Source organism: Sorex araneus, chromosome 1, assembly GCF_027595985.1.
Source record: "Sorex araneus isolate mSorAra2 chromosome 1, mSorAra2.pri, whole genome shotgun sequence".
NCBI classification, from domain to species: Eukaryota; Metazoa; Chordata; class Mammalia; order Eulipotyphla; family Soricidae; genus Sorex; species Sorex araneus.
This window is the reverse complement of record NC_073302.1, coordinates 295,257,482-295,401,660: the sequence shown is the minus strand read 5'-3', so window position 1 is coordinate 295,401,660 and position 144,179 is coordinate 295,257,482.

The window sequence follows — 144,179 nt, the reverse complement described above, 5'->3', positions numbered from 1 at the left end:
GCTTTGTGTTCCTTCTTTAAAAAACATCCATTACTGTTTAGTGGAAAAGACTAAAATTCATAAATGTCAAAGGAAATCTGAAAGTGTAGGAAATTTTGCATATTTCTCATATCTGACTGTTAAGAGCTGTAGAATGGTCTCTGAGTATGACATCAATCAAGTCACTGAAATGTGTTTCTAGACAATACTGATAATCTTGGGCTAGTCCAGAGAAAGAAACAAAGGCACGTAAGTTGGCGTGGCAGAGAGTACCTGGCAAGGATGACAACAGTTGTCACTCTCATTTCACATGCCGTGTTTACCGTGTGATAATAGCCTCGCAACAAGAGCCTGAGTATGTGTTTCTTCAGCAGAAGGCAGAGGTTCGAATAGAGGAAACGGCATTCTATGATTCCAAGACCGAGCTTATTTTAAAAGGCAAAAGGGCTTCATTTCTCTTTGAAAGTGCTGCTGCTATTGTTGTTACTCAATAATCAGTGGCCCCTTGTGCTTCTAGGAGGTACACACAGTCAAGAGAAGCTGAGCCAACGGACTGGAGAGTCAATGGCCAGTGGCAATGGTCAGGCTCCCGAGTAAACGTCAACAAAATTTAGATGATTGAAGTTCTGAGATTTTAGGTATTCCAGATACGATACCGACTAGTCCAGATTAGAAGTGTTTTCTTTGACTTGTAGCTTTGAAATTGTGATTTCAGAATTCAGAGACTGAATAAAATAGTTGTTGTTTTATACCATTACATTTGGAGTGATTTGTCATGGAGAATAGATGGCTGTGGTCTCTGACACCCCAAATGGTCTCCCAAATTTGCCATGAGTTATCCCAGAGCGCAGAGCCAGGACAATGCCTGGAGTGTTGTTAGGTGTGGCACCAAAATGAAGAAAAAAAAAAAAAGGAAGTGTCCTGGAAGTCCAATTTGAGCTCAGTGTACTTAAAGCACCTTGCCCACTAATGGAATACTTTTTAACCGAATTCTTTTGATTACACAGTGAAGCTCATAAACAGAGAATGTTTTAAATATATTAATATGTGTAAAATACATGGGGTTATAAAATTAATTCAATTGTTGAGGGATAGCAAGTTTATTACTACTCTTATGTGGAGCCAGAGCGATAGTACAGTGGATAGGGTATTTGCCTTGCATGCTGCTGACCCAAGATTTATCCTTAACACCCCATATGGTCCCAGTGCTTGCCAGAATTGATCCCTGAGTGCAGAGGTAATAGTAAGCACAGTAAGTGCCAGATGTGGCCCCAAAAGAAATATATATATATATATATATATATATATATATATATATATATATACCATACTTTCTAAGTGATAATGAATATCCTTGAGATTTCCTTATATCATTAATAACTTGAGTGTAATATGAAAGTATATGGTTTGAATTGGTGACTAAAACCTCTAGCGTTCATCCCATTATTGTTATTTATGCCTATATTTAACTTAAAGAGAGAGTCCAAATTTTAGTTAAAGGATGATAAAAGATACAGACATATGCTTTTCTCATTTAACCCCATTCATGCCCAGAAGTACCTCCTTCAGGATTCAGTGTCTCTCCTTTTAAAAACTCCCTGAATTAAGAGTAGGATAAGCTTTATTATTCCGCAGAATGAATTGGTCCAAGCTTCTCCTTGACACTCAAGGAGATGTTAAAATTAAAATTCTAGCTAAGGTTAAAAATAAAATATGCCCCAAATGGGCAAAATTTGCCCCTGTGTCTATCAATAAACAAATAGCTTTAGGCAGGCTTAGAGTCCAGCTATGGGAGGCTATATGCAGTAGTCTTGTCATCAGTTTCCACATTTGATGACAGATAAAAACAATTTACAAAACTTTGTAGACATGTTAGCCAAACCTGCTACCACTTTGCACATTTAAATGGTCTCTCTCTTCTAGTTAGATCTTCAAATAAAATTTCCTCTTGTTTAATCTCCCCTGTAAGTTTAGTTATGCCTATTACATAGGAAAAGGCAAGTTACTTAAATATTCAGCTCAGTTTTCTCTTGCATAAAATAAATGAGTTGAACTAAATGATCCTTTAGGTGGACTGCAGTAGGAAGAGAATTAACTTTGAAGTTAAATATTAGTTAAAATGCCCACTGCAATACTGCTAAATAAAATATAAGTTTAAAACATTGAGACAGTTTGTTATAAAACGATGAGGATCAAATAGGAAAGAAACATGTTTTCTATATGGCTTAAAATTAGCTACTAAATTATGTAATAGCAAGCCCAGACTTGAATGGGCTAGCAATATCTCGCTAGGTACATGATATCTCAATTATTACTTCCAAATCACTGTCACTGTCATCCCGTAGCTCATCGATTTGTTCGAGCGGGCACCAGTAACGTCTCTCATTGAGAGACTTATTGTTAATGTTTTTGGCATATCCAATACGCACGGGTAGATTGCCAGGCTCTGCTGCGTGGGCTTGATACTCTCAGTAGCTCCCCGAGCTCTCTGAGAGGGGCAGAGGAATCGAACTCGGGTCCACCGCGTGAAAGGCGAATGCCCAACTGCTGTGCTATCGCTCCAGCCTTCCAAATAAATGTTTAATATTGGATGCACCATCAACATTTTGCTGAAAACTCTGGCATATATTGAGACATAACCAACATTTCTCTAACTTGCTTGTATCACACATGCAGAGTGGGAGAATTAAAAATTGGTAGAAATGACATGGTAGAAGATCTGAAAGAGGAGCTGGCCATAAGAAACTTTCCATGTCAGACAAAATACAATACAATACAAGACAAACAGCGAACACCATGCAGTTCTGTGAGGATGTGATAAGAATCAGTCTGCGTGAGCATTTTCAGCTATATTTAAAGTGTGCAGTGCATAGACAAGAAATAGTGTGCACACTCATGCACACGACAAGCTCTTTGTTGGGAGGGTTCAATCAAGGGCAATGCAGGGTCCTCCATCTCCCTAACCTTGTGGTCAGTACCATTTCTCGAGGACCCCTATGCACCCCTCATTCCATGGGGACTTGACTCTGCATACCCCAGCTCTCTGAGACCCTTCTAGCTTCACAATGATGGAGCTTTGACCCCATTTAACATTAGTCATGGAATGGCCATCTGGGAAATGAATAGGATATAACTTGTGAAATCAGTGTTACATTTCAATTTCAGAATTAAAAAAATACACAAAAGAGGGGGCTGGCATGATTGAACAGTGGGTAGGGTGTTTGCCTTGCATGCAGCCAACCCGGGTTCTATTCCCAGCATACCATATGGTGCCCTAAGCACTGCCAGGGGTAATTCCTGAATGCAGAGCCAGGAATGACCCCTATGCATTGCCAGGTGTTACCCAAAAAGCAAAAAAAAGAAAAATACACAAACTCGACTACACCTATTTAAAAGTTTCTAAAATGGTGTAAGTCATATGAGCAAAAACTAAATGAATGGAAAAAAATATTTGCCCTCAGCATACCAGATAAAAGTTTGCTTTACAAGATACATAAAATACTCACAAAACTTAACAAGGACTAACCAATTAAAATCCTCTATTTTAAAAAAAAGGAATAGTAAATGAGCAGACACTTCTCTAAAAAAGACATTCAGCCTTTCAACAATAATTTCACACCAGTGAAAACTATGATTTGAAAACATTCACACTGGGATCATATATGAAAGAATGTCTCCAGATTCCCACCTCCCTTTGTGCTAAGGAGCTGTGGGATAGGCCGCTAGACACAAAGGAAGCATTCTAGGCTGTTTGCTAAAACATGGTGAGTTTAGAGATGAAAGCACGCGTTTGCAGGATTTAAGGTCTAGACTAATTTGCACTTGCTATTATCTTCCTCTGTGAGATAGGCAGAAAAATGACCCCTCCAACATATCCAAGTGCTAATCCCTGGAACCTGCCAATATGTTACCACACAAAGCAAAGGGGACTTTGCTGATGTGATTAAATTAGAGATGGATCACGAAATGATATGGGAGGATTATCCTGGATTATCCATGTGGGTCCAATATAAGGATAAGGGTTCTGATAAGAGGAAGATGGAAAGCCAGAGACATATACAGTCATGTGACTCTGGCAGTGGATGAGAGAGAGAGAGAGAGAGAGAGAGTAAAAGGAAAATGCTCTAATAATACCTTTGATTATGGAGCAGGATCAAAATATATGGATTGCAAAGGCTTTTAGAAACAGGAATTGTCAAGAAAATAAATTATCCCTTGCAGCTTCTAGAAGCAATACAATGCTGTCAACAACTTGATTTTACATTTTTATTTATTTTCAGATCAGAAGATAATAATTAAGTACAACATTTATTCATTATATCTACCATAATATGATACAGTAGCAATAACACTTTGTGTCTATGTTTTTAGGATTTTTGTATTTTTTTCTTTATCTCACACACATAAGCCATAATTTTGAACCAAACAGGTCTACTTATTGAATTACCACATGTGGAAGTACACTTTTCATGAGAAGACCTTTTTCATGTGACATGATTGACTACTTATATTTCTTTTGATACTATATCAATCATTTACATTGAGGTGGAATAAAATAGGTATAACTAATAGCATCAGTAACTCGTGTTTAAGATAATTCCCACACAAAATTGACACTTTGTTTTAGACCAAGTATACAGATTATCATCTTAACATTGGGGTATGAGTAGTTTCTGTTTTGAAATATTAATTGTTGTAACATTGGTTTGTGTCATGATGTAGGCTTTGTGTGTTTGGCATTGTAGTTTAACAACTATATATACCTTATAATAATTGCAAGCAACACTCCTCTGTCCATCCTTATCATTCGACTGAACTCTTGTTCTATACACCCATCCCAAATCCCTTTTATTACTATGACAACTTGCACTGTTGTAGCACTGCACTGTCATCCTATTGTTCATCGATTTGCTTGAGTGGACTCCAGGAACATCTCCATTGTGAGACTTGTTACTGTTTTGGGCATGTCAAATACGCCACGGGTAGCTTGCCAGGCTCTGCCATGCGGGTGAGATACCCTCAATTGAACCCAGGTCAGCCTCGTGTAAGGCAAACGTCCTGCCCACTGTGCTATCGAAAGTCTCAGAATGGAGATGTTACTGGTGCCCGATCGAGCTAATTGATGAGAAGCAGGGTGACAGTGACAATCATAACAACCATTTTATTTTTTACAATCTAAGTAATTATTCTATGTTGTTTTATTTCTTTTCCCATTATTTTTTATATACAAGTGAAACAATAAGGCATTTGTTCGTCAAATTTATTTCACTTTACACAGTTTTCTAGAAGCTCATCCATGTCTTATCAATTAATAGATCTTCACCCCTTTTTACAGCTAAATAGTTTATTTGGTAACTAATTATTCAGGTTAACACTAAACAAGATTTTAATTATTTCATTTTCCACAATTCTTATTTAGGCATAATAAATCATAAAACTATTAATACAATTTTAGCAATAGACTTCTAAGGCCAAGGAGATGGCTACAAAGTCAATACAAAAAATTGGTTGAATTCCTACATGCAAATAATGAATGCCAGAAGAAAGATATTAAAGTATTTATCCCATTTAAAATAGTGTCTGAGAACACCAAGTACTAGGAATTAACCTAGTGAAAGAGGTGAGAACTGCTTCCAAGAAAACTTCAGAACATTTCAGAAAGAAATTGAAGAAGACCTTAGGAGATGGAAAAAAAAGAAACCTACTCCATGTTTATGGATTAGCAAAACCAAAATGTCAAAATGATCATCCTACATAAACTGCTATATCAATTCAAAGCAATTTCTATTTAGTTTGAGACAACATTCTTCAAGGACAGAAGAGTTCATCATAAAGTTTGTGTGGAATCATAAAGGACGTGGATATCCAAAAACATGAAACAAAAAAAATCAAAATTTAGAAACTGGGAAACATCTTGTTACCTAACTTGAAGCTTGTGACACTAAGGACACAGTGGACAAAACAATATGGTACTAGAAAAGACACATTTCTGGTGAATGAGTCATAGAATATTACCCAAGAATAACTCAATATATATGGTGAGCTAAACTTTGTCAATGGAGCTGAGAACACGAAATGGAATAAAGGCAGCCTCTTCAGCAAGTGGTATTGGAAAATTGGATAGTCAAGTGCCAGAAGTTAAGATTGGATCCATATCTCACTCCTTACATAAAGTCAACTCAAAAAAGACCAAAGACCCAAATCTATACAGTTCACTGGGGAAACTTTAGGCAGAATGCTCCAAGACTTAGATCTCAAAAGAGTCTTCAACAATTTGATTCCAAGAGCAAAGACTACAGAATCAAAACTAAATAAATGGGACTAATTCAACTAAAAGATTCCATTATGGCAAAAGAAACATGGGCAAAAACTAAAGACCAACTCATGGAATGAGAGAAAATATTTGCAATCAACACATGAAATTAAAGGTGTATTTACAGGCTATGTAAAATACACTCAAAAATCAACAACCACAATCTAAAAAATCATTCAAAACATGGGGAGAAGAAAGGAGCAGGCAGTTCCCTGAAGAAGACAAACACATAGTCAACAGACACATGGGAAAATGCTCCTCGTCATTTAGTATTTGGGGAACCCTATTCTAGAAGATAATGAGGTATCATCTTGCACCAGTGAGATATCTTGCACATAACAAAGAAATAGCAGAATAATCTGAGTTGGTGGTGATAACTCCTGCTTGAGCAAATCGCCCACTCGAGCAAATCGAAGAAAAATGGGATGACAAGTGATGACAAGGTGGTGATAAGGTGAAAAAGGAACTCTCATACACTGCTTGTGGAATGCTATCTGGTTCAACCACAATGGAAGACAATATGGGGAGTACTCAGTAAGCTCAGAAATGAGCATCCATATGACCAAACCATTCCACTTTGGCAGGTCTATCCCCAAGACAGAAAAACCTTCATTCAAAATCATTCATGGCAGCACCCAGTACAATAGCTAAGAATTTTAATCAACCTGATTGTTCAAAGACAGGTAAGTGGATCATGAAAACATGGTATATGGTATATATACACAATGGAATACTATAGAGCTGTAAGGGATGAGGAATTTACTGTGCTGTGGAGGAAATTGGAAGACATCATGTTAAATGAAGTAAGCCAGAAGAAGGATAAAGGAAAATATAACTTATATGCAGTATTTAGATAATCTAGAAGAGAGAATGTAATGGCTTAAAGAGGAGATGTTCAGATTAACCTTGACACCAGACTATAGGGAATTAAAGGAAGGAAATAGAATGGAGGGTAAGGAGAGGTAAATGACAAGCAAGGCGTTTGTGTGGGGGGCAGGTCCAGGGAATTCAGGTACATAGGTGGTCTTTGAAAGATAGAGCGAAATATTCTGGCACAGGGGCCACGGCACTGAAATGGTGAGACTCAAACTTTAGCAACCAACCTACAAAGAGGGCGGGCTTCAGAGGGAACCTGGGGACACTGTTTGTGACTGTTTGAGGGACTTTGACAGTTTAGTAGGATGGGTGCGGAATATTGTATGCTTAAACTCAACTGTAAATAACTTTGTACAATCATGGTGTTTTAATGAAATTTAAAGAGAAAAGTATAGAGTTTCCGGAATGCAACGTTCCAACACCAGCTACAACCCCAGGTTCCTGTAGTCCCTCTCCCAACATTCCTTTGTTCGAGTAGATCAGGCATTGAAAAAGCGATGGTAATGTGGACAATTCCGTGTGTGCATCTTCTGTTTATGTTCCATTTTTTTTTCTCTTTGGGTCACTTCTGGCGATGCTCAGGGGTTATCTCTGGCAATGCATTCAGGAATTACTCATGTCAATGCTTGGGAGACCGTATGTGATGCCGGGAAACTGAAAAAGCTTGGCCGTATGAAAGGCAAATGCCTCAGCTGTAGTTCTCCTGCTCCTGTCCATATACGTGCAATTCTATATGTGTGTAAAAGACATAACACTATCGTGTCAAGTTCATGGGTTTTATTACTTTATAAATCTAGGGATTTGAAAACTAATTTTGTCTCCAGTACCTGAGTTTTTCCCTAAATTGATTATCTAATTGTTGCCTCATATTATTACTTATTAGACACACTATGGGCTGGAGCGATAGCACAGTGGGTAGGGCGTTCACCTTGCACGCGGCCGACCCGGGTTGGATTTCTCCGCCCCTCTCGGAGAGCCCGGCAAGCTACCGAGAGTATCCCGCCCCCATGGCAGAGCCTGGCAAGCTCCCCGTGGCATATTTGATATGCCAAAAACAGTAACAAGAAGTCTCACGATCGAGATATTACTGGTGCCCACTGGAGCAAATTGATGAGCAATGGGATGACAGTGACAGTGACAGACACACTATTAAAAACTGGTATGTAAAATGATAAGAACAAGATTTAAAGTGTAGTGCTGTGTTCATGATTAGAGTTATAATTATCACATTAATAGTCTCACTGGATTTAAAAAATATAGCGAAGTGGAAAAGTATGTCATTTGACCACAACTGTTGAAATAACACAGTGCTCGTTAGTGTTTGAGCACCGGCCAGTACCTACTGATGGTCTGCAGTATTCTCTAACTGGTCACTGATAATCCTGCTAATACTACAGCTGCACGGTTCCACCCTGCAAATCACTCTTCTCTGTCAGCGTTTCAGCTTCAACAATGTGGGATCATGAAAAATATTTAAAGAGAGATGAGCTATTTTAAATTTTGGCTGTTTATTCTTATTGTGGAGAAATGGATTATAGTTAGTCTCTTAATTGCATGATCAGACTCTTAAATCAACAAATGGATGAGGACCTTTAATTCATTCATCTAAACAGTGTTAATCATGACAAAAATGTTGAATGTTTACCCCTAGAAATAATTGGATTGGGTGGTGGAGCAGGGAACCAAACCCAAGAACTCAATCTTTGGGCTCTCAAAAATCTCAATATTACTTGTTTTGTGAAACTGTTCTAAATTGTGTTATGGCTAACCAGCCAGTAATCAGAGTAACAAGTACTGAGAGCTGGAACAGGAATCCATATATCTGGAGTGATAATTAAGTTAGCTTCACTTCCAATTCTCTCAGAAATAACAACTGACTTTATCTGAAATTATCAATTGAAATTATAGTTTTGATATAAGAAATATATTCAATTAATGCAACAAGTCCTTAGAACAAGTTAATAGCAATATGCCTGCAGTAAATATCTCTCTGTCTTTGAAATCTTTCAGAGTACAAGCAGGTCACTATATTCTCTTATCTCTGGCTCGAAACCATGGATTACAGATATGCCCTCATTTGAAACATTATTTTGTGATCTTATGATGCATTCAAATTCATTTTTTCTTGCATTAAATGTTTACCTATTGGCCACCAACTAGCACATAGACTTTAAAGGGTTCATTCATTTAATAAACATTCTGTAAATATAAAGCGTCAGCTCTTCAGAACTTTTTTTTAAATAAGAATTTCTTCAGCCTAAATTTAGAGTACAAGTTCTTAATTTTAATATGTTCTAGTTAATTTCCTATATTGTGCGTGCCAGAATACAATTTATTCATTGCATCAGAAGCAGAAGCAGAGGCAAGATATGTCATGGTAAAACAAATATTTGTTTCTCAATAATTACTGCCTGAAGCTTTGGTTTTATTGACAATCTGATATTAGTATCATGTTCACATAAGTGCAAAATATTGGGCTGGATTAATTCCTTCCCCAATTCAATAAACATTTAGAGTGTCTCAAAAGTCTGACACTATTTCATTTATTGGCAGTATAAATTGCTATTCTTTTTGTCATATTGTGTAAGGAGAATTGAAATGTGATTTTGACAAGTACACATGTGCCTTCAGTGTCTTACTATTGTATTTGCATAGTCCTGGCCCTAAGGAGATCAGTAAGAATTGATTCAGTTTGTTTGCTATCTCTGACATGCTTGTGTGGCTTTTTTACTCTGAAGTCTTTGAATTCTCATTGAGGAGGAAACAAAGTAAAACTAGTTTAGCACATAGTATTGACATTTGGAATATTCTATGCACATCTGGGGAGAATATCAGATGTAGAGGAAGTTGTCGTGAAAGCCAAATTATTATTATTATTATTATTATTATTATTATTATTATTATTATTGGGCTAGAGAGATAGCACAGCAGTTAGGGCTTTTGCCTTGCAGGTGGCCAACCCAGGTCCTACTCCTCTGCCCCTCTTGGAGAGCCCAGCAAGCTACCAAGAATATCCCTCCCACATGGCAGAGCCTGGCAAGTTACCCACGGCGTATTCAATATGCCAAAAACAGTAACAAGTCGTCTCACAATGGAAATGTTATCGGTGCCTGCTTGAGCAAATCAATGAGCAATAGGATGACACTGACAGATGATGATGATGATGATGATGATGATGTTGATGATGATGATGATGATGAAACAAGGCTTTTATCGAAACTTATTTAGAAAGATGTGTGGGGAGAGAAATGTAAAAATACATATACAAGAGGGAAGACAGGATTCTCCAGAGTGGAAATTGGCAGGCAAAGAAACAGACGGGCTCAAAGGGCAAGCAAGAGGCAAATTGTTGACTATGAAGGCACAGAAATCTGCACATAGCAACCGCAGAGGCAATTTTCTTTGTGTTTCCTGCTACTGTTTGGGGTTTAAGGAAGCTGAGCCTTTTGCAGCACTAACAGCCTACCATGACTAGCATCTATTTGGACACATTGCCTTCTCTGCTCTTCCTATGAAATGCCACCCTGTTCTCTAAACAGGAAGTATTCCATCAGCCTAGTAGTTTACTAGTTTTCTAGACATTTTCATCCCTATTTTAAAATTGACATGGCCTGGAATACTAAAAGAATTTATTTTGCTTGTGTGTTTTGAATCCACTCAAAGCTGCAGTTAACGCTGGCAGGTCAGGGACCCTATGCGAATTGTCTAGATAGAAGCTGAGTTTCCCAGCTATGAATGTCCTAAGTCTTTTGAGTTCTCTCTTCTGCCGTAAATCTTTGAATTTAGAGTCTGATGGAGTAGAATTGGTACTAGATAATCAAGATCCCCTTGGTACCTTTGACTATGTTACACTTTCTTGATTTCATCAGCAACTATCAATCCTCTCACTGAATGTAAGTAATAACCTGGGTATGAAATTTTATTCTTAAACTCTTACCATTTTATCTTATGATAGCATAGTAAGTATGTGTTCTTTGTGATTCATTAAGTACATTATTTTAAGAGGATAAAGCATAAACTCTTTAGTTCTATGCAGATGTATACATATAAATGCTATTTTATTTAAAAAAATATCTTTGTTACAAAAAATACAGAAAATAAGATAACTAGAATGATAGAAACATAAAGATAGGTTTTAAAGTATTCCTCTTAAACTTGGTTGATTATTTTAGTTTGTAAATGGAAAAAAATTAAATAAGCATTAGGAATACATGAATAAGACTGAGTCTGTTAGCGAAGGAATCTAATTCCTTCTCATTTCTCTTTGAAAAGAAATTGAACAACAGACTCACTGAAGCCTAATTGACATAAATTCTATTACAACATTGACTCAATTTCTGTTAAGCATCACGGTATAGAGTTATACTGATCATAAAATGTTTTAACCTTGTGTTATAACTAGGATATGTATCACAGTCAGAACTGCTCTATCATAAAATATACAACATTTGTACAAAATACAATACATATTATTTTGGAGTATATAATATATAATCTACTAGAATTAGCAAATCTGACACTTTGATATTCTAATCTTAATTGCTGGAAGTATAGATTTCAGAACCATGACATTTTAAAATATAAAATCCTGCAAAATTTTTATAATTAACTAATTTTGAAAATTAGATATTAGTCTCTTTTTTGCCTTTTAAACTTCATTCAAAACATATTGCAAAATGCTCTCTGTGAGAATTTTAGTTTTATGCTATATTTCTTTTATTAAAGTTCTCTCATTGTAGATAAACTCTACTTTTTGAACAAGGTTTTTAAAAAATTCAGTTTACTTCCTTCTTCCTTTCCTCCCACCCTTTCTTGCATCCTTCCTTTCCTCCCTCCCACCCTTTATCCATTTCATATTTCCTTCCTTCATTCCTTCTTTTATTCCTTTCTTCATTCTCTTCTTCCTTCTTTCTCTAACTCCCTCCTTCCCTTCATCACTTTCTTTCTCCCTTCTTTCTATAACTCACTTTTTTCCATACTTTCTTCCTCCTTTTATTCTTCCCTCCTTCTTTTATCCCTCCCTTCCTTCCTTCCTTCCTTCCTTCCTTCCTTCCTTCCTTCCTTCCTTCCTTCCTTCCTTCCTTCCTTCTTTCCCCTCCTAACAATCCTCTTTAACTGGTCCAGTTAAATACAAGTGGATGAGGATGCAATGGCAATGCTGCTTCACATTTAATGTTGTTGTTTTTTTTTTTTTCACTGTCACTGTATCACTGTCATCCCATTGCTTATGGATTTGCTCGAGTGGGCACCAGTAACATCTTCATTGTGAGACTTGTTTTTGGCATATCAGATATGTCATGGGTAGCTTGCCAGACTCTGCCATGTGGGTGAGATACTCTCAGTAGCTCGCTGGGATCTCTGAGAGGGGTGGAGAAATTGAACCCGGGTTAGCAGCATACAAGACATATGCCCTATCCTCTGTGCTATCACTCCAGCCTTATTTTTTACTTTTAAAAATATCTAGTCATGTAAATCACACATTTCTTCATGCGGGGTTTCAGACTGACAGTGTTTCAGCACTATTCCCTCCACCAGTGTCCACAATTCCCCCTCCCATCGCAGTCTGTGTCTGTGACAGGTATTTTGATCATCAAATTTTAAGCATTATGATTTATTAGACTGATTCTGATAAGGTTGGGCTCAATAGTTCACTGCCTTTCATCACCCCTCCTCCTCAAGATTTCTTCGTCCCCGCCCCAATCCTTCTGTCATTCTCTTCCCCGTTCCCTCTCATTCTTCTGCTCCTGCAATGTGGCAAGTTTCCTACTGGTCAGGTCTTATGTTCTTCATTTTTATTTTCTTGGACTTTTTTTTTTTATTCCTTATCTATGTTCCTTCATATGCTGCACATGAGAGAGATCATTCCAGGTTGTACTGCTCGGACCCTTTAATACCATGGATTACCCAGAATATTCGGCTATGTTCCAGAATTGCAGGACTGCACCCAGCGATGTTTAGGGGATAATATGATGTTGGGGATCAAATTTTGTGGGTTATAGAGTTAGTACAGAGATTAAGTTGATTGTCTTAAACGCAATTAACACAGGTATGATCCCACACACCACCTGTAGTCTACCAGTATCACCAGGAATGATCCCTGAGTGAAGATCCAGGAATAAATCTGAGGACCAAATCCAAAATCAACTATAAATAAATAAATGAAGTCAGTCATATACAAGGTATATTCCTTAATTCCTCTAGTATTTATACAGCCCTATATATTTTTATGTCTTAAATGCATCTCTTTATTTTTATTATCAGTAACAAAATCACTTTCTCTTCTAATATGTCATGCCAAAGTTTGGACTCTGTAGGACAATAGTAATTAGGTGACAATGTTTAAGGCAGAAATATTCTTCAATTAATAGACAAGATAACCATTTGAGGAACTCATAAAGATTTAGATCACCATCATATGTTATATAATGACTTCATTTTCATCATCGTCATCTGAAATTCCCTTCAAATTAAAAAGATATAAACTCTATTTCATACAGATCTATTTTATTTGACATATCCTCCCAATGAAACAATTACTTTGGTGAATTTAATGGCCCTCCTTCTGACTGATAGAGCTGTGCAATGTTCACCATCCTGCTCTTAAAATATTCTAATTAAATCAGTCACCCCAGTCCCATCTGTTATATACTGATCTCACATGGAGACGCTGTTGGAATCTCTCCAGGGCAGTGAATGTACTTAGTTCTTTTCATGGCTCATTGCATGTCACACGCAGGAAGACCTTGTTCTTGGTTTGAAATTATAACCAGGACACTCGGTAGCCAATAAACTACAGTGAACATTATTGACTTAAAGCAGCTCTTTGTTCATAGTCTCAGAACACTTACAGAGTCAAAACCATCGTCACTACTTATCAAGACACTGTAACCTGGTTAGGAGAATGGAGTGAGACGGGTGTATGGACATATCTGTGACCTGATGTTTCCACATTCAAGGCCTAATCGGATCAGAAATCAGAAGTCAAAATCACAGGTTTAGTCTCCCTTGAAAGAAATTCTTTTTTCAAAGATCGTGACTCCTTCTAGTGAAGTTTTAAAAACAAATTTGCTGAAATTTTGAAGCCAAGTCATGTATTACTTAGAAATTGGCCACAGTTGACAGTGAGGTGATCCACAATGATCCCCTTCTAAAAGTAAAACTTCTTCTAGTAGATGATAGAAACAGTGGCCTTCCATGTTTATTTGGGGGTTTGGTTAACAGAATAAAAAATTCTCTAAGAGATAGATGATAAAGCTGCATTTTTCTTCACATCTGTAAAGGCAAGACTTAGCTTTCTTTTTTTCATTGGAAACCAGATGTTGTTGGCCAAGAAAGTAACTTACTCATTTGTATCTATTATGAAACCTTAACAGTGAGTCAGCTCAATGTTTTCCCATGTGCGGGAACTGTGGTGTGGGGTATCTGGAACTACCCAGGGATCAGCTGTAGCCTGGGAGAAATAGGTGAGGGAAGCTTTCTAATTGTTTACTTAAAATAAAAGTAGATTCTCAGAGGCTGGGAAGACTGTGCAGTGGGTCCGTCTCTTGCCTTGCATCCAGCCAACCCCAACTAAATCTCTGACACTCCATAGGGTCAATACCACATTTTGCCCTAAAATGTATAATTGCCGGGCTCAATCCTGGCACCATGTATGGTCTATAACTCTGTGCTCTGGACTGTTATCTGGTAAACTATGGTGAAAGAGCTTTGGTTAGGAGTTGGAGGTTCAACTCATGCGTCAGACCTTCCTGAGCATGAAGAAGACCAGGAAGTGTAAACCAATAAGTGCACACATTAGTTACTTAAGCACAGCACATGCACATAGTTATACACGCATACACGTATTTCTAACACTTCGAGCAGGCACACAGGTTGTTCCCGGTGAGGCTATAGGCGGGTACTTCAGAGCATTCTCGGTCCAGAAAGAAGCCCCTGCTGTCTCGGGCTCACTACCTGATGCTATTTCTGCTCTCTCTGTTTTTCTTTTTCAATCCTTGGCACCTCAACTGTCGCTTGAACAAAAATAGGCTCTATCTGGATCCTTTCTCCAATTTTCTATATTTGCGCCTTTGTTCTACTTTCCAGAATTTTTCAACACTCTCTTCCAAAGTTTCTGAGTCTGATTTCTAAAGGTCTCACTTTTCAATTTCCTAAAGATTTCTGCATTGCTTTCCCCAGAAAGTTGTTTAACTCAATGCTTGAACAAATGCTTACAATCTCTCTGAAGAGATGTTAAGGAATCTTTGGCTATTATTTCTCTTCAGGTTTGAGGGCAGAGGGGTGCTGCCTGGCTCTGTTCATGACTTACTCCTCACCCTGTGCTCAGGGATCACTTCTTGTGGGGTCTGGAGATAAAATGAGGTGCCAAGGATCAGAACCCAGGTCAGCGTTTTGGCTCCATGTTTTTGTGATTTCTGCTTGTTTTCTTCTCTGTGGATGGTTCCTATTTCACCCAATACAGATGCCCTTTCATTTACTTTGTCTTGAACTCAAATCTTTGTTTTAGAGGCTATGGGTTGCCCTGCAATGATGTTCTCACAATAATGTGGAAAAGAAAATTTCCAGTCTTTCCTGGGTGCCTTCCAAAGTTGATGCAGAGAGGTTGTATAGTGGGAAATCAGTAGTTCCAGTCAGCTCCCATTATTTTGCTCTGTTCTTGGAGAAATCTGCTCTATGTTAAGATACTTATCTGACCCCTCCCCCCACCCCCGGCCCAGGGCTGATCAGTGCTCAGAATTTCCATGGTGGGGAGACTTAGAACATCAAACTGCTCCCTTCCTCAGCATATTGCCATGATCCCAAAGGCATTCAACTGCATCCTGCATAACTGTCATTGTTGGTCTTCAGTGTCTAGTGACCAGCCAGTTCAGAAAAGCACCTGCTGAGTGTTGTTGATCCTTCGTTTATCCCGCAGCATGACAGGCCACCCCATCCTGGAGGATCTGGTCCTTTGACGTAAAGTAACCTTTCAGCGTGTGTCTTTTCAGAGTGCTTCCAAAAGAGCTGCATTTCCCTGAAAACATTGAGTGATTTCCTACTACTGTGCATGCTCTTCACTGTTGTTTTGTTTGGTTGGGGGAGGCACATCTGGTTGTACCCCAAACTTGTTGCTGGCTGCTGGCAGAAGGATCACTCCTAGTGAGGCCGGGGGAACCTCATGGGGTGCAGGTTCAGTGTTCTGTGTGCCACATGAAAAGCATCTTGTCCCCCCTACTATCTCTCACACACCAAAGCTTATTTCACAAGCGCATCATAATGGCACCAAAAGACTGCCAAGAGGGGCAAGCTCTGTTCTTGTGTGAGTAGTACCAGAGCAAGGACACTGGGATGTAGATAGCAAGCTCTGTGGCAGGGGAGGCCAGGATGCTTCAGGGGGGATGGTGTGAGCACAGTGTGATGGATGAGAAGCCCAGAGCCTATTGTGTCTGCAGCAGCTGCAGTTAACCCAGAGGGGCAGGTGTACTCTGAGGTGCTGGAGGAGAAGGTGTGGGGGGGGGGCTGGGGAGGGGCTGGCCAGTGCTGCCTTGCTGAGCTCCTGACCTCCCGCAGAATCCATAGATTCTCTCTCCTCTCTAGACTCATCCTCCCCACTCTCTTGTCTTTGCCCTTTCTCTAATTCTCTCCCTCCAGCTCTAGCTCTCATCTTCTCTTCACCCCTCTCTCCATTTCTTTCTCCATCTTTGCCTAACTCACCAAACCCTTTTCTCTTTCCCCTTTTTCTCTTCCCCCCTTTGCCACCCACCTCTCTCTTTCTCTCTCTCTCTCTCTCTCTCTCTCTCTCTCTCTCTCTCTCCTTCTCTCTCTCCTTCTCTCTCCTCTGTGTCTGTGTTTCTGTCTGTTTCTGTCATCCTTCTTTAACACAGAGACGAGCACACATACCATCCTAAGTTCTGTGGTTCTCAGACACAGAAACTCCTGGTGTTGTTGGGACATTAACTTAGCCCTTTCTTGACAGAATCAACCCACCCTTACTTGTTCTCATTGAACATTGTCTTGGCGTCTGATCTTTGATCTTTGACTTTAGCATAGCAGCAGCTCATCTCTGAGAATCTCTGAACTGCCTAGGCTCTGGGGTTATATTGCCTCCCTTGGTTTCCCAGAACTTTTTTTTTTTTTGCTGAGTGATCAATAACTTAAAAACTTGACAATAAAGAATCTTAAAAAGTAGTTTAAACATTTTTTAACTGAATCAGTAAATATAAGTGCTTGTAGCCAAAAGAATTGTGAATAAGTGAATTTTAGAGTAGCAGAAGTATCTTAATTCTTACAAATTCCAACATAGAGATTTGATAACTAAGATAAAAATAATTTCACACACATAAATGTATGCATCTCCTGCACTTATTAATTTTTCTCTCACGCATCTCCAGAACAACTTACATTTGATCTTGCTCATCTAGACGCCAGTTCCACACCCTTGTCTATCAGCTCAACTTCAGTAAATCTTTATTATTTATAGCTGTGAAGCAAATGACTCGTGTATGGCATTGGATGACGTGTCTTTATCATTGGGCTGAGCTGCTCAGGACCCAGCAGATGGAGCCGGTTGCTCCCAGGGCCTCTCCAATGCTGAGGTCGGTACTGCAAAGGCGCTGAGCAGCCCTGGGGCTCTGATAGTACCTGCGGCCTGAAGGTAGACGACGGACCAAACATGATGGCCGCTTGGTAACTGTACGGAAAACCATAACCTCCAAAAGGACAGAGAGAATAAGAGAGAACGTGCCTGCCACAGAGGTGGATGGGGGTTGGGGAGCCAGTAGAGTGTGTTGGGGAGATGGATACTGGGAAAATTGGAGGTGGAGAATGGGCACTGGTGGAGGGACGGGCACTCGAATATTGTTTGACTGAAATGCAATCACAAAAGTTTATAAGTCTGTAACCATACCTCATGGTGTTCATCGATCACAATCACGATCACGAAATCCCATAAATCATTGAGTTCTTGAGCGGGCTCAGTAAATTCTCATTTCATCCTTTCCCTGAGATATTAGAAGTCTCTTCAACTCATCCCTCCCAACAATGTCACACTGGGGTCTCTTTCAGGGTCAGGGGAATGAGATCCAGCTTGTTACTGGCTTTGGCATATGGATACACCATGGGAAGCTTGCAAGGCTGTCCCATGTGGGCAGGAAACTCTCAGAAGCTTGCCAGTTTCTCCCAGAGGGAGAAGTAGGTTACAAGGTGTTCATAAAATTAAAAAAAAAAACAACCTAGGGTTCTGTTTGGACAATCAGTAGGGAAAGGGCTTCCTTCTCACTGCTCAGCCACACAGAATGTGGCCCTGCTCCTCCCACAACTGCATTCTCCCTCCAAGAGTTCTTGCTGGAACGAGTTCCTGACTAGATCCTCTGTTTGGCCAGAGAAATAAGGAAGGTGTCCCGCCAGTGTGCTGTGGAGCCCCCCTTGCTTCTGAGCATGCCACACCCTCCGAGCATTAGCCATCAGAAACTCATATCAACTTTCAACTATCACAAAATGCATTTTATCTGTTCTCCAAAGAGAAACATGTGTTCTTTGCTCTCTACTCTCTTCTAAAGTTTATCTGTTATTTTTGCTTTGGGGGAAGATGCACACCAAGAAGTTCTCAGGAGTTACTCCTGGCTCTGTGCTCAGCAATCACTCCTGGTGGGCACTGTATGATGTGTGGTGCTACAGATCAAGTCCAGTTGGCCACAGGCAAGGGAAACACTCTAGCCACTGTATTATTTCTTAAATCTATTGAATTTTATGTTTCGGTCACTCAGATATTATGTGATTTACTAAAATCACACACATGATCAATTATTTACATATTGAACTTTCCTTGGCATAGACCTTAGAAATTTGGTGCAAATAGCTGTTAATAATAGACATGATACTATGATTTTAAGAAAGCACATCTTATAGCTTAGTGTTAGAAAATGCTTTATTCTGGAAGGCTTTTGAAGACACTTATGGAAATTTTGAAATTTAATTTTCAATTGTGACATCATTGAAACAGGTGCCACTTTTATCATCTTCCTTACTGAAGAAAATGCTTTCAAGAGTAATCACTACAAGTACAAATTAATGGCACTAGATTCCAAACAACCCTTAGAACAGGTTTTTAAAAAATTTAAATATAGGTTTATTTTATTTACTTATTACTACAAGATATGACGGTGTATATTTTCTTAAGCTCTTTTTTTCTTTGTTTTATGCCACACCTGGTTTTTCTCATGGTTTATTCCTGGCTCTGTGCTCAGCTATCACCTCTCCCAGACTCAGGGGACCATATGCAGTACCTGAGATCAAACCAGGGTTGGTCACATGTAAGATAAGCAACTGTCCCTCTGTACTATATTTCTGGCCCCAAGGACACTGTTGAGTTTTCAAAAAATGACATTTTGGTTTCTTAATGATAATAATAAACGTTGTTAATTGTAAGTAACAAATTTATCTGGTTCTTCCACTATTTACCGCCATCACTATATTTAATTTATTTATTTGAAAAATAATTGCATTATGACATTAGTTTTTAGGATTGTTTTTAGGAAGGGACATTAGTTTTTAGGAAGCTGATAGCTTCCCTCCCCACCCCGAGCAGAGCTCCTGGCAGCCGAAGACCACTGGAACCTAGCTACAGCCATGCTGGAGCCCCTCTCCACATGTTCGGACAGGCTTCTTCCATGAAGGTACCGGCAGAGGAACCCAGGTGTGTGTAATCCCATCAAGGGCTAACATCCAGAGAGAGACTTAAATCAAGCCCTCAGAAGCGTGCGGCCAAGAATATTAGGTAGCCTGCTTCTCCCTCTGGGAGAAACTGGCAAGTTTCTGAGTTTCCTGCCCACATGGGACAGCCTTGCAAGCTTCCCATGGTGTATTCATATGCTAAATCCAGTAACAAGCTGGATCTCATTCCCCTGACCCTGAAAGAGTCCCCAGTGTGACATCCTTGGGAGGGCTAGCCTTCCCAAGTCTAGTCGAGATAGCCTACTAAGATCTCAGGGAAAGGACGAAATGAGAAGTTACTGAGCCCGCCTGAGAAATCGGTGATTAATGGAATTTTTGTGATTCGTGATTCGTGATCACTACAAATTAACAACATATGTGTTTGTAAACATAAAATATGTGTGCATGTGTATGTATATATAGGTATATATGTACCTATATACGTATGCATATATGTATACATGTGTTCCTGAAGTTCTGTCAGCTTAAAAACATAGTTGCATATTTTCATGCCCATGGTGAAAAAGATGAACATGAACCATTGCAGACATAAAGCTTCCATTGAGAGTCTGATATGTGAACTATCTCTAAAATGGAACATTGCCTCCCAAAATCTGAATTGGGGTTCCTGAGTTTCTATTCTCCAGAAAAGAAATGCTTGAGGACTTTCTTCAACTTTTTATACAACTCTCTTCATATTCTTCTACTGAAGTCATCTAATTGACATTTGCTTCTTCAAATTGATTTGATTTGATTGTTGCTTTATCTTTCCAGGTATGTTAATTTCTAGCTGTATAAGTAACTTTCGGTGAAAATGTTAGATAAAACCGAGGAAATATTCCTCCCAATAGAAACAAACTCTTTCACTGCATATCTTACCTGACTACAAATGCAAGTATGTCACAAAACTTGGTCATAGTGGTTTGGTGACTGCTTCAGTGTCTGTAAAGAACGCAATTCTATTTAGCATCTAAGAATTTATTAAGTCACTTGCTTACCACAGGGACTTGGTAAAGATCCTCTAATTAGGATTTAGTTTCCTTATGAACAGAAAACTTAAAATAGTGTGAGTCTCAGAGATGTATCCTTTGTGCCATAGGAGATTTTTGGCTTGTTTTATGACCTGAGAAGACACATTCTAGAAAGAACAAGGAATATATAAATGATGTCCCATTGCATAATTACAAAAAACTTTTATTTTATGTCACACCTTCCATAATGAGTTTCAGAAAATGATGAGATGGTTATATATCCAATGGACCATCTGTGTCCTCCCTTAATGTCCCTGGCCAAGGTTTCAGTCTTACGTGTCAGCGTGACAAGACAGAGAAATGTGTTCTACACTGAAATATTTCAGGAACTGGATTGGCTTTATTAATTTCAAAACGATTCTTTTGAAACTCCATAATATACAAGATATAAGATGATATAGATTTTTGAAGTTCACGTACAAGAGCTGTTTACCCAGGAGTAAATCAGCCCTGTGCCATGGATCGTTAGTTTGCCATATTCACAGGTAACTCTGTATCCAGGGGCTACAAACAGGCCATCTCATAATGACACACAATCTATCATGTCATTGGATATAAGATGCGAGGGAGTCCCAGGAATCATGGATGGACACATTTCCTAGCAAGAAAGAAGAGCTAATGAGAAGAGAATAAAGAGACAAAGTTGATAAAGCTGATGGCAACAAATGGATATTTGCCAAGTGTCTGTCCATGCAGAAAGATAATACCTGAGAAACTGCCACCATGACCACAAACCAATGATCTAATTCTTTTAAACCAGAGATCCAGATACAAATGGGGAGAATTCACCCTGAAAATTCAGTTATAGGGGCTGGAGCGATAGCACAACGGGTAGGGCATTTGCCTTGCATGTGGCCGACCCCGGTTCTAATCCCAGCATCCCATATGGTCCCCTGAGCACCACTAGGGGTAATTCCTGAGTGAAGAGCCAGGAGTACCCCTGTGCATCGCCGGGTGTGACCCAAAAACAAAACAACAAAAAAATTCAGTTATAAATCAACTTTTCAAACTATGGGCCAGAGCAATGCGGGTTTTCCCGAGAGCCGTGACTTTAGAGAATCGGGAGGTGTCCAGCCCAAGAGATGATCCTGCTATAAGGGAGCGTTAATGGCAGTGTCCTGGAGGCATCATTTTGTGTTGTTTTATGTATGTCAAATATCCTCAAGGACAGTCTTTAACTTACAGGTTTATAACATTTTTATAATTTTTTATTCTAAAGAACTTACAGGAAGGAAAAAGAAAAGATAAAGCTCAATCTCAGCCTCAGAAAAACTTTGTACAGGTAAAATGGAGAGACAGTGTGAAAGTTTGAGATCACTGATACAGATACAGCCAGGTAACAGGGCTCCTGCCACGAACAGCCAAGCAGACCCATAAACACATCAGGTTTTTGAGTTATCCACAACAAAGTATAAAACAAACAAGTTTAGTATGCTTTTTAGAAATCCAGGAGGAAAATGTGAGCAAGCTGGAAGAACCAAACCCACACCAAGAATGTCTGATAAGCACATATGCTGCCTGAGCCCATGTGCTGCTTGTCCCTGCGTGGCCGAGCACATGTGTTGCCCGAGCACATATGTCACCCGCATCTCCCCTCTTGAGATGTGTACTTTCATGCTTTCATACTTTTGTGTCTAAAGCTCGGTTATGTGTAGGGGCTTCATCCACCCTCGGAGAAGCCCGCGTTCTCTCTTAAGCACGATATTTTCACTATTCTCTCTCCCACTTATTCCTTCCTCCTTCCCTCAGAAACCTCTAAATAAAATCTATTTACTTAAAAAAAAAGAAAGTCTGATAAATAAAACTAATAGAAATGGACCGGAGCAATAGCACAGCAGGTAGGGCATTTGCCTTGCATGTGGCTGACCTGGGTTTGATTCCTCTGTCCCTCTCAGAGAGCTTGGCAAGCTACCGAGAGTATGCAGCTTGCAGGGCAGAGCCTGGCAAGCCCCCATAGTGTATTCAATATGCTAAAAACAGTAACAACAAGTCTCACAATGGAGATGTTACTGGTGCCTGCTCAAACGTATCGATGAACAATGGGACGACAGTGCTACCATGCTACTAAGATGGAAATAATTCCAATTCCTAAAATTCAACATAGATCAAGACAAATATGTTGAGGGTTCTCAATAATTAGTAACATATCCAGCTTAGTGTCAGGCTTGAAAAGAAGCAGGCTGAGAACGTGGGTTGCAGAAGGAGATGCGCCCCTCAGCTAAGCTGTGAGAATGGAAGCTCAGAGGGTGAGACCAGCATGGGGCTTTCAGGGAGCTGTGATTTTAGAGCTTCAGGAGTTGCCCATCCCAAGGGCAGATGCTGCTATAAGGGAATGTTAATGGCTGAAGAAGCAGTGCAAACTCTCACGTCTAAGAGGCTTCACAATTGGAAGTCCATATGGCCTTTTATATGCTACAAAATGAACGGAGGTTAACAAGTCAAAGAAATTCTCTGCACAGCAAGGAAGAATTAAAGTGTTTCACATCCTGGGTTAGCAAGGCTGCCTCCTCTCCCTCCTCTCATTAACATATCATTCTTTCCCTTGGTTTGTTTGCCCCAGTCTCATTAAAGGTAAAAGAAGCTGTAAGTTTCATGCCACAATGTGAGGTTTTATGTTTGAATGTGTTTATTTAAAGAAGTCAGAAGGGAGGAGATCATTATTATGAAGCAGCTTAATTTCACTTTGAAGGAAAGGCTCAAGCATCAGATGCTAATGTGCTCCATTCCCTAAACAAGTCCCCTTTGAACAGTAAAAGTGTTTCTTTGTCGAAGTCTTCTTTTATTTTTTTTCCTCTCTCCATCAAAGGAATTGAAAAAAAAGAATAGTTGGCTCCCTTTTGATTTTTATTTAATACTCTATCAATTAGTCATAAAAGCTTTTTAGAGACAATTTTTGTTTTCCCAGATATGTTTGAATATGAAACAGTTGTGTAATTAATTTATTTTTCTGGAAAGATGGGTCTGCTATGTGCATTTATAACAGGGCAGAATACCAAGAATAATAAGCAGAGTTGGCCATCTTATTTACACCTACATGAATTTCCTCCAAAAATTCCATTCAGTCTTCCTGCTGGTAATCTTTAGTCACAGATACTGTAGATGAGCCATTTAGACTAGAATAACTCCTTAGATCTTTGAAAATCTCACCTCAGGGCATAACCTCCATAACATGCCATATGAACCCAACTCTCCTTTAATGATCAGTAACACCCTCACCCTACAGAACTCTCTTATTCTTAAATAACAAATCAGCATTCTGAGAGATAACACAGTCCATTATTTTTTTTTTTTTTTGCTTTTTAGGTCACACCCGGCAATTCACAGGGGTCACTCCTGGCTCTGCACTCAGGAACCCTGCACTCCTGGCCATGCTCAGGGGACCATATGGGATGCTGGGAATTGAATCTGGGTCAGCCTCATGCAAGGCAAATGTCCTACCCACTGTGCTATTGTTCCAACCCCAACACTTTCCATTCTTTTTTCTTTTTTTTTTTTTGTTTAATTGGGTCACACCTGGCAATGCATAGGGGTTACTCCTGGTTAACTCAGGAACTACCTGAGTTAATGCATAGGGGTTACTCCTGGTTCCTCACGAACTACCCTTTGAGGTGCTCAGGGGACCATATGGGTTGCTGGGCATAGAACCCGGGTCAGCCACATGCAAGGCAAATGTCCTACCCGCTGTACTATTGCTCCAGCCCCAACACTTTCCATTCTTGAAGAACATTACTCCCTAAATTTTTTTTGTCTCTATCCCTGTCCTCTCTAGAAGAAATATTGTCTTTTCTCTCTCTTATCTATATTACTTCCTTGTTCATCTCTGCCCTCTTATTTTATTTTATTTATTTATTTTTTGCTTTTTGTGTCACACCTAGCAATGCACAGGGGTCACTCCTGGCTCATGCACTCAGGAATTACTCCTGTCAGTGCTTGGGGGACCATATGGGATGCTGGGAATCGAACCCGGGTGGGCCGAGTGCAAGGCAAATGCCCTTCCTTCTGTGCTATCGCTCCAGCCCCATCTGCCCTCTTAATTCTTTCTGACTCTTGACTGCATATTTCCCCTTGGATCATTGCTCATCTATTCTCTCTCCCCCTTTTTTGCCTCCACATGTGAATCCCTTCCTAAACTATCATTCTTATAATTATATAACATCTACTGTGGATTGTAGGGCTTCTTTTTAACAGTAAATATGTGCAAACACATTAGGTTTAACCTGAGCTATTAACCCTACTGTTTCTTCGAACACTTGAAACAGGAGTTGCATTTGAACCTCTCAAATTTGAACTCATAGTGTGGAAATAAAAACCTGATATTTTGGAATAAGGTAAAGCAGCAAAATTGAGATGTTGCTCATGCGTATATTTTATATATACTCAAGAATTTGGCAAATATTGCACACACATATCCCATATTAAACATACATCCATAATTATTCTGTTTGCCTGTTCCTAATTCTTTTGCTAAGTCCTTTTGGTCAAAGATATTAAATTTAAACCTAGGAACTTAAAAAGAATACATTGATCCTCAAATGGCTGAGTTCATAATTCTCTTTTCTTGATTTTACCAACATATTAATTGAATAAAACTCAGCAGGTTCAAGAAGAAGAATTTTTACTTTGGCCTTTTCTTAATTGGTATTGTGAGACTGTATTCAAGAATGGCCTTTTTGATTTGTCTTTGTTTTGATACTATTAAAACACATCGGCAACTAAAATCAATATCCTTTGTCATCAAAAGTCAAGAGAAACCATTTTTAGTACTACTTAGTATAACACATATTTAGTAAAAGGGAAGCTCATTATTTTTGTATTAGATAAAAGCTGGATAATTAAGAAACTTCTAGAATTAATATTCATCTCAACAAATTCAACTTTCACTTTAAAACAGCATTCAATTCTATAATATAAACCATGACAAATAACCTAATTTTTCTGAAATTAGGAAACATCAATTTTATAAATTACAATTTTTCCTTTGTTACTTTCATTACTAATGCCAACATTTTTGCTCAATTACCGAGGCAATAATTAATGCACAGATGTTAAATAATGCTTCCTGAACCTGTATTATAATAAATCTCTTTTTGTATGACTGACTTATGATAAAACAGTTTCCCTGTCAGAAACATTTCTTAAACACTTTGAAATGAAGCTGCTTGGAAGCTGCACAGGTTTAAGGTACAGGCTTGCGTGTAGCCGGTCTCCCACTTTGATGCTGACATCACGTGGTCTCTGGGCATGAGCTTACCTGGAACTCTCTGCCAGATATGACATTAGTGACCCCGAAGCACAGCCAACTTTGCCACAGTGGTCCCTGGCACTGCTGGGCCTAAACATCCTGCAGTCTCAGGCCCAAGCATTAAAGGATGGGGCTAAATCAGCCAAGGTTTGTGGGAGTGGGTTCCAGATCCTCTGAGTGTCACTTGGAAGGCCCACCCCCAAATAATCAATAGCAGAATCACTAAACAGCACAGCCATTTTCATCCTGGGTATCTAAGGCAATGAGATAAAAAAGCAAAATTAAACAAGATATTTGTAAACCACTGTATCACTATACTACTATCATCCCATTGTTCATCGATTTGCTCAAGCGGGCGCCAGTAACGTCTGCATTCATCCTAGCCCTGAGATTTTAGCAGCCTCTCTTTACTCGTCCTTCCCAAAGGTGCCACATTGGAGGCTCTTTCAGAGTCAGGGGAATGAGACCCATATTTGTTACTGTTTTTGGCATATCAAATATGCCACGGGGAGCTTGCCAGGCTCTGCCATGTGGGTAGGATACTCTCAGTAGCTTGCTGAGTGCTCGGAGAGGGAGAAATAGACAGTATGAGATCGAGAAGCAGAGAAATGCAGCTGGATGCTTCCGGCAGCTTTGTTTTATAGTCAGATCAGAGATCTGAGATCTGTATTTACATATGCTTATGATAGCATGTATGTTGTTATTATGTAATTGGGAACAAAGTAAATGCCACGCAACAATGAATGAAGAAATTATGTAAAAAATCTCGAATGCAACTCAGTTGTAAAAAAAAGGATGAAATTGCAGATTTTGCAACAATATAGATTCTTAGGAGTAAGGAAGTACTCCTGATAGCACCCATATGTGGCATTCAAAGAAATGGAGCAAGAGAACAGATTAGGCCCACTGAAGACAATCCTTGATACCACAGCTGCAGACCTGAGGCTGCCAACTTGCACAGAGGGAGGGATGGACAATGAGGAGCCTGAAGACTGAGTGAAGGGACACACTGAGTGAAGGGACTCAGTGAAGCAAGTTCGTGTGGACAATTATAGAAATCCTGCACCCTGAATAACGACAATGTACAAATTAAAATTGGTACAGAGAGAAATACAATTCATTATACAAAAATAATTATGTTAAGAGAAAACATTTAGGGCAGCAGAGATAGAACAGCCTATAAGGCACTTGTCATTGTTAACCTGGTTTGACCTCTGGTGATTGATTGATTCCCTGAGCACTTCCAGGAGTGGCATTGAACATCAGGGGTAAGTCTTAAGAATGTTCAAGTGTGCACCAAAATTTAAATATAATTTATATAAAAGTTATGCTGATTAGACTTACCAGTATATATCCAGACAACTACTTTTGTAAAGATTAATTGTATAACTTTAACTCAATAGCTGCCCATTACAAATTAAACTCATTCAATTTACAATGGGCTTCTATTGGGTATCTATTTGGTTAAACAAATGAGAATACACTTTTAGGTATTCTTGATACTAATAGAAATTTCAAGAACAATCTCATTTACAATGATTAATATTATCAAAGTTCTTTTAGAAAATAAACATTTTATATTTTACTGTTTGTTTCTTTACTTTTCATAGTGTGGTTTCTGCACATGTAGCTAGGTTTGTATTTCTGTTAGATAAGGTTAATCTAAAGTGAAGTGAAAGTAAATGTTAATCCGAGAGTATCTCGCCCGCATGGCAGAGCCTGGCAAGCTCCCCGTGGCATATTCGATTACCAAGAACAGTAACAACAAGTGTCACAATGGAGATGTTACTGGTGCCCGCTCGAGCAAATTGGTGTGCAATGGGATGACAGTGATATTTTACTGTGCAAAGTTGAAATAATAGGTAAAGTATAATAAAATAATATCACTAAAGTATAATAAAATATTTAAATCATTATAATAATATTGTATATTTTCTTTAAACATTTAATAACGGGGGCCTATATATATGAATAAGAACATGAAACATATAGGAAAATTTGTACTACTAATCACTAATTTTGCTATCAATTGAAAAAATAAAGCACCCGGAAGAGAGCTAATTAGAACATACAGAGCCTGCACCAGGCTGTCTTCACTTAACTCGGAGAGGCGAGTTGAGTTTCCTCCCCTCTCAATGGAATCCCTCCAGCTGAAAACCTCCGGAACCCAATTACCACCCTCCTCACGGCCGCACCCCACAGGTCAGGAGGAACCTCACCCATGAGTGAATCTGCAGCAAAACTCAGATATGTGGAATTGAAGTCTCCAAGCTCACTCAGAATGGGGTTGGGGTTGCCCCTCCACTCCATCTGCAAGTTTACAGTAACGTAACGTTTCCATTGTGAGATTTGTTGTTACTATGTTTGGCATATCAGATACGCCACGGGTAGCTTGCCAGGCTCTGTCATGCAGGCGGGATACTCTCAGTAGTTTGCCGGGCTCTTCGAGAGGGGCAGAGGAATCTAACCTGGGTCCGCTGCATGCAAGGCAAATGCTCTACTGCTGTTCTATCGCTCCATCCATGAACAACTTTATAAAAATAAAATTAAATTAAAAATGAATATTACCTAAAAATATATTACTTTTTATTCCCCTACAAATATACTTATTCATTTTTTTTTTGCTTTTTGGGTCACACCCAGCGATGCTCAGGGGTTACTCCTGGCTTTGCACTCAGGAATTACTCCTGGCAGTGCTTGGGGGACCATATGGGATGCCGGGGATCGAACCCGGGTCGGCCGCGTGCAAGGCAAACGCCCTACCCGCTGTGCTATCGCTCCAGCCCCTTATTCATTTCTTAAATTCAGAATATAGGCTTGTTCTTTAAGACTGTGCATTTTCTTAAACACATATTTCTCTCTCTTCTTTTTTTACTCATTAAGGAGAAAACTGCAGTCTCTTCACAACATGTGGTCCTTTCTTAATCTCCCTTCATGTCTTTCTAAGTAAATTAATTCAATAAAAGCTCTCATGCTTTACCAAAAAATTATTCAATATGCCAAAAACAGTAACAATAATGGGCTTACTTCCTCTGACCCTGAATGCTACAGGGACAAATGGAGATGTTACCGGTGCCTGCTTGAGCAAATTGATGAACAATGGGACAACAGTGATACAGAGTAATACAGTGATATATATACAGATGAATAATGCAAAATGTTGAGCATACCATTTCTAATATGTCACAGTAGATAATAATAAAAAATATTTTGAAGAGGTTTGTCTTTTTCAAAACAAAACAGTATGCATTAACCAAATATTTTTAGAGACACCGTGACTTATATGAAATATTCAATAATTGATAGATACAAGAAAGATATTTAATGTATATTGAATTTAAGAAATGAAAGTTAGTTTAATTCAGCAATATCTACCTACAAAACTCACTCTCAACATACAAACACACACACACACACACACTCACACACTGTAGCACTGCAGCACTGTAGTACTATAGTCCCACTATTCATTGATTTACTTGAAGTGGGCACCAGTAACGTCTCCTTTGTGAGACTTGTTGTTACTGTTTTTGGCATATTGAATATGCCACGGGTAGCTTGCCAGGCTCTGCTGAGTTGTCAGGATACTCTTGATATCTTGCTGGGCTCTCTGAGAGGGAAGGAGGAATCGAACTTGGGTCGGCCGTGTGCAAGGCAAATGCCCTGCACGCGGTGCTATTGCTCCAGTTCTCGCAAACATGCATGTATATAATAACTAGAAGACAGTTTCTTATTACAGATGGAGAAGGGATCAAAGCAAACAGGGATATTAATTATTTGGTTTCTCACTTGAGAATGCTTGAGCAGGATCAGGAAGTAGTAGCACAGCTAAGGTGAGACTTTACCTGTGAGGCCAGCCTGGGTTCTACTCCAGCATTGCATGAGGTGCCCTGAACATGACGAGGGAGCTACCCTGAGAACTACTGGACGTGGCCCCCAAATGAAATGAAAACATAAAAGGAAGAAAGCATAATTGGAAAACCAAGCTGGGAAGTCATCCCAATAAATCAAATGCAAAGAAAGGAAGGAGAAGGGAAAGGAGGAAGAAATTCAGAAAGCTTATTTCGGAAGTACTAATCCAGACTAAATTAAAACAAAACAAAACAGAATCTTTTTTTTTTGTCAACCTGATAATAGTTTCCTATAAGGAACACTCGCTGAGTGAACTGGTTGCAGTGTGCCACACTCCACACTCTCTCCAAGTTTCCTCTGCCCTCACCATGCTACACCACAAACAGCAGCTAAATAACCATCATTTCCTCGACTCCCAGAATCTCTCCCATCGTGTTATGCATAAGTTTCAGCTAACATTTAAAGTTCTGTCATTTAAAAAATTCTGCCTGGTAGAAATGATGATTCTTTTTTTTTGCTACACTCTTCATTCTCAGGTAATTTAAGCCTTGTGAACCGTGGCTAAATGTCTAAATGTCTTGGAAATGGAAAAAAAAAATATTGATTTTTTTTTTTCTGGCCATGCCTGCTCTGATGAGCACATTTGCTTGGCATTGCATTTCCACAGCCTTTTTGGAATTGTCCTTAAGAGTATTCTCCTAATTAGAGGATGAGGCACTTTGTATTAAGTTAGAGGCATTTGGGGGTTACCTTCTGGGTGTTAAGAAGGCCAATTTTTAGTGAGTTAAGAGGCAGACATTTGAATACAAAGCTGAGAATATTGAGATTAAGATCATGACTCTTTTCACTTAGCATGATACTCTCCATGTTGATTCACTTATATGCAAATTTCATGATTTCTAACTTTTCTAACAGCTGCATAGTATTCCATTGTGTATATGTACCAAAGTTTCTTTAACCAGCCATCTGTTCTCGGGCACTCAGAATTTTTCCAGATTCTACCTCTTGTAAATAGTGCTACAATAAACATACAAGTGAAGAAGTCATTTCTACTGTATTTTTTTGCATCTCCGGGATATATTCTCAGACGTGATACTGTTGGGTCAAATGTGAGCTCAATTTCTAGTTTTTTTAGAAACTATCTCATGGAGATTCATTTAAAAAAATAAATTTAAATTTTTTTTAAAAAATAATAAAATGTAAATAAGAGGCCAAAGAAATAAAAATTATACTAATATACTGAATCCACATGAAAATAGTAATAAATAAGTTAATTTTATTTATTTATTTATTTATTTATTTATTTATTTATTTATTTTTGCTTTTTGGATCACACCCGTCGATGCATAGGGGTTACTCCTGGCTCTGCACTCAGGAATTACCCCTGGAGATGCTCAGGGGACCATATGGGATGCTGAGAATCGAACCCGGGTCGACTGCCGCCCTACCCGCTGTGCTATTGCTCCAGCCCCAGTTTATTTTAATTAAAAAAATATATATCATGACCATATTCTGAAAAGAACCAGTTCATTAGTGCCCTGGTTCTTTCCATTACAGTTTCACGTGATGGTTCCTGGTTCTTGACCACCCTGGGAAGAACATTCTGAGTTACACTCTGACTTTCCTGCCCTCCACAGACTTTTCCCATGAGCTTTCATCTGCCCAGACACTTGAGAATGAGAGACAGCTCTGTTGATCTACCGACCTTCTCACCCGGCTTTGCCGGCTGTGGATCTTCTAAGGCCCAGGCGCCTACACCAAGGAATGTTTTTGCTCCTCTCCCTGGAAAAGTTTGGTTAAAAACCTTCTAATACCCACTTCCCCCAGATTCCTATCATCCTCAGAAAGTAAATAAGACAGATATTTCTATCCAATGAACTTAAAGGCTGGCAGTCATATCTGTAATCTCTCAGAGTCCCTGGACACTAGAATTAAACTGTTAATAGGTTTGATATGCTCCACTATTGATTCATTTATCCATTGATTCCAAAACGCATTTATTGAAGATATCAGAACTTGTCTCATTTTATTTGAACTGGATGCTGTTTATGAAACCATTCTAGTGCTAAAAAATGTATGGCATTTTGTATACTAATTTATTTATAGTTTGGGCCACATCTGGAGATGCCTCGGGGTTCCTCCTGGACTGAAAACAGGAATCACTCCTGGTGGTGCTTAGGTGGGACCATATGTGATGCTGGGGATTGAACCCAGGTTGGCCTCACTACACACTATTATTTCTCTTGTCCTACAAATCACTGGGACCTCTCTAGTAGAAATGAGGGTTTTCTGTTCCATTCAGAGTTTGGCTGATATCTCTGAGAAATTTCACAAAACCTTATTTGTTCAGGGATGGATTTACTGAAAACAGTAACTGAAGAAAATATATTGTCTTTTACTCAAAATTCTGAGTTTGAGTAGCTGGAACTTTGACCTGGGACTACAATGCAGGGTTTAGCTCACTTTTTATCACTTGCTTTAAAATAATATTGCATTTTAAAATGCAAGAATCCAATAATAGCATCTTCTAGTACAACAATGAGGCAAGCAATAGACAGGGGGCATTCATTGAAAGCAAACAGGAAATGCGAACCTACAATACTCAGTTTCTTTAATATTTGTTTATAACCATGAATGATGAATTTCATAGGGTAGAAGCTTGGTGGGGATTCTAAATGTGTAATACCAGCAGTTTTCACCACTATCATTACCAATAACAATGACAAAATAAATACCTCTATATATGAAGCTGGGGGAAAATTTCTCTTTACTCAGAAAAATAGAATTCAAATGTTTGTGCATTCAGCTGAGAAAGATATGATAACATCTTTATATTTATTATTGTAGCTCCTTCAAGTTATAGTAGTTTCAGTTTACAATATTTCATATAAAAACTAAATAAAAATGAGTAGTAATATCCTATAAAGAATCCCATTTAGGATGAATGTTCAGATTATAAATACTGAACACATGAGTGATTATCAGCATAACGCACATAGATAGCCTACTTCAATGTGTCAAAAACTGCAAAAATAGCATTTTATTAATAGATGACATAATGATATTCTAATATTTTTGTCACAAGGAAAGCGCCTGACTTCAAAAGATCTTCACTAGAAGCATTTGGCTCTGAGATGATATTTTTTAAAATGTGTGAAATTTCCTATCAAATACCCAGTTAAAAATAATCTCAGAAATGCATTTTTTTCTTGATATTTTCTAAGAAAGCAAACCAGTGACATTCACGTATTTGAAAATCTATTTCAGTAATTTAAAAACTCATAAAAGTCTCAAGAGGCATATTTAACTTTAATTTTATTTATTTGTTTTTGGGTCACAGCTGGCATAGCCCAGGACTTACTGCCAGCTCTGGGATCAGGGATCACTTTTTGAGGGACTGAGAGCATCATAGGAGCATACAGAGGATCGAACCTGGCTAGGTCACATACAAGGGATGCATCTTGCTCATGGTATTAGTGCTCTGGCCCCAATATTTAGGTGAGAAAAAATAAAAACACGAAGGAAAAAAAGAAAAATGTCAGCAAGTCACTGTGATTTTTGATCTTGATTGTAGCCCTATGAGGTTTCGCATTTTCAGCAAGGTAGTCTACATATACTTAAAAAAAAATATTTACAAAAGTAAAGGGAATGCAATGGGAATTAGAAAACACATAAATTAGTTGAACTGAACTAATGTTCTACTGATGCTGAACTGATTTTAAAGGTAAAGGGAATTTTTCAGGTCACCACTAAGTACAAAGAGAGTTCAAGTTCTATTCTTAATCTTTTACGTGATGTTTTAATTTTAGGATAGGGTTAGGATTAAGGGTTAGGGGTAAGAGTTAGGTCTTTGATTACTCTACCAATATTATTTTAAGTGTTCCTTTTCTTTAAAGGCTACTGAAAAATGCATAGCAAATATAAGACTGGAATCTATCTTGACTACAACAAGAAGATGCAACACAATAGTCACACCTTTTGCTCACGGAGTCAACAACTTATTCATTCAACCAAGGCTTATTAAAGGCTGCCATTTCCAAGCATTGTTCTTGCAAAATAAGTCTTCCCTCCAATATGCTTATGGTCTAGTGAGAAAGTTAACAGCAGTAGCATTACTTGAGTGAGACCTTCAAGTTGGGTCAAGAAAACGCAGACTAGGTGGGTTTGACCAAAGAAAACAAAGAGAGTAAAGAGGCAAGAAAGACCATTGAGAAGGGGGTGATGAGACTCTGAGAAAGATTGCAGGGGTTTGTTAACAATGAGCTGGGATCTATGAGAGGACTTTTAGCCAAGAAATGCTCTTTCTGACATATAGTACAAGACCTTTCTGACTGTGTTGAAAGGATGCGCACACATGAGAGAGAGAGAGAGGAGGGGGAGAAAGAGAGAGAGGGAAAGAGGGAGAGAGGAAGAGACAGATGGAGAGAGCTAGCAAGGCAAGTGCCATTTGATTTAACAGTGTAGTCAAATGATTTTACATCTGTTTCTTAAACTAGAAAATGCTGACTTTAGTTGCCTATGGATGCATCCTCAAGAAGTCTATAATATATCACTGTATCACTGTATCACTGTATCATTGTCATACCATTGCTCATCGATTTGCTCGAGGGGGCACCAGTAATGTCTCCATTTTTTTTGAGACTTATTGTTACTGTTTTTGGCTTATCAAATAGGCCACGAGTAGCTTGCCAGGCTCTGCCGTGCGGGCGAGATACTCTTGGTAACTTGCCAGGCTCTCCGAGAGGGGCGCAATGAAAGCACAGCGGTAGGCATTTGCCTTGCATGCGGCCGACCCAGGTTTGACTCCCATATATCACTGTAAAATACACATAAGTGTAATACATATAATTTTAAAATTAGACATAAATATGTGTAGCACTGTAGCACTGTCATCCCAATGTTCAATGATTGGAGACCAGTAACGTCTCCATTGTGAGACTGGTTATTACAGTTTTTGGCATATCAACTATGCCACGGGTAGCTTGCCAGGCTCTGCCGTGCGGGCGGGATACCCTCGGTAGCTTGCCAGACTCTTCAAGAGAGATGGAGAAATCGAACCCAGGTCAAGCCAATGCAAGGCAAATGCCCTACCTGCTGTGCTCCAGTTCAAATATGTGTAATATAGTGTATAAAAAATCATCCATATTCTGACCACATGCATTTAGTAACCAAGATTAGCCTATGGCTATGGCTGTCCATAAAATTCATCCAGTGTTTATTTACTCCAGAAATGATCATTATCAGAAATGTATTTGCCCCCCCCAAATATTCTCAGTAACCTAGAATCAAGTAATAAATTTGTTGTAGATATTCAATTATATTTTTTAAAAAATAACTTATGGTGAGTTCAAAGTGTGGGTGCACAAGGTGTGTGTTGGGTAGCCATGAGCCCTCTCCCCACACCTGGCAGCTGAAACTATGGGCACGCAAAGGGCAGAACAGGGTCATCCCTGGCTGGTCGGTGGTCAGTTGCCATTTATTCTACTCTCACCCCAATTCCTGTCTCACAGCTTTAGTTATAGAGAAAATCCCAGGATTTGGGGTACCGCTTACGCAGAAGTGGGGTTGCACAATCAGTAGGTGTAGAGCCCTTCCTTCAGGGAAGCATCTTCTAGAACAAAAGTTCATCCTGCTCAGAGATCTGCCCAAGGGTGGAATTCCATCCTAGATGGCTTACTTTCTCTTTCCTTAGCCAGTATCCATTTAAACAGTCATCTTAAATTTACTTCTTAATACTATTTCTAGTCATTTTGCATGGACAGAGTAAGAGGTATTTTAAGCTTGCAGGGTGACTCTCCTTGGGACGTCTCACTATATCGCAGACTACAGTCCTTACTTAGGTCAGGTAAGTCCTAGGGAACCCCAGGTCCTTATTCAGTTACTTCTTTATGGATCATGACAGAGTTTATTCTATGAATGTACTCTTAACTTATTCCTCTTCTTAAGACGCTTAGCTAGTCCCTTTTCAATGCCAGGATAACTTACAGCTTGTCCCTGTTCAATGCCTGGGTAGAATACAGCTTGCCCTGGGTCCATCCACTCCCTTCATTGGGACCATCCTTTTGGGGTGCTAGGAACTAAGGGCGACTGAGCTTAAGTCAAGTAAATGTGACAGATGCCCAGGGATAAACATTATTTGGAATAAATTACAAATTGCTCTTTCCCAAGTTACAAAAACATAGCATTAACTGGTTTTCTGTGGCTACACATTGCTCTAAGGTAAACTATGCAAAGGATATAAAGGAAAGAGAAAAGCAATATTTCACTTACAGACACAAAATACCGAGTCCTCAGAAAAATTTGACTTTACAATTCACAGGGTCTGATGTGGGAATATAGTAACTAACAAACTGGGGAAGCAGAGTACAGAGGAGAAGTTAAAGATAAACATTGATAAATGGGGGCTGGAGCAATAGCACAGAGGATAGGGCATTTCCCCTGCATGAGATTGACCAGGGTTCTACTCCCAGCATCCCATATGGTCCCCTGAGTACCACCAGGAGTAATTCCTGAGTGCAAACCAGGAGTAACCCCTGTCTATCTCTGGGTATGACCTAAAAAAGCAAATAATAAAAGAGAAATGGATGTGCCTAGGGAGGACTGTGGTTGGTATAATTCAATAAACCTAAGCTCCCTGTGGCAAGGGAGAAAGGACAAACCGATGTTATCCAACAACTCAGCAAATAACTTATAATTTATAAATATTTATATAAATATTTTTATATTTATCTGGCCCACATACCTGGCTGTCTTCCCCAGGGCCCATCAGAGGGGATGGGCTCCAGCTTCCCTCCCCGCCCCAAGCAGTGCTCCCTTGGCCAAAGACCTCCGGAGCCTTAGCCACAGCCATGCTCAAGGCCCCTCTCCACACATTCAGATGAACCTCACGCATGAAGGTAACAGCAGAAAAACCCAGGTGTGTGGGACCCGGGGCTGAGACCTCCAAGCCTGCTTGGATCAGGACTGCGCCTCCTCCACCCAGATTTCCCATTTCCCAGTAGCTGGGAAGTCACTCCCAGGGACTACCCCTGGCGCCCTGTAATCCCACCAACAGCCAGAATCCAGAGACTTAAAAGCAAGCTCCTGGAACTGGGCGGACGCTTTGTAGCCGAGTGATATCTTACAGCCTACTTCTCCCTCTGGGAGAACCGACAGGCTATTGAGAGATTCCTGCCCACACGGGAGAACCTTGCAAAATTCCCACAGTGTATCCATATGCCAATACCAGTAACAATGCTGGGTCTCATTCCCCTGACCCTGAAAGAGCCTCCATGTGGCATTGTTGGGAAGGCCGAGTAGAGAGAGGCTTCTAAAATCTCAGGGCTAGGACAAATGAAGATGTTACTGAGACCACTCCAGAAATTCGACAATCAACAGGATGAATATGAGGATGATAATGATGATGATGATGATGATGATGATGATGATGATGGTGATGAAATATTTTTGATCTTAGAATTTATGGCACAAACAGTGATAGATATGGACATGTGATTATTTAAATGTGATTTATAATTTAATTATGAAAATTTGTAATAATATTTTGGTAATGGGGAGATTATTTTTATTAGGACAGTCACTAGATATCATGTGCTATTATAAGAAAGCAGTGTTATTTAATGTTATAGGCTAATAAGAATCAAATAATATAAATTTAACATAGAGAAAATTTGGGGGGCAAAATTGATAGTCCACCAAGTAGGACACATGCTTTGCCTGTGATCGACCTGGGGTCCTATAGGGCACCATTTCCGATGCCTGGGGCCCCAAGAGGAGTGATCCTGCCCAGAAGGATAAGAATAAGCCCTGAGCACATGAGGTGCACAGCTCCAGAAATAAAGCAAAACAAGAGGCCAGAGCAACAGTACGGGGGCAGAGCATTTGCTTGCAGATGCCCCACATCCCATATGGTTCTTCAAGCTCCACCAGGAGTGATTCCTGAGTGCAGAGCCAGGAGTGACCCCTGAGCATTACCAGGTATGACCTAAAAAGCCAAAAAATAAACAAACAAAACAAAATAAAACAAATAACCAAAACAGAAAAATGATAGATGTTGATTGCATAGCAGACTATCTTGTTTTTTTCCTAAGAATAATCAGAGACATAAATGCATTCAGATAATACATAGCAAATACTAGGACAAGCCTGCTAAATTTCAGTGATACTGTATCATAATACTCAGGATCGCATTAATACCAATAATGTCATTAAGAACATAATCACCAAATTTATCTGATACTGTGTGAAATTCATTGAGTCTGTAATTATAATAATTAGATTGTGATTTTTTACATGCATTGCATATGACTTAGAACTGGAAGTGATTATTATGTGGCTTTTTTCTTTCTTCATTATATTTTGAAAACATCAAAAATAGTTTGCAGCAATATTCTCAGCCTTTGCTCATCCAGTATTATACGGTTCCAAGCCCCCCTGCTTTCAGAGTTTTTTGTCAGAAAGTTTTTAACTAGATAAAATACTTGAGCTTCTGAAAAACCTAATAATTAAAAGATCTCTATGAAGATAGTGCTTTATAATGCTCACTATTTAGTGGGAGCTAACATGGAGTAGTGCTGTGGAAGGGGGTGGGACTCAGGATGAGCTATATTTCTTCTCTATAGTGTAGTTCATGTTTTATTTACCTGGGAGGTGAGAGGTATGAGCTTACTCCTGGCTGTGTGCTCAGGGATCACTCAGAGTGAACTTGAGGGACCACATGTGATGCCAGGCCCAACCAGGTAGGCTGCTTGCAAGGCAAATGCCCTCCCTGCTGTTTGTGTATCTTAAAGGCCCCAATGGTGTGTCCCCAAAAGGACAAACCTGAGAAACTCAGTAATGTTTTTTTTTATTTTTAAGGTGTAAATCCAGTTAATAGAAGGATTCTATGCTTATTCACAGATTAATAGCAATAGGTATCTCCTTTGTTCTTTCTTATCTTTTCTTCTCTCTCTTTTTTTTTCAGTAATTCTTATGTGTTTAGATCTTTTTTTTCTTTCTTTTTGGGTAACACCTGGTGATACACAGGGGTTACTCCTGGATCTGCACTCAGGAATTACCCCTGGCAGTGCTCAGGGGACCTTATGGGATGCTGGGAATCGAACCTGGGTTGGCCACGTGCAAGACAAACGCCCTCCCCGCTGTGCTATTGCTCCAGCCCTTGTGTTTAGCTCTTAATCTTCACAAATGCCACTTGAAGAACAGGCCACAGAGAGATGGCAGGTCACTCGTTATTGTATTGCTAACTCAGTCAGTGGCCTGGATTTCTAACTCTGTAGCCAGGCTCGCCCCCCTGATGTAATCCGCCCCAGTCGAAGTGGAGAGGAGGGTTCAGGGTTCTGCTCTGCCCTGAGCCTGTTCTCCGCGGGCCTGTGCCCAGCAGCTGTTTCTGAGCGGCCAGAGGAGTCTCGTGGCCTGGGTTTCCACGCTGCAGTGTCCACTCACAATCGGACCGTCCAGTTGGGGTCTCCTTCTGCGTCCAGGAGCTGTGGTGGCCACTCAGTGAGGCTGAGGCGGGCTCAAGGGGGTGTGCTCGGGCACACAGGCAAAGTCACCTGCTCAGGCCCCTTTTCTTAGACCATTTTCCTTTTTAATGTCCTCAAATACCCGTTCTTGCTGCCTTTTCTGGCCGGGATCAGACTTGATAAATTTCTCCCATTCTTCTCTATATCTTTGAATCTCTGAAACACTTTGAATCCATCAATTTACGGATCCCTGTCTCTTTTCCTGGTATTTTTCTGGTTCCATCTTTAATAGCAACTTCCAATCCATTGCATCCTCTGTATCAGTCATGCATTAATGGAAGTACACAGAGTGACAACCCAAGCCTCCTCAGAGTAAACAGTTCCGGAAATTATTAAAGATGCTTGTTTTTCTCCTTTTTGATATTTCTTATCCAAATTATTGCTTCAGATTTATGCTACATTCATCAGTAAGTAAGTAGCATGTCAGAGATTTTGACTGATAGAAGAAAGCTTGCTGCTGTTGCTGTGCTGTCCACTGGGGAAAGTCATCCCTGCACCACAACAATATTAAAAAAGAACAACGTGCATCAGAAGAGAGCCCTAGAAGCTTAGCTAAAATCCATGCTATGGGGCAGAGTGTCACAGTGATAGCCCTACACTTTTGTACAATTTGATATGCATAAATTATGCATTTATTATTGTTAATGAATTATAATGTTTGTTTTTAGATTTATTCATTCCCCAGAATATATGTAAATGCATATGGTAAAAATAATGAAGGTAATAAAACAATTTGTGTTACAAATATGAAAATGTTTCAATATCCTAATTACTCGTGTCTATATTTTCATTCTAAAAATTGCTTGCTTGCTTATATTATTTTTTTTCTGATTGAATAAGAAGTCCAGAATAATCCCAATGAAGTAAATCTGTTTTCATTAGAAGTTCCATAAATATTAGGATCCAAAACATTTCATTCTGAGCCATGGGAAGTGACTGCACTAATATTGTCTGACAGTGACCTAATTAGAGTCATTTGCATACTAATGAGACTTTGAAGGAGATAAGCAGCAGCATGCTTGTAATAGATAATTAATTTGTATTTCAAAATAAGCTATGGCTATTTAACAACAACTCAAATGACACATTGAATTAAAAGAGTTGTTCAAGTTACTTCTTAACAATAAACTCTTGTTACAGCTTTTCAATTTTGCTTAAACTTCAAACTGATAAACATGTCTCATGAATCCATTTATATTCATAAAGTGACTCCTCATTAAATAATTAATCCTCAAATTCATCTTCAAAATAATATAGGTTTGATAAGAAATGCAAAATTATTTCTTCTATGAATTAAAATGTTTTCTATTTGTCTGGCAATGTATATTTGTGTAATGCAATATTACAATCATTTCCACAAAATCTATTCAAATGGGAGGACTGAGAGTGAAAAAGATTCAAGCACGAGAAGCAAATTAAAATGATCCATTCTTGGGAGGAAAGTATTCTTTAATTTGCCTCATACCTGAAAGAAGATGTATAGAATCTTAAATCACTTGACCAGAAAAACTAATAAATTAGCATTATTCAGAATATACAAGGTACTGCCACTTATTGATCATTGAAAGCACAAAATATCTGGAATCACTTGCCAATTGCTGCAACTGAAAATGGATAAGTGAGCTGGGTGATTTATAGGATGCCTTTCTCCTATGACCTATTAATCTCCCTTTCATATAGCTTTCAAATTGTAACTGTGGTTTATTTTCATAAAGATAAGGCACTCTATAGTATAGCTTGCCTGTTATCAATTACTCTATGCTTGGTAATCCAAAAAAACATAGCTTGATGACATAATAGTGGTTGAATTGAAAAAATAATACTGGCCTTGATCCAAAAGAAAGTTCAATTTTCACATGAATAAAATGTTTTTATCGACCCCAGAGGGCACCTTCAATATAGACACTGACTGGAGTTATGTATGTAGCCTCTGACAGGAAAAATTAAGAACTATTGCTGGAATTTGAGGTAAGTAGGGAAGAACAAATAATGTCAATAGAAATCAGGAAAGATGATACAAAGAGTGGAGTAGATGTTAGAACTGTTTCATTCGTACAACCTTGAAAATTTGAAGCAATCTTTAAGGTTCTTAACCCTTTCTTCTTTAAAATCCAAAACGTATTTGTTTGTGAGTCAGAAATGTGTAGTTGTTCATCTGACACTATTATAAGCACCGGGAGAAGTATTGGGCTAGTGATAGAAGAAAACGCATGTGATTGTGTATGATTTATTCCCATGTATGTTTTCATAGTTATTTTTTTCAGCTGTGTCATGCGATATCCTTTACATTTGTTTCTGGTACATTTGTTTCTGTGTATCATTGAAAATCAACATGCGAATCCTCTTTATGACAATATTGAGAAAGTGAGAAAGTTTATTTTATTATGCATTTAACATGCATAATCATGGGAACCTAAAATAGGTTTGATATCATTACTAATTAGGAATGAGGTAGAGAATAATAGCCTAATCTTATGTGTTACAGGATAATAAGTATCTGCTTTTGAAAAAAATAAATTCACCCTGAATTACCAGTGGTTATTACTTCTATGATTTATATATTTTTGAAGATTTGTTTCTTTGTTTGTTTGTTTTGGATCAGACCCAGCTGTGTTCAGGACTTGCTCCTGTCTCTGTGCTCAGAGGTCACTCTGGGGGCCTGAAGGACCATGCGTGGTACCAGGGATTGATGGAACCTAGTAGGCTGTGTGCAAGGTACGTACCCTACCCACAGTATGGTTCCTCTGGAGCAAGGTTCATGTTTTTAAAGATATATCTATAGGCTACAGTTTGTGTGCCTCTGCATACTCTTACCAGGAAGCAAGTTCACTTAGCATTTTACCTTATCAGGAACATTCTAATCTCTTCACTGCAAAATCCTATTTTAATGCCAACATATGGCATTTATTGACCTTACAAGCATTATAGGTAATACCAGATTTAAAACAAAACAAAATCACACAGTAATCTGGCAATGGTCTACTTACTGGTATTTCAGTACCTACAAATACAATTATCATGCTCTACTCCAATTTCTTTCCTCTCCCATAATAGTGTATTTAATATTCTGGCACAGAGAGAGTCGAACCTATCCAACTATGAAGTAATTAACCACACCTCTGAACTGACATCAGCAATTCCTATACTCCTTTGTTCAAGATTTGGAATCCCAAGTTATTTCATGCCTTGTTCAGAATTTTGCAGTTTCACTGATACACACATACAGAAAGACAGCTAGCTTTGCAGATCCTTTATTACTTCAAAGAAAAGAACTGTAAAGCTGTAAGTGAAAAAAAACAATGCTGGTGGTTCATCATTTGAAGAACTAGTGTCTTAATCATTAAGTTTCTTTGAGCGTGCTGAGAATTTTGAGTGTCTGACTTTGGGCGCTGCAAACTATAGCTTTGAAAGTCACTTTGGTGCATGCGGTAATATAGCAACACATCACTGAAATGACATTTCCTTTAAAAAAAATCTTAAACTATGTGTGCACTTCAGATAAAAATAGCAGTGGCCTCCAGCGCTATTCCACATTTTATGGTCTCACGGACAAGCACAAGAAGTTTCATTAAAAAAAGAAACAGAACTCTTGAAATGTTTATTTAATTGTATATATCAAACTTCTCCGTTAGCCCCTTCAGCTTAAATTATATTTATATAGTCGGTATACATCTGTCTTTTACTCTGGTGGTCATGGAAATGAATGGTGTCATCTTCTTGTCCTTCTTCTCCTCCTCCTCCTCCTCTTCCTCCTCCTCCCCATCCTCCTCCTCTTTTTCCTCCTTAACCTCCATCTTCTTCTCTTTCTCCTCCTCCACTGTTTCCTTCTTTCTCCTTCTCCTCTTCCTACTCCTACTCTTCTTCCTCTTTCTCCTCCACTTCCTCCTCTTTCTCTTCCTCCTCCTTCTCTTCACCCAGCAGTGTTCAGGTCTCCTGGTTCTGCACTGAGGGATTAATTCTGTCGGCTTGGGGTATCATAGATGGTACCTGGAATTGAACTACGGTTGGCTACATGCAAAGCAAGTGCCCTACCCATTGGACTATCTGTCCAGTCCTATTTTCTATTCTAATTTGAATACCCTGTTGGTAATTTTTGTTGTTGTTGTTGTTTTGTTCTGTTTTTTTTTATTTTGACCAGGTTGCCATGGTAAAGACTTTCAAAATATAATAAACAATAGAAGATAAAATGGACATACTTGCCTTGTGGTTGGTCTCAGAGGAACAGTTTTTAGCTTCTAAGTGTTCAGCTTGATGCAGCTTGCGTCAATGTTATTTATGGATTTTTTATCTGGAGGCCTCTTCCTTCTAACACTGTTTTGGTGATGGTAGTATTTTTTTTATTCATGAATGGACATTGAAAGTTCTTTTAAAAGATTTTTATTCATCTATTCTTATCATCATAAAAATTTTATTTTTCCCTTGGCTAGTAATATGTGATATTAAAGTAACTGAATTTTCTGTTTGAACTAAGCATTCTTGCAGCAGCCGTGGAATGAATTCCACTTAATTGTGTGGTAAGATCCTTTAGATATAGTGTTGGATTTGGTTTGCTGAGATTTTGTTGAGGATCTTTTTACTCGTCTTCAGTGATATAAGCCTGCAATTTTCATTTTGTGGTTATGTGCATCTGTTTTTGGTGTTAGGGAAATTTTGGCCCCCTAGATGCTTGTAGCAAGCATCCCTGTTCTGTGATGCTGGGAAGCAGGTGAGGAGGGCAGGTACAATATTTCTTTGAAGGCTTGATAGAACTCACTAGTGAACCCAGGCGAACTGGGCTTCTGTGCTTGGAAAGAGAAATTTTTCGATACCGTTTCAAATCGCTTAACTCATACTTAGTTGGTTTTAATTTCCTTACTCATAATTCCTTATGAAAACCTGTTAATCATAAGATATTTTATGTTCCCTCCTAATTCAATTTTGGGAGGCTGCATGGTTATAAAAACGCATCCATTTCTTCGAGGCTATTAGGTTTAGTGGAAAAAGGTTGCCATAGTAACCTCTTATGGACTTGGGTATTTTGAAGAAATCAGTTGTAATTTCTACCCTTTCATCACCAATCTGATTCATATGTGTTCTGTCTTTTTTTTCAATTCATGAATACATCTAACACTTTCTCAGTCTTCTTTTCCCTTTTATAAAAATTTGCTCCTGCTGAAAGTAGGTAAAGGAATAAACATGATAGCCTCTCAGTATCTGTATTGCAAACCATAATGACCAGAGAGAGAGAGAGAGAGAGAAAGAGAAGGCAAGTGCCTGCCATAGAGAAAGGCTAGGGGTGGGGGTGGGGTCGGGAGGAGGAAAAGTTGGGGCATTGATGGTGGAAAATGTGCACTAGTAGAGTGATGGGTGTTGAAACACTGTATGACTGAATATGGATCATTTACAGCCGTGTCATTGTGTATACCTAGGTGATTCAATAAACAAAAAAAGAAATAGAAAAGAAAACTGAAAAAAAAATCGCTCTGGCTTCATTTACTCCGTGTATTATTTCACAAAATTATACTCAGTTGATTTCTATGTTACATTTTGTTACATTATATTTAAACCAAGTTTGAAATGCATCTGTCTCTCTTGCCTAGGCTCTCACACTGTGAGATTAGGTTACTTATTTGAAGAGGATGTTTTCTTTTTTCTTGATGTAAACCGATATTTCTATATCACTTCTCCTAATCTTCCTGTGCCTGTGTTTCTGATACTGTCTTTATTCGTTTTCATTTAGAGGAATCATTTTATTTCTTTGCTTTCCATCTTTGCCCCAGTAGTTGTTTGGCATTATGGGGTTCAGTTTACAGATGCTTAACCTTTCTTTCTCTACTTAAATTTGACCTTCATGACATTCTCTTCAACGATACTTGATACTACTTCTAATTTCTTAAATTTATGAACTCTAAAATTGTTTCCTTGCACGCGTTCACTCCTGGAGAAAATTCTGTGGGCTCTGGAGATAAAAACAGAGATGGAAACCATTCAAGAGTTTTGGATGTTTCTAATAGTTTCTACTTAATGTTTAATAATGTTCCATCTTTTTCATTGAAAACTAAACATATATTAATATATACTTCTTTGAATGAATATTTGGAAAACTAAATGGATCACTAACAAACTTGGCAACAGCTTACCGGTGTATAGGGTGGGAGGGGCATTTCTTAGCCTGCACACACTCACTAGAGTTTATTGCCCAGAGATCACAGGTTAAAGACTGCCGCAGAGTGTCCAGAAGAGCAAACCCTTTAAAGGTAAGTCAGTCGCTGGCAACTTCTGTGTGGAAACTCAATGTCTTCTATCAAAGTCCAAGTGAATCTTCTCTATCTATTTAGAAGAACCTCATCTTTCCCATTTTGAGTCCGATGAAAGAATTGAATGGACAGACAGGCCATAGTTCGACGAGGCCAATTCCAGAAGGGTATATGAAAAATGTCTTAGAAGAACAGCGAAGCCATTGTTTAAGACCTTATGGTATGACATCATTTCACAGTTAAGATATCAAACAGTGTATGTCTCCTCATCTTAAGACCATCCCACACCTGATTGGGCAGGGGAAAGACATCTTTTGCCATAACACAGAGATGGGGGCACAGAGAGGTTCAGACTCTGGGTTGCTCTGTGTTAGCTGCAGAATTTTGTCCCTGGCACAATTCTTTCCCAGTAGATAGGAACTATGATAGAAACTAGAAGCTAGAAACTAGATAGAAACTCTATATCCCTGCTTGTGTAGGATAAACAAAATAAACATTTAAATAACTATTTTTGTATTTTTATTGAGATTAGGAAAACAAGACATCTTTCTGGTGGGATCGCAACACCCACCCTGGCTCTGGCATCAGTCCTGGCTCTTTAAACAGAAATCACTCCTGGTACCATGTGGGATGGAGGGAATGGAACCTGGGTGAAAGGTAACGGACATAGCCACTGAGCTATTTATCTGCCTATCCAACTGTAAATATTTTGTATGTATAATTTCATGCCATGTAATGGGGCTGGAGTGATAACACAGCGGGTAGGGCATTTGCCTTGCACGTGGCCGACCCAGGTTGGATTCTTCCACCTCTCTCAGAGAGCCTGGCAAGCTACAGAGTGTATCCTGCCCCCAGGGCAGAGCCTGGCAAGCTCCCCATGGTGTATTTGATATGCAAAAAGCAGTAACAATAAGTCTCACAATGGAAAAGTTACTGGTGCCTGCTCCAGCAAATTGATGAGCAAGGGGATGACAGTGACAGTGGCAGTGAATTTTATGCCATTTAAATATATGAAAAAGCACTATACCCCCACCTAAATACTATATCCTTTCACTATTGTCCATTGGTCCCCTCCAAATTTTAATCCCTATCCTGTCCCATTTCTCTGGTGATCTAAACTCCGTGGTGAGTCCAACATACTTTGACTTGAAAATGAAGTAATCTTTTTTTATTAGACCAGATATCATTGAAAACTCAAAACTTTGTGTCAATTAATTTTATTTTATTGTTAAACCACATTTAACTTATTTGCACTGTATTTTTGACACTTTTGTTCTGTGAGACTCCAGCTAATTTGATGGGAATTTATAATATACAAGTAAAAACAGCCAGAAACATATGCCAGTTTATTGAAAACGTTTATCTATTTCTAAGGCATTAACTAAGTTGCAGCACCTTGCTCTAGGAAGACATCATAGTCTATCTCTTGAGGATGTTCTTCTGGTGAGATCTTTAATTTTTTAATGATTTAAGAGAAAAAATGTAAAGTATATAGTTTTTACTTTTTATCCACTCTAGTCTTAAAATTAATTATTCACATTATGTTTTTTTCAGACAATATAAAAATACCATCTATCACCTGTATATTTCATGAGTTTCACATAGCAATAGCTATTTAGAAGAGTCTATGATCTTATGTACCCTTTAAAAAATGGCTGCAATACATTTTTCTTATACTATGAATACAAAATCTTTCACTTCAGGGACAGGCGTGATAGTAGAGTGGGTAAACCTTGCACATGGCCAATTTGGGTTCAATCCCCAGCATCCAATATGGTCCTTGAGCACTATCAGGAGTAATTCCTGGGTGCACAGCCAGGAGTAACCACTGAGCATCACTCGGGTGACTCAAAAAGAAAATAAAAATCAACCTATCACATTGATTTGAGTTAAAGCTATGGAACTGGTAGCCTGAGAGATAGTATAGGAGGTAAGATATTTATGTGACAAGCACCCAAAGCCAATTCAGTGTTCAAGCTCTCACAGCGGTCACTGTCTCATGAATGCTGATAAAGACGTTGGCTCCTGAGCACTCCTGTGTGTGAACAAGACTTCAAAAATTAAGGAAATAAAATAAATAAGAAGCATTGAAACTATGACTTAAAATGTCAGTGTGGTGACCACTTTTAGATGTCACAAGTTTATTAATTTACTTATTTATTTTAATTTTTCACGACAAGCTATCCGTGACATATTTGATATGCCAAAAACAGTAACAACAACGTGCTCTTCGTGTTCCTGGAGTGAGCAGACACCATTGGGCTACACTAGCCTGAAACAGGGACAAATGAAGAAGTTAGTGGCGCCTGCTTGAGCAAATCAATGAACAATGGGATGACAGTGATACTGTGATACAATGATTTTAATTTTATTGAAGAACTGTGATTTGTAAAGTTATTGACAGTTGAGTTTCAGGCATATAATATTTCGAGATCAATCCCAGAAACAATGTCAACTTCCCTCCATCAGTGTTCCCAACTTTCCCTCCTTACCCCAACCTCTACCTCTTATCCTCTCTCAAATTGGCAAGCACATTACAAAGCTTCAGTAATTGCAGCTTATATCTCATGTTTTCAGTTTTGTTGAGTCTGTGTTTTGGATACATGACTGTACCACTAACTCATATTCCCACTCACTCACATCAAATATCATTTGATAATCAACCTAAAAATATAGGTTATACAAACTATTTTTTAAATACATCAGTGACATGGAAATTATTCACCCATTCTTGTTTATTGTTTATCCTCTAAACACTTAATCCACAAATTCAGCTTATTCAAATTTAGTTATCTTACCAGAAGATAAAATACACTACAGATTAGAATATATATTATATTTTATTTTCTTGACTTAAAAATTTGTTAAATTTTGAATAAATGAGAACTAACATAAATCTTTGCACCTTACATAGTACTGCCCCTTTTTCTACGTTAATGAGCAGAACTATAAAATATATATTTCAGGCACAATAGCTTTGTAGTGCTGAAAAAAGAAAGCTGAAATAAAATGACAAATTATTACAAGAGTGCATTAATTCTGTCTTTCAATAGAGGATCACACTAGAGACCAACTATGATTCTTGAAAAACAACTAGCCTACATTTAACTTAATATATTACATACTTGAGTGCCAAAATATTAATTTTGGAATGTAATCTCTCTTTATTCCCCTATATTTTAATTTTCTTATGGAAAGAAATAAATTTAGTAGGCACTTAGTAAAGTCATTTCTTAGTAGATATAAAATAATTTCAAAAGCTTTAATTAAAATTATGTCCAAAGTAAGAATGATTTTGATAATGAACAAGTTTGAAAGGGTCTACATATATCTTTACTTGTATAAGGTAATTTTATGATTAATTTTAATTGATTTCAAAATAAAATTGGATGGGAAGAATATTTCTACACATTGAATATATATAGGCTTTCTGTAGTTCATATCAGTGACAAATGATGAATGGAATTTTTTCTAATCACTGACTTTTTCTTGATACTTCAGAATTAAACTTGTTCATTTAAAACTGGCATAATTCCCTTTATTTCAAGAGCAAATCTCTAATAGTTTTAATTTTCTCGTGATTAATTGCATTGTTTTCAATCCTACACAATTAGTGCTACTTAATATGTAGTTAAGTTAGCTAACTGTGCTGAATAAAGGGCCTCTAAATCATGTTAATAAATCTATGACCTCGTAAATTGAATTTATGTTGATATATTCAATTTATGAGGTCAAAGATACCGCTCTGTCTAACGTTCATCAATTTAAAGAAGGTATTTGATGCTGTTGAGACTGAAGTGGTCATTGAAGCCCTAACCAAATAGGACGTTCAAACTCAGTACATCAAGATTCTCCTTGAGCTGTATTAGGGATTCACCAGCAGGATCTCACCATTCTACAAAGAAGTGGTCATTGACGTAAAGAGAGGGGTTTGGGCTCTGCAGGGTGATAGCGTATCACTGAAACTCTTCAGTGCCACCCTTGAGAAAGTCATGCGAGGACTGGAATGGGAAGGAATGGGAGTCAAGATAGACGGTCGGCGACTACACCACCTCCGCTTCGCTGACTTCATCGTTCTAATAACACCAAACATGGAGAGCAAACATCCATTTGCTCTCAATGGAATGAACCTCTCCGAATGCAGCAGCTATGTGTGCCTGGGTTGAGAACTCAACATGAGAAATGACTTGGCGACAGAACTGTGCAGGAGGAAGAGAGCAGCGTGGAACACCTTCAGGAGCATCGAAGAAGTGATTAAGAGAACCTCTGGCTCTGGGCACATCTTTTCGACTCCATCATTCTTTCTGCACTAACATACGCCTTAGAGACATGAGCCCTATGAAAACAGGATGAGAACGCGATTCGGGTATCCCAAAGAGGAATCAATAGAGCTATGGTACGAGTATCACATTTCACTCAAGTGAGAGAAGGAATCCCGAGTTCCAACCTCCGTTGACTGTCAAGAATCAGGGATGCTGTCTCATTTGCCAACACGTCAAAAATCAGATGGGCTGGGCACGTAATGTGATTTAGATATGACCGCTGGACTAGAGCTGCTACTGACTGGATCCCATGGGATATCAAAAGACCACGTGGCTGCCCACCTACGAGATGTTCAGACTTCTTCATCAAAATCCTGAGAGAACGGTTTGAGGCTCTCCATGGAGAGAGTAGATATCATTGGGATACACTAGCATGCAATGGGGACGAATGGAAACGTTACTGGCACCCACTCGAGCAAATTGAAGATCAACTGGATGACAAGTGATAATAATTATGCTTTCCCATTTAATGGAAATGGAAACATAAATAGAATTTTATGCATGTTCACTTATTGACTTCATAAAAACTAAAAAAAGCATTACTTTTATAATTAGAATGTGTGATAAGCCAAGTTTCTTTTATTTTCGTTTAAGTTATATATAATAATCAGGGGGCTGGAGCAATAGCATAGCAGGTAGGGCATTTGCCTTGCAGCAGCAGACCTGCATTCGATTCCCAGCATCCCATATGGTCCCCCAGGCACCGCCAGGAATAATTCCTGAGTGAAAAACCAAGAGTAAACCCTGTGCATTGCCGAGTGTGACCCCCCCCAAAAAAAAAGCAAAAAAAAAAGTTATATATAATAGTCAGAAAACTTTTATTTCATGAAAAGTTTGTTTAATACGTTTTAATTTGTTTGAGTTAAAATGATGTAAAATTCTACCTCATCACCTAACTGATGGTCCACTTCATTGATATATTTACTGGGGGGAGAATATTATCATACAGGATAGTTTCATACTAGAATTATCTTTAAGTCACACTTATGGAGAACCATACACCATGATGTAGTTAGAGTCTTATTATTCCTGGAGCTTTTTTTAACCAATCTCTGCATCTTAGTAGAGATTGGTTCTTAGACTGACACACGTGAATTCTTATCAGCAAAGAAAGGTCAATTGTGAAAGACAAAAAACTAAAAAAAAAAAAAGAAGGAAAGGTCAATTGCATCATCAAGGTAGGTAAGTCATTGTATAAATAACCCCTATATGATCAGATTATTATGTAGAATGAGTTGATTGTACTTTAGTTATGTAAAATGTCAAATGCCATGCTTACAGGCACTGGCACTTTAAACACATGACTGTCATCCAATTCATTACAGCTACCAGTAGAAATACCATAACAAATCAGATAATACTGTTTATGTCTAATTCTATTGACAAGGTTATAGACTTACCATGCAATAGTCAAAACAGAATATAGAAGTGGACAAAAGTATATTACACTATGGCTTTAATAAATAATATGTGATAAAAATTTAAATATTAATGTATTTTAATATTAATTCTCTATAAATTCATAGGTAAATAAGTAGCAGACTATAATCAACAAGAAATTCCTACTAAATATCCTTCTTTAATAATAATTTTTTAGCAGAATTACCTGAAGGCCTCAATAATTATCATTAGAAACTTTGAAAAGAGGATGGAATTATTTCAAAAATGACAACTTTCAGTGTATATACAAACTTTCTGTAAAATCAAAACACCAGTAGTTGAGTGGGCCCAAATCCTATATATTTATATCAATAAAATATGCACCTCAAGACAAATGGTCTCAGTTGATTAATGTATTGCAGTTTCCACTGTTTTTAGAAGGAATGAGTAATGACAGTGAAAATGCTTAGGTTCATTAAAGAAAAACAAATTTAATGTACTGGAGTTCTTTATTTAGAAGGAGCTTGTGATATGAGTTGACAGTTGCTTTGTTTAGACAAGTGTCATAGTTTTATTTCACTGACCACATTTTCTAAAGTCAAATAGGGCAATTATTCTATCAGCATCAAACTTGAATATCTAACATCAACAAGAAAACAATGGCTTTAAATTAAAGAACCTAACTCTTCAAAATCAAATAGTTGCATTTTTTTCAACGAATGGCAACATTTTACATAATATGACCCATATGAGCTAGATCATCAATGGTTAATTGAGATGCAATATAATGCCAGATTCTCATTTCAATTTTTTTAAGAAAATAAAGCAATTTTAAATAAATAAGTGACGCTGTTAGCAACAAGTCTCACAACGGAGACATTACTGGTGCCTGCTGGAGCAAGTTGATGAGCAATGGGATGACAGTGATGACAGTGATACAGTGACAGCTAGCAAATTAATAAAAAGTAAATATGCCACATAACAATCCTTTTAATTTTTCTTAAATTTGAATGACTGAATACTACTTATAATATAAATGATCACGTGTTTCTTATCTTTACTAAAACTGATACCAACTGCCCTTGAACTATTCCCAGTAAGTTCTAGTAATTTCCAGACACAAATATGTGAAAAAGCCAAAAACTTCTACACTATAATGGAATTAAATTGCTAAATGATTATAACATTTTTGCAAGACTATTCATCTTTTAAAAATGGAGAAAATATACAAATATATAAATTATTTGATCATGAAAAATAAATATTCATTTATAAATTTGTTTACACTGCAAACATATTAAATTCTTATTCACTTTTCATATTTTCTCCCTAAGCAAGTTATTATTTTTACCAGGGATACTTTGTAGCTCCAGTCACATTCAGAATATTAAAAATAGCTTCTACACAGCTCATGTTCTTTAATTAGAGTTTAACTAGATGGCAATCTTCTGTCATATATCAAGTCATAAAATTGATTAATAGAACTGAGAGAATTATTCAAATAATGTTAGCTATAAACAATCTAGCTGAATTATCTAAAACACAGAAACAACTTTTTTATGTTTTTCAATATTGTTCATTATTTAACTTGTAGCTATACATAACAACATATCCTAAAAACAAAAACAAAAAAACCAACCCAAGCCATTGGGTTAAAAATATGCAAAGCTTACAAGAAACGTTTTCAATGAACAAAATCCACTGTTGCTCAGGGCTTACTTCTGGCTCCACAGCCCAGGACAACAAGTGGCAGTGCTCAGGGAAGCCTTCGGGATCCAGAGATCAAACCGGGTGGGCTGCACCCAGAGCAAGTGCCTTATCCATTGTACTATCACACAGAGCTCTACAAAAAGGCTTTAGGTTGTTCAAATACTGATGGTAGAAGAAACAGATTATTTAATGACAGTAGCCTATAGCTATTTTTTCAAAATAATTTTACTCTTCTGTAAAAGAAAACATAGTGTATTGAATATAAACTAAACCTAGAATAAAAGCTGTTTTCTAAACCATGGCAGTGACTTTGATGTAAATTGAAACTATCAGTTTGTTATTTGAAAGTCTGTCGAAAAGTCATGTATCCAAGGTGTATTGCTTCCCAAGAATTCTTCAAAAAGCACAATTGAAGAAATGATTTAGTAACATGTATTTTATTTTATTCTTTGTAATTTGAATATAGAAAAAGATACACTACATAGGAATGTATGTATAGTACAAAATTTCTTTCTTCTTTTTTTTTTGGGGGGGGGAGCAGGGGTGTACATTCATTGGTGCTCAGTGTCAATTACAGACTCTGTGCTCAGTAATCATTCCCAGTTAGATCATGGGTCCATCTGTGCTGCTGGAGATTCAACTAATCTCTGCTGTGGGCACAGCTCTATCTGCTGAGCTATTGCTCAAACTCCAATCTCATTTTTTTTAAGAGTGCCTGTATTGTTTTCCGAATGTTTGACCTGTTAACCTTCCCACCAGCAGTGAAGGAGAGGTTCTATCTCCCCATGAACGTGCTCTCTTTTTTGTTCTTTTGACACTTGATATTCACCAGTCTCTCTAGGTAATCTAACAGTGTCTGTTTGTTTGTTTGTTTTGTTTTTTTGTTTGTTTTGTTTTGCCTTTTGGGTCACACCTGCGATGCACAGGGTCTATTCCTGGCTCTGCACTCAGGAATTACCCCTGGCGGTGCTCAGGGGAACATATGGGATGCTGGGAATCAAACCCGGGTGGACCACGTGCAAGGCAAACGCCCTACCTGCTGCGCTATTGCACCAGCCCTAAACAGTGTTGTTTTATTTGCACTCCCTTGATGATAAGTGACACAGAACACTTTTCATATACTTCATAGCAATCTCTGTCTCTTTTAGAAAATTTCTGTTAATTCTTTATCCCCAATTTTTAAAAATGATTTTAAAGAACCATGAGTTTAAACGCTATCACTATTGAGTTTTAAACACACAATGTTTAGAAGTAATCTCACCATCTGTGCCAAATCTCGTCCACCAGTGTGCCAAGACTCCACTCTAAGCACTCTCCCCTCAGCCAAACAGCCACCTTGACATCTTTTAGTTTAGTTGCTGTAGTTGGGGTCTCCTGCCTTTAGTGTCGCTGACAGTGGCTTGTGTCCGAAGCTATACCCCCCTTTGAGAGTCCACCTGGACTCAAGTCCACACCACTCAACTCCACACAACCCGGACCTGAGGACTTGACCACCCACAGCCCCTGTCTCCTGGCGTCTGCTCTTCTTTCCAATTTTGGATAGGGATTTTTTAATGTTAATTTTTATAAGAGTTCTACTTAATATTTACCACCAACTTTTGATTAGTTTAGAATAGACCCATTAAATCTTTTTCCCACAGGTTGCAATATAGAATTTATTCTGGATTAAATGCATTTGAATATCTACAAAACCTATTGGTTCTACCTTTAAGTCATCATTTCCTTTTGTACTCATCACAAAAAGCATCAGGAAGAACTTGACAAATCAAAACATTTTCTTGACAATATTTAAAGCACTAAAATTCTAGCAGGAGCAAGCTTTTCTCTAATAGTCAAGTCTGATTTTAGAGATTAGAGTTGCCTTCCCTGATTTCACATGTTTACAAGTTCCAAGGAATTAATCTTACTTTCCTGTTAAATAATTCTTTCGGACATTAGATGAAGTAACTCTTTTATGTTCAATGTTTCCTATTAATTAGAACATCTTAGGCTATAGTGACAACTCTTTATTCAAGTATTTGGAAAAATAAAAACCTAAGAATCTGGAAGAGAAGTGTTTAGACCTTCAGTATTTATACATATGTCAGATTCCCTTTCCTGATTATTTCCAAGCTGTTTTCATTGTCTGCCCTTCCCTGCAACCAATAACACTTAAAGTTTGCCCAACAGTAGAGTGTTTTTGACCTAGAGAAGTCACAAAATCCTGTGCTTTCATTTTGAAAATAAGAAATGGCATGATTATTGTTTTTATGCTAACAGAAAACAGGGGAGCAAAAGGAGTTGAATCTCTACCATATGTAATATGTAGGTTTTTATTCTTGTTTAGTTACTCATTTGTGATAGGACAGTCTTAGATAGTTTTCACATGTGGTAAATATAGAACCTAAAGATCTGTGAGTTTAAAATATTTTCCAGTGGAATGTATGAATGGTAGAGCATCTTATTTTTTTATTTATTTTTAATTGAGTTACCATGAGAACAGTTACAGGGTTTTTAGGATCAAGTCAGTCACACTATGCTCAAACACCCATCCCTTCACCAGTGCACATGTTCCACCACCAATAACCCCAACATATCCCCCTCCCACTCCCCCTCTGCCTGTGTGGCAGATGATTAGCACTTTACTCTTTCCTTACTTTGATTACATTCAATTTTTGACAGGAAACTCACTATCATTATTTGGTGTTTTTTCCCCAACAGTCAGACCTGTAGGAATGACATCATTAGGTTGTATGTTTTCTATAGTTGGTAACAAAGAGCATATGATGTTGCATGGTCGCAAAAGCGGCCGCCCAGATTTGGAATTCTGGTATTAAGTCCAGAGGTATTTCTGCCAGCAGCCGCTGCATTCCGAGATTGGTTTCTGTGGTGCTGGGATCATGGCTGTTCAGGAGCGGAGGAGCTGTCCATGGGAGACCTCTCGGGGTCTCATTTGGGCAGGATGCAGGGCCGGTGGTTCTGCCTCCCCCATCGCAAGATTCCCCATGCATCCCTTCCCATCACTGCAAACTCCTACCTCTCTGCCCAACTGATTCTGAATAGTGGCAGTCGCCATGCTGTCCAGGAGGGAAAAGGCCGAGGGACAGAAACCCTTCCCCTCCCAGGGCTGCAAGGGGCCGTAGCTTAGTTCAGAGTCCAGGAGTATATCTGCCAGCAGCCGCTGCATTCTGAGATTGGTTTCTGTGCCTTTGGGATAATGGATGCTCAGGCGTGGCGGAGCCATTCCAGAGCATATATTTTGTATATCAGGAAAGGTTTGGAGATGTCCAGTCCCACATACCGGAGCCGTGTTAGTGGAAGCTCAGTGTCACCAGGGGTCCATCTGGAGAAGGCGTGCTGGCTGTACCTTCCCCGTCTGGCACCCCAGTGTTGTTGGCCCGGTCTGGGGTCTGGAGCATTCTCCGGCCTGCGGTTCTGGTAGAGCATTTTAAACTAATTGTAGGTGAATACTAAATTCACCTTCTTTTTTCTTTGGGGAGTCACACCCGGCATTGCACCGGGATTACTCCTTGCTTTATACTCAGGAATTACTCCTGGTGGAGCTTGGAGGAACATATGGGATGCTGGCAATCAACTCGGTTCGGTCATGTGCAAGGCAAATGCCCTACCCGATGCACTGTTGCTCCAGCCCCATAAGCTCACCTTTTTTAAGACTCATGCAACACTAGTTTGAAGCTCCTTCTCACACATTTAACCTTTAGTCACATGTACAAATATTTCATTATATTCTCTGTGCCTTCTGCCTGCAACCCTTAAAATGTCTAGGATGGTTTTGTTTCAAATGTGCATTTTTATTTTTCACTGTAGCTCCAATGATAAATCCATTCCCATTATGTATAAATAATCTTATTTATGTTAAGCTTTCTTTTATGTAAGTAAAATAAACAGCTAATACTCAAATAACGTAAGACTCAATGACAATTTTGACAATAGGCATTGCTTAAGAACTTCTTTACATTTAGGTGACATTAAAATAGTAGATATGTTTATCATCTTAATATTTGATTTGCTCAATCAGTGTTATGTTTAATTGATGACTATTTGCAGTATGTAAGAAAATTAGAAAACTAATTTAGTTAGAGACTGGTGCCAGCAATCAGGGCAAAAATATTTCAAGGTATTTGAGGGCAGAGCAAGAGTGAACTGCATATATTTTGGGCAACAGGACTGATTTTTATTTGGGCATATTGGAAAATATGTTCTGTACCTCCCATTCTAGGATAGAAGAACTTTCTAGTAGCTAACTGGCATTCCTGCTATTCTGAATTTTGGACAGGGAGCTTGAGGCATTAACCAAAATTCTATATATTAATCTATTTTAAATGCTTATAAGTGCTAGCAACTTTTCCATTTCTAAGATAATATATTCAACTAACATATTTCCCACATTTATGAAGGTTACAATTTGGCAGTGTCTACAAACGCATTCAGAATATCTGTGTTCCCACACCCACTGAGTTTTGTTTCTATGTTGGTGTTTAGGTTCATTGTGTTTTAAAAGTGCATAGAAGACTTTTGTGACCTCTCGTCTCAAATATTTATAGTATTTTGTTTCTCTGACCTTTAAACAAGGACATCTCTCATCCACAAGAATTTTAGCTAACAAGGGTCCTGCATTCTTTCACACCTTCTCATCCAAAAAAAGAGACTTCAAGTTAGATCTGCTCACTGCTCATAGAGTTGAAATTTCTATCTAAGTCACCTCTAAATTTTAGAACCATTTACGGACGTGCTTCAGGGTTATCTAAATACTATTACCCACTGAAGCAAATAAAAAACAATATTGACCATATCCACCTCACATATCACACTCTCCCCACCCTAGGATCTTTCAACCTTTACATCTCAAGTGTCTGGGAATATATTTTTTTGCTGTTGTTCCATTTTTGCTCACTCTCATGTCCTAGCTCTCTGCACTCAGAGTTCCCTATGAGTTTCTAAAACATGTGATTTGTAATTATCCATTACATACATACTGAGTTCATTTTTACTGAGCCTGGCAAGCTACCCATGGCATATTTGATATGCCAAAGACAGTTACAATAGGTCTCATTCCCCTGACCCTGAAAGAGCCTCCAATTCTTGGGAAAGACAAGTAAGGAGAGGCTGTGAGGCTGCTAAAATCTCAGGGCTGGGAGGAATAGAGGCTTACTGGGGTTGCTCAAGTAAATCGACAAACAAAGGATGACAGTGATACAGTGACTTAGTCCTCCCATTGTGTTAAAATTTGTTAGGTATAAGGTATCAATGTGTGTGAAAGTATCTATTTGAACCCTGAAAAACGCCATGGGGTTTAATAACTACTTGAAGAAAAAATGAATATCGAACCATGAGATGATTTCTCTTATTTTATTAAAATGACAGTTTTATTAATATTAAGTATATAAATATTTTACCAGATCATATGTTCTTCCTTAAGATTATTTCATGCATGTAAAAGTATTGCACCTGACTCTAAGAAATAAGGGGAAAATTGGACAAGTTGGTTTTGTTTGCTTTGCTTTGTCTTGGACCATGCCTGGTGGTGCTCAGGGCTTACTCCCGGCTTTGCACTGAGGGAACACTCATATCCGTGCTCAGGAGCCTGCCATAGAACCCAGGTTGCGAACTCAGTAGAGCCAGTGCCCTGCTTTCTGGACTATGACTTCAGGCCCAGATTTGTTTGTTTGTTTGTTTATTATAAAAGGATGAATGAAGGAGATAGAGAAAGCTCAGAGAGGGCTTATGTGCAGTGAGGTATGTGGGAATGGAAAAAGCTTTTGAACCCTCACTGGGGTCCACCCAATCATGTACCCAAGGACCACCCTGCATTACACCCTTCAGTTTTCTGTGGAAGTACCATTCTATAGGCTCAATTGACAAAATCACTGGCCCTTCACCATTGATTCAGCCAGAGGTAAAGCGAGGAGATGAACTTCAACTCATTTCAACCTCTAATCAAATAATTGTGCTCATGCAAACCAACACTGACTCTGAGATGCTTTCTTTAAAGTAACCTTAGTAGGTAATCTCTCAGAAGACACCCTTATAACTCTCAAAGCTTAAAAACTTCCACTGGTCTTATAATTTCTGTGATGAAACAAGAGATAAAGATCAAATGTGTTTCTTCTTGTATATTATAATATCATATTAATATAATAATTTTCAATAAAAATGAACTAAATACAAATTATATTAACAGTGAGATTTGGATATTAACAATTAAAGTAGAGAACAATTTTTATCCAAGTTTCTAAGCAGTGAACATCATAGAGAAAAGCATTTGCATTGGAGATTACATTTACTTCAGGACTGTATAAAAAGTAAAAGAAGTATTTTCTACATCTCGGTCAATTAGACATCTGCAGTATACTTTCCCCATTTCATTTTAACACCATGGTTTTTATCAGTTGTCAATTGTCTGCCTTCTGGAACCATGGATGTTCTTGGTCGACATGATGAACACAGACAGTCTCTCACTCTGTTCGTTTCATTCTAGGCCATGAGACCCAATGTTGAGTTCTTCACGCGACCTTCTCGGTCCTATCTTGGCATTAAAATCACCAACAATGATCATGTAGAAGGTGTGTTCTTCTTTATAGAACTTCTCCAGCTCCATGTAGACAGAACTTGTCAATTTTTTCTTTATTGTAGTTGGATGTTAGTGCGTACACGATGAAGATAGAAGCTGCTGGCAGTGAGCCACATCTAGTCAAGCGTAATCGTCCAATTCGGGTTGTTAGGCTTTCGAATGGATCGATGCTCATGGCCAAGTTCATGTTGACATGGACACCAACACCACCAATGCCTCTGTTGTCACATGTTCTGAGGAACAATTCTTCTCCATTGTCAAAAATGGCATGATGTGATTGATGCCCTCTCATTTCAGTCAGACCAATGATGTCGTAATTTATTTTCTGTGTTTGTACCATCAGGTCCTCGATGGATGCTTCTGATGCCAGTGTACATGCATTAAAAGTACAGACAGCTATTTTAATCTTTCTTGTTTGGGCAGTCTAGTTTGTCCCTGATATTTTTTCAGCCTCTCCTTGCTCATCCTTCTTAACACTGCCATATTGGGAGCTCTTTCGGTGTCAAGTGAATGAGGCTCATTGTTGCTACTGTTTTTTGGCATATCGAATATGCCATGGGTAGCTTGCTAGTCTCTGCTGTGTGGGCTGGGTACTCTTGGTAGCTTGCCAGGCTCTCCGAGAGCGATGGAGGCTGTTAGGGCAGCCTCCAAACACCCTTACAGGTGTTCCCATGGTTCATACCATATTTGAAGCCCATCAATTATGGTGCGAAATGTATAGAAAATGGGTATTAAGTGTTCTAAGTTGTGTATGGAAAGCGACCTGGAGCGTGGCGGTGGCTGGGTAGTGGATATAGTGGGGGTCTGCCGGTGAGGTATTTATCTGGCTTTTGGCATATCGAATATGCCATGGGTAGCTTGCTAGTCTCTGCTGTGTGGGCTGGGTACTCTTGGTAGCTTGCCGGGCTCTCCGAGAGGGATGGAAGCTGTTAGGTACATTGGGGCTTCTGGGTTTGATCCCTGGAGCACCAGACATTGGAGGAGGGAGACAGAGTAAATTATGGAAAATGGGCATTAAGTGTCTTATGCTGTGTCAATGAGACCCAGAAACAAGATCCTGTGTCTGCCTCCTCCAGTCTCCGGCGCCTGCCCCAGGGATCAAACCCAGACGACCCACCCTACGGGAGCCAGATAAATTACTCACTGGCCACCTCCACTACATCCACTACCCAGACACCGCCACACTCCAGGCCGCTTTCTGGACACTCGGGTAGAACCTCACTCATGAGTGAAACCTCACAGAACCAGGTAAATGTACCAGAGTTTCTTTAACCAGTCATCTGTTTTGGGGCACTCTGGTTTTTTCCATATTGTGGCTATTGTAAACAGTGCTGCAATGAACATAGAAATACAGATGCCATCTCTACTATACCTTTTTGCCTCTCCGGGATATATTCCCAGGAGTGGCATTGCTGGGTCAAATGGAAACTCAATTTCTAATTTTTTGAGAATCGTCCATATTGTTTTCCAAAAGGGCTGAACCAGTCGGCATTCCCACCAGCAGTGAAGAAGAGTCCCTTTCTCCCCGCATCCACGCCAACACCGGTTGCTTTTGTTTTTTGAACTCTGGTACATCTACACAATGGAATACTATGTAGCTGTCAGAAAACGTGAAGTCATGAAATTTGCATATAAATGGATCAACATGGAAAGTATCATGTTGAGTGAAATGAGTCAGAAAGAAAGAGACAGACATAGAAAGATTGCACTCATATGTGGAATATAATGTAACTGAGAAGTACAAGTTGGCAACGATGCAACTTCTGGCAGATATCTCTCTGGACTTAGTTACTAAAATACTAAATTACAGAAACCCAAAACTGAGAGGCCGCTAAGTGTGGTCACTCGACCTCATACCTCTTCATCCTCAGCAATGGAAAACAAATTATCTAATGCTTCCTTTTCAGCAGGTCTGACTTTAGGGGAGAGACTCTCCAAACAATAATAGTGAGTTTTGTTGAAATATTGTATGCAATCAAAGTGAAAGTAAAGTGAAATTTATTAGTTACACAGGCGGGGGGGGGGGGCTTAGGGTGGGTGGGCTAGGGGCATGGGGGATTAGGGGTGTGAGGGGGTGGGGTGGAGCTATACTGGGATTCTTGGTGGTGGAATATGAGCACTGGTGAAGGGATGGGTATTCGAGCATTGTATAGCTGAGATTTAAACCTGAAAACTTTGTAACTTTCCACATGGTGACTCAATAAAAATTAAAAAAAAAAAAAGAACCAGGTAAAGCAGAACTTTGCGACCTTGAACTCTGGGCTCAAGGAGACCTGGAAACATGATCCTCTGACTGCCTCCGCCAATCTCCAGTGTCCCTTCCCAGGGACCAAACCCAGACGACCCACCCTACCGGAGCCAGACAAATACCACGGTTAGTAAAGTTATTAATTATGCATGTGTTAGCAGCACACAGTGTTTCAAGCCCAGTCCCACCACCACTGTGAATTTCCCCCACCACGGTTCCCATTTTCCCAACCACCCCTCAATTCTGCCCCCCTAGGCATCCCCAAATCACTTCTTCTATATTACTTGTAAACATTAAATGTCTAATGGGATTATAAAAAAATTCCTCAATGAAAGAAAATTTGTGAAAATTGTGTATTTCACCAGAGGAACATTAAGTCCTTGTTTGATGGTCCGCTACGCAGTGCTGCTGGTTGAGCCTCTGTGCTACTGTTTTATTGAGTGAGCTTGTTTGGCCACACCCTGCGGGCACCAGATAATCTCACCAGCCTCCCTCCAGATATCGATGGCTGCTCCTCCCAGCCGGAAGTATAGAATGAGGACCCCATAGCCATGCTACAGGACACTACACAAGGCTGTTTTCACTCGAGGTGCCCAGTGGGTGGGGGTGGGGGGGTGAGAAGCCTCCCTGCCCCAAGGGACCTAGCCCTAGCAGCCGATCTCCACTACCCAACCACTGCCATACTCCAGGCCACTTTTTGCTTCACAGCTGCATGACACATTATAAGATACTCCCTACCCATTTTCCAGAATTCCACACCATATTTGATGGAGTTCAGATAGTAGGCAACAAATCATAGACAATTATATGTGTATATATATACATATATACATATATATATGCCAAAAATAGTAACAATAATTCTCTCAATGAGAGACATTACTGGTGCCCGCTCGAACAAATCTATGAGCAATGGGATGACAGTGACAGTGAGATACACACACACACACACACACACACACACACACACACACACACACACCTCTCGAAAAGCCTGGCAAGCTACCAAGAGTATCCCGCCTACACGGGCAGAGCCTGAAAGCTACCCATGGCGTACTCAATATGTCAAAAACAGTAACAGAAAGTCTCATTACCCTAACCCTGAAAACTTCCAATTGTTTGGAAAGACAAATAAGGAGAGGCTGCTAAAATCTCAGGGCTGGGAGGAATAGAGACGTTACTGGTGCTCGTGTAAATTGATGAACAACAGAATGACAGCAATACAGTGATACAGTAACTGGACAGTGAGTTACGTAGTAGCATATCTGAAAAATTTTTGTGGCTGGTTGATCTCTTTTGATATTTAATCATGAGTTTCTGAATTTGGGCCAAGAGATGAGCTAACATAGAAGCAGTGATGGAATTGGGTGTGGCTCAACAGGCCAGATTTCTCTCTATCTTAATCATTCACTTTACCCAAAGATACTGTCCATTCCCAGTGCTGACTTTAGCATAGCTTAATACTTTTTTACTAGGTGCAAATTGTTTATCTAATTTCCCTGGATTTAATTTGCTGCATGATTAATTTTTTTTAATGGGAGTTACATTACTTCTAAAAATTGTCTTTTGAAACCATTTTCAGTGATAGTGAAGCAATTATTCCCTTATCATAGGAGATTTCCCTATTTGAAGATTATAATTATAATTTCAAAATTCTTGAATTTTAAATTATTATTTATTTTCTACTTGCACTTGTGACATTTTGACATGCCAAATATTTTACATTATATTATAACAAAGCTAAACCTTGTTTTTGTCGATTGCTCTGCAGTAAGAAAGCATTTGTTGGTTACAAAATGGAGACAGATTTCAACTTAAATTGGTACCTACTGGTTCCAAATTTCAATTTTTAGATGTAATTTTAAAATCCATCAAGGTTTTGTCATTTGAATTACTTTCAACAAAGACATGCATGGAACGGTTTGTCTTCTGAATTGATTATCACAGATAAGGAAAAAGTCACCTTTGACCCTCACCTCTGAATTCTTGAGGAAGGCAGTGATTTAGGGCAAGACATGATGTGATTGTGTTTGGGGAGAGAAAAGAAGCCAAGATAGTTTATGGGTACAAAGCGAGGCAATCCCAGAAGCTGACAAGAGTATAAATATCCTATACTTTATCTAGTCAAAACAAAACTGCAAATAATTCCACAGTGCTGAAGGATTTTTATAATCTCAGGACCAGGGAGAGGAGAGAGACTCAGCATCAGTCTCTCCCTCCAAACCTTGAGATACACCCTCTCAGGAGCTAAGCACCAGCAGAGAGCCCTGCTCCTCATCAATAGTATTTATTTCTCCTGATCCCCAGGGTTCAGAGGGGGTGCTCCATAATGATGGGCATTTGGTGAGAACTGTCAAGGGATTCTGCTTTACATGGTAACCACAGAAAAACAATCAAGGCTAAGTGTCATTTATAGATCTATTGCCCAAGAAATGTTGGATAAGGGTTTGGAAAGGCAGAGTGCTAACACACTGTTGCTTCTGACTCTCACCAATCTGTTCGGGCAATGAAGCATTTCTGCAGACACGCAGGACTGAGGGAATGTCTGGGAAAACATCGGCAGCTACTCCTAGCCTGGTGCCCTCTGGGAGCCCTCAGAGAAGCAGCCCATGCCGACACACATGTGGGAACTTCAGCCAGTTGTATCCACTTTCGGGCTGCGTGTCCTGCCCTTCCTTCTCTCTTCGAGCTGTGCTTAGGATAGGATCGGATTGATTTGATTTTTTAATGAATATTTTAGGTTTTCTTAAGCAATATTAATGTGGTAATGATTTTTGTAATACATTCTTTGTTATATTTTTGTATTTTAATTGATCTTGTTTTTAATGTGATTAATTTTGATTTTCTTACTAGTGCTCTGAGTGGAAAAGCCAAGCTAATTTAATTCAAAGCTTTCATCTTTACAATATGTATGCTAGAAGAATTTACGCTTAACTACCACTATGTCTGTACAGTGCTATAGAGATGAGCAGTTTCTGCTATAAAATATATATTTTTGACTTTTTTCTTTAGCTTTTGTCTATTATTTAATTTTCTTCTATAGCTACTAATTGCATTAGCACTGCTCTGTCGTCCAGCTGTTCATCGATTTGCTCAAGTTGGCACCAGTAACTTCTTCATTGTGAGACTTGTTGTTACTGTTTTTGGAGTATCGAATATGCCACAAGGAGCTTGCCAGGCTCTGCCATGTGGGCGGGATACTCTCAGTAGCTTTCTGGGCTCTCCAAGAGGGATGGAGGAATCAAACCGGGGTCTGCCATTTTCAAGGCAAACACCCTACTCGCTGTGCTATCGCTCCAGTCATTAATTGCATTAAAATGTGTTATTTAAATTTCTGGATTTTATTTTCCATTTCATTAGCTGTAGCCAAAAACTATGATTTTAATGATATAACATGAGAAAATTATAGAAATTACCCTGTCATTTACTGCAAGATTATTTTTATAGTGACTTTAAAGAATGTATGTGCACATATCAATCATTGAAATCAAGCTTTTAATTGTATTATTTAACTTCCTTACAGCTATTTATTTTCTGTCTGGGGAACTTTTCATATTTTGACAGTATGTAAAAACTTTTAAACATTTTAGGCATTTGATAATTCTCTTGATAGTTTTATCAGTGTTTGCCTTAAATATTTGCCAGCTCTGTTGCTTAATGCAAATAAATAATATATTTTCAAAAATAATAAAACTTTTCTTTGTCTTCTTGGTATATTACATATTTATATGTAATCCTTCTGTTAGTTTTACACAGAATTTAGATAAATTTTTAATTAGAATGATATATTAAATATGTATGCCATCATATAATTATTGCAAAATCTTGTTGCATTGGGGCTGGAGAGATAGTATAGCATATAAGGTATTTGACTTGCAACACAAAAGACTGGTTCTGTCCCCAGCCCTCTGTATTCCCAGGTGTGACTCCTAAGCACAGAACAGGCTTTAAACCCTGAGCTCTGCCAAGTGTGACCCAGACCCCACGCACACACACAAAAAAAAGAAACAAAGAAGAAAGAAAGAAAATTTGAAAAGGAACTTTCTTACTTCCTCATTGAGTTCTTTCTTGTTTTCCAATATACTTGGAACATAGTGTTTTCTTTTAATTAATTTTATTTCAGCTGGTCCTATTAATTTCTCATCTTAGATGTTCGAAATTCTGTTACTGAAGTATTTATGTCCTTAATCTATGGATATTTCTTTAAAGGAAAAAACATTAGAAACAAGATGTTCATGCTTGGGTTTCAGTCATACAGTGTTCCACACCCAACCCTCCACCAGTTTTATTCTTTAGGTGACCAGTCTGAAATCTGATTTCCGTGAATTGTCTTTGCTTCAGCTCCTGCTCTTGTCAAGGTAACTCATGAAATTCCTGTTGTTCAATGCCATCCTTTCCTACTGAAAATACGCATTTCTTGATTTCCTTCTCAGGAGATACCATTTAAAATTTGTTTCATTCTTAGTACCCCTTCTCCTTTCAGGCTATTTTGGTGTGGCTTCCTTATTACTAGGATTTCTTTTTTTCCTTTGAGTGGCACAAGTTTTCATTCTTGACCTTTTTTATATTTAAATTTTATTTCCTGATTACTCAAACAGAGCATATTAGTGACCAGGTTGCATCACTATACCGTTTGCATAGGAATGCAACATGTGGAAAGAGGTACTATTTTGAGTCTCAGGACTTGAAAGATAGCACAGCGGTTAGGGGTTAGGGTGTTTGCCTTGCATGCAGTTGACCCCGGTTCAATTCCTCCATCCTTCTCAGAGAGCCCGGCAAGCTACAGAGAGTATCCGACCCACACGGCAGAGCCTGGCAAGCAACCTGTGTTGTATTTGATATGCCAAAAACAGTAACAACTAGTATCACAATGGAGACATTACTGGTGCCCGCTGAAGCAAATTGATGAACAATGGGACAACAGTGCTACAGTGCTATTTTGAGTTTTGCATTCAAAACTGCATGTAATATTTCTCCGGTTGTATTAGCACCTGTCATCAGTAACTCCTGAAAAATGGTTATAGAATGAGAATGGGAATGATTCTTTATTATTTATTTATTTCATTCATGTGTGTCTAGACAAGTAATGCGATTCAGAGAGGACCACTGGGCTAGAGCTGTTACAGACTGAATTCCATGGGACGTCAAAAGACCGCGTGGCCACCCACCAACGAGATGGTCAGGCTTCTTTGTCAAAACCCTGAATGAATGATTTGAGGCTCTTCCTGTTCCTGGAGTTAGAAGATATCATTGAGCTACACTAGCACGCAACAGGGACTAATGGAGACGTTACTGGTGCCCGCTTGAGCAAATCAAAGACCAACGGGATGACATGTGACACAAGTGAAGGGATTTCATTCACACAAATGCATATGAATATATGCAATCTAAATATATGCAAATTCTATTTGAATAATGTTTCACTGTTTTTCAAAAATGGCCAATCATGTTATAAATTATGCAGTATAACACGATTCAAATAATAAAAAAAGCAATGAACAGTCATTGATGATTTTCCCCAGTAACAATAAGTCTCTCAATGAGAGACGTTACTGGTGCCCACTCGAACAAATCGCTGAGCAATAGGATGACAGTGACAGTGACAGTGATATAGAGTGAAAGTCAAATTTAATAAAGACATCCTTTTGTGCATGAGAATGTGGTCTTTGATTGACATCCTTGTTTTATTACCCTTTTCCCTTTGTTGAAATAGCATGGGCTCATTTACTAAAATAGGAGTCAACATTTCATATGGCATACCCTATGAGGAACAACAAATAAATTCTAGATACCTGAGAGAAGGTTGTGTTGACCCATGAATACAAGGGATAAAAAAAAAATAACATGAATAATGGTCTAAGAGGAAATATTAGAAACTATAACTGTAAGCTCTTACAGAAAATTGAGACCCCGAGGTTCCTACCAAATCCTCCTCAGGAACTTTCAAATGAGTTAAACCCTGTCTAAGATGCCATTTCCCTTCCTGGTAATTTAAAGACAATTAGTTTCTACTTACTTCTATTTACTGGATAATACAAATCTCACTCCCTGGGGTTTGAATTCAAACTGGATTTTCCCAAATATTATACCCTCTCAAGAGTGGTAAATAGTTCTATCCCAGAGAATCTTAAGCTCTTCCTTTAGAACATCTTGCTAATACTCAGTATATTTTAATCATTGAAATATTTCACTTACTATTCACTAAGAAGTCCCTTTTGTTCCTTAATAGGAGTGTAGGGGAATTGATTCCCAAATCTGTGTCATGTTTGAGCTTTCCATTTTCCTTTGACTGTGGCTTACACATAGGCCTTGTACATGGCTAACGCAGGAAAAACCACAAGTAGAACCTAGGGGCCACCGGAAGTGACCTCTGAGCACAGAGAAAGGAATAAACCCATAGTATAGTTTGGAGAGACCCTAAAACAAAACAAAACAGCTATTTCCTTTCATTCTCATCTCCAGAGACAAAGCCTATTCTATTACACTTTGATATGAGTTTGCTTTTCTTGACTTATTTTCACTATCAGCAAAGATTTCTAATAGCATCTATTTCTAGGTCTTACAATTGATCTATATGCTAAATGATAAATATAATAAGATCCGGAAGCTCCCAGCATCAGTGCAAACATTTTCTATGGGTTACAGAAATGAACCTCACTTTGTGGTAAGTTATTTAAGAGTCCAAAGTGAGACGAATTCTTTACCAGTATCTGGGACAGCTGACGAAAGGCTGAAACCCAGCAGACGGAGTAACATCTTACTTTTCGAGGAAGCAGCTATGCCTCAGTGTCATCCTGATATAAACATGTGAAATGGAGCTCATTGAGCTAAGATCTTCAGTTTATTCAAAAGTGTGCACAAATCCCAAATTCACAAGGACTCCTGAGTTGCTAAACTTGGGATTATTTTGAGCTTCAGTGAGTCATGCAGTTATGTTTGATGATATAGACTTGGTTGGTGCCAATCTGTGTCCAGAGCCAATTGATGTTAACTTCTTCCAGGAAATTTCCCAGTTGTTTGTGATTGCACTGACTCAAGAGAGATTCATTCATTATTGAATAACTAGGCACTATTACTTTCACTTTTAATTTAATTTAATTTAATTTTGTCTTGGTGACCACACCCAGAAATGCTCAGGCTTAACTCCTGGCTCTGCACTCTGGGATCATTTCAGGAGAAGTGCGAGGAACAATATGGTGGTGGAGATCAAACCCGAGACAGCCTCATGCAAGGCAAGTGATTTGCACACTCTAATATTTCTTTGACCTTACTTTCACTTTATTCATTACCAGTACAAGGTGATTTTCCTCATTTTTACCATTCACTCATCTATCTTTAGCTCATAGCAAATGATAAAAAGAGTAAATGAAGTGAAGCATGCTTTCTTTTTTATGTAATCTCTCCATCTTATGAATAAAATGTCTCTGATTTTTCTCTGTAATCCAGAATAAAAAGTCATCAAGAAAAAGGACAAGCTCCTGCTAATTTATTTCACTATCTAACCCATCTCTAACTTCTCAGATGATGGTTTTCAAAGGAGGTGACACTCTTTCCTGTAGAACATTGTATAAGGAACAGAAAAAAAAATTAGTCATAAAAAATATTGGTGGTATGGATTTTCCTTTCATACTGAGTGTATTCAAAAGAAATGTTTTGAAACACATGTAACAATTCTGTACATGTGTGTCCTCTGTTGCTTCCAAGTTTTTGATATCTAATACATTGTTGATGTGGTTGGCTAAAGTCTGCTTAAATCATTTGAACCTAGAGCGTAACACTATGTCACATGAAAACTGAGTCATTTCTGGTTGACTTTATTAAATACATTGCTTTTCAGGAATGTAATTGCTATGTAAATCGAAAGAATTTTCACTTTGCTTTATTTAGACCTTTAAATTACGTACCATGACCATCTTGGAAATTCATATTAATCAGTGAGAAGCATTTTCTTTGACTAACCATTTACATTCAGATGTAATTCTGTATTTCTAGTTACAGTGGCTTCTTCAGATCATCCTGCAGGTGCAACCATTCATGTAGAAATTCTTTACTATGTTCTAGGGAAGATATACTTGATAATATGTATTAATACATTCTAAATGTTTTTATTTATTTATTTATTATCTAAATGTTTTCTAAATGTTAATTTGTTTTTTCCTTTAAATTGCACAATAAGTTTTATTTTTTAAATAGTCTAAATATATTATTTACAATATTATTGCAGTGTGTCTTTGAAGATTGTTCAATGACTTCAGGAAACTCTAAGAATAAGGTCATATGTTTAGACCCCAACATTGTTCAGAGGTGCAGAGAGTCCCCTGGTGAGACTTTGGGGACCATAATTGGTGTCAGAGATTGTTACCCAATGTAGCTAGAAGCAAGACAACCATCTTACCCACAGTACCTCCCCAAACAGACATTTTTTAAAGACCTATACACAATTACTCTATGTTTAATCAAATTGCTATTAATCTTGTTGTTGACAATTGGAAATGTGGCTAGCATAAATGAACAACTAATTTTCAATTTTATTTAATTTGAATTAAAAATTCAAATTTAAAGACAGATGGTAAAATAAGTTATTTTAAAACTTTGTGTATGTTCAGAATAACTGGTGATATGATTCACTTTTCCAATGAGTTTTAATGAGTTTTCAGTACAAGTCAATGCTATCCCATGAAACAACCAAAATAGTGTGGAAAGAGTGAAATACTTTATTTAAAATATAAAATTTAAATTAATTTTAATGTTTATGATAAGTAGACTTAGTTAAAAACTTTAAATTCTCCATGGTACTCAAATATCTGTAGACTCTTAATTTTAATAACTTTTAAGGACTTTTTGTAACTGCCTTCAACTATCAGGAATCCATCTTCACAAGTTAAATTACTTTTTAAAGTCATCATAAAATATTTGTCTTATAATATATCTACCTGGAAAACTTTCACTGATAGGTGATTAAAATATTGAAAGTAATATACTTGAACTTTTTTTTTAACCTATTTAGGATTCTTTTTAAACCTAACAATGCTAGCTTTCTGACCCATATAAATCTGTTTTTACAAGAAAGTATCACAGCTATTTTGATGCAAAAACAAGTAGCATTATGATGGCACAGGATAGTAACTCACACTCAGAATGTCAGTGGCAGGTTTCACTTAATCCACTGATTCTATTTTAAAAGTACCAAAACCAGAGAACTATTTGAAAATGTTATTTTCCTCTCTGGAGAGAATTCTGCATTCTCTACTCAACTGGCTAGTGTATCAAATTGATTGAGCAGTGTGCCAACACAAACGCAGCTGTTTATAAATGGGAATGTTTGCTATGTAGAACTCTAAACTCTCTCCCATCAAATGTTTAAGATTAAGTTCCCTCAGGGAGAGACTCCAGGGGCAGAAACAGAGACACTCCTGACTCCTTTGGTCTTCAATCCAGAACCCTCATGGTTGCGCCTTGGGGTCTTTATTTCCGCTATCACTGGGCGCCAAGCGAAACAGCAGAGCAGATGATGAAATGCCAGAGGTAGAGGGAGGAGCGTGATGGATCTGAAGAGCCAGTCCTGTGTGCTGTCGTGTTGCACACCACGGCAGATGCATTAGCAGAAGAAAAAAAAAAAATAGGAGCCGTCAAAACTCATCCATCAGTGAAGAGTTGATTTTTTTCTCACTCTGCTCTGCTTTCTTTAGGTCTTGAGGACAAACTTAAGCTATTTTTTCCTCTCTTGCTTCTGTTTATTTCCCAGCTGGCTACTACTACATTTTAGCATAGGTCTTCCTCTCCCAGGAACTCCATTGTATCTTCCGTGTGCCACATTGGTACAATTTACATGTGCATGTTTCAGTAATACGAGGAACTTTTAATATCAATTTATACTGGAACATACTTAAAGAGCACACTCATGCAGAAATCTGATTTATTGCACATTGTGTCGGGGAGATAGAGTAATAAAGCCTCTGTATTTGCTCTGATAAGTTAAATTTGTCATAATAGGTATGTTAATTTCTGATGCATTCAGATATTAAAGTTAAAAATATTCTATGGTGAATGTCAAATTTTAAAATATTAAAAATTCTTTAACAAGTTGTGGGAATGTATTCACATAGGAAGCTCATTTTCCTAATCAGTATACTAAAATGTTACTCTTCCTGATCTAGCTTTAAATATAACAAAATATGAGAGAGAGAGATAGCCTTCAGTGTCTCTAATTCTTCAATAGCTTTAAAATAGTGCCAAATTATTTAGGCATTGTGCCTCTTCATTTATTTGAAGGCTAATTCAAACCAGCACTAAAAGTTGTGATTGAATATTGATTCTGCTGGCAGAATTAAAACTGGAATGCTTTCTATTTAACTTTGATAATTAAAATAAAGACAAAGGAATTACATAAAGCTATAATTGCACTTATAAGTAAAAGCAACCAAATTAACAGGGATAATTAATTTATCAAACCCCTCTTTAATAGAGAATGCTTTTGAATCTACAATTTTATCCACTAAAACAAGTTCTTAACCATCTTACAGGTAGCCAGATCTAAACTCTCTCTCGAACTTTGTTTCAAAAATCAATTTGCCAACCTCATCTCTGCAGCCATCCTGTTAAGTAGATGAATCAGCCTCTTGCTTAAAATTGCAACACTAGACTCTAATTGGGAGATAGGCAATAAATAATGTCTGACCCCTTGTTCTCTTGCAAAGATCCCCAAACTGTAGAAATAATGAGAGCTAATCTATGGGAACATTTTCCATAAATAGGATCTCACTAGTGACACAACATGGGCAGAAAACATTTTTACTATATGAATGAAAGAGCTTAAGTCTAAAACCACATCATCACCCACAGAGAACAAAAGTCCTGACTATTGGAGAAGAGAGAATATGAGAGGTTATTTCATTCAAGGGACTGGAGCAATATCATAGTGGGTAGGGCGTTTGCGGCCAACCTAGGTTTGATTCCTCCATCCCTCTCGGAGAGCTGGGCAAGCTCCCACCCACATGGAAGAGCCTGACAAGCTATCTGTGGTGTATTCAATATGCAAAAGCAGTAACAAGTCTCACAATGGAGACGTTAACAGTGCCCATTCCAGCAAATTGATGAACAAAGGAAGGACAATACGGCAATGCTCCAGTATAACAGTACTACAATTCATTTAAAGTCATCTTTAGGCTTGTTTGGGACCATGTTCTATTGGAAAGCAGATATTTAAATCTCCAGGGGAGACAGTAGAGTCTGGCACTGAAGCACTTCAATAGTCTTACCAAATACTGTGGAGTAGGATTCAGGCAATTGTGTATGCTGAATTGTATAAGCATAGATGGATGGGTGCTTCGTTCCCTGGGTGCCAACTCAGGTTGGACTTACAGATAGTCATTTGTTCAAAACCTAATCTGTAGACACTGGACATTCCCAAAGTCACTTTTGTCAGTATGATGTCTTTGCAATTCTGAGGGGAAACACACACACTCCCCCCACCCACACCCACATACACACACACAGATACACACACACATACACACACACACCAGTTTTTTTTCTGGCTATTATAACATTTAAGTACCTCTTAATTAAAATACTATTTTATTGTATTAATTAATTAATGGCATTTCACAAGAAATCTAAGAATCACTAAAGTTAAATAAATTGCAAGTGGCCCCTTGGTGAAAAGGAATAAGAGAACTTCCAATATTCTAAGGTTAGTGCTTCTCTGGCTCCTAAGCAGCTTGCTTTTTTATATGTTGCATATGCAGAATGGAAAAAAGTAGTAAAACTGTGTGTAGTGCTTCTTAAGGACAAAATTGTCTAGAAATTCAGCATTAAAAGTCAATTTGGCATTTCAAAAGAATTATTTAATTGACAACAGAAATATTCAATAACCATAAAAAGAAAATATATAACAACCTAAATACTTCATATCTTATATAATTCACTGATGACATTTTGTGGAAGGCTACAGCAAAATATTCGTCAATGTTTCATACTAAGATGGCTAGGAAATTGCTTAGAATTGTTACCACAAAAAAAGTTTTTCAACTCATAAGACAAAATCAAGCTTATTTTTAAACTAGTGTTTTATTAATCTGTTTTAGAGATTTTGTTTCAATATAGATTAGGTGTAATATGTGACTACAATTGATTCTACAGAGTTCAAATGACTTTAATATCCACTTAGGAGAGGTAAGTATCCCCTGAAATGTTGGGTGACAAAACAATTTCATTGGCAGGCAGACATAACTGTAACACAGTCAAAAATTAAGGCAGGAGAGTTTGATCAGCAGATTTAGGGACTTTGGAATAATAAAGATGGTGATATCAGAAAAGAAATGTAAAGGAAGTATTACTGCCAGTCCTCTGAGCATACTGACATTTAGTGTTATCTGTGCTCTGACGTGCAGACATGGAAGGTCTGGTCTCTTTCACGAGCCCTTTATTTGAAATGAAACCTTTGCATTTGGGGCAGGAGTGAGATCAGAAAGAGGCTTTTAGGACAAGGTAAGCAATCTAGTCCTTCCTTAGTACGCAATCGGTTCTTTGTTTTTGTTTAATAACAAATTACTTTTTTAGGGAAATACTTATTAACAATTTGATAATAGTTGAGAAAGACAAAGTTATATAACAATGTGAATGGGGAAGGATTGGGTAGATTCAAGGCTCCTGATTCCAGTTGACTAGTGTAAGGACTGAGGGATTGGGGGAAAGTTGTGGAGCCTCACGTGGGAAAAGGCAACCCTGTGGATATTGGGGCCATTGTCTGAAAATGAAAATATTGAATGTTGATATTTCTTATTAGATTTTATTTATGCAACATATTTATCGATTTCTTTTTAGATCACCATTATCTGTCTAAATTACTTATTGAGCACATTCCATATATCAAAATCACTTAGATAAATGAAAATGTACCTTTGTTCAGGTAAATGAATGGATATGATTTTATCCATTAAGATCACGTTCACTTCAATTAAATTCATGTCAATGGAGGTGAACAGTAATTCACCTCGGTGGAGGTGAGTGAAAAAAAAAATTGAAATCCAGCTTGGACCGAAATATTTTAATTTCAAAAGTCTGAGATACAACCATGGGGTTGGAAGAAAGTTTCTTAGAGGAAACAAAACAAGTCAAATGAATCTTAATTATGATTCTAGTTTAAAGTAAAAATAAATACAGGATAATGTAGGAAATATACCTCCCTGCCCCCATTCTTCTGAGACTGACAAACAACAAATTAACACCACATTAGTAGCAGAGTAAAGCCAAATTTAATGATATGTATATAGATAATTTGCATTGGCAGTATATTCTAAAGTAAATGTGCCAAACTGGGGCTTTAATTCTATGGAAAGAGGGCTGGACACCAAGGACAGACGAAAGGCCTTCACATAATGAGGAGGAAGTGAATTCATATCAAAACTGTTGCTCAAGGTCACGATCATTGGGTTTCCACCAACAACCTATGAATCATGTGACTCAGCCCCACAGAAGCGACAAGGTCAGCATGTTGTGGAACTTCAATGAAGTTTTTTTTGAAAAAGTGGGAAGACAGCAATTCTGTCTTTACTCCAATCTGCTACTTGAGAAAAAGATATGTGGGTTAAGGTCCTAGGGGATTCTAGACAAAGATGGAGAGTGATGAGCTAGTGTTTATAGTGGGCTGGGGTGTCCTCACGAATGGGACACCTGTTTTCCACGAAGATGCCAGGATACCCTATTGGGAGTCCTCACTTTGGGATTCCTGAATTGAAAACCAGCTCTATATTGACTGTTGTCTGTTATTTTTCTGTTTGTTCATATGCATGAAAGACTTCTATAACTGAAAATTAAATTAAATTAAATGCAGTGCATTCTTGCTAAAAGAAGGACAATGGATATTGGTGTGGGCAATTAGGCATTTCTATTACATTAATTTCCACACCATGAGTGTGGAAAGGTCAGACTGCAGCTGAATCTCACAAAGATAATGTTCATGAGAAACAGACTATATCCTGACGTTCCATTTGCTCTCAACAGAACGAACATCTCCGAATGCAGCAGTTATGTGTACCTAGGTGAAAAACTCAACATGACGAACGACCTGGCACCTGAGCTGCGCAGGAAGAAGAGAACAGCGTGGAATGCCTTCAAGAGCATCGAAGAAGTTGTTAAGAGGATGAACTACCTCTGGCTCAAGGCACATCTCTTCAACTCCACCATTCTTCCTGCACTAATATATGCCTCAGAGACCTGGACCCTATGAAAACAGGATGCGAACGCTATTCAAGTACCCCAAAGAGGAATCGAAAGAGCTATGCTTGGAGTATCACATTTCACTCAAGTGAGAGAAGGAATCCAGAATTCCGACCTCCTTCGACAGTCAAGAATCAGGGACGCTGTCGCATTTACCACGGTGTCAAAAATCAGATGGGCCGGACACGTAATGCAATTTGGAGATGACCACTGGACTAGAGCTGTTACTGACTGGATTCCATGGGATGTCAAAAGAATGCAGGGCCACCAACCTATGAGATGGTCAGACTTCTTCGTCAAGACCCTGAAAGAACTGTTTGAGGCTTTTTGTTCCTGGAGCGAGCAGATGCCATTGGGCTATACTAGCATGCAACAGGGATGACTGGAGTCGTTACTGGTGCCTGCTCAAGCAAATCAATGAGCAATGGGATGCTAAGTGATACAAGTGAAGTGATATATATTCAGCCATTTATTTTTTCATTAGATGTTTATCAAATGTTGATTACATAGTCACCATTTATCAGCTATCTTCCTGCCACCAGGAATCACAAGAGAGTTCAGAACCAACCCAGACTCCGTGGAGCCCTGTATACCGAGAGAGATTCATCAAATAAAAGGCCCTGCTTTAGAGCTTCAGAGAGAAAGCCTCACACAGCCAATTTTTCATCTGATGCAATCATATGTCAAGGAAAGTGTTAAAAGGATTGTCTACCCATCTATGTAATGCTAGACGATAGTTGTATATTGACAATAGAGTTTTTCGGCTCTCAAGATAGGTTTTCTGCTCTTCTTAAGAGGTAAAGACCCTGGAGCCCAAGTGACAGTACAATCGGTAGGGTCTTTGCCTTGCATGCAGCTGACCTGGGTTTGATCCCCAGCATCCCATATGGCCCCCTAAGCACTGCCAGCAGTAATTCCTGAGTGCTGAACCAAGAATAACCTCTGAGCATTGTCAGATGTGACCCAAAAAAGACCCCCACCAAAATAAAAAGGTGAAGACCCCAATGACTTAGCTCCATGTAAATCATTGTGTCTTCTTCAAACCTCATTACCCATCTACAGTAAAATTTGTGCAGAGATTGGTGGTCCATAAATTGTAGGATTTTGACAGTATAAAATTTTGCCTGTTTGAAAGTTACAGAAACTTTGCATTTTATGGTTTTAAATAAGTTTCCTTTCATTTTTCTATTGAGTGAAATTGTTGAAGCAAGCTGGATTGGAAACAAGAGACAAAATAGTGATTAAGAAAACACATCAAAGATATTGTGGGATCGCAATCCATTAGTCATGAGTAACATATTTGGTCACATTTGAACACACAGACTCACTTAACAGAATCTGAGAACTAGTCTACAGAAATGAATTTAGCTGGGATGTGCAAGTGAACACTGGAGCGATAGAACAGCAGGTAGGGCATTTGTCTTGCACAAGGCTGACCTAGGTTTAATTCCTCCATTCCTCTCGGAGAGCCCGGAAAGCTACCAAGAGTATCCCGCCCTAATGGCAGATTCTGGCAAGCTATGCATGGTATATTCGATATACCAAAAACAGTAACCACAGTCTCACAACGGAGACGTTACTGGTGTCTGCTGGAGCAAATTGAACAACAGAATGACAGAGCTACAGTGCTCCATTGGAAGTGGAGTGATGAGGGTTGTATGGGTTGAGGTTGATGTGGCACTGAGACAGGGATTGGAGCCAGCCATTCTGAAGGGGTGTATTGTTTCGGAATATTGTATGCCCAAAACTCTATCATTAAAGAAAACTTACACCATAGTGGCTAAAATTAAACACAATATTAATAACATAAAAACTGAATGATTTTTCTGAAAATTTCCTAAAAGAGAAATGACTGTATAAAACCAGTGATCTAACTAACCTTGATTCAAAGAAAAACTTAATATTGTCATGATTCTGAAAAATAAATAACAAAAAAAGGCAATCCTCTTAAAGCATAATTGCTCATAGTTAAGTCCCTACAGATAATGAGAGATTTTATTGTTCTATTTTTCAAGTGATAATGTGTGCTAACAAAAAGAAAGTGTATTAAACTCAGTGATCATAAATGATATACATGAAATAAAAAACACCATCATTTGCAATAGGAAGACAGTGGTGTAGTTACTCAGACTATCCTCTGGGAAATAGAGAACATGGTATCTTTGACATCACCTTGAAGTAAGTTTTTTGTTCGGCTAACTTGCTGTCTGCCATAGTTATCTCTGAGTTTATACCTTTATTCAGACTTCCATGACTCTATTTGTAAGACAGTAGGATAGGAAAAACTCTATTATCAATAGACAACCATCCTGTAGATGTACCAAAGTTTCTTTAACTAATCTGTTTATGGGAACTCCAGTTTTTTTCAGATTGTGGCAATTGTAAACAGTGAAGCAATGAACATAGAAATGCAGATGTCATTTCTACTATGCTTTTTTGCCTCTCTGGGATATATTCCCAGGAGTGGTATTGCTGGGTCAAATGGGAGCTCAATTTCTAATTTTTTGAGAATCGTCCATATTGTTTTCCCAAAGGGCTTAACCAGTTGGCATTCCCACCAGCAGTGAAAAAGAGTCCCTTTCTCCCTACATCGTGCCAACACTGGTTGCTTTTGCGTTTTTGGATGTAAGCCAGTCTCTGTGGTGTGAGATAGTATCTCATTATTGTTTTAATCTGCATCTCCCTGATGATTAGTGATGTCGAGCATTTTCTAATGTGCCTCTCAGCCATTAGGTTTTCTTCTTTGGGGAATTTTCTGTTCATTTCTTCACCTCACTTTTTGATGGGGTCGGCAGTTTTCTTATTATGGAATTCAACCAGTGCCTTGTTTGGTACATCTACACAATGGAATACTATGCAGCTGTTAGAAAAGATGAAATCATGAAATTTGCATATAAGTGGATCTACATGGAAAGTATCATGTTGAGTGAAATGAGTCAGAAAGAGACAGACATAGAAAGATTGCACTCATATGAGGAATATAAAATAGCGGAGAGGACGAGCTTGCAATGATGCAACTTCTGGCAGAAATTTCTCTGAACTTAGTTACTAAAATACTAAAATACAGAAATCCAAAATCTCGTGGCCGCTATTGTGGCCACATGACCTCATATCTCTTCATTCTCAGCAACGGAAAACAAATTATCAAATGCTTCTCTTCCAGCAGGTCCAACTTTGGGGGGGGGGAACTCCAAACAATAATAGTGAGTTTCTTGTTGAAATATTGAATGTAATCAAAGTAAAAAGAAAGTAAAGTGAAATTTATCAACTACATGGACAGGGTGGGGGGCTAAGGGATGGGGGCTGGGGGAGGTTTACTGTGGTTTTTCGTGGTGGAATATGTGCACTGTTGAAGGGATGGGTGTTCGAGCATTGTATAACTGAGACTTAAGCCTGAAAACTTTGTAACTTTCCACATGGCGATTCAATAAAAAAATAAAAATTAATAAAAAATAAAAAAAAATTAAAAAGTAAAAAAAATAGACAACCATCTTCTAGACTTACATAGTTGGGAAGACAATACTTTTAACACTTCCTTTAACATAAAGTTGCATCCGATGGAAAGTTGACTGTCTGAGGCCTTCTCACTTCGAAGCCCTAGGCCAGGGTCCTTTATTGATGAATGCTCTCAGGATACATGGCTCTACGAGTCTGGATTGGTATATCTCTGTGCATCTTGTTTTCGGCTATTGAAATGGCAAACTGGACTTCAGGCTACCCAGACTTATAAAATTTGATATTTTCAGGTTTTTTTCTTTTCTTTTTTTTATTTCTTAATATCTTCTGGCTTTGAGACATACCCAACAATGCTCAGGGGTCACTCCTGCCTCTATAGTAGGAATTACTCCTGATGGTGCTTGGGGGATTGCATGGGATAATCTCAGTGATTTTGTCCTTTTAGTGCAATGTTCACCTTTGTCAAAAGAGAAGTTAGGGCATTGTGGGATCCAGTTTCCTTTTTTTTTCATTTTTTAATAGAATATCTCTGGCAATGATGGCCTTTGTATCTCTGCTTTGAAGAGAAATTGGATGTACTTTTTATTATTTTATGATGGAAACAAGTTTGTTGCTGACCACCAGTTGAAGGTATTTCTGGAATTCTGAAGGTAATCTCTTTCTTCTCACTCCCAATATTATTTGGGTTAAGGTTTATTTTCTTTCTAAAGGATTTCTGAAGAGACACTACTGAGGAAATTTCTGAAATTTAACTCACTTTAATGTTCAGGATTTTCTCTCAGTTTCTTAAAGCTTTGCTAATAAAAGCTCAATTGTAAGGTGCAACGACATTCTCTTAGCTATCTGCTATTTTATACTACTTTGTAAAACTGCAAGTTTCTGGTATCACTGTAAATCAACATACATATTAGCATACTAAGTTACATTTATTCCATTTGTATATATATGTGTATCAATATTTATACCATATATATCAAATATATATATGATATAATTGAGCACTTACTTTTTTAGCTCACAATTTCAGAAAAGGACCATGCTTTTACTGAGAAAACCTGGGAAAGAGGTGGGTAAGAACAATTAAAGGAAAAATATTAACTTGAACAGTTTACTACTAGAAAATCTAGCATTTGGAAAGATGATTTTTTCCAATGCCTGTGAGACACATTCCTATCTATGAACCACCTAAAATTGAGTGGAACTCTGGGTCTCAGAAGGATGAGTGGTGAGAATTGTGCATTGAGAGTTAGGTGGTCAAATAATAAAATGGATGTCTCACATTAACATAAAATATATTAATAAAACACAGTGCAGTTGTGAACTTTATGTATTCTAAAGGTTTAGTATGGTAGTATCTCCACAAGTTTTCTTTCCTGTTTCAGTAAAATTGTTTAGCAGTACAATTAGTACCTAGAAAAAAATATGTATTTCACAGTAACCTTCAAAGCAATTTATTTTATTTAATTTTATTTTATTTTATTGAATAACAATGTGGAAAATTACAATGCTTTCAGGCTTAAGTCTCAGTTATACAATACAGAAACAACCATCTCTTCATCAGTGCCCATATTCCACCACCAGAAAAAAAACAAACAGTATACCCCCCAATCCCGCCCCACCCGACCCCCCCAAACTGATAAATTTCACTTTAGTTCCTCTTTACTTTGGTTACATTCAATATTTCAGCAAAAACCTCATGGTTATTGTTAGGAGTACCCCACTAGAGTCAGACCTGTTGTGAAGAGATATGAGGTCCTGCCGCCACAATAGCGGCCATTCGATTTTGGATTTCTGTATTTTAGCAACTAAGTCCAGGGAGATTTACTCCAGATATTGGATCATTGCAAGCTTGTAACTCTCATCTGTGGTCCTCATAATATGGCGGTCGCCACGCCCTTCCCCCTGTCAAGGTAAAGGCTAGAGAGAGGAAAAACCTTTCCTCTCCTGGGATGGCATGGGGCCGTGGCTTAGTTCTCAGTCTGCAAGGAGCTGCTGGCACCAAAAGTAGTTCAGCTGGCCTCTGGAATCATGCTCGTGCAGCTGTAGAGAGGCCGTACACGTGCGGCCCCCAGGATCTCGGCAGTGAGTAGGGCCAGTGCCGCCCACCTTCCCGAGGGAACCCTCATGTCCAATTTTATTTCAAATTTTTTGTATGGAAAAAATAAGAAAACCACCACAGAAAGAAGAACTCAGGGTAATTCATTGGCAAATAAAACTATATCGCCGCCCCCCCACAAACCCCCCAAAAAGAATACTCTAACTCTTTCTATCCTGCCTATTACCAAAGCTGAAATACTTGTGATTAAAATTAGCTTCTTTAATTAAGCACTGTATCACTCGACAAATCCTGCATAAATGTTAATCCAATTGCCTAAGAATAAGACGAGAGACATTTCCTCACATGTAAAGTGATTGCATTATTTTAGTTTTGTCATAGGAATAAGTAAATTTCAGGAGCAAATCTGAATTCTACTTGTATGCATCCAAGCCTAGAAATCTAGGGCCCCCATGGGAGTGGGTGGAGGTCATCCCAAAGGGCAGGTGTTGTATCTTGAGCTGGGGACTCTGTGCTAGATGTCCCCCAAAAGACAGTGTCTGCAGGTCAGGATAGACCACTGACTGGCCTTGGAAAGAGTTGGCAACATCCAGTTGGCATATTCCCTGGCACGGGCTGCCTCACAGAAGGCCCTAATGAATAGAGATTAGCCAGCCTAGCAGCGGTGTTTTCTTGCCAAACATCAGCTTTTAGAAAATGTTTGGAAATAGAGAATCCTTGATTACAGACCAAGAACGTTCACCCATTTCATGCTGAACCCATGCATATTATAATAGGGAATTAATGCATCATTTCTGATTCATTTAATCTTATCTCATTACAATGTTATCATAACAGTGCTATTTTTATGGGCCAAATTGCTGTTGAGCTTTTAAATGAGCCACTAAAAAATAATCCAAAAATAATATTTTAACCAGGTGTAAAAACAACTTGAAATGTACTTGGTTTCAGCTAGCTGAAAACACAATTTTTGTGATTTTTTTAATGGGCTATATTGCACTCATTTTTCTATAGTTCAGGATATAATCTTGCCAATCAACACCAGAGATGTTTCTCAGGATCTTTTTACAACTTGTATAATGCCCATGTACACTGTGGTCTCATTATTATAACATCTGGCTGTTTAAATTGCAAATATTTACCCAAATCGTCACCATAGTTTATCATCTGAGATGGAAGCCTCTTGGGAATATGCATAAAATATTCCATTGATTTGTGGTTTATTTAGTAAAATACTTCACTCCAGTGGCACAGTTACTCTGGAAAATGATCTACTCAGTTACTGTCAGGAAGGACTCTACACAAAGACAAGATGTTACTCTGGCCTTCAAAGATGTTCTCAACTAAATGCAAAAAAGAAAAAAAAGAGAGACAAATGATCTTCACAGTGGTCAGCCTGGGAAGTAGACCGTGTTAAATATCATTGAAAAAAATTCCCAATTTTGAGTTGTCTTTTCAAAAAAAAAAATCATTCTGCAATGATCCCAAGCACATACCTAGTCTGTCTACTTTGTCTAGGATTAGTAGAGTTGAACAGGTCCGTGTCTACTGCAAGCTCTGTGCCCCATCCATCCACCCATTCACCCATCTACGCATCCACCCATTCACCCATCTACGCATCCATCCATCCATCCATCCATCCATCCATACGTTCATGGAAAAGTAGCCAATTGTCAAACATGTATCGACGTACACATCTCTGTAAGATGGTCAGAACAGCCCCCTTATGACATGACCCTTTGACATGTAGATTCTGCTGTTCTGTGTTCAATCAAGGTCTGAAGTCTCAGAACTTGCCTCTCCCTGTTAGCTTCAAACAATAAACATTGAGGGATGCTACAAACCAACAGGGCTTCTGCTGAAAGCAAGCTTTACTTATAGAAGCCTTTGTCTATGGCAGTACCTGTGCCTAGTTGTTGTAGCATTTGTCGTTGGTGCTGGGTTACTTTAACACTGCTTGCTTCTAGGGCCTGAGGGAGTGTGGATCATAAGTGCTTTTTCAACTCTGAAACATGAAAAGACAGAGAAGAGGCAGGTCTTCCCTTCTCCCTGAGTCTTTACCCCTCTAAAAATGATTTTTCTGCCGCACAATAGTTTCTCTTGGGTGGAGAAGGGCCTGGGGTAATAGTGAAGTGGTGGGGTATTAGTTTGCATAGACCCAACATGGTTGAATCATTTGCATCTCTTATGAGCCCCTGGAGTGACTCCTGAGCACAGAGTCAGGAGTAAGAACTGAGCACTGCCAGATGTGATCCCCAAACCAAAGAAAGAAAGAAAGAAAGAAAGAAAGAAAGAAAGAGAGAGAGAGAAAGAAAGAAAGAAAGAAAGAAAGAAAGAAAGAAAGAAAGAAAGAAAGAAAGAAAGAAAGAAAGAAAGAAAGAAAGAAAGAAAGAAAGAGAGAAAGAGAGAAAGAGAGAAAAAGAAAAAAAGAAAAAGACAGCAAGCCTGTGTAGTTTCCTAGAGTGATTAGTCATGAATACTGTGAAAGTTTTGCAGAAATGGAAACGGCAGAGCTTACTTAAAAAGCAAGGACAGGCAGTTTGTGGAGTTGATTAGATCCCTGTAGATGATGGTTTAGTCATGGTAGCTTCTATTTCAGAGGACACCACAGGACAGACACACTTAACCATTTGTCAAAGTTCAAATCCAGCAAATCCAAGATGGCCCCAAATTTGGCCATAGGAGAGTTTATCATCTGTCCTTACAAAGGATTGGAACTTTTGCTATGTTTTACTGCTGAGTCTGATACCATTGAAGTAAGTAGAAGAGTAAAATTTCCTATATTTCTTTCCCACAGCCCTGTGCTTTGTTAAATTTTAAAGACACTTTTCCAGGATAGAGTTCTGAAAAACAGCACTGTTGGGCTAGAAGACTCAAATCAGGTGAATAAGAACTTATTTCAAGTTAATTTTTGACATGAATCCAAGGTGATAATTTACTTAATAGTTGCTTTTAAAATTATAAATATGGGTCCAGAGCAATAGTGCAGCAGATAGGGCGTTTGCCTTGCATGAGGCTGACCTGTGTTCAATTCCTAGGATCCCACATGGTCCCTCGTAGGATAACATGGGGTTTGCCCTTTTAGCCTTGCCGCAGGGAACTTAGTTTACCTTAGAGCAATGGCCTTTCTGTATGGACACAGGAAGACAGTTAATATTATGCGTTGTAACTTGGGAGCCGATTGACTCCAATAATATTTACTTCTGGGCATCTGCTTTCTCAACTCAGTTGCTCTTAGTTCCTAGCTCCCCAAAAGCAGGGTCCCGACGAGGGACAGAATGGATCCAGGGCAAGATATGAGCTATCCTGGCATCGAAATGTACCAGCCCAAAGCGCCACAATACTCAAAGATAAGTTGAGAGCATGGTCATAAACAAATGCTATCATGATCCAAAGGCAATGATGAGACTAGGACCCTGACGGGGTTAGGAAGACTATCCTGGCCTGAGGACTGTGGTCTGGAATATACAGTGAATGTCCTGAGGAAGAACCAAGCTTTAAGTTTATTTCTCTTACTGTGCTCATACAGAATGACATTGCTAGAAATATTAGAAGTAAATTTGCTATAACTATTTAAGCGGATTACTAGCAAAGGAAGGAAGAAAGAGACACACCCTGACACACCCTTGTTTAGACCTCAACCTTGAGGGATCCCCTACTAATCTCATCAAAACCTTTAGATGAGATTTTGTTAATCTCCTCCAGAAATGGTCTTGCCCTTCTTTGCTGATTTATTAATATTAAGCCCACCTTTGTGTCACCACCCTATGTAATTTGCTATATAAATTAAGACTGGGGGGCACTGACGGGAGACAGAAGAAGAAGCCAGAAGAGAAAAGAAGACCGCACAAGAGAAGACACAGAATACACATGGGAAAACACAGAAGACACACGGGAAGACACAGAAGCGAAGGAGACAACTCAGACAGAAGACACAGAAGCAAAGACAGAGAGAGGTTGGAAGAGACCAGAGGAGAGACTACAGAGGCAGAGACAGAGATAAACAGACAGACAGACAGACAGAAGAGAGCACAGCGCACACACAGAAGCAGAGAACAAGGAGGAGCCGTCCAGATCCAGTCCTTACACAGTGGCTCAAGAACACCGAAAACGAGCAGTGCTTGTGAGAGAGAGCTGCCCTGAGTGCCCGCGGACAACAAAACGACACCACAGAATGACATCACACATCATTGAATCTCCCCTTCCCGCGTGTGCATACCCTTGTGATTTTTTTACAGTCCCCCAAGCACTGCTAGGAGTAACTCCAGAGTGTACAGCTAAGCATAACCCCTGGCGATCACTGGGTGTGACCCCCAAAAGCAAATAATAATAATAATAATTATTATTATTATTGTTGTTATTATTATTATAACAATCACAAATAAGTACATTAACCAAAGAGAAATCAAACAATGTAACCCTGAGATCTATTTTTAATATATTCTTTTGTATGGAACATATCACTGTATCACTATATCATTGTCATCCCGTTGATAAACCATTTGATTGAGCAGGCGCCACTAACGTTTCCATTCATCCTAGCCCTGAGATTTTAGCAGCCTCTCTTTACTCATTCTTCCCAGCAGTGCTGCATTGGAGGGTCTTTCAGGGTAAGGGGAATAAGACCCATCATCGTTACTGTATTTGGCATATGGAATACACCATGGGGAGCTTGCCAGGCTCTGCCAATAGAACATATAGCACACAATTAAGTAAATTTTTAAAAGTTTGTTCTTCACTTATTTTTCTTCCATATAGGCAAATGATATTTTATTCACAGAACGTCTAGACTTAGAAAGTAAGCATTCACCTGAAATTTGAATCAGCTATGGAGATTAAAATAGATTCCATGTTTTATCTACTTGATAGAAAGAACTCCATTGTTTTTATGGCTGATAGAAAATTTATTAACCCCATCATTCCATATATTTTTTATTAATATATTCAACCTGGTAGAAGCCCTCAAAAGTGTAGAAATGTCTTAAATAGTTTCACTAAATTTAACTTGGAATAAAGCATGTGATGATGGATGGATGCAGAACACACAAATCTATTACCTGGAAAAATAAAGTGCTGGAGGTTTCAAAGACATTATGTGCAACTAGTATTCAACACTCTAGCACCAGGGCAAAAAAAAAAATAATGAAGAAAAGCCTTCAGAGACTTATAGAATATTAGTATAAAGGGAGAGAAAAAGCTATTTCTCCAAGTGCAGTTAAAGTCAGAAAAGTAAAAATATGGTGGTGGGGGTCTATATTTATTCCTTTTCAATGGCTTTTGCAATAATATTTTACATTCATATAGAAAAGGTGAACTTAATAACTGCTAGGGCTCTGTACTCAGTCTGGGACCTAAAAACTCAAGCTGTTCTTTTGCTTCTCACACAGGGACTAATAATATAGCCTCTTAGAATGACTTCATTGACAATTTAGCTCATGATGTGCCAGGAAGTACAGAATTCTACTCACTCTCTCCTAACTGTATTGACTCCTTAGTTCTGGCAGCAGCAAAAACAACTTGTTCTTGTGTAGCGCAAATAGATTTATGTCTCAAAATAACACCAATAACAAATACGTAGAGAACAAAAGTGTCAATTTCATATTGTTCCTCTTTTCCATAAAACTGCACTTGGAGTCCATCTGATTCGTTTTATTTCTCAGGGATATCAAGAAAAATGTAAGATTCAATAGCGCATCATTGAGTCCTAGCAAAAGCAGTATAAAAATAAAGCCTCTGTCAAAAACACATAGTTTAAAACTTATTTTCTCTGACTTTGTTGCTCTCGCATTTAAGTTTGATATATCAAAAATAACAAAAAGAAAAGAAAAAGGAAGAGATAATATATATATATATATATATGTGTGTGTGTGCGTGTGTGTGTGTGTGTGTGTGTGTGTGTATATATATATATATATATATATATATATATATATATATATATATATAACAGTAGCACTGTAGCACTGTCCTCTGGTTGTTCACCGATTTGCTTGAGCAGGCACCATTAACGTCTCCATTGTGAGACTTGTTGTCACTGTTCTTGGCAGATTGAATACACCACAGGGAGCTTCCCAGGCTCTGCCATGCAAGCAGGATACTCTTGGTAGCTTGCTGGGCTCTCTGAGAGGGACTGAGGAACCAAACCCGGCTTGGCTTCGTGCAAGGCAAACGCCCTACCCACTGTGTATACCTCCAGGCCATATAAACAATATCACTGTCACTATACTGCCGTTGTTCATCGATTTGCTTCAGCGGGCACCAGTACCTGCTCCATCGTGAGACTTGTTGTTACTTTTATTTTTATTTTTGGCATTTTGAGTATGCCATGGGTAGTTTACCAGGCTCTGCAGGCGAGATACTCTCTGTAGCTTGCTGGGCTCTCCAAGAGGGGCAGAGGAATAAAATAATATACTTAGACATATATTATTTTTGATAATATTTTATTTATATATTTAAAAAACATTAAAATATTTTAACTTTGACTTAATAATATCTAGAGATGTATCCTAATTAAAATAGAAGTGCAGTAAAACATTGATTGAATAAGCATCAGTAAATCTCTTTTTTTTCCTTTTTGGGTCAAACCCAGTGATGCACAGGGGTTACTCCTGGCTCTGCATTCAGGAATCACTCCTGGCAGTGCTATTGGATGCTGGGAATCGAACCTGGGTTGGCCCCGTGCAACACAAATGCCCTACCGGCTATACTATCGCTCCAGCCCCCAACTCAGTAAATCTTACAGATGAAGTGAAACCTCATCTTTTAAGTGTCAAACAGTTGAAGAATATAAATTGAATTATGACTAATTTATAGAATTATTGGCACTTAGATTTTGTTTCAGTTTTAGAATTAGGTATTTGTCTTTAGATAGCTACCTCCAATGCTTCTCAAAAAGACCATAGCACTTGAAATATAGCTTGCAGAACTTTGTTCCAAAATTTTATATCAACTCAAAACAATGATAGACTCTCTTCTCTTTCTCATCCATTTTTCCTTTTTTCCTTTGCATCCCTTTTCTCTCCCCTTCCTTCTCCTCTTTCTTCCTTCTCTCCCTCATTGCTGTTTTCATCCTCCTCCCATCATCATCATTGTTATTGTTATCATCAACTGAGGCAGACATGTTATATTTTAAACTGTCAACTGCTTTTTAAAAATAAATTATAAAAAATCCATTCAATAAATTCCTGATAAAATTTAGGTTGGCTCTAAGAATTTAGCATTCAAACTAAAGTTGTAGAGAATACCACATATATGGCATTTTATATATGTAGATTCTTCTGCACATGCATATGTATAAAGCACTTCATGTGACATAAAATAATTCAGTTATTCCCTTGTGATACATATGTTAATTGCATAATTGATTGAAAAGGTATTTTAGTGGTTTTCGTGTAAGTGATCAATGACTCAGAGAAGTTGTAACATTTTGCTGCCATCACTAGTAAGATGTTCTAATTTCTTACTAATTTTCTAGTACTGGCTCTAAATCTTTTACCTAGTTAATTCTATTCTAATTTGAAAAGTCTTGTTGTTTCTTATATTTTCTTTTGGCATGGTTTATGGTAATTTTTTACTATTCTAATTTTTTTAAGTTGATTAACTTATTTAGAGTTTGTGTGCTATTTAGAATTTTGTTCTCTAAAAGGGCCAGAGCAATAGCACAGTGGGTAGGGCATTTGCCTTGCACACGGCAGACCCGGGTTCAATTCCTCCATCCTCTTGGGGAGCCCCACAAGTTACTGAGAGTATCCCACCAGCACGACAGAGCCTGGGAAACTCCTCATAGCATATTCAATATGCCAAAAACAGTAACAACAAGTCTCACAATGGAGACTTTACTGTTGCCTGCTCGAGCAGATCGATGAACGATGGGACAACAGTGCTATTTAACAGTTCTTCATAAAAATTGCTCGTTGGGGGCCTAAGAAATAGTACAGTGGGTTAGACATTGGCCTGATATACAGCTAATCTGAATTCAGTCCCTGGTACTACGTATAGTAACACATGTAGTTTCCCAAGCCTGCAAGTAATAATCCTTGAGCACAGAGCCAGAAGTTATTCCTCAACATAGCTGGGTGTGGCCCAAACTAGAAGCAAACAAAGCAATAAAAAACAAACAAACAAACAAAAAATCCAAACCACAAAAAATCTCTTTCCTTAAGAACCTGAAATACAGGAAAAAGGGGTTTAAGGTGCTTGCCTTGCACATGATTCACTCCAGTTAATTCCTGACACATCATCGGCGCCTAAACCCCACCAGAAGTGGCTTCTACAAAGCCAGGAGTAAGCCTGAGAGCAGTGAGTTGTGACCCAACCAAAACAACTGAACAAATTTACAGGCACAGTTTTTTTTTTCCTTTTGTGTTGTATCATTTCATATTTTACATATATCAATTTTGTGTTGAATACATTTAAATACATGCTCTTTATTGAAAGTTAAAATAATTTTTCTTTGTAATGCAGGGTTAACATATACACGTGGCATTTAATCTTCAGAAATGCCAAATGTATTTTGTGTTCTCTTTATAAACATTAACTTTTAAAAATCAAGGCTATGCTATAACCCCAATATAATTAAAAATAAAGTGATTAATGTCAAATTGTACATGTTACAAAGTTTAAATATTTTCTTCAATGTTCGAGCTTGACAACAAATCAGAGTCTTGCACAAGTTACAGTATAAAAGATGAGCATGAAAGTAAGTAAACAGTTTGTGAGTAACTTTAAGAAACATTTCTATAATAATTGCATAAAAGTTAAATATCACGTCTCTGGTTGTTGCATTCTATGAAGTTCTGTGAGCACAGGAAAGGAAACTGATCTATTCGAGGCCAAGCTATTATTTCAAGAAGAAAACAGGATTGGGTTCCCAAGGTCCTCAAGGCACACCCATTTTTATTCACTAAAAAATTATTGTGTTCTATAGTTTGCCAATGTCCTTGAAAAATGAGCCAATCTCAGTACTAGCCTTCCCTTAACAGTGAAGAGGTAAATTCAACTTCTTCCAAGTTCTCCTGTACCAAACTTTCCTCTTCTACAAATTTCTCCTTGTCCCTGTGCCACTGGGTATGAAGTGGAGGAGGCCACCAGCAGAGGCTGAACATTTACCATTCTCTCTCCAGGTAATGTGTAAGGTTTTTGGTTTACAGCTTCTCAATCATGCCACCCACTAACTAAATTTTTTTAAAATTGATAATCATAAATCTGCACATTTTGACGTCATTTTTCAACTTCACCTAGTTTCCTCACTGGCTAACACCTTTGTATTTGCTAAAGCAAGCTCAGGTACAGATCAATAACTTTTCTCTTTATCTGAGATGGATTATATTGTCTATACACTCAGGCCAAAGACGATGGATGGCATCCCTATCTAGAGCGAGTTTTTTCTCTATGAGGCACATCATGGCATTCTGTCTTTTTTTTTTTTTTTTTTGAATAATGAAGCATATCTAACACATGAAAGATCTCCCTACGGTGTATCAAAACTTATTTTTCTCTTAGAAATAATGGAGCTTTAGGGTCACTTTACTTTTTTTTTTTTAAGAAGTTTTATTGGATCATCGTGAGACACAATTACAAACTTGCATGATTACATTTTAGTGACACAATGCTCAAGTGAGTACCTATCCCACCACCAGTGCACATGTTCCACCACCATTGTTCCCAGTGTCCCACTGTCACCTCCACCCCACCTCAGTCCCTGCCTCTGTGGCAGATACAATCCTTCTTACTTTCTCTTATTTGGGGCATTATCATTTGCAATACAGATACTAAGAGGCCATCCTGTTTGACCCTTGGTCTACTTTCAGCGCAAATCTCCCACCCCGGGCGATCTGAGAGTCATTTTAAAGAGCCAAATTACCCCCCAAAAGCACAAAAACATCAAGGAGCCCCCATTAAATGTGAAAAGGACATTTGTTTAAGAGTATGACACCTAAGTCAATGGGGAAGATAGAGTCACCTTGTTAGTTTCTTTGTCTTTGTTAATTTTGGCATGGGTGCATCTCATGGCATTCTGTCTTTAAGGATGCTGATAGGAATCACTTTAGCACTCTACTTATTTTATTTAATTCATTCGGGATGCCAGGTGGCATTGAGAAAATCCTGAGGTCTTTGGAAGTAATTCTCAGCTGGTGACTCCAAGAGATTTCCCAGGAACATGGGGCTGCAGATAATGAAGAATACGTAAGAATTTAGGGAAACATGTGTTTCTAAAAGTAAACCAAGATTGGCTGCATATGGGGGGGTGGTGCTCTAACCGCTGTACTACCTTTCTGGCTTCTGGGAGCCATTGTAACCAGAAAATTAACAATAACCAAAAAAGGCAATAAAGAATCCTCCAAAAGAAACTTTAACTAGACTCAGAAATGCACATTTGCTTAGAGTGTGAGCACTGAAGTGAGAAAACAGACTGCTGACTAATATTATGATCAACCCCAGATGGGGTCATTCAAGTTTCACTATTTAAAATTCCCACCATTTTTCACAGGTTCATAATTGGTCCAGAAAATGTCACACATGTTTATTTCAGTTATATATAAATTTGAATGAGTCTGCAAATACATATGAATCTACAAGTGATGATATCATGTATACATATATGTACATGTAGCCAAACAATTTACTCCATAACATATATAGTCATAATGTATGTTATATATCAAAAGAAAAGATAGATGTAGGTGTGTATTCTATCTACAAATATGAGTGTTGTGACTGTCAATATTTTTGAACATGTCTTATTTTATTTTAAAGCGGAATGAGACATGTTCTTTTTTTAGATTTCCATAGGAGAGGTTGCTTGAAAAATGCATTTTAACATCTAAGACGTAATTTCTATTTATTTCTGGATTTTTTAGCTTTTAGTTTCACTGTAAGAATGAAAAAAAAAACACAAAATGTATTGACCTTAATAATCACACTTCACTAGTTCTTATTTTGCGTGGGTGATTTTGGCTGGTCTTAGTTAAGCAGATCTTCCTGTTTTAGGAAAACTATTTACTGAATTACTAGCTCTAGGATTAACTGGGAACAATTGAACTTCATATTTTTCTATAACTACTAGGAAGAGCAAGTCAAAGTGAGAATGGACTGCAGTATGACGTGGCAAAGTGAATAGGGTAGCTTTAGCTTGTTTAAAGGAAATAATGTTATGTATTTATAATAAGTGATTTAACAGACTTACATGGATTAAAAAGAAATATAATTTTAATTTAAAAATATTTTGTAGTTTTTTCAAATATTATTAGATTTTTGAAAAAGAAATTGATATAAATCATAATGGGTATTTTGGATAAAACAAAAGCATTCAAGAAAAAGAAATGCAATATACTTAATATCATATTAAAGAAATTTGTATAAGCAAACGTAATTTCCCTAAAATCTGTGATTATACTGATTCCCTAAAATCTGTGATTATGGGGTATTATTTAATTCTGCTATCTTCTCCTATCTTCGTCTGTTATAAATGAGCATTATGAGACAAAATGAGTTTTGAACACAGTGCTAGGAGTATGGTCTGAGCACCACCAGGTATGTTACCAAAACCAAATATATATATATATATATATATAATATATATATGTATGTATATATATGTATATATAAATAACTATCTGGACGTCACCTCAATAGACATGGATTGAATTTTTATTTTTATTTGAAACTGACCAGACTAGCATCCAAAGAGATGTGTGCTTGGTGGTAGAGAGATGGTAATCATATAGAAGCTATGGAATGTAATTTCTGACTTGAAATTTTGAAGTACCTAGGTTACCTCCAATATGAATGACCAATGGAGAGCTGGAAATAAACCTCTGGATATCCAAATTAAGAGATTCTCGGCTGAATTTTCTTTTGGAGGTGTTTGGATTTCTTATGGAGGTCCAGTTGGCACTCTGGAGTGAGGGCACTGGGCACAGGGTTAGCTTTTAAAGTCAAAATTAAAACAGAGACAGAGCACGACTATCTTCTCGCAAGGAAACAACCTTGTGTTCCTTCAGAGAAAATGGTTGTTTTGCTTCCTAACATCTTCTGAAGCCTGGAAGCTTGAAAAGTTTGTTAACTTCCAGGTACTGTTATTACTTCCAGTAATTATTTAAATAAAAACAATGGTGAGTAGTCATGATATTTTACGCTGGCGGAGTCGAGTAACTTTGCACATCAATACTATAAATATAAAACATTCTAGCAACCATAGTGACTAAATTAAAATGTAAAAAAAATAAACAATCAAAGCTAAATAAGATTTTAGGGTACAATAAAAAATTTAAAATAAGCATCATTTTTCATGCGAATATTGGAATAAATGCTTGAGGTCACTGATATAGTTTAGCTATAAACAATCCGAGGATGGTTCAAATTAAATAAAAATGATTTATTGGAAGTCTGTATCCTATTTTTATGCCCACAATGAGGAATCTAGAATTTGGAAAACATATTTTTTTTTGTTTTCTTGAATAAGCACGAATGATTTTATAACTTACTTTGGACACAAATATTTATACTTTAATTTTGTTGCATGTTTAGTGCATACCTATTCACTTATTTCACTTTCTTTTGGGAGAATTTTCTGTATCAGGAAACAAATATTTAAAACTCAATAAATATAAAATGTTTTCTCTAAAAACAAAATGTGAAAAATAAATTACTTCAGAAAGTAAAGAATTATAATGGTAGGGATATATATCACATGTAAATACACATATACACATATGTATGAGTCTATATATACATACAGAGAGGTATATCTATAATAATATGACAATGTCAGGTACATATGTTAGAATAAAGAAATTATAAGCAAATAAAATTAATCAAATGGAATTTTATTTTGGATCACTCCTATTAATTAAATGATGAATACATTTTCTGTGGTAACAAGCAAATTAGCATGTGAGTAAATATTTAAGTAGTTTGTCTAAATAAAAAATGGAAGAATTAGCAATAGCCAGGTAAATCATTTCAAATATTTCACACCTTGCCCAGCTAGGCTAGTCTGTAATCTAATTACATGCTTATTTTAGACAATTGTTCAGGCTGTTGCTAACCAGAAGTTTTTGTATTTAATGCATGCAGATAATTAAATGCAAGATGTGAAAGAGAGATTTTTATAGTGGTGGGGGAAAGATTAGAGATAATCAGCAATGGGTATTTGATGTTTATGGACTGGTAGAGGATTTAAAAGAGCATTTTGTTAATAGTTAACGAGTCTCAGAAAATCCATCAGCACTGACCATGATAAAGCTTGCAATAACATATGATAAGATCTTTATGTGCAGGTGGAAACATTTCATTATAGTTCTTTTCTATCTTTACTCACAGGGAACAAAGCCCATTGCACTTACTCATTGAACCAACCGAATGGAATCAATCAAAAGACTCACAGAGCATCTGCAAACACCAGGGAATACAAACAGAGAGTGCAAGAAAATGTATCTCAAGGGTTCTGTTTGTATAGAACCAGCCTCTCTCAGAGCCGGCCATCCGGGGCACTCGCCAGAGAGGCTCTGCTTAATGCACTGCCTAATGGCTTGGCTTTTCCTGCAAGACACACTCTATTACGGCACATATGTTACGCTGTCTGTGCACGGGCTAGAAGACAGAATTGAGGCAACAATTGCATTTCCCGCCCAAACATGCTTAGAACTTAATGCTGCAATGGAGAGAACTTTTCTGGATTCCCACAAACTGCAATTTGTGCCAGGTTAAAGGAAACCAAAGGGACAGTGGGAATGTCTTGATGGAAAAGAGAAAACGCCCCCCCAGGAGTCTGAATACTTCTCTGGGGGAAGTTTTTTGTTTTTTTGCAGCTGCCAGTGCACTCACAGAAGGGGCTAACTGTCCCAGGTGCCTGAGGGTATGCCTTCAATCACGCCTTCAATCCCCTGTGAATTGTTGACCTTTGCAAAACCCAAGGCAATCTCCTCAGGGTGGAGCTCAAACAAGCGCCTGCAATGTCTGATTGCAGGAGAGAGAACCTCAAGGTGAAGGAGGTTCAGGGTCATCATTAGGTGAGGAGTTTTTGTTTTTTGAGGATATGTATGGGAGTTTATCCCCCTAAAACAAACAAACAAACCCCAAACCACAAGATGGAATATGCCCTTAGGTATTAGAGTGCAAAGGGTTTGCAAAAACTCACTCTGGAAAGAATAATAGAGCAGGCAAGGATGAAATAGACAACAAATATCTCCGAGCTGTAAACATGCACCTAGGCAAGCATAGAAAATGACTGGTTAGTGTCTTTTAGATGTCGGGAATACATCTACATCCGGGAAAATGGAACAGGAAATTGTCATTTGGTACTTTTCCATGTGCGTGCTGATTCACTTTGTGAAACACCCAGCCTCTGATCTTCATGTTTCCAATACATGTTAATGTCTCTAGCAATTTAAACAATGTCCGCTTGGGTGTGTGGCCAGCCCCTGAGTCCACTCAGAGCTGCTCAGGAGACCTTGATACTTGGGCAGGCTGTGTGTGTTTGTCTCCTGTCCATTGCATTCCCTGAGACCAGCCTTGCTGGTTTGGCTGGATTCACAACTTGTGTTGTTTGAGGTTGCAGGTGAAACAATGAAAAAAACTCCCAAAGCAATTTTTTGTTCAGCTAGTAAAATAATGCTGAGTGCTCTACTGGTAATTTAATATCTTACCCAAAAAACAAAAGCTCAAATTATACATGTGCTGTGTCTTGTGAATCATGGTATAGCCAAGGGCTCTAGAAGTGTAAATACATCTTATAATCTTATGTCTGCCCTTTTTAGAAGCATACATTTAGCCCGTATTTCTAATTATATTGTAGTAGTGATATTTAAGTATTACAGGTTACATAGAAATGTTGGTCATGCACATGCCATTGTTTTGCAGTCAAAGAATGACCACGAGGTGAGAAATGGATGATACCCAACAGTTTGATGCTTCTAAAGTAGGAATTTAATATGTGTTCAAAGCTATTCACTAAATTTTCAGATGTATTTCAATTTTTAGTTCTATGACTCAAATATGCACTCATTTCCATGATACTGTTCAATCTAGGTGATGAATGCATGTATGTCCTTTTCTGGTTTGCAAGATTGAAGCAGAAAAATTCCTCTCTTTTCCTTTTTTTTTGGGGGGGGGATATGCTTTTTGGCCACACCCAATAGTGCTCCTGATTCTGCACTTAGGGATCATTCCTGACCATGGTAGGAAGCCAAATAGGGCACTAGGGATGGAATCTGATTCCATCCTCACAGAAAGAAAGTACCCCATCCACTGCACTATCTCTCCAGCCCTGCAGCAGAAATCACTTTAAATAAATATTTTTAACATTATCTAAAGAAATAGATTCAAATTTAAATGTATATAATCATAAATATTCAGTCTATTTCCCTTCGTAACTAAATAGTAAGCAATAGTTTCACTTTTTTTTTCTTCTGGTTTTGGTCCAGACGTGGCTTTGCTCAGGACTTTCTGCTGGCTCTGCACTTAAGGGTCAGTCCGGACAGGGTCAGTGGGACCTGATCCCTATGGGTGCTGGGATTAAAGCATAAAGACAGCCTTGAGGGCAGTTATAGAATTACTTGCTGTACTGTATTTCCAGCTGTAATATTTTTTTGTAACAATATTATTATGGGCTGGAGCCATAGCACAGTGGCAGGGCATTTGCCTTGCACGCGGCTGACCCAAGATCGATTCCTCCGCCCCTCTCGGAGAGCCCGGCAATCTACCGAGAGTATCTCGCCCACATGGCAGAGCCTGGCAAGCTACCTATGGCATATTCAATATGCCAAAAACAGTAACAACAAGTCTCACAATGGAGACATTACTGGTGCCCGCTCGAGCAAATCGATGAGCAACAGGATGACATTGACATTTCCAACAATATTATCAGAAAGCTTAGCACAATGCTTTTCCACAGTAGTGTTTATTATTAATTAAGCAGTCAGGGTTTGAATTTGTATGAATAGTCTCTCTATACAATGTATATTGGGTGTACCCCAAATTGAAAAGTCAATATGTAAATTGGCTAAGGAGTTTCTGACATAAGCTCCTATTGAAGAATACCAAGAAAACCCTACAGTGTTTGACACTTAAACCTTGTCTAAGTACTTCTGCATTTTTGTTTCTTGTTGGTGATGACCAAACTCATCTGAAAAGTTTCCTATTTGGGTTTTTCTGTTTTCACCATTCACTGTGCATTAATTAAATCTAGTTTTATTATTGGGCTGGAGCAATAGCGCATTGGGTAGGGAGTTCACCTTGTAGGCGGCTGACCTGAGTTCGATTTCTCCACCACTCTCAGAGAGCCCGGCAAGCTACCGAGAGTATCTCTGCTGCACGGCAGAGCCTGGCAAGCTACCCGTGGTGTATTCAATATGCCAAAAAACCAGTAACAACAAGTCTCACAATGGAGACCTTACTGGTGCCCTCTCAAGCAAATCCATGAGCAATGGGGTGACAGTGACAGTGACAGTTTTATTATTGAGTTTATTCTACTTTTTAATTATTTTAATCAATCACCTGTAGTCACTTACTGAATCTTTAAAACTTCCAAGATTTAACATGTCCCTCCTTAGACACATGTCTCTACATGATTTGGGGAAGAAGTATTGTGTTCCTTCTTACTCCCATGATGTAATTGATTCCTAGTCTAATTTCCCCAGTTCACTTTCTTTCTTTCATCTATAATTGATATAGTTCTTGAATTTCTGTAATTTGTTAAAGTGAGATATCATTACAACAACCATGTAACACCAAAATTATTCTTACATTTTATACATAATATATCATACAGAAGTGAGTATGATTTATGCTTGCTTAATAGTTTTAGTAACAGACACTGTGTATATGCTCATAATAGTCATATAAATGTGCTGTGCTGGAAACTGCTTCGCATGCTTTCTCTTTCTTTAAGAATCCTCAATGTCTCATCACTCTAGGCTAAACCTATTTCAATAAAGTATTTTTTACTACAATTTCCTTGACATGCTGTTGTCTCTTTTAAAGTTTCTAGAATTTATAGATGAGTATGTGCTCCTACAAATAAACAATTCAGGAGTAGATGTTTGAGGCAAAAAGAGCCGGGTTTTGTTTTCACTGCCTCATCTTTTTCTTCGTGCATAATTTTAGACAAGTAAAACTAGCTTCAATGACTCTGAGTCTCAGAGTCTGGGAGAGGCACTGTCAGTCACTAGTTCAGGGCATTTTCTGTACTAGGGGTAATGTATGCACAGGAAGTACCCAGCAAAGGGGTGTCAATAAAACAAAACTGTTAGTATTATATGTAATTTATTTTGTTACTACTATATGTGGGCTGGAGCGATAGCACAGTGGTAGGGCCTTTCACGTGGCCAACCCGTGTTCGATTCCTCTGCCCCTCTCAAAGAAGCTGGCAAGCTACCGAGAGTATCCCTCCCACACGGCAGAGCCTCGCAAGCTAGCCATGGTGTATTGGATATGCCAAAAACAGTAACAATAAGTCTCACAATGAGACACGTTACTAGTGCCCGCTCAAACAAATCAATGAGCAACAGGATGACAGTGACAGTGACAGTGACTACTATATGTCTGGACTGGAGCGATAACACAGTGGTAGAACATTTGCCTTGTGCACGGTCAACCCAGGTTCAATTCCTCCGCCCCTCTCAGAGAGCCCGGCAAGCTACCAAGTATATCCTATGTGCACGGCAGAGCTTGGCAAGCTCCCCGTGGAGCATTCAATATGCAAAAAAAAAACCCAGTAACAAGTCTCACAATGGAGATGTTACTGGTGCCCGCTCCAGCAAATCGAAGAGCAACGGGATGACAGTGACAGTGACTATATGTCCATGGTGTTTGGGCCACACATGACAGTGCTCAGGGCTTATCCTGGGCACTGCACTCAGGGATTAATCCTGGCAGGGATCCAGGGTCACACCGGATGTTGGGGTTCTAATTTGGGTTGCTTGTGTGAAAAGCAATTGCCCTGCTTAGCTATATTCTATCTATAGCCACTCCTCTACTTAAAAAAAAAAAAAATGTGCCACACCCAGCAGTGCTCAGTGACTTCCAGTCACGATTACCTCACAGACAAAATAGACAGAGAAGTCCTGGTGTGGTGAATACTAAGTGATTTCAGTCCTGTGAAGTGACTGATAATATTTCAGGAAAGTATTTGGTCTCAATGTTAGACTCTCTTGTTCAATTAGAAATATGGGCGAGTGCTCTATGCCATGGGCCTTCTGTGTGCTGGCAGTAGTTCTTGCAGACACATCTGAGAAGAAAAATTTCCGCCCAGATGAGAAAACTAAACTAGAAGGCAATGTTCCTCCAGAAACGTGCAGGAAGTAAATGGGCCACAAAGAGTTTGCATTTCTCCTGAGCTGGGGAGAATGAATTCCTGGGATGTCGCTGTTTAGAACACTACCGTTCAGTCTCTACAAGCAACGTTCCAAACCTGGTTGAATCACTCGCCTCTGTTGGATGGGGCCATGTTGGCCAAAGAGTGTCCATATGGCACTCCTGTGGCACCCCGCCACCCCGCCCTGACAGAATAGAGCACTGCATCTCCCCTGGGGTCTCATGAGAAGCATGACAGGAGAAAACTGCTATCACCTCGGGAGATTCAATTCTGCATGAAAAAAATCATAGATAAGACAGTACTATGGATTGTTTTTACTTGGTGCCTGGGTGGGTTTAGCAGAGACTGAAAGACAGAAGACCTGCAAACCAAGCAGAACTTACCAGAAGGTAGCAAACGAGGGTAAGAGGGTGCTAAACTACAACCACTTATAGACCACCAGTTTTACACCAAAACTCACTCTGCCCCAAACAGACTGGGACCTTTTCCAGTCACCACAGCGAACTGTCTTCCCCAGCACCAACAAGGAGCACAAAAACAGCTGAGCTTTACTTCGGAGACTTGCAAAGCTCAGCTCCATCCTGAGAGGTTCTCCCGCTGGGCAAACAGGGGTCTGTTCCTCTCCCCCCAACTGTCTGTTCCTGCTAAGGTCCTGAGTCCTTAGGCTTTTACTCTGAAACTCAGGAGTTTTGTAATCTTGGGGATTGTTACCCCAACATCTAGCCTGATGGGAAAGCAGCTTCCCCAGAGGAGAACCTGGTTGGTCCAGCAGGGTTCATCGCTCAGCTCTGCCCAGCAGGGAGCTTAGCCAGTCTCCTTCCTGTCCCTGAAGGTTCATAGGCATGGCTCAGAACCTCAGGGAACTACTACAGTTCAGAACTAAAAGATGTCCCACCAAAGCGGATACACTAGATGTACGTAACCTTCAACCTAAACAGGACACTCAGCAAAAAAGATTCAATATGTTCATTAAGTTTGGGCCTGTACGCATTATGTCAGAAAGAGACTGGGGACTAGTTAAAAAATAGAGAGGAGTGTGTAGTTGGCCCACACAGCAGCCGAGAGCGGCTGTTCCCAAGAAATGATCAAGGGCTACTGTTCCAAGACCACATCACAAGAACTGTACCCTGACGCTGAACCCCTGGCATCAGCCCAGGGGTTTGAGCAGCTATGTCCAAATTGGTACTGGCAAAGGCAAAAGTGAACAACATAATGTGAAATAATTGTTATTTAAATGCAGATAGTAAAGAAAAAGATTTTATAATCCCTTGAGATGAACCAGAATGAAACATGCACCTATGAAACCCAGCAAAGGCTGGGTACAAGGGGGCAGTCCCTAGGAGTCAGGAAAGGACACAGGATAAATAAGGACACAGGGAAAATAAATAAATATCTAATAGCAGCACACTTGAAAAACTAGACAAAGAATGACAAAGGATTCCCAAAATAATATAAGACGGTAATAATAAAATATAGAGTATAGATCAATGACATATAAATCAAGAAAATAATACTATGTTTTTTTTTTTCTTTTTGGGTCCCACCCGGCGATGCACAGGGGTTACTCCTGGCTCTGCACTCAGGAATTACCCCTGGCAGTGCTCAGAGGACCATATGGGATGCTGGGAATCGAACCCGGGTTGGCTGTGTGCAAGGCAAACGCCCTACCCACTGTGCTATCACTCCAGCCCCAAGAAAATAATACTATGATGGTGTTTTCTCAAAAGAAACTTAATATTAAGAAACCTATAGTTTTATTAATTGGGGAAAATAGAGAAAAACATGTAAATCAGATCATATATGAAAGGAAAAAATTACAACAGATACCAGAAATACAATTGTAAAAGTTTAATATAAGCTTTTAAATTTTCCACAACTGAGCTGAGAATCCTATAAAGAATGGATGAATTTTTATAACCATACAATGTCCCAAGATTTGATCAAAAGTAGAAAACCTAAAAAGACCAATCATGATTTTTGGAGTTAAAACAGTAATTAAAAATCTTACAAAGCACAAAAAGGTCATGCCCAATGAGTTTACTAGTGAGTTCTGCCATACCCTTAAAGGAGAGATTTATCTATACTCCTGAAATCCCATCAAATGTTAAAGAAACAGGATTTCTTCCAAAAATATATTATAAAAAATAAAATTAGAGAAATTTATTCTGGAAACTAGGGACACAAATACTCTCAAAACTAACAGTGAATTAAATTCAGCATGATCAAAACAATCATAAGTAAGCATCCCATAATTGGTATCTATTCTGGGGATATACAGGTAGTTTAATACACACATTGTATATAAACAATGTACAAATCTGTCCTTGTAGTTAAGAAAATGAATGAAAGAAAAATAAAGATACATGATTGTATCAAAGATGCAGAGAAATTTTGGACAATATTCCACATTCACTCATGAAATTAAGAAGTATCAATAAAACATAGAAAAAGATGACAGTGTAGTAAGAGCCAAATATCGCACACCTTCATCAGGATCACATTTACAAGAGGAAAACTGAAGGCGTTATCTCTGATATCAGGGACTAAGTAAGGATGCCCACTTTCTCAACTATGATTACATATACGTGATTATTTTAATTACTAAATTATTATGAAATACATTAAATTGGCATACTGTATTAAATATATTAATATGTAATAACTATCAAACCATTATTATGACATAGTTTTTAAATTTCCACAGAAATCAGGCAAGAAAAGAAGATTAAAGGCAACAAAACTGGAAAAGAAATCAAACTATCATTATTTGCAGATGACATGATGACATACATTAAAACCTACAAAGACCTCGCTAAAATAAGAAAATAAACCAAATGAGACGTATCAGGGTACAAAATCAATGTATAAAAATATGACATTTATATCTGCAAACACAAATTTAGAAGAGAAATCTATAATTAAAAAATGACCACCCTAGTTAAGACAGTACCTGGGAGATTTGGGAAATTGTGTCACGGGTAGAGCACTTGTCTTGCACTCTACTGACCCAAAGGCAGCCCTTATCTTTGGCTTTCCAGAGCCAGCCAGGAGAGCAGAGCCAGGAGTCCTGAGTGCAACAATGTATCACTTGTATCACTTGTCATCCCTTTGATCTTAGGGTACCTGTAGCGGCACCAGTAACCCCTCCATAACATGACAATGTATGGTCTCCCCAATTGCACAAACAATTACCTGAAAAATAACTGAACAATGGATCAGAAAGCTTACACATAAAAAAGTTTAAGACACTATGGAAAGAAAAAGAAAAAGGAAATGAAAAATTAGTCCATGTCCATGGAATGAAAATGGAAAATTGTGAAATTAGTCCATGTCCATGGAATAAAAGAACTGACATTGTCAAAATGACTATAATACATAAAACATGATAGATTAAATGAAGTCTCTTTCAAAATTCTAATGATATTTGTTATGGACTTAGAAAAAAATTCTATTCAAACGTGTATGGAATTCTAAAACTCCCCTAATAGCCAGTGAAATCCAAAGACAGAAGATATGGAATTTAGTAATTTTATATTGTAATCTAAAGTTGTAGTAATCAAATTGTGTGACACTGCAACATATACTCTCTGGAGAATGGGATAAGATAGACAATCCAGACGTTAAAAGCAAAATTTATGGAAAGTTAATCTATAACAAACATGAAGAGATATAGAAAAAAATCACTTCAAGTGATGGTGAAACTAGAAAGTTCCTTGCAGAAAAAAGATAAAACTGGATTCATATTTAATAGAATACACAAAAGTTATCTCAAAGTGGATTAAAAACCTTTATATTTGACCATGTTTGTGAAAATACATTGAAAATTAGAAAAAAAAAAACATAGTCAGACTTTCTAAGATAATGGTCTCAAAGCTAATTTTAATTACTGGACAACCATGACAAAGAAAAGAACAAAATGAGCAAAGGAGATGACATCCAAATGCTTTACATTGCAAAAGAAGCTTGCCTCAAATCTAAAATATACATTACTGAATTGACAGAATGTTTTAATACCTAATCTTGATTAATATCAAAGATATATAAAATACATCCTCAACGACTAAAAACCTTATAACTTCATGTGAAAACGGGGATAGAAGTTAGATACCCCCCAATAAGAATATATTGCAACCAGTAAGAATATAAGAATGTCTTCATCATCACTTTTAATTGAAGAAGTGCAAATCAAAACAAGACATCATTTCAGACTTGCAGGAATGCCATCATTAAAAGACAAGAAACTGTTGGAGTAGATCTGGGGATGAAGGGTCTCTCTCACAATTGCTGGGAATGTCTTCTTGTTCAGTCTCTATGGCAGAGCAAAATAATAATAATGATATTTAAGAGTAGAGAGACCGGAGTATGGGTGCAGATGGAAGGGTGTTTCCTTTGCACACAGTTGACCCGGGTTCAATTCAAGGTCTCCGAGGCTGCCAGGAGTGAACCATGAAAGAAGAGTCAGGAGTAAGTCTTAAAGAAAGCCTAGTTTGGCTCCCAAAACAAAGTCAACCATAGCCATAAAATGTGAGAGCGGAGCTTCCACATGGCCCAGAAATTTCATTTTAGGGCATCTACGTTCCAAATTCAAAAAACTATTAGTTTCAAAAGATACGTGCATACTTATACTCATCTCAGTGCTTAGTACAGTAGCTCAGGTATCCCAAATGCTCAATGATAGATGACCGGACTTAGCAATTCCGGAATATGTGCAGTTACATAGCATGTAGATACGAAGAGATGAAGAAATCCTACAGCTCCCCACAACCTAGATAGAAAGGGAACATATATTAAGTGAATTAAATCAGAAGAATCAGGGCCAATACTCGATGGTCTCACTCATTCCTGGTATATAGGACAATAGAACAGGAATAGACAGTGTAAAAATATGACAAACACTCGGACATGTGACTATGAAGCAATGGGAGAGAGGGTAGCAAGCGGAAGAGGCCAACTAGAAGTAACATCATGACAATTGTAGGGTGTTTTGGTCACCTTGGTTACAGTGACTTTATACATCAAATCCATACACATTAGCATTATTTAACCATGCTACCCAAACTACAACAATATAAGTTGTAAACTAGATAGGCGCAAATAAATTAAAATACACATGCTCATTATTGAGCTTTAAGAAGTGGAAGTTTGAAGCACTGTTGTCCCAGAGTTCATTGATATGCTCGAGGGGGCACCAGTAATGTCTCCATTGTGAGACTGATTATCACTGTTTTTGGCATATCAAATATGCCACTGGTAGCTTGCCAGGCTCTGCCCTGCGGGCAGGATAGCTCATCTGGCTCTCTGAGAGGGGCGGAGGAATGGAACCTGGGTTGGCCGAGTGCAAGGCAAGCACCCTACCTGCTGTGCTGTCACTCCAGTCCCTGGTAGCACTCCAGTCCCATGGAAGATATATGAAGGTATACAAAATACTCACATGCTCAACAACTAAACAATCAAACAACTAAACTTTGAGTTTTACTTGTTTACTCTTCGCTTTTACACACAGACACAACCCATGAACCCGAGGTGATTCCCTTTGCAGGTGAGGCCTGAATCTTAGGTAAAGTAGACAAAAGTAATCACAGTGAAAATAGCCATGCCACACACTGAACTAACGATTTCCATTAGTTGATTCGATATATTTCTAATGACTTTGTTAGGATAACCTTCCCGCATTATGGAGGAAGAACTAAGCTATAAGATACTGTCTGCTTTGCTAAAAAAAGACCTCGATTATACAACAGAATCATGACTCAAATCCATGCTTCTCTAATTTAATGCCCCGCTTTTATAGTCTGGTAAAACTGCTTCCTGCTCCAGTCCATAAACAAGTGTTTCATAGTCACTGAAAATGTCCAATAGCTGAGCCCATAATTGAGCTGATTTTTGATTGGAGAATATTAGGGGCAGGTATTAACCTTCAGCATCTTGAGCCATTAACTTCGGTGTGGATCCCACAGAAAATCTTGATTTAGAAGACATCTCCCTGTTAATGGACTTCCCATGAAGAGTCAATTGTCTATGGCCTGCCGGGCACTTAAATGAATTAACTTTCTGGGAGAAGTTATTTTCCAATGTCAAGGTGTCCTGGAGGAGGAATGAGTTAGAAAATGACAAAGCTTACCCCTTACATACAAGGTGTCATGGTGACATTAAACCTTTTCAGAGCAATGTCTTAAAGATTTGGGTTAGAGATAATAAAGTAGTGTCATTTACTGTTCTTTTCTCACTTTTCTCAGGAAAAAAAGAAGGAATCTAAGTGTTTTACGGTCAAGGGAGAGAATGTCAGAGGAGAGACAAAAATAACTCAAGACCATATTTAAGCTTATTGAGATGCATCTGTTTTGATGAGAATTACACTATTGTCATCCAGGAAAGACTGACTTCAGTTTCAAGGTGTTCAGGAAGAATAAAAAATTGCATTAAATTCATTTTAATTGACTTGCTCATTTTATCAATTTGAAAAATATGTATGTTTCTCTGCAATACCCATGGCATTTGATGAGTCAAAACTTTTGGTAATAACAACTCATTCCATTATTTTTTGTACTGAATTACTTGTTCAGATAAATATCAAAATGACACCTCCTAAAGTCTACATTTTCGAAACATTTTCAATAATTCTCTGTGTATCCCAACTTAATTTATAGTAAGGAAAGTCCACTTTTTCTACAGTCAGAGTTTGCTAAAAGCACTCAGGAAAAGATCAACTGGTAACCTGAATGAAACGATTCATTACTCTCAAGTATGAGTGTAAATAGCATTGATAGAATGCAGTAAATTGAGGGTAAAAAGTCAACATCTACACAGTTAATAGCTCATCTTCATATTAGGGAAACAACTTTTATTTTGGGAGGGATAGGGAGGCATGTGTAGATAAAGAGACACCAATATTTCTTTCCCAAGTAAAATAAGCCATGTGTATCTAAATTGCATTTTTTTCTTTCTGTAATTTTTTGGCCACACCAAGATGTATTCAGGACTTCTTGCAGACTGTGCTCAAGGTTAATCTATGTGGTATTTTGATTCAACTGTGGGTGGTTGCAAGCAAGCCTTATCTTCTACACTGTCTCCCTAGTCCCAGACTAATTATACTATAGTCCATATAAGACAATCTCTTTCAAAAGAACTAAGGATAGCACATTTGATAGAAATGTATTACATTGAAATATCTAAAGAAATAATAATAATACTATTAAACACTTTAAGACAAAGATGGAATCAAAACACTCAGACATCTCTCATTTGAAGCAAATGTATATGGCACTATTTATAATTTGTCAGGAAATTGAATGTAAATAACTCTCTCGAGTCATTTGTTATTGGAAGTAAAAAGCCTACATTTTGCATGTATTTAGAACCTAAAATACTCATCTTCCCAAGTCCTTCCTCAGGGGGGGAAATAGATATTCCTCTGAGCTTTGTCTTTATTCAGTGTTGTTCCTTATACGCCTGGAGTGTGAAATAGCAACATATATTGATCTATTACCCTATACCAGCCATGTTCTTATTACAAAATAAGATAAATGGCTTTACCTGCTTTGAACTTTCAATTGTTCTAGCCTCCAATATATTAAATCATGAGTTTTGACTGCAATCCTTCTACTATACCAGAACATCAGGACACCAGGATGAAGATGAGTTGAATGATTATAAGAATAGCTTTATTTCATTGAAACACTTTTCAATAAAAGTATTTCATTAGTTGTAACACTGTTTTTGATCTTCTAAAAGCTATCCGAGTTTCACTTAGTTTTTGAGCCTCCAAAGCTGACCAAGGAAATGATACTAGAAATAGACATTTACTTTTGGATGATAAGGGCATTGTAATTTCAATACCTCTACAATTTTTTGGCGTGTTTTCAACTTCCCCACAAAAATTCACATTAGCAATAGTCAGTACTCATTTGCATTGATATTTAATGTTAAAAACTAATATCCCTAAAGTGAGCTAGAACATCTTATATATAATCTACATACATATACATATAGATACATATATACAAGTATACAAATGCATATACACAAGTATACAACTACATATATACATATAATACATTGTCTACAAGTTGTTCACTCCAATCATCCTGAATAAAATATGCAGAACACTAGACGAAAGACAACTATGCGGGAATGCCGGGTTCTAAAAAAGATTCAACCATATCCATACAGTGACCAAGCGCATTGAAGTTTAGCGATTGTTCAAGATGCCGCACTGTATAACGTTCATGGATTTAAAGAAGGCCTTTGATTCTGTTGAGACTAAAGTGGTAATTGAAGCCCTAGCTAAACAGGGTGTTCAAACTGAGTACATCAAGATCCTATGCAAGCTGTATTATGGATTCACCACCAGGATCTCACCATTCTACAAGGAAATGATCATTGACATAAAGAGAGGGGTTCGGCAGTGTGATACCATTTCACCAAAACTCTTCAGTACCACCCTCGAGAGCATCATGCAACTATTGGAATGGGAAAGAATGGGAGTGAAGGTAGACAGTTGGCAACTACACCATGTCCGCTTCGCTGCTGACATCGTTCTCATAATGCCAAACATTAGCCAAGCAGCACAAATGCTGGCTGACTTCGACTTCAAGTGTGGAAAGGTCAGACTGCAGCAGAACTTCAACAAGACGATGCTCATGAAAAATGAACTAGTCCCTGGTGTTTCATTTGCTCTCACTGGAACAAGCATCACCGAATGCAGCAGCTATGTGTACCTGGGTCGAGAACTCAACATGAGGAATGACTTGGTGCCAGAACTGCGCAGGAGGAAGAGAGCAGCATGAAATGCATTCAAGACGTCGAAGAGGTGGTTAAGAGAATGAAGAACCTCCGACTCTGGGCACATCTTTTTGATTCCACTGTTCTTCCTGCACTAACATATGCCTCAGAGAGCTGGGCCCTATGCAAACAGGATGAGAATGTTATTAGAGTATTTCAAAGAGGAATCAAAAGTGCTATGCTGGGAATATCATGTCTCACTCAAGTGAAAGAAGGAATCCGGAGTTCTGACCTCCACTGACAGTCAAGAATCAGGGACTCCGTCTCATTTGCCAAGGCATCAAACAGCAGATGGGTCAGACACGTAATGCGATTCAGAGATGACCACTGGACTAGAGCTGTTACTGACTGGATTCCACAGGATGTCAAAAGACTGAATGGTTGCCCACCAACGAGATGGTCAGACTTCTTTGTCAAAATGCTGAATGAACGATTTGAGGCTTTTCCTGTCCCTGGAGCGAGCAGATATCATTGGGCTACACTAGCACAAGCACAAGACAGGGACAAATGGAGACATTACTGGTACCCGCTTGAGCAAATCAAAGATCAATGGGATGACAAGTGATACATATATACACATATATACACAGAACATATATATATATATGTATATATACATATATATATACACACAGACACACACAAACATCCAGCTTACTTGGAATGGGACTGGGCCTCCTCCACCCAGATCCCCCTTTTTCCAGTAGCTAGGCAGACACACCCACAAAGTGCCCCTGGCACCATGTAATCCCATCTGTGGCCAAGATCCAGAGACTATAAAGCAAATCTCCTGGAAGAGAGCAATGCAGAATCTCTTGCCCCTGCGCCTGGCTGTCTTCACTGGGGACCCTCACCTCAAATAGTGGCAGGTTGAGTTTTTCCCCCTGGCAGCAGAAGACCTCCGGAACCTCCACACACTCGGACGAGCCTCACCCATGAAGGATCCAGCAGAGGAACCCTGGTGTGTGGGACCCAGGACTGAGATCTTTAAGTCTGCTCGGATCAGGACTGGGACTCCTCCACACAGATCCCCCATTTTCCAGTAGCTAGGCAGTCACACGCCGAGACTGCCTCCGGCTTCCTGTAATCCCTGGAAGCTTATAGTCTAATCCTCCCTCTTGGAGAACCTGGCAAGCTACCGAGAGTTTCCTGCTCGCATGGAAGAGCCTGGCAAGTTCCCCGTGGTGTATTCATATGCCAAAGCTAGTAACAATGATGGGTTTCATTCCCCTGACCCTGAAAGAGCCTCCAATGCGGCACTGTTGGGAAGGACAAGTAAAGAGAGGCTGCTAAAAGCTCAGGGCTAGGGTGAATGGAGACGTTACTGGTGTCTGCTTGAGCAAATCGATGAACAACAGCATGACAGTGATACAGTGAGATGTGTGTGTGTTTGTTTGTGTGTGTGTGTGTGTGTATATATATACATACATATATATGTATCACAGAAATCACTAGGAAGAGAATGAATAAAACTTCGAATCAAAAATGTAGAGGACAAAGAGTCATTACAGGGGTTATAGCACTTGACTTGCAAACAAATCACACTGGCTTCAAACCCTGACACCACATATAGTTTCCTCAATCCCATCTTTAAGCACAAATCCAGGTTAATCCCTGAACACAGAGTCAGGAATAATCTTTGAGCATAACTGAACATGAGCAAAAAACAGAACTAAATAAATAATAAAGCAAATCAATTGCACACTGTAGTGAAACACTTCAAGTGTATAAATACTGTTTTTATTGAACATGTGATTTAAATGTTCAAGACATTGTGTAAAGAAAGTGTCTATACAAGATTCTAAATAACACTTTTATAATATTATTTATGAATTCAGAGATGAATTTTTGAGAATAAAAAATAAGCTTTACTGTCAATCATATAATTACATAACATAACTGAAGAAACAAACTTAAAAAGTCAATCTGTCCAACTTTTTACAAAGAAATACTTAACAAATATTCAAGAATAATATAGTGTGTTGCTTAAAAGATAGATTTTCAAATAAACATAGACAAGGCAGGGATGAAGACCTCAGGACGCATATGGTCCCTCAAACACCATCAGCAGTGATTCCTCAGGATCACACAGTGTGTTATCACAGCCCAGTGAACATCACAAAAATATATTGAAATAACACTTTTTTGAAGCATTTTTAAAGTCATCTTAGAAGTCACATTTTATCCTGCAGTAAATATGTAACCAAATGATTTTCATAAAAAAATTTCATACACAATCAATGATAAGCATCAATTTTTAACGTAGTCCCTAAATTGTATCACTGTACCACTGTCATCACTGTTAGACCATTGCTCATTGATTTTCTTGATTGGGCACCAGTAACATCTCCAAGGTGAGATTTCTTACTGTTTTGGCATATCGAATACGCCATGGTTAGCTTGTCAGGCTCTGCTGTGAGGGTGAGATACTCTCGGTAGCTTGCCAGGCTCTTCGAGAGAGGGGCGGAGGAATCAAACCCGGGTCGGTCAAGTGCAAGGCAAACGCCCTACCCACTATGCTACCCTAAATTAATTATGATTAACATTTTCCTGGTAGTTAGCAGTTTTAATGACTGAATGTTTAAAGTTTTCAATTTTCTATTTATCAGTATTATAATCAATGAATAGAAACCCCTTCTTTTGTTTACAGTTTCATCTGTTTTATCACTTTATATAACATTTAAGTATAGAAGACATTCTCTAGTAACCACTTTCATTCAATGGTCAAGTGTGAAAATATTGTATTTGAAGACAGAGACATAGAGTTATGAGACTCAATTTTTATGGAACCGATTAGCATGTTTTGGAAAAAAAAACATAAAATGAAATGACAAACCTCTTACTGTATAAAGGTTATTTATGTTTTGGCAAGATGTAACATTTCAGGTGAAATAAGAAATGAAATTTATGTATCAGGGTGAGTAAATGACTTGTAATTAAAATTTTCTTTCATTCCATGTGCTTAAAGAAAATTTAAAACTTTTCATGTGGTTTAAGATTTTAAAGCCATTTATTATTATTTCAACCTTTTCTTATTTATGGAATTAACAGTTCACAATAGTTTACAAGCTATTCCAGGAGCTTGGTCTTATAGTCTCTGGATGTTGGCCATAGGGGGATTACACGGCACTGGAGGTAGTTTGTAGGTGTGGCTGCCAAGCTACTGGAAAATGGGACATCAGAGTGGAGAAAGACCACTCCCAATCTGAGCAGGCTTGGAGATCTCAGCCCTCGGTCCTGAACACCTGGGTTCCTCTGCCGGTCTCTTCATGCCTGATGCTCATCCCAAAACGTGTGGAAAATGACCTTGAGCATAGCTGTGGCTATGCTAAAATCTCAGGGCTGTGTGTAATAGAAACATTACTGGTGCCTGCTCAAGTTAATTGATGAACAATGGGATGACAGTGATACCGTGATAGTTTACAAGCAAATTTTTAAGTGATGAAATTTCTAATCCACAAAAAATATGAGAGTGAAAGTGAATATTTTATTATCTTATCCACTAAAATGAATGTATGTCTAGTTTTTTCTAAAACTATTTAAAATTAAATTTATAATATCGCTTGGGGCTGGAGCAATAGCCCAGTGGGTAGGGCGTTTGCCTTGCATGCAGTCGACACAGGTTTGATTCCTCCATCCCTCTCGGAGACCCCGCAAGCTACTGAGAGTATCCCACCCATATGACAGAGCCTGGCAAGCTAGCCGTGGCATATTCGATATGCCAAAAACAGTAACACGTCTCACAGTGGAGATGTTACTGGTGCCCACTAGAGCAAATTAATGATCAATGGGATGACAGTGACAGTGACACTGTCTCTTACAAGTCATCTCAAAATTAACTGGTCTATCCTAAAACTATTTTGAATATAATAGTTCAACTCCACTCTTCATGTTTACTCACAAAAGCCATCCATTCTCATATAGATTTTTCTTCGCACGTAATTTCTCTTACATAAATAAAGTCCCTGTGACTACAGTGCGTTGTCTTTAGTTCCTCTTGGAAAACCTGGCAGGTATGCGCCTAACTTCTGTTCAACAAAGCTTTTTTTTTTTTTGAGGATTTTTTTTCCAGCTTCCACATATTTTCTTTCTTAACTCATAAATGTATATTGGTTTTTGATAGATGTATGTCCTAGATAATTATTCTTCTATTCTAGTTTTATAAAAAATAAGTAACTTTCTGATAAATTCATTGATGCATTAAGATATATAAATCCCAGTTTGTTTTAATCTCAGTCAAAAATTAACTTGGATCCATTGCTAAAATAAAAGTCATTAAAGCTCAATATGACATTTTTTTCTTTAAAATTTCTCTTTTGGGGGCCAGAGGGAATGCACAGAGGATAATGTGCTGACCTTACATCTGGCCAACTCCAGTTCAATCTAGCACACAACCAAGACTACCTCTTGAAAAATTACCAGGTTTTGTATCAATTTTCTTTATTTAATTTCTCATTTCCTATGTAAGATAAAGGAAAATCAAGGTATTCAAAAGCTAAAAAATAATATCAAGAGCACTGGATTAACACATGAGCTTGTGAATTTGAGAAATCCAAATTCAAGTCTACTATCACTGTTTCACCTTCCACTAAACTAGTTAGCTTTATCTAGCTAGTCTGTAAAATATTATGGCAGAGGTCTTCCTCAATGGACTACAAAAAAAAAAGAAAAAGAAAACAAAACAGATTTCCTTGTCATGAGATACACAGTTAAGTTGGACAAAAACCCAACTTTATTATTTACAATTAGATATTTACGAAAAACAAACAATAGGATTAGAGTGGAACCATAGTTTGGGGGAGAGGCAACATATTAATGATATAAACACAGTAAGTTATAGCTGCTTAGCACATTTTAGATCATAACTGAGACCCTGAAAGGCACCGAGGGCTCTTGACTTTTGAGGTAGACAAGGAGGGGGATAAAAATGGGGAAAAAAGAACTTACTTCAAAGTTTGTTTGATATTAGGTCCTATTAGGAGGTTCATGATTTGTCTGGAGATTGAAAAGTAGATAAATGAGAGTATATTTCAAGAATTTTACCAGGTAAGAATGCAGTTTAGTAAAGACAGACCAACCTTGACATAGTCAACTCCATTACACAATCCATTGAAAAGGAATTATTCTCAAGATAAAGTTGTCACCAGTAGGGGAAAGGAATCTGCAGTTATTATCAAGGGTTAAAATTATAATAGATATCCAACAGAAATAAGATGTTTGCAGAAAGCAAACAAATATCCTACAAGAATGTGATTCTTATCTCATTAAATATTGATTAATATGTTGATTACTTAAGGAAAATTACATGTAAATTCAGTAACTGGTGTAAGAAAGGCAGACATTGTATATTTACTTTTTTTTTTGCTTCTTGGGTCACACGTGGCGATGCTCAGGGGTTACTCCTGGCTCTGCATTCAGGAATCACCCCTGGCAGTGCTCAGGGGACCATATGGGATGCTGGGAATCGAACTCGGGTCGGCCGCGTGCAAGGCAAATGCCCTATCCACTGTGCTATTGCTCCAGCCCCCTACATTATATATTTTCTTAAGGGCAACTATGTATTTAAAACACGGTAGCAATTTTTATTGAATCACCATGGGATAAACTTTTAAAAACTGTTCATGATTGGATTTTAGTCATACGGTGATCCACCACCCATTCTTTTTACATTCCCCAAAACAGTGTCCCCAGCTTCCCTCCCACCCCACCATCCGCCTCTACGACAGGCAATTTTCTTCGTATGCTCTCTCTCTCCTTTTGTGCATTATGGTTTGTAATACACATATCAAGAGGTCATCATGTTTGCTCAGAGAGTTCCATCTATTTATCAGGAAGATACAGCTGGAGCAGCTTTTCTAACTGGGTGGCAACCTTGGGGTGTGGACGTGACTACCAGGGCTTCCAGAAGTATAGGAAAGTGGAATAAATTAGCCAATCCTGGCAACCAGAAAAACATGGAAATATCAGTCACAAAACTCACATACCTGAATTTTCAGCAGATAAATATTTGGATCAGGTCCATCCTGAGATGGTTGAGTCCAGTGGCATGGCAGCGTTTTGTATTGGGGGAGCAAGTGACCACCAGGGATTCTGTTTGGGTGGGCACTGGGGCTAACCTGCCCCCTTCCAATGTGTCCCAGATTATTCTGCCCTCTGTGTGTCCTAGATTTACTGTGGCTTTTGATCTCTTTTGAGATTTGTGTTTGGGTGTCTGGAGCAAGACCAGTGGATGAGCTTACGTGGTAGTGCTGGAGTTGATTCATGGTAGGTGACTTTTAGGGACTCTGGGAGTACAGGGAAATCGGGGGAGGTAGCCCATCCCAAGTCCTAGAGAATTCAGTCACAAATTTCAGCAGGTTAGTTTCTCAGTGAGATAACTCTCCAGAGGGTGGGGTTCACCCTGGGACATGGTGGCCACTTAGGAATGTGGGAACAAGTGGCTGGCAGAGGCTCTGTTTGGGCAGCCACTGAGCTCATCTGACCCCCTTTCACAAGCCCCCCACATGCTCCAAATTATTGAGCCACGGGTGGGTCTGAGAAAATGCACTGCATCTTTTAGATCTGTCTTGAGATTTATTTGTGGGTCTCTAGAGCACGGTCCATAAACGAAATTGTATGACCAAGCCCGGGATGGTCTGTGGGCATGGCTCCTGCATGCTTGAAGTTTGGTGGTTTCATTTCTTGGAAAACCTGGTCCCAGTTGTTGGAGTAATGCTGAGACACAGTGGCCTCTTTGGTTGTGTGGTACCCGAGGGGACCCTAAGTCTGCTGATGCTCAACCGTTGGGTCCAGGATGACCCACTGGTGGCACAGCCCACGCTGAATCCTAGTGGTGGTGGCATCAGTGCTCCCAGCAGGGACCAGGACTGGGCCAGGGCAACTGTCGTGAGTTGTTTGGCTCCCTGGACAGCCCCAGCAACTAGTCCAGAATACCTGACCCGGAGCACGGACTCCGATTCTCAGGCCTGGTCTCTAGCCCGTTGGCGCTCAGAGGGATTTTCTTCCACGGCAGGCTGTGGGTAGCACACTGTATGAGACGCACTTAGGGCACCGCAAGTGCCATGGACTGCGGGTGCTGCGGTGGAGGTTCTAGTCTTGCATGGTTTCCGGGCGCAGCGCGGGTACCCGTGGCCTGCTCCCTGAGCCACGGGCACCAAGACAGAGGATATTTTTAGTCTTAGTGCAGCCTCTGGGCCCAACGCAGGTCCCCGGTGGCTACCCAGCCGCCCACGCTGGTTGCTCACGGTGGAAACCTGAGCACCACAGCAGTTCCAGGAGCCAGGCTGGCCCGGAAAAGTGCCTCGTTTAAAGAAACGACACAGGCAAACGCGAATTTGTGCAGTTGTGTCTGTCGCACCCCACAGTTCAGAGTTCCGAGAGCCACCGCCACTCCACCCGCCCACGCCTGCATCCCTGCCTCGCGCTCGTGGCCGCCTTTGCATGTTGCCGTATCTTCGTGGCTCCGTTTCCTCTGCGTACACTTTCCTAAAAGCCTGATGTGTCTAAGATGTATCATATCAATTATTTGCCACAAGATATTCCGCTCCAGAGTGAAGCTCTATATTTAGTGGAGATGATCATAATTACTAATTGATTGTATGAAAGAACAGATGAAATTTGAAGGAGTACAAGAATCACTTTTTGTTTTCAGGAGAGAGTGTAATTGAAAAATATTTTTGGCTAGGTAAATATCCAAGGGAAACTTGATGGGTTTTTTTATTTTTTCAAAAAAATCACTGAATCCAAAGGAGATACAATTGCACAGTTTCCATGTTTGAGTTCCAGTCATACACTGATCAAACACCCACCCCTATACCAGTGCACATTTTCCATCACCAATATCCCCAGTGGCCCCTTCACCTATCCGAACCCTCCTCCTGCCTCTATGGCAGACAATTTGCCCCATACTCTCTCTGTACTTTTGGACACTATGCTTTACAATACAGATACTGAAAGGCTATCACATTTTGGTTCTTTATCTACTTTCAGCACACATCTCCCATCCCAAACTGTCCCTCCAACCATCATTGACCTAGTGATTCCTTCTCTATTCCAGCTGCCTTCTTCCCAGCTCATGAGGCAGGCTGCAAACCATGAAGCAATATCCCTGGCCCTTGTGTCTATTGTCCTAGGGTGTCAATCTCACATTATGTATTTTATATCCCACAAATGACTGCAGTCATTCTATGTCTGTCCCTCTCTTTCTGACTCATTTCACTTAGCATGATACTCTCGATGACCATCCACTTGTAAGCAAATTTCATGACTTCATCTTTCCTAATAATTGAATAGTATTCCATTGTGTGGATGTACCAAAGTTTCTTAGCCAGTTGTCTGTTCTCAGGCACTCAGGTTGTTTCTAGATTCTGGCTATTGTGAAAAGTGCTGAAATGAACATACAGGTGCAGATGCCATTTCTACTTTGCTTTTTGGATCCCTCGGGATATATTCCCAGAGTGGTATTGCTGGGTCATATGGAAGCTCAATTTCTAGTTTTTTAAGGAATACCCATATTGTTTTCCAAAACACCAGACCCGTCAGCATTCCCACCTACAATGAAGGTGAGTTTCTTTCCCCTCACTTCCACACCAGCACTGCTTGTTCTTGTTCTTTTTGATGTGTGCCAGTCTCTGTGGTGTGAGATGATATCTTATTGAAAGGCAAACCTGACTGACACTCAAACTTACATCAGAACTATAGATATTGTATCAAGGCAAATTTTATAAAACACAGTTTACAACTTGGGGACATTTGACCATGAGAACTGTGATTTTTATCAATAAAATTCCCTCACTATCCCAACCTACACACACACACACACACACACACACACACACACACACACAGCCCATAAGTTCAAGTAATTCTCCTAAACTTAATACTGATTACTTAACTTAACCTGGTTCTGATCTATTTTCGTGAACTATGTTTACTTCTATTTCCTTACAGAAAATCACTTGAAAACATTGTTTGCATACTTTCCTTATTTAGAACAGCTTTTTGCATTTCTGAAAGGGTTCAGCATCCCTGTAATGACATTTAGGTCTTTCTTTCTTCCCTACCCTTTACCATTTTTCCTTCCTGCCTTTATCTTCTGTTTAAGCACCATTCATTAAAATAAACAAAAACAAAAAATACAAGCATTTAAAATTAGGTGCTGGAGAAGGGACACGGGGTTTAAAGTGCTTGCCTTATCTGTCTCTGCCCCCAGCTTCATCTGTAGCTCTGCATAGTGTCCCCCAAGGAACACCAGGAGTGACCTCTGAGCACAAAGCAAGAACTAAACGCTGTAGTGTTGGTTCAAAAGCAGAAATTCAAACAAATCAATATTGAAAATATCTGGGAGTAGGACAGTGGCTCAAGTGGTAGACTCGATGTTGTTGCATGGGACAGACTGGGCTCAATCCCTCACACTGCAAAACAAGTTGAAAAAAAAAAAAACAATTGCCCCCGTTGGCACAGAAGACCAGTCAATGGCTCGAAGAGTCTGCCCTATGGATGTGAGGCTGTGCGTTCACTTGGGCCGAGTTCTGCTGGCTGAGATTCCCTGCACCACAGCAAAGCGGGTTTATTAGCACCAACAAAACATGCAGTGCCGGAGGAGCACCACCACCAAATCAATGAGCACCGTCACTAAAGTAAGGAAGAGGAGAGGAAAAACTAACGTGAACGTCTGCCTCCTTCAGCAGTTTCCTAATCCTCAGTGATGCCTACTTGGGCAAGGGCCCTGAGTTCCAAGTCTAGTACCAAAGATAAAATATTTTTTTAATAATTTAATTTCTATAAAAGTAATTTTTAAATGATTTTATTAAAAGTAGCACTGTTCTCCCATTGTTCATTGATTTGCTCGAGCAGGCACCAGAAATATTTCCATTGTAAGACTTGTTGTTACTGTTTTTGACATGTCAAATACGCCGTGGGGAGCTTGCCAGGCTCTGCCGTGCGGGCGGGATACTCTCTGTAGACTGCCAGGCTCTTCGAGAGGGACAGAGAATTTGAACTCGGGTTGGCCATGTGCAAGGCAAACACCCTACCCGCTGTGCTACAGCTCCAGTCCATATAAAAGTGAATTGCAAATAAAGAAAATAATGTAACAAAGCTTGCTAATTGTAAATTTTAAGAAGTAAAGCCTTATTGAAACTCTTCATTTGTCACTGATAGTATTTATCTCCCTCTTCCCACCAGGCGGCCGTTGCTGCTATTCTGAGTCCCTTCCAGCACACGCGTGGAGTTCTAGTACCCTGTCAGTTTGCGAGCATGCAATGGCTGTGTTGGCTAAAGTGCTCTTAAAGGACATGGGTAGGGAACCTTGGGCAACGCATCCCTCCGAGCATTGCCAGACCACACATAGCCACTTTGTTCTGGGGATTTGGCAATGATGGGTTGAAAAGGCCAGAAAGTTCTTCCTGTCGAGGAATGACAATGACAGTTCATTCTACCCCCAGAGCTCCTGGTGGCGATAGACAGCAGGTTGGTGAGCTTGTTCCAGGAAAAAACTTTTCCTTTGTCCCAGTGTTATGTTGGGTTGAAAATCTTTAACTAAGTGTTGAATGAGGGCCGTGGGCTGTGGGGGGAAACTCAACGGGATTAATAGAAGCTTCCCATGTAGCATGTCACGTTTGATCTCCAGAACTCTCTGGGTCCCTGAACACCACACGAGGCTTTGAGTACCTCAGGAGTCTCTGCCATGAGAGCACAAAGTCTCCAGTAGCTCTTGAGGACTGCCTGGGTGACGCCACTCCCCCAGAGAAGCTACCAGAGAGAGGCGTTGCCTCTCTCATTTCTCACTTTCCACTGATAACTGTAAGTTTTTCTCAGTATCTTACAGCTGTGTCGTTTGAGTCACATATTCAGTGAGTCCCTGCAGTATAGCTGTTCCCTGTAAAGAAGGGCTTTCCGTGAGAGAAAAGTGAACCCCTATGAAATATAGCACTCTAGCACTATCGTCCCGTTGTTCATCGATTTGTTCGAACGGGCACCAGTAACGTCTCCATTGTGAGACTTGCTGTTACTGTCTTTGGCATACTGATTACATGCAAATTATCTCATGGCAGATTTCTCATATTTTTATTACTTATGTTTTGGGGAAGGGGCTCCCTAGCAGTGATCAGAGTGGCCTCGGGCCACATTCTCTGATGCTCAGCCAACAGAATCTGCAGTTCAATGAGAGCCCGATGTTGCAATGATGCCGCTCATATTCTACAGTGCCAAGGACAGTGGAGGTCACCTTGCTGAGGCTAATGAGACTTTAGGGGCTAACACAGGCTTTGCTTGCAAGGTCAAATGCTGTCCCTGTTATCAGGGATTGAACAATGCGTTAAGTCCTGGTCCAAAGTTTTTTTTTTTCTTTTCTCATAATTGTGACAATTTAAAAAAATATATTTGATTGGGTTACCTAAAATTATAATGTGCATTTTCTGCTGTATTCACTATTTCAAGATGTTTACAGTTGGCAATTGTCAATTGTTACTTTTAAACCATTGTAGAGTCTCAGAAGAGATTATTAGAGAAAGGAGATATTGAGCTAATGATTAACATAAATCGCCCTCCCATGTAGAATGTAAATTGTCACCATTAATTGTGCTCTTTTGAATATGTGGATATTGGTTGCCACTAGCAAGCTACCTGGATGTGCTTCGTCCAACATATACCCAAGGGTTAAAGATTTCAGATTAGTTTAGCCATGGCTTAAAAGTAACTTAAAATTGCATTCATTTCCACCCAGTGATTCAAGTTTGTCTCATCTTTCAGTGCCGGTTACTTAAATGAAATAGTAAATGTCAAGAACAGCTTGGCTTAAATATCTTTTATAAAATCTGACAATTGTTTGGATAAACCAAGTTCTTTCCCTGGAAAAAGTCAAACTCCCTTTAGATTGTTTAAATAACTAAAGTACAGAGATGAATGCAGAAAGACCCCTGAGCAAACTAGCACAGAGGAGAAATACCAGGCTTGAGTTATTTGCAAAATCATTGAATCTTCAACATTTATTTTGTTTTGCAACTGTTTTTTCTTGCGATGCATAGGAAATAATTCTAATTTTTGTTCCATATTACTCAATTCATAAAGACGCTTCTATTTGTTTACAAATATTTAAAAAAAGATGAAATTGAATAAAGAACAAAAGGAAAAAGAAACAGACGGGTCTAATAAAGTACATTTTTTCATTCTTGAAGCACCTCAGTTCTGAAAATCAAGAATATTCATATGGGTGAAACACTAAAGTAAAATACTCCTCAATAATCCAGTTGGTTTCAACATATCATTTGTCGGTATGTTGTGTGATTCTGTCAGTATGAACCAGCATTTTACAGTGAAACCAAGAGTAGTAACAAAGCACTTTCATATTTAAAAGCCAGTAATAGTATTTCTGTTGTTCTCCTGGTTCCTCTGTGACATATTGAACTCTAAGAACCTAACATATTGTCTCTCACTAGACAAACTCTGTTTCCTTTTCTTTTGTCCTGGAGACATTTACTGAGCACCGACGATTCAATTCAAAATATAGTTTAGATTTTGTATTATATCAATTCAAATTTATCTGTGAGATAGTTGCCCTCTGAATCTTACCACAATAGGTTCACTGCCTATGGAATTTCATAATTCACATACCTCTTTAGGATTATTTCAACTTGTAATTGAGAGCAGGGAGAGACAATAGTAAAATATTTCATTTAACTCATAATATTTCCATGAGAAGACTGAAGTTCAAAGTGTTTGAGGCAGGATGATTTTGAGGTGACTGTGTACAATTTTGGTCAGTATAAGTGCCTCACTACTCCAGGAACCACATAACCCATGAATCAACCATTGAATGAGCAAATTAGAAAGGGAATAAACAAGTGAATGCCATGATAAAGTCACTCTTCTGGGGCCGGAATGATAGCACAGTGGGTAGGGCATTTGTCTTGCACGCGGCTGACCCGAGTTTGATTCCCAGCATCCCATATGGTCCCCTGAGCACCGCCAATGGTAATTCCTCAGTGCAGAAGCAGGAGTGACCCCTGTGCATAGCCAGATGTGACCAGAAAAAAAAAGCAAAAAAAAAAGTCACTCTTCTTGTGTACCTTTAAAAAAAATGTTTGGTGTTCCATGTAACCTTAGACAGCTAATTTCAATTTTTATTATAATTTTTAAAAATTGGTTAAAATATTAAAATTGGTAAGATAAAACTGTTACACCCATAAATAAACATTACAGTAAATACTATAAGTGTTTCATCTAAACATTTTAACATTTAACAGCTAATGTTTATATGTTACAAATATAGGTATCTATGATTAACTTTTGTAATTACATTAGACCTGAGTAAGGAGGAATAAGTTCAGTAGGAAACAGACAAAGGAGGGAAAGAACAAGGGCAAACTCAAGTTCAGGGCCATACCTATGCTTAATTACCTCCCTCCAAAGCAAACAACTCCCTATATTGCATGGAAAGACAATCACGATTGGCAGTAGTTTCTCTGTTGTCATTTTGGTGAATGTTTCCTTTAATTACTCCTGAAGGGGATCATAGGTTCTTCCCCTGGAAGATGCAATCCTGGGTCCTGGTCTTTGCCAGTTTGCTTATTAGTGGGATGCTCTTCCTAGCCTCCCAGTCTTGTACTGTAGGGTTCCAAATATTCACAGCTCTAGAAAAGAGCCTTACCTTGAGAACTAGCTCATGTGGTTCCGAAGGCCCAGAAGTCTTCTCTACGTGATCAAATTGTAACTGGGTCTTTCGAATGCCTGAAAACTGCAGAAGTTAGTGGTATTTGGTATCAGTTCAAGTGCAAAGGCTCAAGCATAGAAGGGGGAATGGTGGTACCCAAGTCTGGGTTTGAAGGTCTGGGACCAGGAGTTTTCACTTCTGAGAGCAAGAGGAACTAGGACTACTTGCCTGGCCTAGAGTGTATAGTCCCTTCCTTAGCGTATTTTATTCCGCTCGAGACATCAGTTGGTTTGACAAAGCCACTGCCTTGCCCAAGTAAATATTTTTCATGCAGCCTGCTGGGCCTAACTGAAACATCTGCCACAAATATGCTCACAGAGACTCTAGAAACAGAATGACCAGCTATCTGGGTCACACTGAGGTAACATTAATCATCAGAGAGGAGCTGCAGTGGGAGTGACAGATGGGCAAACTTGAGAGCTGCTTTACACCTACCAGGCCAGTACAGGCAAGACCAGATACACAGGGACAAGTTCAGAGTTTGATAAGGCCATGTGGCCTACTAGTAAGGGACCGTGAGGCAGGAACGAGTCGGGAATTCTGGGAAGCAAAGTCGTCCCAAGGGACTTCAGGGAAGGGCATTCTGGAAAATGGAGTCCCAATTTACCTAAGCTAGTAAGTGCAATCTATAATGTATGCTATATATTCTGTATAGCATATGTACTATATATGCATACATTTCCTATACCTACATATTATATATATACATATATCAATAATTACATATGACTCACTGCAAGCAGAAGATTCTTTTGAGATCGTTTAAATTTTACACATATTCAAAGTTTTTTATGAGACTTTATTGGGATCTATATAAATTTTTACATGACAGACAGGGAGGTGGATGGATGATAAAGAAAATATATGCTAGAACCAGATACATTTCAGCAAAGATTGAAAACAAATTGAAAGGAAAGAATTTGTCTTACCAAATTTGTCTTATTAAGGACATATGCAGGCTCCTTACGTTCAGGGCGATTGTCTCTTAGTCATCTCAGTGAGAAGTAAGATAGTCCTGCAGTCTTTGGCAGGGTCTGGACAGTCAGTAGTTCTCAGAAGCATGTAGATATCACTTGTATCACTTGTATCACTGTCATCCATTGATCTTATAGATATCATATAGAATTTTTTATTTCAGAAAATATGAGGGATGAATATTCAGCAGAAACTTCTGTCTGAATCAATTAAAATGCCGAACAAGTTCTAGAGAGATGGTTCGATAGTGACAGAGTTCCTGGCTTGTGTGTGACATGCCTGGGTTCAAGCTCTGGCACTACACACTGCCCCATGTTTACCACCAAGAATGATAACGGAGTACAGTCAGGCATGATTCAAAACCTCAAAAACAAATACCAAAACAAAATCTAAAATGATTATCTTTCCTGCATCAATGATCTGGGAAGAAAATGAGGAATATTACGATTGCAGGTAATAATAAAAAAAAGGAATTATGAATATGAGAAAAGTCATTAAATAAGCTTTAATCTAGAGATATCTGCTGAATTAGGTAAACAAACTCAGGGTTTAATAATTTGAAATCCCACAACACAAAAGGTAAAGTTAAGTTCACATCAAGTTGGAACTTAACTCATCAAATGTGCACAGGTACAAAATCAAAATAGGAAATGTTTTCATTTCCCTGTAATTCCATATTTATAAAAACTATCCATTCCCCATATAGAATATGTATAGATATGGTACTTTTGAGCTGTTAAAAATAGTAAAATTATATCCTCTGAAAATGTACTTAAATTCCTCTGGTCTATTATTCTGTTTAAAGTCAATGTAGACATTTCCTATACCTACATACTTTAGACATATATATGTATAAATATCAATAATTATATATGACTGTCTGCAAGCAGAAGATTATTTTGTGATCATTTAAATTTTTCACATATATAAGTGCCTTCATTTATTATCAATCAGACATGCAGGAGATCATGTTTCTATTGGTGAAGTCTGGAAAAATGATCCAAAAATATTAGTTGGATTAAAAAAATAAATATCACATTTGTATTTTAACATGTGTAAATCATGTTATCGAGAGATTTTGAGTATGAAGAGAAAATACAGAGTATATGGTATTTATTTGCATGCTACCTCCCTAGGATTTGGTCCCTAGAACCATATATGATTCCTTCAGGATGCTGAGGCTTGATACCTATGCAGAGTCAAGAATAATTCCTGAGAACAGCAGGGTATGGCCCACCTACACCCTTAGCAAAAGAGAAATTCAATTGCCTTGGTCAATATCATACTTCAAGAGGCAAGATATATTTGGAAATAAGAGAGCTCCAGAGATTCAAAAATACTCAGATGAAATTGCATAAAAATATGATGTGCTTGAGTTCAGTGAATCCAAAGAGACTGAATAAGATATCCAACGGCTGTAGCTAGATAGGTGACAATTTGAGAGAGGTTAATAAAGTTAGAATAAAATATAAAGATTAAAAATTTTGCAAGTGTTAAGTGAAATGAGTCAGAAAGAGAGAGACAGACATAGAAAGATTGCACTCATCTGTGGAATATAGAATAATAGACTATAAGACGAACACCCAAGAATAGTAGAAATAAGTACCAGGAGGTTGTCACCATGGCTTGGAGGCTGTTCTCTCACTCTGGGCAACTCAGAGAAGGGAACAGCAAGTAAAATGTGGTTGTTGATCATGTGGGGGAAAGATGATGCGGGCCAAATATAGACTAGAGACTGAACGCAATGGCCACTCAACACCTTTATTGCAAACCACAACACCTAACCAGAGAGAGAGAGCAAAAGGGAATTCCCTGCCATAGTGGCAGGGTGGGGTGGGGGGAGACGGGACTGGGAAGGGGGGGTGGGATGTTGGGTTTACTGGTGGTGGAGAATGGGCACTGGTGAAGGGATGGGTTATCAAACTCTGTAAGGGAGAAACATGAGCACAAAAATGTATAAATCTGTAACTGTACCCTCACGTTGACTCACTAATTAAAAATAAACTATAAAAAAAAAAAAAAAAAAGAAATTAAAAAAAAAACTAAAAAAAAAAATTTTGCAAGTGGAATAATGAAGACAATTACTGCTATTATTATTTAAAGCTAAATTGACTCAAATTTGGTTGTTATAAAGGAAGATTCCAATGGAACAATCATGTCAGTATTTCTGGGGAATCAAATTAAGGTTTTGTTGATGTTCTTTATTCTTTTTTATTTTGCTATGCTGCTATCTTCTCATCTCCTGTCAGTGTGCTGTGCTCCTTTGTAATCCAGCCATGCATTCTCCAACATCCATCCTGTCTAGACCTTCCAGTTCCATTTTTAAATTGGACCAATCCATTCAAGATTCAGCCTGTTTTAAACTTTCCAAACTTCCCTGTCACCTGGAGTAATCTTTAGGCCTTATTTCTGAATTTCAGCATTCTGATCACATACTTTAGTAAATATACAAGTAAAACGTAGCATGTTGCAGCATGATTGATCTACTCCTTTACCTGACTTTTCTCTGTCTTCCTTTTCTCATCTCAGTCTGATTAATTAATTACTTTGTGGTTTTCCCAAGAAACTCCTGCTTGAGGACCTTTGCGTTACTGTGCTTTCTGACTGGATGACTAGAACCTCTTTCTCTATTTCTGCATCCTCTCTTTTACTCTCCTCTCTCTTCTCTCTTACTCTCTCCCCATTCTCTCTTTTTCTATCCCTACTTGTTTATTTAACTATCCCAAAGTCCAGATTCCTGAAGGTGTCTACTTTGTCACAGACTTATCAGTAACTAATACATATGTTGCATATTTTCAAAAGGATCATATTTAAATGGAAATCTTTCTGAATGGTACATTCTTTGTTTTATTTAATATTGCATTTATAATGTCAAGAATTTCTGGGTAAACAGAACTCACTAAGTATTTAATGAATACATAGGGAAATGGATGAATAGCTGAGATGAGTACACCGCAAAACTTCAAACTCAAAGCAATCAACTAATTGGATTTCTCATATTAGTTGACAGATATTTTCTTCAGTTGCATTATAAAAAGTCTCAGCAAAGTAAATGTGGGGATGGATTAATCCACCCTTTCCATCTTTTGTTACAATGACTGAAATAAAGCAAGGACGAAAATATGGAATTATACTTTTCTCATCATTTAGACATCTACCATCTGCTTTTAACAATGTTTACATAATAGTATTTTTGATTTAATGTCTGCTATAATCTACTGTTATATGAATATAAGACACTAAACTTTCTCCCTCAAAGAAAGCTCTTATGTAATTCCTAGTCTTTCACTTAATAAGCCAACTGCATGTAGATATTACGGTTGAAGCTCTCAATTGATTTTGGCTTGTGTGGTAGTTAAATCCCTGGTTATTTCTGAATTACTTTCTTCCATGAAACCCAGCCTTGGAAGAGGGAGATCAATAGGCCATGGCTGCCCCTCATCCCCAGACTTGAACTTCTGCCATTTTCCCCAGAGAACACACATGTCTGGAACTCATTTCCTCTTCATTATAACAAAGCTAAGGTCCTTGGCCTTCAGGGAACTACTCAATATTAATTTGTTTAGTTAAGCTTTTACCTAACTGATGAAGTGGAAAAGAGTAATTGAATTGGTAGCAAATTCTAATACATATTCATATTGCTATACTTTTGAACATATTCACAAATATCCATCACAGAGTTCTATTCTATTAAATCGAACAATAATGAGTCCTCACTATTTCCTTAAAATCTGCTGTGGATTTATAATGATTTTCTAATATATTATTTCTTGAACTACCCAAGGCTGATTTTATAAGGTAGATCAAGGTCACAAATTTTCCAGCCATTATTTTAATTTGAGTATAATGTGGTTTGTTTACTGTTTACCAAAGTGAAAAATCAAGATGAATTTGTATAATTTTGACAATGCTTCTCTCAAGCATAATGCTATGAGCAAATCATAAACTCAAAATTACAGCAGGGAAACAAGTGATAGTTTCGTATAAAGGAAGTAAACCTGGAGGCAAGTCATATTTTATTCAAAAACAATAAAATAAAGGGAGATGAATTTCTTAATCCATTAAGTGAATGGAATTGGAAGAAATGGATTAAGGTAAGTCTCTAAATCACAGATGCAACAAAGTTGAGCGATTACAGGACGTTGCAATTTTGAGATTACCTTGGGAAAATCTTATTTTATTTGACTCCCACATTAAAAATATTTCTTCAACTTATTTAAAACTAAATTCTTCAAAGCCAATCTTCAGGTGCTGTAAACTTTAGCACAAACAATAAGGGGGGGGGTGTCTCTCAAAAGATAGGATGCAGAAGTGTTTGTTGTTGCTTTTCTGTTTGCTTTAAATATTTTAATATGGTTTAGGCAATATGCTTACAATAGCACTTATACTTGTAGCACTGATAGGCAAAGTTACTGCATACAGCTGTCCGAGAAGTTCCCAGGACCTTCCCCCATGTCTGTATGTCACCTTTGGGTAGGGCACTCCTGCAGAACATCACAGCATTAGTTAGAACACCAAGATTGAAAGAGTTACACTGCTCAGATGGTTGAATAAGACTCAGGGAAAGAGCCCGGCATTCTCTTAAGTAGGACTACACATAGTCCCAGTGCTCTGGAACTTCATTTCGTCGATGACGCCCAGCTATGTTTCCTTACTAGCATAAGACATGAAATACGCTTCAGTCTACCGTGAGTCTCAGGAAGGACCTTACAGTAAAGTCTCACGCATTTCTAAGGCAGCAAAAGGAAATGATTGCCTGCCCCAATGCCAGGAAAACGAAACAAATCAAACCTCGAAACAAACAATGTAAAAGCCAGGCTGGGTGTCCGTGTGATGGCCACAGCACGCTGTCGTTCTTTTGCCAACTCTTGACAATAGACTCCAGGTTTGGGAAATCCCGCAGCGGGTTTCAGGTACCCAACACATAACGCCAGGAGCCTGGGCAAGCAAATCGGTGCACTTGACTGAATCTCCTGACCTGAGCCAGAGCAGTTTGGGGTCCCTGAACCCCTGCGCAGAATAAGTCTCGAGCACAAAGGCCTCTGTGCAGTTCTCCCGGGAAGCCGGGGTGAGCAGCCCAGATGCCATCTGCCAGGCAGTGCTTTGTTGTGCAGAAACGATGATAGGTCTCCCCTGAAAGCAGGACGAAGCCTCTGATGTCCTTCTCTTCATTGTGTCTGATGGTCTGTGCCCCTCCACCCACCAGGCTCACCCTGGGCGGACCTTGGTCTCTTCTGATGCCGTTGCTTCCCATGGAGTTATTGATGCAGCCTCTGCTCTGAGGGCCTCCTCCTCAGAGCACGCCAGGACGCACACACCAGAGCACAGGCAAGCTTTTGTTATGTGTTGGCGATGAAGTGTGTGTGTGTGTGTGTGTGTGTGTGTGTGTGTGTGTGTGTGTGTGTGTGTCTGTGGGTACACTAATCAACTGATTCTTCCTAGAGCAGCAGCCTAGACCATCAGATTTCTTTCTTACACTTTCTCCTTGATTCTGGGAATGCATGAAACTTTACTCTGCAGCCTTGGAAGATAATCTATTCCCGAGGATCAACCTGACCCTCCAATCCCCCCCTCCACTTTTTTTTTTTTTTTGCATAATACCGGCTCTATGACTGAGACAGCTAGCAAAATAACAAACTTGCACTGATTCAGCTGCAGCAAAGTCAAACATTAATTATAATACGTGTTGTCGAATATAATGAGAAACATTGCTCTCAGGAGTTAGTCTACATTTAATTGGAGTTTATCCAATTGGTCCAAAATCACTCAACATCGTTTTTTGTTTTTCTTTTGAAAAGTTGAATATGTTAGTGATAACTGATGACATCGTTTAGAGAAAACCTACTAAAAATATAAAACTGTAGATTATGGCAAACTGTTCAACATTAAGTTTCCCAGTAACTAAAAAAAAATGCATAAAAGTTTTATTGCAAGTCAACACTTAAATAAACCTATATGTGTATTGTATCAAAATGCAAATTAAAACACATACAAAATATTATGCATATTAGAGTCACACAAATTATAGTGGAATTGGCACAACTATTTGGAAAATTCTGATGTTATTTGCTATTTTTTTTACTATTAATATCCACGTTCTCCTTAGTGTTGCACTGTAACACTGTAGTCCGGTTGTTCATTGATTTGCTCCAGCGGGCACCAGTAACGTCTTCATTGTGAGACTTGTTACTGTTTTTGGCATATCAAGTACACCATGGGTAGCTTGCCAGGCTATGCTGTGCGGGCGGGATATTCTCGGTAGATTGCCAAGTTCTTTAGTGTTAGCTTTTAAAAATAAAATCATTAGATTAGCACTATCAATTCTAATGTTCTTCTTATCTCTGAAAATTGAAACAGTGTAATTCCAAAAATGTGTAATGAAAATTATTAAAAATTGGGGGCAAGGCAATTTTGCTTATTTTGGTGTTTATTTTTAGATATGACATCTTTGGTAAATAATGCATCTAGTTCTGGGGCAATGCTGCCTCTCTATTCACTCCCCAAATTGTGTTGTTAAAATTCACACAGTATTTACAAGTACTGCAGGAAGCCAAGTAACGTGTATTTCAAATAAAGTAATATTTTAAGACTGCAATGATTTTATGATCTACATGGTGCTTTGTTACAAGTTCCATATACTTAAAAAAAATTGAAGCTTACATTTTATTTTATTTTTTTTTCGTGCTGGTGACTCCGAATAGTTCTGTTTATACAAAGAGGAGAACTGAACTAACTGTCCCCTTCACATGAAAACATGAAATTGGAAAGTGTGTAAGGGTAACTCTGATGCGAGACTCTCAATTCTTGCGAGGTTGTCTCAAGGCCTTTCTTCCAATCTGGTGCTGTTTGGGAAGCCATTAAATTCATATTAGAGATGTTGGCGGACCATCGAGTTACTGTGTCTGGGAAGTCTCCTAAATGTGCAAAAAGGAATCTGATGTTTCTCCATTCAGGTTGTTCGGCTGCAGACGGGTTCTTCCTGAATGGTGAAAGGACGCTGCAGGGAGACCGAGTAACTCCCTATAAAGAAAAATTTCAGCCGTGATCAGTGACTGTTACAGTGTAGGTCCTCTAGGGCTCATGACATCGGGGTGTAGACACACTGCAAAAATATTTTTAGAAGGGACATATCAAGTGAAAGCAGAATTTTGCTGGAATCTTGTTATTGTTGGACCAGAGAGATGGACACTTGGCGCGCTGCTCTCCTTGCACACAGTGGATGCATGGCCTGGGATTGATGTCTCACGCCCTGTCTGGTCCCCTGAGCCCTGCCAGGAGTGACCTCTGAGCACAGACTCAGGAGTAAGTCCTGAGACGCCCTGAGTGTGGCACGGCTCCCCCATACTTCCCGAAAGGATAGCAATACAGACACAATTTAAAATAAGAAAAGGTCCTTCTAACATTATTATCATAGCATGATAATGGTCTTTTTGTTTTTCTTGTACTAAGGCCACATCTAATGGTTCCTAGGGCTTAATCCCATCTCTGTTTCAGGTGTCACTCCTGGTGAGGGCTGAGGGGCAACATGGGGTTCAGGGTGTTCAACCTCAGTGGGACACAAGCAAGGCAAACACAGGGGAGCTGTGCTATCTGGCCTGTCACATGATACGTTCCTCTTGTCTTCAAATGAAAATAATAAAGGGGGCCAGGTGTGTATAGCGGGTAGGGTAGTTTCCTTGCATACAGCCAACCTGAGTTCAGTTCTCGGCACCCTAACCTAATAGTCTCTGAGTTTTGCCAGTAATGATTTGAGCCCAGAGCCAGGGAGGAATCCCTGAGGACCACCAGCTGTGGATACCCACATATTCTTTAAAAGAAAGAAAAACTACAGATAAGCATATTTGTTAGATAAGAAGGATATTTATTTATCAAATATTTTACAGAATTTTAAACAAAGTTAAATAATAGTAGACAAAGTTTATGGATGGGAACAGAATATTAAATTTATCCTTCATAAAGGTATTTTTAAATGAATGTTATAAAGTTAAATTGGAATATTTCCCTTTATAATGTTATCTTGATAGATACCTACCAAACATCATTGTATGTACATGCAAACACATTATATTAACTATTTATATATAAACAAATATTTCTATTTTATAAATAACATATAATTAAGTTCTTCTTTACATGTTATACGCAGTTTAACCCATATGATTTGATTAATCTTTATAATTTTATGTCAATAATTTAAAAAATATTATATTTTTAACAGAATTGTAAACACCCTGGGATTTAATCTTGCTTATTATCTCATTCAATGAAACTCATCTTTGAACATGCCATTGTCAATTTCTTAATTTCCAAAATTCCAAATCAAGTTTTGTCAGAAAAATTGAAGCCGGAAAATAGAGGGGTAGAATAATACTAGCATTATTTGAAATCTTTCAAACTAAGTCACGGGTGACAGCAATAAATACTTCCACACCCCTGCCTGTACGGCCTTCATTGTTTGGGTTTGGGGGCCATTGGGGGGGCTGGGAATGCCACCCAGGAGGGCTTAGAGCCCTGGACACGCAAAGGTGCTCCTCAGCCAGCTGGACCTCTAGTTCTATACAAAGGCCCAAGGGCACAGTGCCGGGCTGCCCAGGTCACAGTGCTCAGGGCAGAGCATACCCAGGGCTCCTTGGCAGTACTCAAGGTTGAAGCATGGTTGAAGCTGGCAATGCTTTGGTGGCTGTGTGGTGTTGGGGGTCAGACTAAGGTAGGCCACAGGTACTGCAGGTCCTGTACTCACTCCAGGCACCAATATTTATGTCAACTGGCCCCTTGCTGGGTCATGTTTTGGTGGAGCATTCGTCTTGCTTTGTTCAGACAGGGAAGTAAAAACCACAAGAGCACAATAATGGGATTTTCCATCATTTTGCTGTGTTTTCCACAGGATAGACACAGCCCACGATGGTTAGGGCCTACTCCTGGCTCTGCACCCAAGGATGACTCCAGTAGGTTCTTAGAAGACCACAGGAAATGCTGGGGATTAAGTCCTGGTCACCCCCTGCAAGGCAAACTCCCTAAATGCTGGAGTATTGATCCAGGCCACCCTTGCTGCATTTTGGAGGATCATTACCAGTATTCTCTTTTAATTGCTAAGTAGTTTTTTTATTATTATCAATAGTTTTTGACTATGCTTAAATATCAGAACTAAGAACAAAAATGCTGCTTATAGTATAATCATATTGCCTTATCAGTATCATTTTATCAACTTTTTGTATTTGCATATTTACAACTATTTGTATATGTATTTGTATTTGGACTAGAGCAATAGCACAGAAGGTAGGGCGTTTGCCCTGCATGTGGCCGACCCGGTTCAATTCCTCTGTCCTTCTCAGAGAGCCCAGTAAGCTACCGAGATTACCCCACCTGCATGGCAGAGCCTGGTAAGCTACCCATGGTGTATTCGATATGCCAAAAACAGTAACAACAAGTCTCACAATGGAGACGTTACTGGTACCTGATCGGGCAAATTGATGAATAGCAGGAAGACAGTGCTATAGTGCTTTGTATTAAAAACAAGATGTCATTAATATTTCCATTGAATTTTTGCTATATTGCATACTCTTAAAAGATTAAATTATATCAAACAAGATTCTTATGACTAATTTTCACTTTTAAAGATCTTTCAAAACAAACATTAGCTTTATAATAATCAACAAATAGCAATAAATAGAATGTACTAAATTAAAATGTGATGTACTTAAATAGTCTCTCAACTTAGTATAACCTTGTCATCCAAAACAAGGAAAATTTTTATACACACATATCTCATTGGCAATCCATCAATCACATTATATTCAGGGAATTTTACTTACCCAAAAATGTGAGCAAGCAGTTTTGTTTTAGTCCTGGTACATATTTCAGAAAACATAAAACTGTCTTGTTCTATAGAATTAAACAGCCTGAACTTTAGAATAATAAGCAACATAACTTGGAGATCAATTCCTAAAAAAGGAAAATAGCAAGGTAGATAGTAATGTCTATCCTGCTGTTTTTTAAAATGCACAAAATTCATCTGCAAATGAAATGACACCGGATGTAATCTCAGGAAGCCATCAGACTCATAGAACCTTGCCCTGCACATGTCCACCTTATTACATTTCCACATAAATGAAGATCTTTGCTATGCAGTATCAAAAATAGAGATCCAACTCTGCCACAATTTACTAAAAGAGAGATTTTAAATGGGACCATTTTGAAGATAGGACTAATCCAGAACATTTCCATTTGAAAGAGAAATGACTAATAATTGATTGGCCTGAATCCAAAGTCACAGTGGGGTTCAAAAAGCTGGTAAGTGGCCTCATAAAAATAGAAGCTGTATCAACCAATTGAATTTAATTATATATGAAGGTGATGATGGAGCTAAACTGCCTATAATTGGAGTCCAATTACTCAGCTGGCCTTCCATAAAATTAATTCATCTGAAAGTTTGCCATTGTCCCCTGCTCCAGGCCTGCTGCTGGCTTAATTAGTTAACATCAAGGAATCTTGAAACAGTAAATTATTTTGTCTTTATTGCCAATTATCAGTTAACAAAAATTGTATATAAAATATTAACATCTGCTTCCGGCACAAACAGAAAAGGGTAGAATGAAGATACTTTTTTGATGGGTTTCAAGCAAAAAGACGATGAATCAGAAGAGAATCATTAATGACTATCAGAGAATCATATGACTCTGTGTGATGAGTTCGAACTCATAAGTGACTAGATGGGCTTCAATTGGAATATACTATTTTATAGGTAATGGTTTTCTGAATGTATCACTTAAATCATCTATGGTGCAAATGTGTAAGTAAGTATTTAGACTAAGTTCATTGGAAATATCTTTTTTTTTAATGCATAACAGGTTTTGTTTGTAAGTTTATGCTCTAGAGAGAATACAGAGTTCTCCAGACTGGAAAGAGAGAACCACATTGGAAAAAGTCTTTCATCCTCACACAATATTCTTCTTTAATGCTTTAAATTATTTTGATCAATGTTTGATAATGCTTTATCAAACATTTTTTTTAGTACAGAACTAAAATTACATAAGCCTACTATTGATATTTCATAACCTGTTAGATTTTGCAAAGTCTCAATAATTTTTTTTTCTTTTTGGGTCCCACCCAGCGATGCTCAGGGGTTACTCCTGGCTCTGCACTCAGGAATGACTCCTGGTGGTGCTTGGTGGACCATATGGGATGCTGAGATTCGAACCCTGTTAGGCCTCTTGCAAGGCAGATCATCTACCTGCTGTACTATCACTCTGGCTTTGCACAGTTTCTGAAGTGCATAAGAATTTAGTCAGTTAACAGTTGAAATATTTTGAAAAGTTGAACTTATGTTTTAAATGCTAATGCCTAACTGTTATCCATTTTATACAAAAACCATAAGATGCATCTCAGTTATATTCAAGAATCTGACAACATTTCAAAGTTGCTACCTACTGATATTATGTATATATAGTTCACTTATTTTTAAATGATTCCATTACACTCTACTTTATAATTGACTGCAATTTGAAGATTTTATTATTCAACTCCATGTTCAAGGTTGAATACAACTGAGAACAGCTGTAATTAAAATAACAGTTATACGTGTTGATTCATCTACAAAAAGAATTCACATGATCATACCCAAAATAATGTAAGGTCATCAAAAATTATATTAAAGATATAATTTCCTTTCCAGAAATGTAATTCTTTATACAGGAAACTTAAAAATTAGACTGTGTAAAATTAAAACTGTATTAAATATTTTCTACAGATCAAAAAGGTCTTTAGGAAGGATACAGTCATGATTAGTTATAATGTTATCAAATTTAAGACAAGATTTTAAGTATTGAAACAAAATTTTGTGAAGCCATGTTATGTAGATATACTTCTTCAGGTTTATACAATTGTCAATAAATAATTTTATTGATACAGAATGTATTAACTGTAAAAATGGTCATTATATTTTTCTATATTTCTTACAAAAGCAACACTGCAAGAACTAATTAACTTTTAAAACTTTTGTATTCAATCCAAATATCAAGATAAAGTTGAAAACCTTCTCAGGGAAACTGAAGTCAGTGCTTTAAAAAAGAAATGCTCAAAAGTATGATACAAAATGATCCTGAAAATATCATTTCCCCTTGCAAGATTTTCCATAATCTTAAAAAGGAAAGGCTTTATTTAAAATATGAGCAATTATATATCAAGTTAGCTAGATTTTATCCATTTGATAGAATGTTGGCAATTTCTCTATGTAGTTAAATTGTTTTATTTTGTTCTATATCATTTCAACTTACATCTGTATATTTTGAGAGAATCCAGATTGCCAAATACTATTTACATAGTTAACTATATATTTGGCCACATCTATAATTATTTGCATCTATTTTGGAGCAAAAGTAGCAGAAATGTCATTTTCAAACAATTTAACAGATATGTCTCACAATCCAAGGGTAGCAGAAAGTCTTTGATTTTCATTTCAAAGTACAGAGTTGCCAAAATGTTCGTCTTAATATGCCCATATATAAGACAAGTCTGCAAGGAGTCTCACGTTTTCTCCATGTGTAATGTTTTTAGGAAGCTTCGCATAGCATGTGTTTGGTTAATATTGCTAAGGGAGAGAGCAATACTGCCTGCTCCCCATGGAGCACCAAGGCTGGCTGTGGATTCTGAAATGCCACTGAACTGCTGGCAAGAAAGGGAAACGCTATTTTAGGCTCTTTGTTCAGGGTCCGAGCACTCACTCCCTTGTAAAGATGCAAATGCTCTCAGGAGAGTGGGCATTTTCCTGTTTCACACAAACAACACATTTAGGAAGAAAGAGCCCCTAATGAGAAAGATGCCTCACTGGTCCTTGAGTTTCTCAGTGGCTTTTATAAACAGCTGAAATGAACATAAGGTGCCAAAGTTTTCTCGCTTATTAGAATGAATTATGAACAAGAGACTCATTATGTAGGTTTCTCTGATAATCAAAATAATTGGCTTACCAGCCATTTCATACAGGCAAACTCAAATATGGGCCGCTCCTCCTTTTCACTCCAGAACATTCCTTAAGATCTTCCTAATTGAAGCAACCATGCAGCACACGGAGGCACGAGCACATACACGGACATGTCAGGAGACACATAACACAGGAACAGTCACTCAGGCATGTACATACGAGGATGCGTGAGCACACACAAACATATGAATATGTAACACTTAGACACACAGACATGTGAGCAGACACATATACTCATACATGGGCATGTAAATAGACATGTGCACATATGCACATCTGGCCACAGTGAAAGATAATTTTCCCTTGCCAGAGAGCCAATGCCTTCACACAGGACTTACATTAGGAGAGTTCTCCTAGGGCCCCTAGGAACTCACATCCGCCAGGACAGTGCAGAGCCTTCGAAACACACAAAGAAACATCTTTTCCTAACAAAAGGTAGTACTGTAGCACTGTCGTATTATTTTATTTATATAAGTATTTTTATATAAAAGTAATTTTTTATAATTGTATTTATATAAAAGTAGCACTGTAGCACTGTCCCCATTGCTCATTGATTTGCTCGAGTACCGTCTCCATTGTGAGACTTGTTGTTACTGTTTTTGGCATATCAAATATGCCACGAGTAGCTTGCCAGGCTCTGCCGTGCGGGTGGGATACTCTCAGTAGCTTGCCAGGCTCTCTGAGAGGGATGAAGGAATCAAACCCAGCTCAGCCGCATGCAAGGCAAATGTCCTACCCCACTACCTGCTGTGCTATTGCTCCAGGGTAGTGGGAGATGAAAAGAACTTTCTTTCCCATTTCCAGGGAGTTTTCAGTAGATTTCAGTCTGGTGCTCCTGCTAATACCTCTGTATTACACAAAGTGACCAGGACCACAAGGCGGAAGAGGCTATACAGTAAGGAATGCTCTGAAATTGACTCACGCCAAAAAACACTTGAGGAATGTGAGGACTTTGATTTTCTTTGTGCCACATAGAAAAAGGCTAACTTAGGATTTTGTTGTGTGTTTTTTTTTTCTTTTCCCCAGTCTTGAGTGATACTGCACAGAAAGAGGGAAGGATGGCAGCTCTGTTTTGACAGGCCTGAGCTAGCGAGCAGTCAGATTCTTTTTCACATCGAATCCGAAGTGGCATGAGGCCTGTGTATCCTGGCGTCTCCAAATCTACGGAATCGCGATTTGAGAAAGGCAGAAGCTGAGAGAGAACTGCAGGGAGAAACAAGGCAAGTTGCTCTTAGAAACACATTTTTAAGGTGGTAACAGACTTTGGGAGGAACCTAGGTGCAAATAGGATTTTGTTATTTGCTGGAACTTGTTCCTAATCAGCATTGCCTGAATGTTCTAGCCCAGTTTTGAAATATAGACGGGTTGTTTTATGAAAAGATATATAGTCTATAAATTATATATTTTTAATTAATTTATGTTTTTCTAGAATTGCAGTGAGATACAGTTACAAAGTTGTTCATGATTGGGTTTCAGTCATTTAAGTTCCAGCTCCTATCCCTTGACCAGGATGCATTTCCCATTATAGACTTTTACAATGATATTAAATATCATTTAGAAGTAAAGACACTTCAGTAAAAATGTTCATTTTATAACTGTCATGGGACCACACTTAGCAGTGTTCGGGGGCCCAGTTCGTCGGGGATTCAACTCTTGGCTTACACTCGTTCACCTGAGAAGATCTCCAGCACAAAACGAATTTATGGTTAATCTCATTGATACTCTGAATTAGAGAAATGACTAGAAGGTGTTCTGTGATTCCTCCATCCATCTGCAATCCTATGTGGCGAGTAATAATACTCAGAGCTGAACTGGACAGACTGATATTTTATTTGGTGGATCCAAGAAAATTGTATAATATTTCTGGAAAACAACTCAAGAATGTGGACTGGTAACTCAAACTGTTATTTATATTTCATGGCCCCTGCTAAAAGTCTCCACAAAAATATCAAAGTCTTTAATGTTTTCATAGTTATTTTGAAAAACATAAATCCAGAAACGATTTTAAATGTTCAGCAATAGAAAAATAGATTTGACATCAACTAATGATGGTCCCTTCAGGTATTAACTTTTAAATAGTTATGAAAAATATTGTTCATTAATATGAAAATATTGTCAATGCTATAAATAAAATAGCATACATTTTATTATAAACTTGAAAATCAAAAATAAGGATGTAAAGAGAAACTTTTCATGTAAAACAGAAAGATGGATAATAAGTGTATGAATAAAAAGCTCCTTATTGCCATCAGGGAAATGCAAGTCAAAATAATGAGATGCAACCTCACACTTGTAAGACTCTAATATACAAAAAAAGAACAAAACCGAATGGTTTTGCCTGAAATGCTTCCTGCTCTCCCATCTCCTGTTCACTATACCATAAATTAACTTGTAGGTTTGTGTTGTTGTGATGTGGATATCCCCAACTGCATCATATCATATTCAAACCTGGTGAGCTTGAGTTCTAAACAAAATTTATCCTTCATTCTTAAAAATTTCGGGGATTTGAGACTCATATTACAGTTTGTTTTTGTTATTTACAAGATTTTCTAGGACACTGGGATTCTATGAATGACACCCATGGCATGTCCATCTACATGTCTGTGTAAAGGGAAGTGAAAAATGTTTAGAAGCTTCTGCAATGTCAATAGATACAAGACACTGGGAAGTTGGTAACAATGTGTGTATACTCAACGCTTTGTCTTTCTGCATCACTCGAAGACATGCGTGCAAACAGCAACAGCATGTAGAAACACCACATACATACACAGTCATTAGACCAACATGTCTGGTGGACTTAGAACTTAATCCTTCTCTACCTGTGACCCTCAGAAAACCATGGTGCTAATCTTTCTGGCAGTAACTGAGATTAGATAAAAACTCCGGGGATACAGTGATGATGTTCATTTTTCCTCATATTGTACCTGACTGCATAGCAGTTCTGCTCTTTAAAATCACATGTGATGGGAAACAATAGTCTTCCATGGGGGCTTGCAGGAGAAGGCTGATAAGACAGCTAAGCACAGAGTTAATAAAATGGCCAGACCCTGTTTCTTGCTCTGTCGCTCACACAAAGCTTTCATGCGGTGACCCATGAAAGCCACCAATTCTTACTTTCAAACATCACTTGAAAACTTGAGTTGTACAATACTTGAAAGTATTTGTCTATTGCATACCGTGTTATCATCAAACATATTAAATGGTGACCATTAAAAATACGCTTTATGAACTTTCTCCAACATTGCTAACAGATCTTGAATAATATTCACAAGCAAATATTTGAGATAGAGTTATATTTCTAATTCAACTGCAGTAAAATTCTTAAAGGATACTATTATTGGATTTAAAGCAAGTCATATATTATAGATTTATCAATATTGTAATTAGTTTTGCATATCTACCTCATTATGTGTATTACTCTAGTTCTTAATAGAGTGATTTCCTTTTTTTTATTGAATCACCATGAGAAGAGTTACAAAGCTTTCAGGTGTAAGTCTCAGTCATACAATAATCAAACACCTGTCCCTTCACCAGTGCACACGTTCCACCGCCAAGAACCCCAGTATACCCCCCACCCCACACCCCACCCTGCTGTTTGGCAGATGATTTTCACTTTACTTTGTAGAGTGATTTACTTAGCTCTGTATAATTTTCATTTCCCTTTTACTTTTTTGATGGGAAAGAGAGAATGCATTCTTCTTTTCTCATCTGTGTTCTCTTAATTTATCAAAGTTAGATCTAGATGTTCATGTATCTTTGACAGATAGTAAGCTATGTCCAAGACGAACTAGAGAGAGTATCAAGATCACATCATACAAAGCTTCCTAAACAAAATTTCTTATAGACACATGTTTTAGATGTCAAGAAGACACGTTATTTTTGGCCCATAATAATGTTCCATCATTCTTATAGATGAAGAAATGGAAAAGACATGTAAAATTGCTTAAATAACAAATTGCTTAGCATTTAAATCTAATTCACATTGAAATATTTCATTCTGTGTCATATTGAATATGTTCCTTTTTTAGGTCTTTGCTTTTTGGGGGGGCTGGAGCGATAGCACAGCGGGTAAGGCATTTGCCTTGCACATGGTTGACCCAGGTTAGATTCCTCCATCCCTCTAAGAGAGCCCAGCAAGTTACTGTGAGTATCCCGCTGCATAGCAGAGTCTGGCAAGCTACCCATGGCATATTCCATATGCCAAAAACAGTAACAACAAGTCTCACAATGGAGACTTTATTGGTGCCCGCTTGAGCAAATCGATGAACAACAGGAGGACAGTGCTACAGTGCCACATGATTTTTGGGCAACAGGTGGTTGTGTTCAGGGCTTAATTATGCATCTGTACTCAGGGGTCACTCCTGGCAGTGCTCAGAGAACTTTGTGAGGTGGCTGAGTTCTAACTCAAGTGGGGTGCATGTAGAGTAAGTTCTCTAACTTCTATACTATGTCTGGACCACCAATGGATTCTAATCACTAAAGTACTAACCCCCAAATTGTCTTAATCTGTCAACTTTTGGTCCTCTCTGCTTACCCTACTTCCTCTCATTGTAATTCTCATGTTACTAAAGATTTTAATGGGTCTGTTGGCTTACTCCTTATCTCCATGTAGTCCAACATTTATTTTAAATATCTCCTTTTTTTTCCAAAACAAATCAGACACTGTCCTTTCCTAGCCTTGTTATAAAGATATGATGGGATATTATCAGACAATGCATATACTTTTTTTGCATTATTCTAAGAAGAAACAACTTTATTGCACTTTTGCAAAAATTAGCCATACTATATTCTGAATATTTATACTTAGTGAAATCCTCAATGTATTTAGAATAGTTTTCATGGTGTAAAGAACAAGCAATAAAATCCTTTTAACTTATTTTTTATATCTTCAAAGATTCTACTGTATGGATAACAGAATGTACATTTGTAGATGATATGAATTCAAAACTCTGAGTTTATTAATGCTCTTAAAGAGCTTTTCTGCTCCTTATCTGGTTTTGATGTTCACTTCTTACATTTGGATTACAGAAAATTATGAAACAAAATCATTGAGAATGAAAAAATCTGTTTTGTTTTTATCGATCTGTTGTTAATATTACATTTCTTTTATCTTAATTATAACACTAGGCAGAAAGTGAATACCTAGGAAAAATGTAAAAAGTTATTTTTTAGCTTATTTGAAAGTTGTTTTAGACACAGGCACCCTCAAACATGGGTTTTCATGAAAAGATAAGATTTTGGGGGGCTGGAGAAATGGTACAGTTGGTAGGGTGTTTGCCTTGTTTGAGGCCAACCCAGGTTTGATTCTCAGCAACCCATATGATCCCCTGAACACTGCCAGCAGTAATTCCTGAGGGCAAAGCCAGAATAACCCCTTTGCATTGCCAGGTTTGACCTAAAAAGCCAAAAAAAAAAATATATATATTTTGAACATGTACCATGAAGAGTTTAAAGTAAAATGTTCCAGGTTTTGCACCCTCTGGAAAATAGTGAATATAACATACCTAAAGCTCACTAATTGAGTTTGATTTTCTCACATATTTGAAAATACAAGCATGCTTTTCCCCCAATAATTTTACAACTGAATTTTTATCTAATATTCATACAGGTTCGTAGTTGGGTACAACAGGAAGCAATCCATTTTATCAAACATGGAAATGTCCCTCTCCAAACTGAAAACCATGTTCAGGTATTTTTAAATCAACATATTTTAAAACACATATTTAGTAGCATTATAGAGGTAAGGGGAAAATACTCCGAGTGTCAGTTTTTTCTCATCACTTCAACTTTCACAGGACTACCAAAATATATTTCAAGTTATGAAGGTTATTTACTGTAATAACATTTTGGCTGAGATAGTTTATGTTTTGTCAATTTATTTGTTTTTTGGCTTTTGGGGTCCTACCTGGCGATGCTCAGGACAACTCCTGGCTCTGCACTCAGGAACCACCCTTGGAGGTGATTGGGTAAAACATAGACGGGATACCCAGTTTCCAGGGTTGGCCGTGCACAAGGCAAAACCCTACTTGCTAGACTTTGGTTTGGGCACAGATGTGACCTTTTCTAGGTGGTGAGACTGTCTGATGAGGTTCTGCCACAGACTCTTTCTTTCTCTTCCATTTTTAAATTGAATCTCAGTGAGATACAGTTACAAAGTTTTTCATGGTTGGGTTTCAATCATAAAATGTTCCAGCATACATCTAGTATGTGGTTTTCTACCATCTCTGTGCTCAGTTTCCCCTCCCGACCCTCTGCCTATTGTAGGCTCTCTCTCTCTTTATCTCTCTCTCTCTCATTCACTCCCTCTCACTCTCTTTGTCACTTATTCTCTCTCTTTCTTCTGTTTTTCTTTCTTCTCCTTTTTTCTCTGTCTCTCTTCTCTCTGTCTCACTCGTTTTCTCTCCTCTCTGTCTCTCTCTTTCTTTTCCCTCTCGCTCCTCTCTCTGTGTTTCTCTCTTCCCCCCTCCCTCTCTCTCTCTTTCTCTCTTTCCTTTTAGGCACTATGGTATTATCTGTATTTTATCTGTAAATAGATAAAATATTATCTGTATTTTCTTTAAGCCTCAAGGCAATACAGATAACACAGTCTCTCCTAATGATCTCATACTTTGCCTTGCAATTTAAAACTGATGAAACTTGATGAAATGTGACATTCTGAAACTAGAGAGATTGTACAGTGGAAAAGATAAATTCCTTGCACCTCAGCTTGGTTTAATACCCAGCACCAGATACAGTCCCCAAACACATCAAGATAATCCCTGAGCATAGAGCATGAAAGGAAACCTGAGCACAGTCCAATGAGCTTCTCTCTCCAAAAGAAATAAAGTTTTATCTAGTCTTCCTGTGTCTTATTAACTTCCTTGACATGAACATTAGAGAATATTTACTAATATTTTAGATATCATTAGCCTATTTTAAAATTTAGATTAAAACTAGTTAAACAAAAAAGATGTTTAGATTAAAACTTTAGTGAGTTAAGGATTTTAATAAAATTTAACATAATATACATAATGGGCCTCATTCCCCTGACCTGACCCTGAAAGAGCCCCCAATATGGCAGCGTTGGGAAGGACAAGTAAGGAGAGGCTGATAAAAGCATGTGACAGGGATGGATGGAGACATTGCTGGTGCCCGCTCGAGGAAATTGATGATCAACGGGATGACAGGTGATACAGGTGATACTAGTATGTGGATGTTAAAAAATATTCACACCGTAGCTATAAAAATTTCAAAAGGTAAAAATAATCTCTATAGGGCTATATTAATGCTTTGTAAATTATACATTTTCAGATTAATGGATCATGAAGAATGGTATGTATATACAATATACTATGCAGCTATGCAGATGAAAGGAATGATGATATCATGCAATTTGCTACAACAGAAATGGAATTGGAAGATATGTTAGATGAAGTAAACTAGAAAAGAGATAAGTGCAGGATAATATCCCTTATATGTGGCATTTAGAGTAACTGGATGAATAAATGCAGTGGCTTAAGGAGGGCATGACTGGGTCTCTATTGGTTCCAGAGTATAGGAGGAGAAAGATAGCTAGTCAGGTGGGAAAAGAGACAGATGAGAGTAACAACAGTGGGTAAGGGTTAAGGGGTGTTTTTGGTGTTAAGGAATGATATAGCTATATAACTATACCACAGTTAACACTAAAATATGAGACCAAATTATAAAAAAAAAACTTAAAGGTTCCTGTCACTATGGT